At 44.4% G+C, this 144,179-nt stretch overlaps 3 protein-coding genes across 8 annotated transcripts; 2 read left to right on the top strand and 1 right to left on the bottom strand.

The window, feature by feature from the left end:
• The first annotated feature begins 28,263 nt into the window (after positions 1-28,263).
• ALKAL2 (ALK and LTK ligand 2) lies at positions 28,264-33,038 on the top strand. Its single transcript, XM_039475571.2, has 4 exons — positions 28,264-28,570; positions 29,755-29,808; positions 29,895-29,975; positions 32,896-33,038. The coding sequence occupies exons 1-4, from the start codon at positions 28,318-28,320 to the stop codon at positions 33,036-33,038; spliced, it is 531 nt and encodes a 176-aa protein (XP_039331505.2). The 5' UTR covers positions 28,264-28,317.
• A 3,873-nt stretch (positions 33,039-36,911) lies between these two features.
• On the bottom strand, positions 36,912-52,785 carry ACP1 (acid phosphatase 1). Of its 3 annotated transcripts, none has more exons than XM_003939432.4 (6): positions 52,655-52,785; positions 45,412-45,485; positions 45,211-45,324; positions 40,592-40,653; positions 38,877-38,982; positions 36,912-38,735 (listed from the first exon to the last, which is right to left on the bottom strand). In XM_003939432.4, the coding sequence occupies exons 1-6, from the start codon at positions 52,695-52,697 to the stop codon at positions 38,658-38,660; spliced, it is 477 nt and encodes a 158-aa protein (XP_003939481.1). In that variant the 5' UTR covers positions 52,698-52,785; the 3' UTR covers positions 36,912-38,657. The 3 variants fall into 3 exon arrangements, with proteins under 3 accessions (XP_003939481.1, XP_003939482.1, XP_074249455.1); XM_003939433.4 differs by lacking the exon at positions 45,211-45,324 and adding an exon at positions 45,056-45,169; XM_074393354.1 differs by lacking the exons at positions 36,912-38,735; positions 38,877-38,982 and having other exon boundaries at positions 45,056-45,324.
• A 1,170-nt stretch (positions 52,786-53,955) lies between these two features.
• Positions 53,956-97,864, top strand: SH3YL1 (SH3 and SYLF domain containing 1). Of its 4 annotated transcripts, none has more exons than XM_010350089.3 (10): positions 53,956-54,521; positions 73,222-73,332; positions 76,522-76,635; positions 78,767-78,831; positions 81,465-81,577; positions 82,794-82,922; positions 84,444-84,612; positions 85,586-85,664; positions 90,292-90,344; positions 97,003-97,864. In XM_010350089.3, coding segments are annotated over exons 1-10 (843 nt in total). In that variant the 5' UTR covers positions 53,956-54,520; the 3' UTR covers positions 97,012-97,864. The 4 variants fall into 4 exon arrangements, with proteins under 4 accessions (XP_010348391.1, XP_003939480.1, XP_039331525.1 ...); XM_003939431.3 differs by having other exon boundaries at positions 90,292-90,348; XM_039475587.2 differs by lacking the exon at positions 53,956-54,521 and adding an exon at positions 55,306-55,790 and having other exon boundaries at positions 90,292-90,348.
• The last annotated feature ends 46,315 nt before the right edge of the window (positions 97,865-144,179 follow it).

Below are 144,179 nucleotides of genomic sequence, written 5' to 3'. Positions count from 1 at the left end.
AGAAAGTGGTTTTACCGAAAAGTGAAAAACACAGTTTACTTGGGTGAATGGTGAGTCATCCTAACTGCACCACTGAATTTGCATAGAGCGTGCAGAACTCCTCCGGGGTCCACCTGTTTCACATCTGCTGGACAGAGACCAGAGAGGTCCTGCTGCCAGGTCACATGCTAATTAGCAGAACCGCGGGACCAACCAGGGCAGACCCGCTGGGTGGGGACCTGGCCCCTCCTCAGTGCTCAGGAAGGTCTGCCGCTCTCTCCTTCTGCCAGAGCACCATGTCTGCCACAGTCCTCCCTGACTCAGCTCAACCAAACTCGCCCCTTTTCCACAATTCAGGTGTTTAAACTAAATTTTTTTCACTTGTTTTGGCCACACTGGCTCATGCCAGACAGCTCAGAAACACCCAGGCCTTCCTCAGTTCACCTAAATTCGAGTTCCCAGGGATGCTCTTAGACCAGGGTGGGTGGGGACCCTCATGCACCCCCTATTTCTGTTCCATGACCACCTACTCGCAATGAGACCAAAATCTCATCTGAACTCTTTTACATAATATTAAAAGCATAAGCCCTAAGTTATAAGCACTGTTCAGTATTCATGCAGAAAACACTGTCTAGTCCCTCACAACAAATATGAACATTCCGGGTCTACCGTGACTTTTGGTGAGTGCTCACCGATTGTCCTAATCAAACAGAACCTTCCTCTTGGAACAGTAACGGCTACTTATATTAATTAGGCTCTTCTGAGCAATCTTTCTGCAATAACCATTGTAACACTGCTTAAATAGCTGTTTGTATTAGGATAGAGCCTTCAATATCACCTAAGTAAATGGTTTTGATTGAAAGAGAATTAAAAGCCTTTCTGACTAAAAATTTTCCCAAATGTCCTGTTTAAAATTTCCACTCTTGATCAAATGAAGTAAATGAATTGATTTAACCATAAAAAAATTTATTGATTATCTACCATGTTTCAGACATTCAACTAAGCAGAGTAGCTTACCAGAAACAGCAGGTGCATGTCAGCCTCACACTCGTCTTCCTGAGCCACAGCCCCCCGGGTGCTTTCTAGCATCCTTGCCTGTGGGCACTGAGCTGCTGCCATGACTGAAAGCCATATGCATCCTCGGGAGAACCTGGGAGGCATCGCCAGGGACGTGCTAGAAGCTGCTGGCCTGTTTTCAACCTACAGCGCCAAGGGCCACTGGCTCAAGACTCCTGGTGTGAGGGGCCACGGGGCCACCCCTCTGCCTTCCCCCACACAGACACCGTCCAGCCGCCCACTTTGCAGGCCTTGGTTGCACTTTCACCAGCTACTCGCTGGGAAAACTATAATAAAGTTCAGTCTTAAAGGCACTGGGTAACCTCTCTTTATCTTTTTTAAAAAATCATTCCTTTTCTTTATCCTCTCCTCAATTCAAAGGCATGTTTTTCATAAAGACCAAATGGAGAACTTAGTTAACTGTTAAATAAATGCATTTAGAAACCATATTAGTATGTTTTCATGCTACTGATAAAGACACACCCAAGAGGGGACAATTTACAAAAGGAAAAGGTTTAACTGGACTCACAGCTCCACATGGCTGGGGAAGCCTCACAATCACGGCAGAAGGCGAGGGGGAGCAAGTCACATCTTACATGGACAGCATCAGGCAGAAAAGAGAGAAACTCCATAAAAACCATCAGATCTCGTGAGACCCATTCACTGTCACAGGAAGAGCACAGGAAAGACCCACCCCTGTGATTCAGTCATCTCCCGCTGGGTCCCTCCCACACCCCTGAGAATTATGGGAGCTACAAGATGAGATCTGAGTGGGGACACGGAGCCAAACCACACCAGGAACAGATACACTAGAAACCAAAACCAAAGCAACCGCTAGGCCTGACACAGGCCAGCCGTCCAGGGGCCACTGCCCCGCTCTCGGAGAAGCTTCCTCATGGCAGTGAGATGCCGCCAGGACAGGGGGCAGGAAGGCAGGGGTTCCCGCCACAGTGCTGAGGGGCCCCAGCCGGTGCCTGGGCTGCAGACGCCTCCATGTTTTCAACTTGGGGAACAGAGCCACACCACCCAGACAGACGCCTTTCATTCCCGCCACAGCCAAGCCCGGCCACGTCTTCCCACTCAGCAGCAGTTGTTTCAAGAGATTTCAAAGAAGAAACAGGCTCAACCTTGATGCCAGCTCTACAGACCAGTGACATAACAGCCCCAAGGCTTAGCCACCTGCACCCGGTGGAGAGGAAGTGCAGGCGGCCTCCAGAGCTCCATCCAAACGGACAGAAACCTATTTGTCTTGGTCGCCTTCCGCTCCGGGCCTCAAACGGTGCTTTGTAATCTCTCTGTTTTCTTTGGCTTCACTGATGTGGGGGATTGTTATGCGTTTGTGAACTGCACTAAATGCTACCTCTTTCAGTAACAACTCTCCCAGGATTGAAGATGATTTAAAAAAAAAAAAAAAAGCCCCTGGCTGGCAAGCCCCCAAGCTGAACACAGACCTAGATGTGTATCGCCCTCCCGACAAGTTCTTTTTTCAACTGAATTAAGTTCCAGACGTTTAAAAGCACAGATATCTGTGTTTCTCTGGTCAGAAACAAGATGTGGTCTGTTGTGTGGAAGTCCAGAGAGGCACTCGGAGGCCCCATGACGTGACAGCTCAACTCGGAAATCCAGCAAAATCATCACATAAAACCTGCTCACGTGGTTTGAAGCTGCCATTGTGACTGGGAGTCAGGGCCTTCGCTCCCCAAAAACTGAGCCCATCTCAGGCCCTTCTCTGCTCATGGCCTGTCTACGTGCAAAACACACCCGGGGTAAACGGGGGCTCCTCCACCTGCCCTGTAATGCCACATGGGGACTTTACGGAGGGCCCAGCCCAACCTCCTGTGTTGGTGGAATCGGTCCCACAGTGGCCTCACACCCTGCAGGCCCACCCGGCCTCAGCTCACAAATGCCGGCCCTGCTGCCTGCCCCGCGTCTGGCTTTGCATTTCTCTGTGGCATTTCAACACCTGACACGCTGCGTGCTCAATTTGATTTGTTTGTCTTCACCCCCTCCTTGCTTGGATGGAGGATCCATAGGAACAGGACTTTCCTCTGCTTGCTCACGACAGAGCTCCGGGGGCCTGGACCGCCGCGTCGTGCATGGGAGAAGCTGTGTGCTGAGGGTCAGCACGGTTCCCGGCACGGAGTGCACACCTGCCACTGTGAGACTGTGAGAGTAGCTCCAGCAGTGTAGACGCCCAGGAAGCAGGTGCTGGTGAGTGGGCTGCTCCTCCCCTCATCCCCTCCAAACCCTAAATCTGTGTCGTCCGCTTTGCAGTTCTGTACCTAGTCTGACAATCATCTCCACAGGACAATGCACATTTGCTTTTGCATCTAGGTACTCTCTCCCGCATCCGGCACAGAGCCAAGCCCGTGGCCTCCAAGGCCTCCCCGTTCGCCTCCCAGAGGCTGCCACTTTCTTCAGGGCTATCAGATGAAGGCAGCCGTGGAAACGCCGAGACAAGACCAACTTGACTGGAGCCGATGACGCCCCGCGGGTGCCCCAGCTCTCCCTGCGCGCTTCGCTCCTTCCATGCTGGAGGCCGCAGGAATCAGGGCTCTGCTGCAGCCCGGGGCTGAGAGTGGGACATCTAATGTGTTTGTCTGTCCCCAGACCTTCCCAAGGTCACGTTCTCAGCCTGCTTGTCACTCCTGCCACCCCCCCCCCAACCCTCCTGGTTCTGCCACGGGCAAGCTGAGGTCTCTCTGGGGCCAGGGGACCTGCATGGCCCAGCCACCCCATCCCTGCCATCTCCCTGGCATGTGAGAAAATATGACGTTCTCTGTGTTTTGGAGATTTCTTCTAAATATATTTTCCAACTACCATTTTATAGCAAATCAGCAAGAAATAAATATGTGTGTTCACCTGGCCATTTTAAACCAAAGCCACTCACCGCCTGACCTGTTTTTCTAAGCATGTATTTTAACACTACTGTGAACAATTCCCTCTCCTCTTATTCTGTCATTCTCTCTCAGCACACACAGGCGCATACACACCCCTCCCCACTGAACAGGAACTCACTGCCATAGGAGCAACGTCTTACTCTCTTTGGTATCATTTTTAGTTTGTGTGGGAACCGCCCGGCATGCTTGTTTAAAACATAAAGGGTTCTGGGCCTTGGGCAGTTTGATGTCACAGTGCCCAGCAAGCCTAGACATCTGCATTGTAAGAGCTCCTAGTTTTTTTCCAATGCCAGGAGTTCACAGCACATTTTGCACACTATGCTCCCATGTTCTGCGTAGAAGGCAGGCTGTAAAGACATGTTGACTGCTTCTCATAAAGGAGCTACATTCTTTGTGGCTATTTACAAACATGGAAATAGACTCTAATTAGAAACAAAACTCAGCTAAAGGTATAAGATGTCAGGAACATCTCCAAGAAAGCCAGAGTCAGCCTCCAAGCCCCGCCCTGAGCGCGACAGTGGCTTTGCTGAAGGCCCAGGGACGCCGGGCAGCGGTGAGGTTGGCCCCGCCGGGGCTTCTCCGCTATTGAGGAACTCAGCACTTCTCCACACCCTTCCCACAGGTGGTCTCTGCTCATGACCCCTCCTTGGGGGCCATCCTGGGCAGGGGAGGTTGTAAGTCTACACTTCCCTGGGAAAGCCTGAGAGTGGAGGGAGAAGTGAACAACAATTAGCAGCCTCTGAGTCTACAGTCCATTTAGAAATTCATCTCCAGTGAAATCTTTACAGAGATCAAAAACCACTTAATATGACTGAAATGCATTCAAGATGGTCATAGCAACTGTTTTCTCAAAAAGGACGCAGTTCTCCAGCGTTCCACACGTATTCACGGTCAGAAACGTGTCAGGCAACAGAAAGCAACCCGCGAGGTGCTGCAGGAGAGATCAGGCTGATAAATCGCCGTGACCACAGCTGCTGTGTCGCTCGGTGGAGCTGAAGGCAGCAGAACACTCCAGGTGGGTAGAACTTTGATACAAATGCAAATAATTTTTAAAATCTCTTTGGGGAAGTGTACTTTCTTTTGTGGTTGCAACACATCTAGGTCATTAATAGCCATGAGACTTTTATTACACTACATAAATGTAAGCAGAGAGGCCCGACAAGCGCCCTCAGTCCAAGAGTCCTGGGAACCCGGGAGGCAATGCACTCCGGAGGACGGAGTCAGGCTCTCGTAATTTAAGTATGTCAGCGTTAAGTGGAGTCACCTCACTCGCTGTTCACATGGAGATCTTAAACCGCAGGCTTGCGACTCTCATGTTTGGACTGATGTTGATGCACAGCAGATCAATTCCTAAGACTAACATTGACCATGTCTAATCCACTTTAATGAAAACTTGCCATTCTCAACACCTTTATGGGGAGAGGGGATAACGTTGCTGATGAGAAGAAAATGCTTTCTGCAGTGACTGGATATCTGAAATAAAATTGGGAAGTACAGACCGGGTGCGGTGGCTCATGCCTGTAATCCCAGCACTTTGGGAGGCCGAGGCGGATGGGTCAGGAGGTCAGGAGTTGGAGACGAGCCTGGCCAAGATGGCAAAACCCCGTCTCTACTAAGGATACAAAAAATTAGCCAGGCGAGGTTGCATGTACCTGTAATCCCAGCTACTCAGGAGGCTGAGGCAGGAGAATGGCTTGAACCCGGGAGGCAGGAGTTGCTGTGAGCAAAGATTGCGCCATTGCACTCAAGCCTGGGCGACACAGCAGACTCGGTCTCAAAAACGAAGCCGGGGGCAGGGGTGCGGAAGAAGTAGAGCAGTCCCTCAGCCCCAAGCTTCCGAGCATCGTGTTTCCAAGGGAATCAATTCACTTCGTAAAACCCACCGAATTATACCACATCCATTATTAGAGTAATTACGCTCTTTCAATTTTATTATCTGGACATTTTTATGAAATCGTTTAAGGAGACATGTTAGCCTCTAGAGAAGGAAAATCATGTACATCAGAGGCGTGATCTTTAATTAAATGGTCAATCTCATCCAACACGGATTTCCAATCGAATTCTGAGTCACCACCTGACAAGGACAATACCGATCTCTGAATACGTTCGAATGTCCGGAAGAAATGCTTGGGCGAAATAGATGAACTTCGTTCTGCTAAACTATACGGAAAAGGTTCAGGACTAGGCGCTGTGGTTGGGGTGGGGGCCGCAGCAAGACAGGAGAGGAGGAGAAAGATGGGGAGACGTGGGCGGGGGGCGGTATCTGCCTCTGTGTGCTCAGGAACAGCAGGGAACCATGGGCGGAGAGCCTGATGGATTCAGTGTAAATACGAAATGTGTGTTTCCTTCACAGTGAAAATGTATTCTTCACGTTGCTGGTGTTATTTATCCACACACACAAAAGTAAATGCCATATCATACTGTGTTCCTGTAGGCATATCTCAGTGAAGGCTCGTCACTGGAACAGCACAATAAATAACTGCATACACTAAAAAAAGAAAAAAAAAATTCAAGAGGGGAAAAAAGGCTACATTAAGCAGAGCAAGAGCTGACTGTAAAGCCCCCGGACCAAAGTCTCACGGTCAGCAAAAAGACTAGAATTAATGCGAATCTAAGCTTCCTTTAGCAGGACGGGTGAGTGAACAGTGGTCACCACAGAGACAGAGGGGCCTCCGGGTGTCTGCGTCCCCACCCTGCACGCCTGTTGAATTGCTTCATCTTCACAGTCCGTTGCACAGACCCTTACCTGACAGCACGTTACCCTCTCTCAAGCAGATGGGGCCGTAGTGGAACGAACCGTTTTATAAATTATATTAAGAAGTAAACTAACAGAAAAGATTGAATTCATATACGACAGCATTAGTTTGGTGGCTGGCCGATTTCGAACTCACGCACTTCACATCCCGTCGCTGGTGGGCACCGTGGGAAGGACTGACCTCAGCTTGAGATCCTCAGCTTCTCAGAGGCTCAAACTCAGGGCCTGCAGGGCTCACCTGCGGAGCTTTGGACTTCACCTTTCCTTCTGCAGCTTTTCTGGAGGGCCAGAGGCACCACTGGGGCCCCTCCTTCATCTTTGCCCAGCTGGTCCCCCAAAAGCATTATTATCCACTCAGCTGTCCCAGCCTCCTTCTTTTATAAAATAAGCCCATTTACCATCTTGTTTACATAGTTACCTTTAAAAGCCAGCATAGAAAACCAAGCCTTTATTCTGCTACTTAGTAAACGGTGCCATCTTAAGTAATTTAACTTCTCTGAGAGCATGAGCGTAGATCAGTAAACATTTTTTAAGCAGTGAAACTCTTTTTTTTCTAGGTATAATATTAGGCAGACACCTAATTTAAAAATAAAAGCAGAGTTGTAGATTCAGCGAGAGTTAGGGACCCCATTCCAACGTGCAGCCGTCAGGCCGCAGCTTCCTGGAGCTCCTGCAACCCCAGCAGAGTCCAGTGCAGTTCCAGGATCAGACCAATTAACCCGACGGCAAGAGAAACAAATGGAGATTTTCACACAAAGGCTTTCAGCACAAAGACACCCTGCTGTGTATGAAGTGGAGCTGCCTCAGCTTTTGACGAAATACGTGAAATGTAAGAGCAGCTGTCATTTTCATCGGCAGTAACCCAGATTCATATTCATAGAAAAGAGTAAGCTGTGATTTCCACAGGCAGTCACCTGGATTATACTTGCAGTAGCAGTGCTAAGTCACATTAATTGATTGAGTAGTTGGCTGGTTCACTAATAGGTTAAAATAGTTTATATTAGGGTTGAGTTTGGTAATATGTACCAGAAAACCCAACTTGCAGTGGCTTGACCAGATAAAGAATTACCTTTGGATAAAACCAGCAGTCCACAGTGAGGCAACCCAGACTGAAACAGCAGCTCCACAATTCACTTAAGTCACAGCGTTTTTCTGCTTCATACACCCTGGGTCTGGGTTTTGTCTTGATGGTTTTAAAGTGGCTCTTACTTGGGTGATGAGAGATCAGGTGTAGACCTACCCAAAGACCACCCTAACCATTGGTGAGTGAGGGGGTAAGGGCCACCTGCAGGCAGGTGTGCTGACAGCAGACTGACTAGTCAGGCCCACACTCCCTGGGGCCGCCCCTGTAGGCTCCAGAGCTCCTCAAACACTCATACCTGCATGCTCTCATCACTCCCTGGAGAACCACCCAGCTGACTCCTCACACTGGAGATCACCCCTTCTGGCTGCTTGCCTGCTCCCCTCTTCTGGTCTAGAAGTCAGCAGGACCCCTGGATATCACCACAGCTCTGTTTCCCTGTAACGTGTCTCTGTACTCTCTAGATGATGACATCACTAACCCCTCCCCTCAGGATTCTGGCAACAAAGGAGCCAGCAGGCAAACGCTCCTCCAGTCATCTATGGCCAGCCCAGCGTCCACTCCCATTCCCCCGACACACCACACAAAACGCTTGCCCACCGACTGCTTTTAGCTCAAATTCCCGGAATTCGGGAGACGTGAAGTGCTCTCAGGGGAATCAGGCATGCTTCTTCCAGTCCACTGACCTGCAGGCCTCGGGGGAGGCTGACTGGCTGCCGGTCCTCAGAGGAAGGTGACTGCCCCATCGGCAAGTCCCACATGCTTTGTGGGAGGAGTAGGGAGTGCCACACACTACCCGTCCAGTCTTGAGGGGCAGAATCAGTGTGGGCATGTGCTGCAGACCCTGACTGTGGCTGGGTCAGGTCTGGCTCCAGAAGAATAACCAAGACTCCACCTGAGTGTCAGAAAAACAGAACCCCCAGGATGAGGCAGGAAGCTGGGACCTTGACGGAAGGACCTGAAGTAGAGCTGGGCTGTGGGAGCAGCACCAGGCACCCCGGCCCCTCACTCCCTGTGTGTGTATCAGACACCCCGGCCCCTCACTCCCTGTGTGTGTATCAGACACCCCGGCCCCTCACTCTCTGTGTGTGTATCAGACACCCCGGCCCCTCACTCCCTGTGTGTGTATCAGACACCCCGGCCCCTCACTCCCTGTGTGTGTATCAGACACCCCGGCCCCTCACTCCCTGTGTGTGTATCAGACACCCCGGCCCCTCACTCCCTGTGTGTGTATCAGACACCCCGGCCCCTCACTCCCTGTGTGTGTATCAGACACCCCGGCCCCTCACTCCCTGTGTGTGTATCAGACACCCCGGCCCCTCACTCTCTGTGTGTGTATCAGACACCCCGGCCCCTCACTCTCTGTGTGTGTATCAGACACCCCGGCCCCTCACTCCCTGTGTGTGTATCAGACACCCCGGCCCCTCACTCCCTGTGTGTGTATCAGACACCCCGGCCCCTCACTCCCTGTGTGTGTATCAGACACCCCGGCCCCTCACTCTCTGTGTGTGTATCAGACACCCCGGCCCCTCACTCCCTGTGTGTGTATCAGACACCCCGGCCCCTCACTCCCTGTGTGTGTATCAGACACCCCGGCCCCTCACTCCCTGTGTGTGTATCAGACACCCCGGCCCCTCACTCCCTGTGTGTGTATCAGACACCCCGGCCCCTCACTCTCTGTGTGTGTATCAGACACCCCGGCCCCTCACTCCCTGTGTGTGTATCAGACACCCCGGCCCCTCACTCCCTGTGTGTGTATCAGACACCCCGGCCCCTCACTCCCTGTGTGTGTATCAGACACCCCGGCCCCTCACTCCCTGTGTGTGTATCAGACACCCTGGCCCCTCACTCTCTGTGTGTGTATCAGACACCCCGGCCCCTCACTCTCTGTGTGTGTATCAGACACCCCGGCCCCTCACTCCCTGTGTGTGTATCAGACACCCTGGCCCCTCACTCTCTGTGTGTGTATCAGACACCCCGGCCCCTCACTCTCTGTGTGTGTATCAGACACCCCGGCCCCTCACTCTCTGTGTGTGTATCAGACACCCTGGCCCCTCACTCCCTGTGTGTGTATCAGACACTCTGGCCTCCTCACTCCCTGTGTGTGTATCAGACACCCCAGGCCTCCCACTACCTGTGTGTGTATCAGACACCCCAGGCCTCCCACTACCTGTGTGTGTATCAGACACTCTGGCCTCCTCACTCCCTGTGTGTGTGTTAACACTCCAGCCAGAGACAAACTTAGGCACTCATGTGCACACACAGAGAAACACACATACATGCACTGACACATACATACATGCACACATAGAGACACACATGCACAAAGACAAACAGGCACACACAGGCACTCAAAGAGAAACACACACGCATGCACAGATGCATACACACATGTGCACACATAGAAACACACATGGACAGGGACAAACACAGGCACACACATGCACGCACAGAGAAAAACACACATGCACACACACCCTGACTGCTTTCACATTCCACATGTGACTCAGCGGTTGTTCATTTCTTGAGAAGATTCCTACAATTTCAGTGCCTACCCCCGGTGCTGGCGATACCATTTGGGAGCTTGACCCTCAAAGTCTGGTTCGGGGTCAGCTCGACACCCTCTGGGAGCTTCTCTGCACTCAACTTCCACCCCACACAGGCTAAGTGAATCGGAAACTGGCTGTTAATAAGATCCCCCGGTGATTCGTGTGCACAACTGAAGGTTAGCAGCACTAATTCAGGTTATTGTAAATCCTGGCCGTTGATTTCTGGGTATGATAAAGGTTCAGCTCCTGCGTCACCCACCCCTATGCCCTCCAACGCCAAATGCCGTTCTTTCTCCATTCTTTGCTTCTGCGAGCTTCTCTCGGAAATTTCACAAGACACATACCTTGACCTTAAGCTCATCACAGATGAGGTCACCTGACCTTCCACTCTGTAAACAACTCTTTTTTCTCTTTACTCTCTTTTCTTCTCATATTTCTGCATCTGGAGTTCCATATTTTTACTTTCAAGGTTGAAAACCATGCATTCTGTTTAAACCACTGATAAGTCTATCATACTTCGGCCATAGTTGATCTGAAAGTTGAAATGGAATGATTTGGCAAGGATTTTTGTGACAAGTAACAGGAAATTCAAAGGTGACTTAAAGAAGACATGTATAGAGCACGTGTGCTTCCCTGTGAGGCATCAATACACTCCTGTGTGTATATTAACACCCCGGCCCCTTCATTCCCTGTGTGTGTTAGACACGCCAGCTCCCCCACTCCCTGTGTGTGTATTAGACACCCTGGCCCCCTCACTCCCTGTGTGTGTTAGACACACCAGCACTGCCACTACCTGTGTGTGTATTAGACACACCAGCCCCTCCTACTACCTGTGTGTGTATTAGACACCGCAGCCCCTCACTCCCTGTGTGTGTATCAGACACTCCGGCCCCCTCACTTCCTGTGTGTGTATTAGACACACGTGCTCTATACATGTCTTCTTTAAGTCACCTTTGAATTTCCTGTTACTTGTCACAAAAATCCTTGCCAAATCATTCCATTTCAACTTTCAGATCAACTATGGCCGAAGTATGATAGACTTATCAGTGGTTTAAACAGAATGCATGGTTTTCAACCTTGAAAGTAAAAATATGGAACTCCAGATGCAGAAATATGAGAAGAAAAGAGAGTAAAGAGAAAAAAGAGTTGTTTACAGAGTGGAAGGTCAGGTGACCTCGTCTATCATGAGTTTAAGGTCAAGGTATGTGTCTTGTAAAATTTCCGAGAGAAGCTCGCAGAAGCAAAGAATGGAGAAAGAACGGCATTTGGCGTTGGAGGGCATAGGGGTAGGTGACGCAGGAGCTGAACCTTTATCATACCCAGAAATCAACGGCCAGGATTTACAATAACCTGAATTAGTGCTGCTAACCTTCAGTTGTGCACACGAATCACCGGGGGATCTTATTAACAGCCAGTTTCCGATTCACTTAGCCTGTGTGGGGTGGAAGTTGAGTGCAGAGAAGCTCCCAGAGGGTGTCGAGCTGACCCCGAACCAGACTTTGAGGGTCAAGCTCCCAAATGGTATCGCCAGCACCGGGGGTAGGCACTGAAATTGTAGGAATCTTCTCAAGAAATGAACAACCGCTGAGTCACATGTGGAATGTGAAAGCAGTCAGGGTGTGTGTGCATGTGTGTTTTTCTCTGTGTGTGCGTGTGTGTGCCTGTTTGTCCCTGTCCATGTGTGTTTCTATGTGTGCACATGTGTGTATGCATCTGTGCATGCGTGTGTGTTTCTCTTTGAGTGCTCGTGTGTGCCTGTTTTTCTCTGCATGCGTGTTTCTATGTGTGTACATGTGTTTATGCATCTGTGCATATGTGTGTTTCTCTGTGTGTGCCTGTGCTTTTCTCTGCATGTATGTTTCCATGTGTGCATGTGTATCTGTGAATGTGTGTGTTTCTCTGTGAGTGCAAATGTGTGCCTGTGTTTGTCTTTGTGCATGTGTGTTTCCATGTGTGCACATGTATGTGCCTGTGCATATGTGTGTTTCTGTGTGTGTACGTGTATGCCTGTTTGTGCATGTGTGTTTCTATGTGTGCATGTGTGTGCATGTGTGTGTTTAACTGTGAGTGCACATGTGTGCCTGTGTTTGTCTCTGTGCTTGTGTTTCTATGTATGTACATGTGTTTGTGTCTGCACGTGTGTGTTTTTCTGAGTGCATGTGTTCCTGTTTGTCTCTGTTCATGTGTGTTTCAATGTGTCCACATATGTGTATGTGTCTGTGCATGTCTTGTGAGTGCACATGTGTGCCTGTGTTTCTCTGTGCATGTGCATTTCTATGTGTGTACATGTATGTGTGCATCAGTGCATGTGTGTGTGTTTCTCTGTAAGTTTATGTGTGTGCCTGTGCTTTTCTCTGCATGTGTGTTTCTATGTGTGCATGTGTGTGTATGCATCTGTGCATGTGTGTGTCTTTCTCTGTGAGTGTACATGTGTGCTGTGTTTGTCTCTGTGCATGTATGTTTCTATGTGTGCACGTGTGTCTGTGTATGTGCATGTGTGTGTTTCTCTGTGAGTGCACGGTGTGGTTGTCTCCGTGCATGTGTATTTCTATGTGTGCACATGTGTGTATACGTCTGTGCAGGTGTGTATTTCTGTGTGTGTGCCTGTATGTATTGGTTTAGATCTGTTTGAGACTTTTTATTTGATGATGTCAATATATGTCACCACTTTTGAAAGGACAGAAAGACAATGAATACTTATGTAATGTGAAGGAAGTCTTTCTTCAACCCTCAAACGTTTTCTAGAAAGTAATGATGATGGCGTGTATCATAAGAATGCATGTTTCTTGAATAACAAAAAGGAGTTACAGTAACTTTTACCTATTTTTCCAAAATGCTAGGTCAAGTTTAGCTAAAGTCTGCTTGCAATTAATGAGTCTTGGAAATGCAAAATATCAGAGCAGTAAACATATCTTTGTTCTGATGTTCTTATGTAGCCATTAAAACTTAAATATTATTACTAAAATAACTACTGTAAAATAAAATTAAAATGTAAGAAAATAATCAAAATAATTATAAAACATCCAAAATGTTTTTGAAACTCCATTTCTACACAGTGAAATAAAGAAATTTAGATGTACCCAAGAAATAATGAACAGTGATTTTCATTATGAAGTACTGATTTGCTTTAAAAATAAATTAACCACAGGTTCTTTAAATAACAAACGTCCTTAGCACATTTGAGGTTCAATTCAACTTAAATTTCACATTTCTCAGGGACATGCATAAGTAATTACGAGCATGTCCTCAGGGTCAGCTCTGAAGAAAGGCTTCATAAAGACTTCCAGCCTGCCTTCCACTCAGGTGGGATTTCTCAGGGACGCCAAACATTGGGAAGCACCAGGATGACGAATCCATGTTTCAGTTCACGTCTGAATGCTCTTGCCTCGTGTGGCATAGACACTGGCATTGTACAGAACAGTTTCTCAAAGCTGACTGCATTTTAAAAGAAGGAGGAAATTAGAATTACTAGACCCCTGCATATGGGACTGTAAGTCATAAATCTGTTAATCATAAGGTTCAAATGAAACTCAAAAATGTAATGAGCTCTTTCCCTTCTTGCACATACAAATTATGGTAATATAAGAAATTGAGTTCAATGAAAGCTACAACTTTAGAGTTTTATAAATTTGTTTCCACTATTGTCTATGACTCTGTGATTTCAATCTGCTGACAATGAAAACTGAACTTCTTCCTATTGCATTATGCACATTAAACACGTCATTAGAAATATTCATTAAGGCTGAGTAGGAAGAAATCACAAGCATAAGAAGAGCTGTCAACCGTTTTAAACAGCCATCAATTAATTGTAGCAAAACCAGTCCTTTGAAAACTGTTTATTTTTAATACTCCAACTAGGAATGCCTTTAACATGACACCAATCAGTTCCTGTTGTTGTTCCAGTCTAGACCTTCACGGGACTGGTCACGTTGCATTAATATCATGAGTGCCATTGAGTAAGGGTCCTGCCTAAAGAAGGCAGTGTCAAAGGTGCTGGAAAGTGCAAGCTGCATTGACTTCCTGCTATACAAATATGTAAAATGTGCCAGGCAATTACAATATATTTTAATCTTAATAAAATTATAGCAATTTAAAGATACAGGCTTTATAACACAATGTCCCTTTTAAAGATGGAATCTCTTTTCCAGCTTAAATGTGCCCACTCTGGGGGAAACAATAATCACTCACCGCCATCTGACAGCACCCCACTCATGCCAGCTATTGTTCAATTGCAGTGTAATGGTGCTAGAGCTGATCATTATTATTCTTTGTATGACAATTTTCTGATGTCCGTTTTTTAATGTGGAGTAATGATTGCATATAAAATTAAAAACAATACACAGGCACACCTTGGAGATATTGTAGGTTCAGTTCTAGGTCATCTCAATAAAGGGAATATTGCAATAAAGTGTGTTACCCAAATATTTTGGTTTCCCAATGCATGCAAAGGTGGCACTTACACTATAATGCAGTCTATTAAGTACACAACAGTATTATATCTAAAAACAGTATAAACATAAATTTAAAAGTATATCCCTAAAAATGCTAACAATGCCTTCAGTGAGTCATAATCTTTTTGCTGGTGGAGGTCTCCTCCAAACTGATGGCTGGTGTATGATCAGGTGGTTGGGGTGGCAATGGCAGGTTCTGAAAACAAGACGTAGATTGACTCTTTTTTTCACAGAAGATTTCTCTCTAGCATGTGATGATGCTATTTCATAACATTTTGCCCGGAGTAGAACGTACTTCAAACTTGGAGTTCATCCTCTCAAAACCCTACCACTGTTTTATTAACTACAGTTATAAAATATTCTAAATTCGTGTTGATAATTTCAACAATGTTCACAGCATCTTCATCAGTAGCAGATTCTATCCCAAGAAACCAGTTTCTTTGCACATCCGTGAGAAGCAACTGATTACCCATTAAAGTTTTAACATGAGATTGAAGCAATTCAGTTCCATCATCAGGCTCCACTTCTAATTCTAGTCCTCTTGAAATTTTCACAACATCTAGTTACTTCTTTCATTGAAGTCTTGAACCCCTCAAAGTCACCCATGAAAGTTAGAACCAACTTCTTCCAAATTCCTCTTCCTGTTGATATTTTGACCTCCTCCTATGACTCACAAATGTTCTAGAATAGTGGATTCTTTCCAGAAGGTTTTCAACTTACTTTGCCCAGCTCCATCAGAGGAATCACTGACTTTGGTAGATACAGTCTAGTGAAATATATTTATTAAATAATAAGACTTGAAAGTCAAAATTGCTCCTTGATCCATGCACTGCAGAGTGGGTGCTGGCCTGGCAGACACGAAAACAAAACTCATCTTCTTGTACGTGCCCGTCAGAGCTCATGTCAATCTTCCTGTCTCAGCAGTAGATCTCAACAGCAGGCTGAAAATGCTTCCTAAACCGTGCTGTAAGCAGAGGCGCTGCCATCCAGGCTCTGTTGTCTGATTTATAGAGCACAGGCAGAGGAGACTCAGCATCATTCATTTGGGCCCCAGGATTTTCGGAATGGTAAATCATCACAGGGTTCAACTTAAAGTCACCAACTCCACGAGCCCCTAACAAGAGACACAATCTTTCCTTTAAAGCTTTGAAGCCAGGCACTGACTTCTCCTCTCTATCTATGATAGTCCTAGGTGGCATCTTCTTCCAATTGAAGATTGTTTTGTCCACATGAAAAATCTGTTGTTTAGAGTCGCCACCTCCATCAGGGATCTCAGCTGGATCCTCTGGAGAACTTGCTGCCACTCCCATCGGCACCTGCTGCCCCACCTTGCACGTCCATGTTATAGAGATGGCTTCTTTCCTTCAACCGCATGAAGAAACCTCTCCTGGTTTCACAGTTTTCTTAGGCAGCTTCCTCACCTCTCTCAGGCTTCATAGAAATGCAAGAATTAGAGGCCTTGCTCTGGATGAGGCTGCGGCTGAAGGGAGTGTTGGGCTGGTTTGATCTTCTGTCCAGGTCACTCAAACTTCCTCCATGGCAGAAATACGGCTGTTTCACTTTGTCACCGCTCACCTGTTCACTGGAGTAGGGAGAGGGGAGCCCCCATTTCTCAGCCTTGCACCCTCCTGATGGAAGGAAGGGAAAGAGAGATAAAACACCAAGGACATAAAATCAGCCATCAGGAGACTTGCTGACGCCACTGACCAGGCCACAGTGAGGCCCAGGTGGGAACATAACTCCCTTTTCAGTTCCCAGCGCCTAAGCTATCCGTAAACCTTGAGAGTGCTGTGAAGGATGGTATCCTACCAGCCAGCGCCCAGCACTGGGCCACGTCTTCCACGTTCACCTGATCCTTATCTCTTCCTGGGAACACCTTGGCCAACTGAGGATTGCTGCCTTTGTCTTGTCTCTGCAAGCCCCACCCCTGACCACTCCCACAGGTCCCGCAGATGAACTGTCACCTCAATGAGGCCGAAGACTGTGAGGTCAACTGTCCAGCCGATGGGCAGTGACACATTTTCACCTCGGTTTCTCCTTTAGAGCTGTAAGCCTATAAACAGGGAAAGAAGCTGCTTTTCAGGGAGCTAGGTACTTGGGATGCAAGCCCAGCAGGACTCCACAGCCGATTAAAGGTCTCCTCCCTCCTCACCCTGGTCACGCTGTGTTCATAGTTCTTCCTGCTACTGTAGCACTCTCTATCTGCTGCAAGAACTTACCCTGCACATTCACAACTTAGCTAACCGGCGTGAGAAGCGTGGCTTTTGACCTGCCTTCCTCACTAAGCTTGATCATTTCTAGCTTCCTATTTAAAGTGACACACAAGAGACTCTTCCTTCCACTGTAACACTTAGAAGTCATTGCAGGGTTACCAACCGGCCTAAGCTTAGGCCAGGCTCGGTGGCTCATCCCTGCAATCCCAGCACTTTGAGAGGCATAGGCAAGTGGATCATGAGGTCAGGAGTTTGAGACCAGCCTGGCCAACATAGTGAAACCTTGTCTCTACTAAAAATACAAAAATTACCTGGGCTGGGTCGCACATGCCCGTAATTCCAGCTACTTGGGAAGCTGAAGCAGGAGAATCTCTTGAACCTGGAAAGCACAGGTTGCAGTGAGCAAAGACTGTGCCACTGCACTCCATCCTGGATGACAGAGCAAGACTCAGTCAAAAAACAAAAAAAAAGTAAGAAGGAAAAAGAAAAATGAAAAACGACCTAATCTTAATAGGTCTGTGTCTGCGGGAACAGGGAGGCCTGAAGGGAGGAGAGAGAGACAAGGAAATGGTTGTCCGCCAGAGCACTCAGAACACATAACCTGTATCGGTTTTCGATCTTATATAGGAATAGTTCATGGTGTCCCAAAACAATTACAATAGTAACAGCATAGATCGCTATAAAACATATCATGAAAATGAAAATGTTTGAAATATTGCAAGAATTCCCAAAATGTGACACGGAGACGTGAAGTGAGCAGGTGCTGTGGACAGATGGCGCCAACGGACTCGCTGGGTGCAAGGTTGCCACCAGGCCTGGACTGTTAAAAGGATGCTGTCTGTCCTGACAGCACAACAAGGTAACGTGTGGGGAAGTGATGAGCTTCTGTCCCACTCAGCAAGGCAAGGAAGGCTAGCGACGAAGGAGGCCACACCTGTCCCACGTCAGCAAGGCAAGTCAGTTAGCGGCAAATGAGGCCACGTCATGTCCCACTTGGAACCCAGTGTCAACCTGCAGACACCAGGAGATCTTCGGGCCACTGCACATCTTCTGAAAGCCTCTGAGAAGGATCGCAGGGCATGGTAACTGCCATGTGAGTGTGGTAACTTCGTTCATAAGTGGGGAAACGTAGGTATAAAATGAGTCTTTCCTGAACACCTAAGAGGACAGGAGTGGAGACAGCGCCCCAGGGAGGGAGGTTTTTAAACCGCGAGGGGGCAGGAGTGTGCGGCTAAGATTCACGCCTGTTGATGGCGTCGGCGCAGCAGAAATATCGCCAATGCTGCCTCAAAACTGTAAAGAATGAGGGTGAATTTCCATTTGAACATGGAGAGAAAAACCTGAACTGTATCTGATGCATTTGATCGATTTTTGATCATTCAGCAGCAGACAGAACCTGGGAGTCACTACTGATGGGCCCCAGATATTGTGAAAGCAGAGATGACAGCTAAATGTGGCCCAGATTCCTGCATGAGAATGAGGGGGGCACACACATTGTGACACTGTGAACAAAGCTGTGATTTCAACTTCACCAAAACCCACAAAATGTTACCATGTAAATACAGTCCCTGAAACACAGGATTCTGAAAGGAAAACCAGGAGGGTGTTTGGTCAAAGGCAACTAACTATGAACAGCATGGAAAAAAATAACACAGCCAGCTGCTGAGTTGATGGAGAACTTTTATATTTACTATTTTATTCAATCCTTTAAAAGGACCTACACACTAAAAAGAAAGGGACAGCAGCCCCACTCTGCTCATGAGGAAATTAAAAGCCCACAGCCTAAGGGACTGGCTGTGAGCCACAGTGAATGTCAGAGTCGGATTCAAAATCAGCTGCCCTGGCTGGTTTCCTCTGACTCAAAGCCTTTCCTTAGCTCTTACATGTGCCTGGTGGGAGTGTGAACTGGTACAGCCACGAAAAAGCTAACACTGAAAACAGATCCTCCGCGTGATCCAACAATCCTCCTGCTATTTATCAAAGGGAAGGGAAGACATGCCGTGGAAGGGCTGCCTGCACCCCACGGTTACTGCAGCACCATTCACAATAGCCACGATGTGGGCTCAAACCAAGCTGATGCCGACAGCAGGTGAGCATAGCGGAAATGTGGTTAACTACACATGGGAATACTACTCAGCCTGGAAAAGGAGAAAAGCCTGCCATTCATGGCAACACACATGAACCTGGAGGACATCATGCAAAGTGAAAGAAGCCATACACAGGAAGAAAACACGGCCTGGTCTCACCTACACACAGAAGCTAAAGAAGAGCTCACAGACATGGTGAATGCGACAGTGGTTCCGAGAAAGGGCGGGAGAGCCGGGTGCTGGCAGCGGGAGCTTGGTTAATGTGAACGAAGTGGCAACTAGAAGAAGTGCTGGTCTTCTCACAGGGTGAGGAATTTACAGTGTATTGTGAAGCAGCCAGAAGACAGGATTTTGAATGCTCTCAACTGTTTGAGGTAGTGGATATGCTAATTAGACTGATTTGATTATTACACGTTGTCCACATGCACCAGCATATCACACCATGCCCCGTAAACATGTGAAATTATTACATGCCAACTTAATCCATGGAAACAAAGTAGAACGGCTTTTGCCAGAGTCTTGGGGAAGAGAGAAATGATAAGTAAGTGTTTGACGGGTCAGAGATTGTGGTCAGAATGATGGAAAGTTCCACAGTTGGATGGCGCTGATGGTGCTCGTACAAAATTGTGAATTTACTTAATGCCACAGGCTGTACTTTGAAAGTGGTTACGATGGTAGTTTTATGTTACATGTTTTATCACAATTAAAAATAAAAGAAGACATGCATTCATTCTGAGAGAAAACAAGTCTCCTTCACCTTGAAGTTGTCAGATCCCAGCACATAAGGACAAACAGAACCTCTGAGCCACATTTAAACTTGTCTGATTCATACTGAGGGAAAATTAAAGAAAGTAATTTATATGATGAAGAGTAAAATTACGGAACTCATTGCCAAAAGAGGAGGTACAGACATAAAAATATCCAAAGACGTCTACGAGGAATTGTTCAAATGCTGATTGACAGAAGCCTAACAGAACAAGGAGCGAAATCAGGTTTGGAGTCACCCGGAGGTCCGCATCACAGCACACAAGCAGCTTCTGGCCCCACTGCCACTGGGCCCCCGTGAGTTTCTGAAGACAGGAATGGGGAGCTGGTTGGGCCTGCACGGCTCCCCATGGCATAAACGCTGCACCTTGCACACACCTGGGTCCCCCCCAGCCTGTGCACAGTAAGGAGAGACCTCCTGTGACCAGGACAAGTGACCCCTGAGGTGTTCACTGCCTACTTGGGCACGGTGAGGGCAGCACACCTGGCTGGCAGCACAGAGTCACCTCTGAGGTGCACAATGCATGTACATTGTGAGGGGTCACCCTGGGCTGTCAGCACGGCGTCACCTCTGAGATGCCCCGGTTCACAAGTGTAGCAGAAAAGCTCTGGATGAGCAGCTGTCATTCTCGGCTCCCAGACAAACTGGAAGGGGGTGTTGTGCTCATATTTAAAGCTTTGTCTTGTATTGCATCTGTCTTTATAAATTGTCTATTTCTTTTTCCATGTAGGCTAAAGTTACATCTTCAATAAGCCAAGTAAGAGGAGCTTACTTTGCCACGGCAGTAGGTGCACCTGCTCCGCCTCAAACGACACTCTCGGCGTGGGCGGCAGGTGGTCAGTCTTTGCTCCGTGGAGGAAAGAATTGACTTGAGGCTACACGTGGCCCCAGGCTCAAGGCCACGTTTCCAACGGTACTTTGAGATGCTCTGACAGAAATGTTCGTCACTGGGAATGCGATGCAGGATGAACCAGGTGATTTCTAAAAAAGATGATTTTCTCAGGAAGCCACGACTTTAGTCTCCATCCCCATCTCCACGCCCCAGTTCGGAGCCTTCTCCTTTTGTCGCCTGCGTCACAGCAGACGTGTCTGCGCCCAGGCCGAAGTTTCGGTGCAAATAACACCCTCAGAGGCGACTTCTGCGGCCACCGTGTCACATGGAGGTCCTCTCCGCCTCAGCCTCCCACCTCCGTCAGCATTTTTCTCCCTTCCTTCTTCCCTCTTTCTTCCACGCTCTTTTTTATAACTTTCTACTATTTCACATTGTTACCTGTTTGCTGAAGCCCTGCGGGAGAAGCTGCCACACCCACAGCACCTGGTGGGCGCCAGACACCGGGCACTTCCCATCTCTGCTTAGCGACCGCATCTGACGGGAGGAGGGAGGGACAGAAAGCCCCTTTGCTGGTCTGTCTGCCCACGAGGGAGGGTGGGCGGAGGGGGCAGCCCTGGTCTGTGTGTCCACGAGGGAGGGTGGGCAGAGGGGGCAGCCCTGGTCTGTCTGTCCACGAGGAAGGGTGGGCGGAGGGGCAGGGCTGGTCTGTCTGCCCACCACCCCACACCTTTTTGGTGCCTCGTCCATATCTACCTCTGTATCTGTCCCTACATCGAAGATCTGATCACGCCACTCCCCTGCTCAAGGCTTGTCGATCATTCACCGCAGCCTGCAGGATGAAGTTTGGAGTGTGCACGTGGCGTTTGGCACGGCCTCTTCCCCCTTCTCCCCTGCACTCTCCCCCAGAAGGCCCCTCACACGTTCCAAGCATGCCGTGACCCAGCCCCACACCTGCACTCTGCCCCGTCTCCAGGAGCGCCCGACACACGGACACCTTGGTCACCAAACAATGCAGGTTTCTTGCGGAGTGGAGTTCTCCGCTCCGTCTCCTGAGCACCTGAGGACTCAGGTGATGCTCATGGGATGTGTGAGTGCATGAGCAGTTCTCAGCACGAACCTCCCTGACTGCTGGAGATGCAGGCTGTTTCTGCTTGACGTCCAACCCGTGGGCACAGCGTGGAATGAGGCCCAACAGGAATTCATAAACTCTTAAAACATTATGGTATTTCTTTGGTGATTTTTTTCTTTAGCTTATTAGCTATTGTTAGTGTTATTTTACATGTGGCCCAAAACAACTTTTCTTCCAGTGTGGCCCAGGGAAGCCACAAGGTTGGGCGCCACTGCCTCCGATTTCTCCCGGGACCAGCAACTGGCCTGCCTCGGTCGTGCTGTGGCTCAATGTCTGCGCGCCCCCACCCTGCCCACCAAAGTGCCCGTGCTGAAACCTAATCCCAAGAGTGATGGGGTCAGGAGGTGGGGCCTTGGGAGGTGATGAGGTCATGAGTGTGGAGCCTCATGGATGGGACTAGTGTCCTTACAAAAGGGACCCCAGAGAGCTCCCTTGCCCCTCCCATGTGAGGACACAGTGAGAAGGTGCCATCTAGGAGGAAGGGGGACCTTTATCAAATACCCAATCTGCCTTGATACTGGACTTCCAGCCTCCAGACTGTGAGGAGTGAGCTTCTGCTGTTTATAAGCTACCTGTGTAAGGTACTCTGTTCTAGGAGCACTCATGGAATGAGACAGTGTTTCAAGCACTCTTCATCTAAGGGACTGCATTATAACAGTGGCAAAAACACCAGAGAAACAAGCCTTGAAATGTCCCCATGGTTTTAAGGAAGGGTCAGGTGAGCAAAACATAGACTGTTCTTAGGAATTCATAACCCTAGTACGTCTTAGGCAGACACACTTCTATACCTTCCTAACGGCTAATGAACCATGCCTCAGACAGCAGCAGCAGCTCACCCCCAGGTCTGAATCCAACTCCGCTGGACTGAGCCTTCACCCACTGTTCTGAGTGCTGGTCACATGGAAACTTACTAATTCAGGATATTTCAGTCCACTTCTAACTATAGATCTTCTATGCAGCTGTGAATAAGTCACAAAATTCTGATGCCCCAGACATTCTCTAGGACTGGATAACGTTCTCTTTCATGCCATATTGTAAGGGACAAAATATAGAAAAAAAGAGACCATGATGACAGCAGACACTGAAAGGCAGTAATACCAGTCATTGGTGGGTTAAAACAATTTTTAACTTACTAAAAAGTTAACATATTTTATCTTGTCTTACTTAACGTGTATAAAACCTCCGAGGCTCTGCGCACTTGTCATTTTGACATGAAGAAACTGGGCTCAAAGACACTGTCTTGCCCGAGTTCATACAGACATGGGTGGGAATCAGCTCGAGCCCATTTCCGTGGCTTTGGCGCCCACCTCCTTTGCACTCCGCTATGCTGCATTCTTGAAAGAAAGTGGAGTTCAGGGGAGGTGCCTTTCCATCTGCTCCTCCCAGCCCCTTCCTGCTGCCCAGTCTTCCCAGCAGATCCCAGAAGCTCTGGGGCCTCCTGCTCAGGAGTTTGCAGGCACAGCTCCCTCTGTCCAGGAGGCATCCCTGTCCCAGTGATTAGCTTATCCTACAATCAAAGACCCATTTTGGTAGGTGGTGCCTTTATGACACTGGATGTTTCTGCGATGACCCCAGACCGTTGTGTGTCACTTCTGATCAGGATATTTGATTTCCTGCAGCAAACAGATGGAATGCAGATATACTGGTGTTGTTACTCAGCATCTGTGACCATATTTTGTTGGCATATTGTCGTGGATGAGTTTGACTGTTGGTGTAGCCTTTATACCAAATAGGAGGGTCTTTTTTCTTAATATGTTGATGACGGGTGTGTCCATTCAAATTTATCCTCACTACTTCCATCAAAAGATGCCAGATTGGTGCCTCCAAATGGCAAGTAAGCATCACAGTGTTTTTAGATTTAACGACTAAAATCCAGTTTGAAGGAACAAGGTAAAGTCCATACTTCCTTTAAGTCTTTCCCCATGAAAAGTCCTCTTTATCTCGACCATGAAACAATACATTTTTTAAAAAAGTTTATCAGTCATGCTATCTCATCCCAACACTTCAAATATAACTTTCACCTAATTTCTCTCCTGAACATGCATAGCAGTGTGCATTTGCAGATGCAAAGTGGTGTCAAAGAATGGGAAGCGGGTAGGTGACCATGCTTCTGGAATAGTCTCCTTCCTCCCTAGAAGGGGAGAAGCATCATATAGAATGTGGAACTTCATTGATCTAGAATAAGAGGCAGATATCACGCATACATTATCGCTTCTGAGAGTCTATATTTATTACATTTATGCTAGGAAAAGTAATCCTGTTAGAAAGCTTGTCTTCCTAACTGCTTTAAACACTTTCTAGTACTTCCCCAGCATACTAATAGCATTTTGATAGTTAAAAAAAATAGAATTGGTGAAAATTAAACAGTAAGCAATATTTCTTTATACTACACAATGCTGTCCTTTATGAAAGCAATTTTTTTTTTTACAATACGAACTTAGTTAGATTGTGAAATGACTGACATAATGATTGAACAAATATAACAATTCCTTTTAAAGCATATAGTATATGCCTATTTTAAAAGTCTTTGAAGGCAGTTAATATTTATCTAAAATTAAATATGTACCTTCCGGGTGAAGAAAAAAAAAGATTGCAGTCAAAACAACAGAACTTTAACCTGTTTATGAATTTAAAAAAATAAATAACTCACCCATCTCATGACCCATATATAGTACTGTTAGAGTAGATTAAATACAGACTTTTTTCCTCTGCTCGGTTTTCTTCTTATGATCCAACTTAGTTTTCTCAAAAAGATAACCAAACTAAATCAAATCTAGAAAAAAAACTTTTTCCAGTAATCCTAGAATATAGTTTGTTGCTAACTTTGTCTCTTTTCTTTTTGGCTTCCTGGACCCTTGACAGCAGAATGTTGTTCACGTTCTAAAGGAAGGAATTAAATGATTCCTGAAAATAGATGATGAAACTCATAGTGATGACTGAATTATCTTCAGCTTTTTGTGGGGAACACTGCATCTGGTTAAGACTTTTTTTTGGTAATAATCTTAGTATTATGTAGTTTTAGTCTGGTGATCAACTAGACCAACTACCTCATTTTACACAAAAAGTAAAGGAGTGACTGAGCCATTTGTCAAAAACAGCTTCACGTGTTTTTGACTGTAAAGAACTGGGTGGGGTGCTTTACTTTGCACTAACCAGCACAGCCAGTGGATTTAGCAGGTCAGATTGTATTGACACAATACAGCTGACTCTTGAACAGCCGGGTTTGAAAGGGTCCACTTACAGATATTTTTCAAACGTGGGTCGAAAACACAGCAGCTGGAGGATGTGAAACCCACGCAGTGGCGGCGGGTGGGGCAACTTTCCCTATCTGCGTATTCCACAGGCCCCACTGTGGGACGTGAATGTGCCTGGATTTCGGTGTCTGCTGGAACCAGTCCCGGGAGTATAACGAGGGGTGACAGCACACGTGTTTCTGGTGACTGGAGAACTCCAAGGGGTCATCCTGACAATACCATTAACTTGAAAGTTCAGTAAAGATTAACAAATCAGTGGTACACTCTAAGTTTGTTAAAGCCTGTAGAAATGGTTTCTATAATATAAAATGAGCAGCACCTAGATAATTTTAGCACAGAACTTCGTAAAGATAAATGAACGCATAAATTGCCTGATTCTTAATAGCAAGGTCTCATTCATCCAAAGACCCTCAGCTCTGATGCCTTTGATGATCCACCAAGCCTCTCCTGAGTGGGGCGGGAGGCTTGGCCCACACTTGCATGGCAGAAACGGCACATTCAAGGAATCCACTTGCCTCATTACAAACTGTAAAAGAAGAGAGATAATATTAATTACTAGCAAGTCTTCCTTGGCATGTAGAATTTGTGTGTGTGTGTTGGGGGGAGGATAGATCCTGCTGGTATTTTATAGAAGAAATTTAGCTTTTGGTTTTATAAAACACTATTCTAAAAAAGTTTACATAAATTTAAAATAATACGTGAAAATGTCATGTTTTCTTCTTTTACCATACAAAGAGTTTTTGAAAAACTGTCTTACACCAAGCTATTTTACAACAGTAGAATCTTCACATGCTTCTGTTTTTCTGGAAGCTGCGGCTTCCACCGGCTGGGAGGTGGGCCTCGCGCGCAGGACCGGAGCCGGGCAGGGCACGGCCGGCCCCATCGCCCCATCGCCAGGCGTCGCTCTTGCCAGAGGAACGCAAATGGGAAGGGGAAAGGGAGAAGGAAAAATGCCTCCTGGTACGTGCCTAAGAGCTGTTTGACATACATTGTACTTTTTCCTGAGTGTATTTTAGTAGAAACGTTCACATTTCAGTCATGTTGCCTGCAAAAAGAAAAAGAAGAAAAGCCTCGCTGTGAAATCAAACCATCTGTTTTTAAAGAGTGGAGAGAAACGTCCCGAGGGCGCGGGGCGGGGTCCTGAGGGCCCCATTTCCCACCTTCGGTCTCCCCGCAGCCTCCCCGCGCGGCGCTGCGCTGCGCGACACGTTCCCCTCTCGAGGAAGCGGAGCCGGTGCGGGGCGAGGAGGACTCGAGATGCCAACGCAGAGACGGGCGCGGACGGGCCTCGCCGAGCAGCGGAGACCGGGCGCGGAGCCTCCTCCCGCCTCCCCGCGCGCACCTGCTCTGCCAGCTCCTGCCACGGGCGCCCCGCGACGCCCCGACCACGCTGCAGGTTCAATCCTCGCGCGCTCCGCCTTTCCGGACTGCACTCAGAACACCTTTCCCACCCAGATCACTGGCTTGGAAGACGTCCAGCTCCTGCCCAGAAAGCACCAATCGGATGGGAAAGTGCGCAACGCACTGACCATACATTTTACAAGAATAAAACAAAAGACGCAAATTGCTGAACTTTCACGGACGTGCTGGGCTTCATCCAAAGAACCAAACTTTCTCAAAGACCAACCCGGGAGGCACCTGCCGTCCTGCGGGCGTTTCCCTCCAGGGCGCTAGGTACCCGCCGGCCGAAGGTCCAGCGCCGAGCAGCGCGCAGGTGGCGCGGTCCCGGCCGGGGAGCAGCCTCGGCTAGTCCTTTCGCGCGGGGCTGGGAAGGGGGTGCGGGTTATGCCCCTACTGGGCGGTCAGCCGCGCGCACCTCGGGGCCTGGGGAGTCCCCGCCGCCCGGCGCGCCCCGCTCCCGCCTCCAGGACGCCCCACCTCGGGACGCGGACGTGGGACCCGAACTTGGGGACCTGAGCTTGGGCGGGGCGGACCCCTGGGAGGGTCATGAGAGCGGACCCCAGGACCGCCGGCGGATGGGACCCCTCCAAGGCGGATAGCCTCTAATCGACTTATTAAATGTAGAAGCAATCAGGCAGCTCCCATTTTAATAGCCCAAGATCTACATTTAGACAAAAACAGAACCGAGTTCCTGGTAAAGGCGTTTCTTCTCATCCTGTCACAAGTGACAGGAACGGAGGGAAACAGCCTGGGGGAGGGGCGGGGGGAGGAGACGCGGGGGGAAGAGGAGGAGACGCGAGACAGGGAAGGTGGGGAGGGAAGGGGCGCGGGAGACGCGGCGCAGGGGAGACGCGCGGGAGATGCGGGCGGGGGGCGGAGGCGGGGGTGACGGAGATCCGCATGGGGGCACGGACAGTCCAGCGGTTTCTAATTAAAGCCCGGCTCGGAGCCCTCGGGGACCCGCCTGACGTCGGCGGGCGCGGGGATAAGAAGCGCCCCGAGGTCCGAGGCAGGAGTCGGCACCGGCGCACCCAAGGCAGTCGCGGGTGCAGCGCTCGGAGCGGCCAGTCCCCGAGTCCCCGCGTCCCGTGCGCTCCGACCGCCGCCGGGCATGGAGTAGTGGCGCAGCTCGGCGCGCGGGGACAGACGCGCACAGACGGCGAAGACACCGGCGGCTCCAGGTGACCAGCCCGGCCCCGGCGCGCAGGTGGCCCCGGGGTGGCGCGGGGCAGGCCCGGGCGCGGCCGGGAGGCGGGGGCGGAGGGGCTCCCAGAGCGCGGCGCGGCCCGGGCCGGAGCGAGGGTCTCCTCCGCGGGCTTCGGGGACTCGGCGCCCGCCGCGACCACCGCACAAAGGCGACGCTGGGAACTTGAGCGCGGCCTCCGGGCCCGGCGCGCGGCGCCGCGTTCTTGGAGAGAGGTGGGCGCGGAGGCGCGGCCCCTGCGAGGTCCCTCGGGCCGGGAGCTGCCCTGCGCCCGTGGCTTCCAAAGGGAAAAGAAAGTTGCGTTCGCTCCGGGCATACCGCGCTCTGCAGACACGGCCTTTTGGGTGAAAGTTAGGAGGGGCCGGGGGCGGGTTCCGGGGGCTCCGTTCGGCCCCAGCTGCGACCGCTCCCGGTGGGCGGGACCTCGGACAGGGTCGTCGGGGCAACCGCGGGTCCTCACCTGCCGGCTCGGCGGGCGCCCTCCTCGGGGTGCGCGGGGCCGGGTCCAGCGCCCGCGGCTCCTCCCGCTTCCTCCCCGCCCCGCCCCGCGCTCCCCCTCCCCCGCTGACTTTCTCCCCGGCCCCCCGCGCCCCTTCTCCCGCAGCGAACCCAGCTCCCGGCGCGCGTCGGAGCCTCCCACCCCGCGGCCCCGAGCGCACGATGCGCGGACCCGGGCGCCCGCTCCTCCTGGGGCTGCTGCTGGTCCTGGGGGCGGCGGGGCGCGGCCGGGGGGGCGCGGATCCCCAGGAGCCGGCGGACGGGCGCGCGCTGCTGCAGCTGGTGGCGGAGATCGTCCAGGAGCTGTGGAGGCACCACGCGGCGGAGCTCAAGGGCCTGCAGCTCCTCGGGCGGGACTGCGCCCTGGGCTGCGCGGAGGCGGCGGGGCTGGGGCCTGCGCCCGAGCAGCGAGTGGGTGAGTGCGGCCGAGCGCCCGGGGCCGAGGGTGCGGGGAAGCGGAATTATCTTTGAGACACACGTTTCTAAACGAGAAATCAATTTTGACTATGGAACAGCAGGATTATTTTTTTAAAGAAAAAGAAAATAGCAGCAATAGGTCCGCGACTGAGGCCTGGCGGAGAAGCGCCCGGTCTTCTCCTGGCGCGTGGAGCGCGGCGCGGGCTGGTGATTTCCGCACACAACTGTCACCGGCACTTTGGAAATGGAAGCATTTCCAGCAAAGCGCTCCCAACTGAGGAGGAGGCATCCAGGCTCCTTCACGGCCCTGCCCAGAGTGGTGGCCCACGGGGAATTTCCCAGGAAAGCATGAAAGCTTCTAATGCTTTTGTGACACAATCAGGTCAAATATGAGAAGGTCAGTTTTATCCCGGCTGCGTGAAGTTAGGAGTGAATGAAGACTCCCTAGGGAGATGCCCTGCGAGTGCACGACGTGGATGTGGACGCCCCACTTGAGAGGGCCTGGCTTCACACCCCCTCCGAGTTCAGCCAGGAGCCCGGAGCAGGGGAGTGAAGATGGAGCCGGTGTAAACACGCAGAAACAAAGCTGGACTCAAAGGGGACATCCGCAGGGTTTTCCCCACCCACTGTGTGCGGAGAGCCCTGGTGGTAGAAGTTTGCTTGGCAGAGTCTTTCTCTAGTATTCTTACCTGATAAACCAGGATAATGCATATTTCCACTAATTTACACCTAAACATTTATCTAGAAAAAGTAATGTTCTAGAACCCATTTTTTGTTTGAAGGGTCAAGTTTTCTCTCAAAACTTGAAATGTTGTGGGATTCCCAAGGTCCTCAAAATTAAAGTGTCTAAAAGTGACTAGAAGTTAAATGTTTAAAAGAAAAAAAAAAAACAAAACAGTTTTCTTAACTCTATAATGCTGTGGTTGTCTTCATCCTGCGGGGAGGGAGCAAACGTAATCCTGGAACTTCAGGAGTAGCTACTGCGATGCTGAGCCTTCGTCACTGTCATGTGTTGCAACCCAGCCACCCCCTCCCCGCCTTTTTTTTTTTTTTTTTTTTTTTTGTGCAAAGCAACTTGGCTAATGTGGAGTTCCCATTAATTTTCTTCAACATTCACTTAAGATCGCATTGTCAAAAAATGCTTCCTTCGGGCAATATAACACTTTATTTTCCCTGAAACAGAAATTGTTGCTCGAGATCTGAGGATGAAGGACAAGTTTCTAAAACACCTTACAGGTAAGTTTTCTCCTCCGTCCTCACTTTTCCCAGAGCTCCTTTGCACCTGTGAGTCTTCATGATCTGTTTCTTCTTCCGTGTTCCAGGTCCTCTTTATTTTAGTCCAAAGTGCAGCAAACACTTCCATAGACTTTATCACAACACCAGAGACTGCACCATCCCTGCATGTAAGTAACAGCACTGCATTTCCATAAACTGCAAGCACAGTGCGGGCAGCGGTTCCCACCTCCTTCCATTTCCTCCGGCTTCTTAGCTCAAATTTGCCTATTCCTTCCTCGCTATGGAATTAGGGGCCAAGATGTCCAGACCATTGCAGAAAATAACTAACTTCTGCATCAACTAATGCCAAACTGGAAATTACTTATAGTCACTGGAGTAACAGGCTCTAGGGATGGGCTGGACTCCCATTCTCCTCCTTTTGTCTGTCAGCTCTCGTCCAGTGCTCATGTTTGTGCGTGCTCTACTGTGGCAGTCAAACAGATGTTGTTAAGAATGAGTTGCTAAAATGACCCCAAGAATAAGATTGACCTGGACCACTGCTCTGACCAGAGACTTTTTCTTCCCATCAGTATATACAACCTCATCACTCACAAATGTCATTGTGATTTCAAAACTCTTTCTCTGGCTGGCTCCATCACTCTTCAGAAACACAGCTGCCCTTGTCAGCCCAGCTCTAAGCTTTCTCTCCTGTTTCTTTTCAGTCTTACTAACCTGCTTCTGGCTATTTATTCATAACAAAACATTTTATTTCCCCAAAAGTAGCTACTTGTTCTCATCACTGTAGTCTTATTAGCTACAGTGACAGGACCCTAACCTATTTTTTTTTTTTTTAATGTGGACTCCAACTTTTATTCATTTAAGGCTAACAGGAGAAAAGCCAGGCAGACACTAGGAATATCGCCAGCCGCCGTCAGGGCTTTACAGCCGGGCCAGGCAGCAGACCACACTTGCTGCCCTGCCTTCCCCTCCAAAAACCAACCAACCAAAAGCCAATGTACACAAAGTGTTTTTCTTTGTTTAGGCAGCAAAATTACCTCAAATAATAACCATCATTCATAGGACTTCTTCTGAGTGCCAGGTACATGTCAGTGAACCTTAGCTCACTGAAGTGGCAACACCAGCACTTTTTGGACAAGGTTAAGGCACATAGACATTCAGCACTCACACCACCGGCACGGAGACACACAGAACGCAGCCTTGACCTGACCATGCCACTGGTGACACCATCCTCATGCCAAGGCCAGCAGCACATACCTCCTGAAGGGTTTTCTTTCTGTATTCTTGCTGCTGGGACTCACCCTTCCACATGGACCCAGCACACTAGGATTTCTGTTTTCTTCTTTTGGAATGCAATCACCTTCTATCGGGAATCATTAATCTGGCTCTTGGAGCTAGAAAATCTTGTCATTTGTATTGTTTTAATTAATGTGCATATATTTTATATTAAATATTTTCTTACAGTAATCGGATCATAGATTCCAAATTTCCAAGTGACCTCTGAGTCATTCAGTCTCATCTTTTTATTTATAAATGAGTAAGTGCTTCTGTGCTGTCAGATAGCAGTAAAGCTAAGATGTAGATCTCAGGGCTAACTCTGCAGACCTTTTTCCAGGGCATCGTGCTGTACCCCTACCTGATATTTCCTTGTGCTCACAGCAACTCTGATCCTAAGCTCCTGGTCGCAGCTCAGCCTAGGCCGTGGAGAGGGAGAAGCCCGGCAGATCTGTGCCTTTGGAGACCGGTGGCAACTTTGTTGCCCTTCTGCCTCTTCTTAGCCCACAAAGAGCTGGAGAGCTGAAATCCGACCACTTCTGTGCTTTGTTAGGCTATATGAAAGAAAATCCTTGGGCTCCTGGAAGTCAGACGTGAAGGACTTTAGTGCCTTCTCACTCAAAGTGTGGTCCCATGGGGAGTTCGCTGGGAATGCAGAACTAAAGTCCCATCTAGACTTGTTGAACAAAATCTGCATTTTAACAAGATCCCCAGGTGACTGGTCTGCACATTGAAGTCTGCCAGACATTGCTGAAAACATGTGGGTTGAGCTGGATGTGTAGTCAACTGCAACCCCAGACATGCGAGTGGAAGTTTTTGCAGTTCATTGATTAGATCTGCCATTGGAATCGCACAATCCACTGCACCCATGATACGGAATCTGTTGAGCAAAACTACTTTCTGAAAAGCATGGTGCTGCTGAGAGAGAAAGGCAGACACTGGGTTCAGATGGCCCAGTGCCGCCGTTACAGCATGCTTTTCGCTTTGAAAAACCCTAGCAGTATATGCCACAAATATTTAGGAGGCGTATTTTTGGAAGTAGAGCTAGCTACTTATCTAACATATTGTATGCATTTATCATTTTCAACCTGCCCATTCAATTCAGATTTTCAGTTGGGTATAAATTCTCCCATTTTTAAGTAGGATTTTGCTATTCTTGAGAAATAAACTTTAATAATTTACTAACAATTACAGCTTTCCATAGAGCATCAAAATTCCCTTATGGCCAGGATCATTGCACCTTCTCAGTTTCTATAGGCAGCATGAGCAGAACAGTGGAACGGGAGACTGTGTACTTAGTAAGGAGTGTCAGTCTGCAGTTAGAAACAGGCACATTGCTTCCGTTCGCCATCCAGTCCGTGCCTCTGCTCTGCTGCCTTTTGACCCACTTCCTTTAGAATTTACAGGCACAAGGCTTTGTGTCATGGTCAACTCAAGCTGGGAATCAGCCTGCACATAACCTAGAAGTGGCACAAGGGCATGGAAGGACTGTCACGTAGAAAGCAGAATGAAGTTATTTCTGAGAGGAGCAGTGGGCAGCCAGCTGGGCCATGCTGTCTTCATGTCTGTCCCTCCTCCCTCCACAGCCCCACTAACATCATCCGACTTCTCCCACTGAAGCTCAAGCCCTTGAAGCACCATAAATTATTAAGTCAACAACTTAGAACCCATGCCTGCAGACTACAGACTCTGTATTGCTTCCAGGGAATTCAGATATTTAAAGAAATAAATGGCTTTAGTAGCTGATATACTTGCAAAAGATGCTATTTTTGTTTTAAATTACTGACAAGGGTCTCTGATTTATTTTCACTATAGACTATAAAAGATGTGCCAGGCTTCTTACCCGGCTGGCTGTCAGTCCAGTGTGCATGGAGGATAAGGTAAGCTTGGACACGCACTGGAGCACACACCAAAGATGGGAATCCCGCCTGGGACATGAAAAATTCATGGGAGTTTAGGAACACACGTTCTTTGGCTGAGGTAGCTGTGTTCTACACAGTTGGCACAGCACTTACTATCTCACAGTACTGAAAGCCGCCCTGCTGGCTTGTCTACAGTGCCCAGGCAGCTGCTGTTAACTGTTCACTGCACGACACACGGGCACCAGGCAGGTCCTGCTCTCAAACACAGCAAGGCAGCCAGTTTTCAGCATGTGAATGAGTGCATAAGCCAGAAACAGACTAAAACTGTGCTGTTCACTTCAAGGCATGCATTCACTCACTAACACAAGTGAAGATGACCAACATTATCCATGCAAATTCTATCACATCTGGTAAATGTTTGAGTTGGAATCTATCATTATGACAATAAGCTCATAAAGAACAGCTATCCTCTTTAAAGTTTTCTATCAACTTTTTTTTTCATAGCCTCTAGTAAGTAAAAATGTAAATGCATATCAATATTTAACTACACTTTGCACCTGGGCCCCTCAAGGGCTGATAGGCAACATATAAGACCCACCAGCAGATGTTTTGAAGGGTAAGGTTTTATTTTCCTGACATAAATGCCACAGAATTCAGTCACTTTAGACAGCAGGATGAAACTGTAATTTCACCAATTTTATACGTACTGTGTGTCTTGTATGTGCAGGCACTGCCAGATGCTGGCCACACCAGCACAACTAAGATAGGTCTCCTGCCCATTGATGGCTGTCCAGCACATTCATGAAAAGGGAGTATTTTTCCAGTGGTTTCTCTAGTGCGTCTCATGTACAACAGATGAGGGTAGCGGAGTGCTCCTTCCTATACAGATGGGATCTCTAAGGAGAGGCAGTGCTTACGAATATTTAGGCGGCAGCAGAAGGGTTGGGTGTGTGACCCCTGCCCTGGCAGGAGGCACTGCGGGTCCTGCCAGGTCCTCCACTGTCTTTCCTAGCAGAAGCAACTGCTGCTAGTGAAAGGCACTGGGCAACGGAGGCCAGTGAGCCATGGCGGTTCAGACTGCGCTTTGCACAGGCTGCGCTTTTTCTTCGGTGGCGGTGAAGGCATGGTTTCAATGCCAGTCTAAGCTGAGAAGTGCTGTGGTCACGCCCCTATGCCCTGCCCTTCCAGTCCTCCTCCTGCGTGCCGCAGAGATTTTTTTTCTGTATAAATCAGTGAATAGATGTATATTCCTGGCACCCCAGGTGATATGCCAGAGATGAGAATGTTAATTTTTTAACGTATTTCTTTATAATTAAATCAAACTGCTCCCAGAGATGAGCCAGGGACGTCCTTGGAAATTTTCCACTTACTTAGAAGTGAGGAGAGCCAATTCCTCACTGTCTCAGCTGATAGAAGAGCTACTCTGTCCACGTGCCCATTAGCCAACCCCCGTCCCCCTCCACCGGCTGCTGCTGGAGGCAGTTGCACCAAAGGACATGGTCATTTTTGTGGGACACGGGCTCCTGCGTGGGTCTCTGCATGGGCACGTCATGCTTTGCCAAACGCCACAGTGATGCCCCACAGGAAAACTGTGGCAGAACCCCTTGAGCCCCCAGCACCCTTTACATCACTCTCCGGATCACCGGACAAAGCCTGACTGACAACGAGACGCAGGTAAAGGTTAGGACAAGGCCCAGGCGCACAAGCTCCTGTTCCCAAAAGGCCATCTGCTCAACAGCCACAGCTGTCATGGCTGTTAGCTGGGTTCATTTTGGCCAAGACATGGGTAAAGTTTAAAACATTGATACCCTGTTAACTCTAATTTCATAACTTCTATTTTTTTTAAATTGATTTCTTCAAATTCCAAAAGGTTTAAACGGCAAAGAAATTGTTAGGTGACTGGTCACTGCAGTGTAGATACAGTGCAGAGTTTTGCTGAGCTTGGCAGGCCTCAGTAAGACAGCAGAGGGCAGGGCAGGCATCCCAGGGTGCCCACGCTCCTGCAATGAGGTGGCATCGGGAGGACCCTGCGGTCCCCAGTTCTGGTTTCACTGGTTGACAGCCGGCCACACACGCTTCTGTCCTGACACAGGACGGCAGGGCAAGACTGCAAGCCGTGACCTTGTCTTCTTAAAGAAAGGCCCACAGCCTAAGAAAAGTAGGTCTTCAGCAGGAAAGGCTTTGCCCTCCTCATCTCAGAGCAAATCCATTTGCCAGTTTCTGAAGCTCATTAATAGACCCCTTCAGGCCAAAGAGAACAATGTCCCAACTGCCCTCCCTAAGTCACAGAAACACTTCATTGTCCAGACTTACAGGTCAGTTAATCAGAAGCCTGAGTTCCGGAATACTGTCAGAGAATCAGAGTTTTGAGCAGTGAGTAGAGTGTATGCTCCCAAATGCAGCCTAATCTTAGTAACCTTGAAGTTTATCATTCTTTTAAAAATAAATACCAATGGTTTAGACATTTCAGCACAGAATGCTAGAAACAAATGCCTAATCTTGATTATTAGCTTTATAATCCCGTGAACACTGAGGTTGCAGAACTGTCAGGTAAATCCCTGCGGCCTGGACTATTGAGGATTCTGATAGCACAAGACTAAGCACTCTTCTTCAAGCTTTAATAAGCATTCACGTGGCTCTGTGATGACTTCCATTGCTTTAACGTCGCAGCCATGTAGTTAACTGCAAAAAGAAGTTATTTTTCTAAATACAATAGACTGCACTTTTTGGCACATAGAGAAACACAGATGCACTCTTAGACTGCCTGTGTTTATAAACACGTTGTGTCCTCTAACTGAAGTGCCAGGTCTTGGGAATTCACGTAAGTGTGGATAGTCGTATCAAATGGAATGTACTTGTTTTCAGCAGTGAGCACAGCTGTCCAGGAGCAGCGCACCAGGAGCCATGAGAAGTGCCTTGGAAACCAACAGGGAAACAGAACTGTCTTTATACACATCCCCTCATGGACAAGAGATTTATTTTTTCAGACAGACTCTTCCATAAGTCCTTTGAGTTTTGTATGTTGTTGACACTGTTTGCAGATATATATTCGATAAATCAGTGTACCTGACAGTGCTATCTGCCACTCTTATTTTTTAAAAACACAAAAGGAATGCTCCACATTTGACGTATAGTGTTATAGAACAAATGCAGAGAATATTTCATTTTCTTGATTGGGTGAAATCGAAAAAAAATATTCCTTTAGAAACATAAACAGAATCTTAAAGTATATTTTCATATAGCATAGGGTATGATTTGATATTCTGTATTACTTTCACAATTCCCAGAGTATTATTTGGAACGGCATAAAAAATTAAAATTTCAGTCATGTTTTAGAGATAGTGGAGTGTAAGTCTGTGGACATATCCAGGCTAATTCTGTTGGTCCTTTGTATAATAAATGTAAAATAGTATTCCAGCTATTGTGCAATATGTAAATACTGTAAATAAACACAAGTAATAAATGAAGTGTTTGTTGTAATGAACAGTCTTCAAAGTGACTCTCTACCTCTCTATTGAGTTCTATTGAGTTGGGAATTCATGTTTTACAGATTTACTGAGAGATCATTACACTGGCAAAAGGTCACAGAATATAAAAGGCATAAATACATGAAACTTGAAGCCTGAGAATTTCTGTAAGGGATAATTAGCATTTTTTTAAAGTGGAGACTACTATATATTGGTGACATAATTTCTTAAGATAGGCCCCGATTTGCTGGGAAATATTCCAAATAAAGTTGTATCCATTATTTTCCAAGTGACTTTGTAATCATGAAAATGCTAAACTATGAGGAAGCTTAGGACTTCTAAGCAGTCTCAAAATTTTACATGTAGACTTACTTTAAACAAATCTAACCAGATCCAATGTAAGAAGCTGAATGCAGCAAAGCAATGGGTTTCTCTGTTCACTGCCCTTGTCAGCAGATAGTACTGTCTGGGAGCAGCCATCAAGAAGTCAAGAGTCCTAGGATTTGTTTGAGGATCTGTATTTTATATAGATAAACATTTAAGAAAAACTGTAGGATTTTATTGACAAACATTAAAGAATAGAAGAGTAAGAAATCTTGAGTTTGAGATTCCTAAAAGCAATTACTGAATGAAGAGAACAGGGTATAACTTCTGAAGTGATGTTATTCAATCCTGTTTTCTAATTACAGCTAATTACTTGATGTTTTCCTGCCAACTTTTTGTTTTAAGGATATCATATTCAAATATCCAATCTATTAATAATCCCCTAAGTTTTCTGCATGTCTGAGTAATTCCAACAAGAGCAAGCCTCACTGGGTTTTTGAACTTTCTTCCTGTGAAGACAGCCTGGCACTTCCACGTGGCACCGTGGGGAAACTGCTCACTTTCATCTGGCAGCAGTTCATCCTCCAGGCACGAATGAGTCAGGGATCAAACGTGTCTCTTCTCCCCAGCACTGCATGGGACCCTCACGATACTGAGGTCCAGTCCTGGCCAGGCAACTGTGCATACTGTACAGGAGGGCTCAGCATGGGGTGATGTTTTTCGAGGATGGTGTTGGGCAAGGGGGTTTTCCAGCTGCAGGACCTCAAATTTCTTTCAGAAACCAGACATTATCATATCGGGCAGCAATGTGCTTATTTTCATCATTTATCCTCATCCTGAAGATAAATATGCACACATAACATCACCGATTATGTAAAAAGGAAACTTTGTTTTCAAATGCTTCCTTGTCAATAAAAATCAGGCAGACACCAGATTCATATCTCTAGCTGTATTTTTATAACTCCCCTGTTTATTTTGAAATATTCATATGATTTTGACATTAACTCAAAATACACAGAAATAACTTGTATCTGCCTATACATTTATTAAATGCTGATGAAGAATACTTAACAATCAGTATTTGTGCATGCCAGATAAAACTTTTCCCAATTTTTAAAATTATTTTTAAAAATAAGCCAATGTATATTGGACATTTGGGTTATATGTGCATATAAACGTCATATTCCTCAGCTAGTCTAACTGACCACAGATAGACTAGCATACAAGTGTCCGTCTTTCTGGATGGAATTAAGTTTCAGAGGTAAAGTGGTTCAGATGGGAGCAAACGAGCTGACCTACTCATGAAGTAAGCTTGACAAAATCAAGAAGTATTAAAGGTGCTAATGACAGATTCCATAAATCTTTATGTCTTCTCTCTCTTTTCAATATACAAGTATGCACTATGGGTGTGTATAAATTAAAACACTTCTAATCCATACTGTGAGCTCCTACGGAGGGGCTACTGTGAATACGTAAAAGGCCCTGGGGAAGAGAGAGGTAGCGCGGGGGAGCAGAGGGCAGCTGCCCTCCATCGGGCCATCCACACACACCTACTGAGGAGGTAGACTCGATGATCTAGGTCTCAGTGGGCTTAGATGTTGACCTGGACCTTCAAGTGGGGTTTTCCTTCATTGTATTTTATGTTGTTTATTCAACTATTTTTGTAATTGGGGCAAAGTGAAATGTTCAACTAGTCTAAGAATCCTTTATATACCCCATAAACTGTCTGAATCAAAGGTTTTTATTTATTCTTCTGCCAATCACAACTGATTTCCACCTAGAATTATTTTTTAAGGTAAGAAACAGTAAGTCAACTGAACAAAGAGCTGGGGCTTTGGGCTCTGGGACGTTATTACACACTGACTGGGAAACGCAGGGCCTCAGGGTGGAGTCTAGTCAGGCTGCAGCAGGGCACGGACCTGCCTCAGTGAGCCTTCTCCAAGAACGCTCTGCAGCACCTGACACACTGCTGGTACACCGCCTCAAAGTCAGAGTCATTCCCCTAAACGGACAGGAAAGAGAAGAAAATGGCAATACCTCAGTAAGAAAAACATCCTTAAGACAATCTAATCTGTTATGTAATATGGCAGAATACAGATGTGTTGGGTCTTCATACTAACTCTAAAACATAAACTGTACTTACATAATAAGGATCTTCAATAATAAGTTGTTTTTGTGGATCATAGCTCCCAAGTAGTTCAATTTTAGCTTTGCAGGTTTTAACTTGATTACTTTTTCTATTCAGATCTCTGTAAAATTGAAACATGAACTTAGTTTTCTAATCTATGGTTTCAAGTTAAACAGGGACATCTGTTAGGGTCTTATGAAACACTCATATCAAAATCCAGACAGAGTGACCTGATTTGAAATGAAGCAGAACACACGGCAGGCCTGTGCGGCCCTTTCTACACCTGTATGCCACCGCCCTCTCTCTAGGCAAGAGAGCTTGCAACAGCAGCTTATTCTCACTGATTTGTTACACAAAACATTCAGTAATTATATTTTCTCCCACAAAATATGTTTTGAGACAATCAACCAAGTTTCAGAGAGAAAACAAAGGTGATAGAAAGGGACCTAAGCACATGAGCCAGCCCCAAAACAAAGGGCCACCAATTCCATCCTCAGGTGTCTTGACACTGCATCATGACCCATTCCTTAATTACTCTTCCTCCTTTTATTCCTCAAGCCTCTGCCCAAGCTGAAAACTCAGCTTCACTCTAGACTTCCAACTTTAGCTTTCATATTGCTACAAAAGAAAAAGGCAAACTTAACTAAATGCCTCCATTAATTTAACAAATTTCAACTGAGCACCTGCGACAGATGAGTCGATGAGTCAGGCATGTGCTTTACGTGGGAATGGAACAGCCAAGCGCTCCGGTGCATGAACTTTTACAGCTCAGGAGTAGGTGCAGGACGAGAACTCAGGGCAGGCCTAAGTCTAATGCACAATCTGGCCTACTGACAGGGCAGCGGCATACCTCTATAAAGAAATGAATTTCAGTTGACCCATGAGGGGCAAATCGGAGCCAAATGGCTCAAGCAGCAAGGAGGAGCTTCCAGGGAGAGAATGGCACATGCAAACGTGAGACTGCAGGAGCTCCGCTTGCCCCACACAAAGAAACACGGTGCTCAGTGCCAGTCAAGGCACATGGAGTCTTCTAACAAGTTTTTTTTTTTTTTTTTTTTTTTTAACGATACCTATAAGCTATGGTGTCAGGGAAAACAATGAGAACAGAGACTGAAAAATAAAAATTAAAAAATGCATGCATTTTACTAAAAGTCCTAATTAATAAAAAAAATAAAAACTGTTGCATCCCTATGTGTTCATTTGTACAAAAGTAATTAAAAGCATAGTTTATCTTCATCAAAAACATTTAGTATATATGAATAAGTGGCAATGCAAGTTAGAATCTTGGAGTTACAGTAAATCCTGATGAGTTCCTCATGGCGCCATACGCAGGGGACTGGGGCGGGTACATATGGCAGGGCCCTGCTTCACTGTACCTAGGCTTGAATCCCACCACATCCACACATTAGTTGTGCGAACTTGGGGACATAACAACAATCTCGTTCTCATGCAGAGCAATGTGCCTGATACAAAACTATCACAGCCAAGCTAGTTCTCCAATCAAATCATGCTATTAATAACTGGATTTTCCTTCTCTAAGGTGTATCTCCTTGTAAATACCTATGAGACAATTTTAGATTACTAAGTTTTTTGCTGTTCTAAATAAATAGAGACCATCACTGACTATTAAAAACTTTAAAATAATAGAAAAAGTAAATTTGGACAAGAAATTACTTGGCCTATTACTGAATTAAGAGTTGAACAGAAATATTCTTCAGAAACAGGATTACCTCAGATTGCTTTCATCCATACATAGTATATAATCAAATGTGGCAAAATCTTCTTTGGTAATCTAAAATTGAATAAAGAAGTCAAAATACAGTGTTTATATTTATACCATTCAAGCCTACAGGATGCAAAGCAGTACTAAAAGAAAAAAAAAAAACTGTTGTATTTGTGCTTGTTACTCACTAACTATCTAATTAAATACTTTTGAGGGTACTTTTAAGTTAAAATAGAGTTAATCTAGTTCCCAAAATTGTACTGCAAAGAAATTTTGTATTATAAAGTTCCATAAAAATTGTTTTGTGAATCATAAAATAGTATAATGTGTAGACACAATGTTTATACATCAGCTTCAATTCCTTAATAACAAAGTATAATACAGTCAAAATACTGAAATGTCACGTGTTTAACCCTTTCATTACCCTACTCTATTTTTCTTGCACAAGCACTGAACGTCCTGGGCCCCAGTGACAAACACCAAGCCAGGCAGACAGAGCCTGTCCTGTGGCACTGCCCTTCCACACGCAGGAGGCACAGATGCCCTGGAGGGAAGAAAGCAGAGAGGGGATACAGACAGCTTTGGGGCAGGGAGGAGGAGGAGTATTAAGCAAGGTGGTCAGAGGTGCTCACTAAGAAAGAAACACAGGAGTAGTAACTGATAATCCTTTATTCTGATCGAAGATCCGTAATTTAAACCTGACACAGAAGAGAATGCCACTCAGTATTTCTGATTATAACCTGAAAGCTTATCATTGTTTTCTGACACAATCTATAAATACGCCTACTTAAAATATAAATGAAAAAATTGTTTTGTAAATTTCGACTACTATAAATAAATGCAGAATAAGAAAGAACAAAAACATACCTACTGCAGAACAGAGGTGGAAAGTGTAACTTTCCTAATAAACTTGTTCTTTTAAACGATGAGAAGCTTTGGATTTAGTATGCACTACCAATCACAGAATGGACTGTATTTTGTCAACACTCCCATAAATAAGACACTCACTTATTTCAAAATCTAGAATGAGTGTAATACTGACATTTTTCTTTTTTGTTTTTAGAGAAAAGGTCTCACTCCGTCACCAAGACTGGAGTGCGGTGGCAAGATCACGGCTCACTGCAGCCTCAATCTCTTGAGTTCAAGCCATCCTCCTACCTTGGCCTCCCAAATAGCTAAGACTACAGGCACATGTTACAGCACCCAGCTAATTTTTTAATTTTTTTTTTCGTAGAGATGGTCTCACTATGGTGTCCCGGCTGGTCTTGACCTCCCAGGCTCAAGCAATGTTGAGCCTCCCAAAGTGTTACTAGGATTGTAAGTGTGACCCACCATGCCTGGACAGTGTTATGTTATTTCTCCAAATTAGTTATGTGAGAAATGCTCTACGATTTAAATACTAAACTTGTTCTAAATTCTGGACTAATTTTAAGTTTTTCATAAGAAAAAAAAAGACTTAGTGACTGTTACATGATTTTTAGATGTTACAATAATTGAGAAGTAAAAGAAACAGCTATAATTTATGTAACAAATGCACAGTAGTGGATTTCCACTGGCAACTGTAAATGAAACAGCTTGTTGCAAATCATTCCTACTACGAAAAACAACTAGAAACCCCATATAAATCACAAAAGCCCCTCCAAAACCATCAGTGTGCTCCAGTGACAATCAGGCTTTGTGGGCCACACAGCCTCTCTAGCTCTGCTGCTCTAGCATAAAAGCAGCCATACACTATAGGTGAATTAATAAGTCTGGCTGTGTTCCAATGAACACTCTTTACAAAAAAGGTACAGGCCCCAATCTGCAGACTCCTGCCACTTGCCACTTCTCTTCCCGCTAAAACTGGGCACTGACGAGACCTCAGAACAGGGATCTCAAATGATTCAGTAGCAGAACTCTTTAACTCTTTATGTTATGGTTTGGATGTGTCCCCCAAAGTTCCTGTGTTGGAAACTTCACCCCCAGTGCAACAACAGTGAGAGGCAGGACCTTCAAGATTAATGCCACTATCTTGGGAGTGGGCTCTTGGCAGTGACGGATCCTCTCTCTCTCCTGTGTCCCTCTTCTGTTTTTCTTGCTCTTACTCACTCTGGGGCACTCTCTTGACTCCTCCACCTTCTACCACAGGACGATGCAGCAAGAAGGACCTCATAGCCTCTTGAGCCCCTTGACTTTGGACTTCACAACCCAACTCTAAGAAATAAATCCCTGTTTGCTGGAAATTATCCAGTCTCAGGTACTGTTAGAGCAGCGCAAACAGGCGAAGATAAACAACAAAACAAAGAGGAAAAAAAACAGAAAAGGAAAGCAGACTCACAAACGGTCTGTAATGAGATTTGCCACTGTATTAAAGCAGCTATGACAGTATGTTCAAGAAAACATAGAGCACGACGTAGAATTTCACCAGGAAACTAGAATCTACAAAAAAAAAAGAATAAAACTTAAAGAATTAAGTAAATAACAGACAATCTTTATACTGTTTGAAAACAGCAGAAAGACTAATATATCAGAAAACAAGTCAGCAGAACATATCAGACGGAAGAAGAGTAAAAAGGATAAAAAATAAAACAGAATAAGAAATATACGTTCACTATACACGTTAGGTGAATTTCAGGAGAAAGGACAAAGAAAAGTACTATATGAAAAGATAACAGCCAGGGATTTACCAAAATTGATGAAAAACATCAAGCCACAACTTCAGGATTGTATCTGGCCTACCACAACGAAACTACTGAAAACTAAATACCGAAAGAAAAACAAAGACTGCCAGAGGAAATAACAGACAACAAAAAGACAACCCATTAGATGAATTTTTCAAACGATAAGCAGAAATACTATCAATCTTCAACAACTTTTTTAGAGAAAAAAAGAGGGAACATCTCCAATGTATTTTATGAGGCCGTGCACCCGGCTACACTGTGTCTGCTGGGCGTTGACTCCAACAGAACCACACGCAGGTGTGCGCCGTGACCCACAGCAGCACTATCTGCAGTAGCCCCAAACTAGAAACCACCCAGACACCCACTAAGAGTAGAACAGACCAACTGAGAAATGACACAGTATCCAGCAATGACAATCACATTGCTACAATCAACAACACAGAGATTCTCACAAGGAAAAAAAAAAAAAAGCTGACAGGCAACTGTATGTACTATAATTCCACTTCGGTGAAGTTAAAAAGTAGAACAAATTTTTTTGTGGGGACCTCTGAAGGAGTAGGGAGAGGGCTGCTATGGGACCTCAGGGTTGTACTCACAATCTGTGTACACAAATCAATGCAGTCTACTGAAAAGAGAAAATAATGTATAATAAAGTAAAAAAAAAAAAAAAAAAAGTATCCTTTGAACTACCTGGGCAGAAAGCACATGTACTCTAAAAGACATTAAATGTAATAGTTAAAACAAAATAGGCACCCTAAAAATATTTCATTAAGGCACTGAGAAAACTGAGATTTTAAGAAATGTACAATAGTTATTTGACATTGGTAAAGGAAAAGAACTTGTAAACATGACAAAGCTCTGGTGTGATACTGACTCATAAAACATACCTTAAAATTTTCTTAAAAGAAACAGGAAAAGAAAAAAACACATGCAAATACTGATTCCAAAACTCGAAATTAAAACTGTTCTTTTAAAAAAGTGTCTAATATGTATTTAAAATAATTGATTTGCATCCACTTTTATTATATACTTAGTGTATAAAAAAAATCTGACTTTAAAAACATAAAACTTGCAAGTATGAGCACTCATAATTCTGAAAGACTGCTTCAAATAAATCTATTTTCAGCAATGGCCAGTAGAAACTGGCAAGGTAAGCAAAAGCCTGAAGAGACTAGGATGGACAAATTGTATAAAAATGTTTAATCACCTGACCAATGAGAATTCCATTTTAGAAAAGGTCAGTCCTAGAGTACTTCATTTAAATAAAGAACTCTTAGAAAATCAACTTCGGCTTCTAATTTATAATACACATACAAGGTTATCTTCATTTGAAATTGCAGAATTTGGTTGTGACTTTATTAGACTGCAAACTTGACGTAACTATGTGTCCATAATGTTGTTGGTATTACCCTATGTTACCAAGGCACTTCACAGTTGAAAAAATGTTTTTGCATATAACTTAATTCTAACAACAAACTCGTAATACAGGCAGTATAATTACTATGGCCTAAATGTTTAATAAAAATTATGCAGGAAAGAACAGAACACAGAGCACTGTTTAGCCCCAGCTCGCAGTCAGGCTCTCTCATTATAAATTATCTGGCTTTCATGTACATTTTAATAAGTAAATTCCCGAATCATGCAAGTCTTTCAATACTGTGCAACCAGAAGTGAAACAAAATGGACACTGTAGCTGGTTAAACTCACCCTAAATAAACACATTCATTACTGGGTAAGTCTGGTTAATCTTTTTCACTACTTATCAAGTTACTGGACTCTACGTATTAGAAATTAAACAAGAGCTTGTCTACCTGTCTTGCTTTATGGGCTGTGTGAATGCCATGATTTCTTAGGCAGCTCACAGCTCTTGGGTCTGGGGACCGGCCCACGTTCCAGTCAGAAACAGCACCACTGTCAATGACCCACTGAAACACAAAACACACAACTTCAAGTCCAAGGACGGTACCTGCCGGGCAACGTGGCTCATGGGAATGCCGTGCCTCTTCATGCAGTTCTGCCCTCGGTAGTCAGGGGGGTTCCCTATCTCATACCCGGAAGTCGCCGCGCTGTCTACCCTCCACTGCAGGGGAAGAAACATGGAATTTTTTTTGGCAATTTCCTGCCCAGGAGTTAGGGTGGTCTCTTTAAGATAATGAATGGTACTTACATTCTCTGAGATGTTTTGATCAGCTAAAAGTTTCCTGAAAACTGCTTCTGCAATGGGTGATCGACAAATGTTACCTTTAAAAAAAAGAAGGGATGACAGAGGGTTAGGTTGGATGGAAGGGGACATGCCAGCTCCCCTTCTTCACACACCTGACACGCAGAGGCCGTGCTATCCCTCAGGAAAAACAAAGGCCGACACTATCCTCTGACACCTTTGTCCACCCAGGAGGGCAGACCCTGCTGAAGAACAGCCCATGAGGCCCAAGTTCTGTGATGTGACACCAACAGGCCAAGTGTAAATGACAAAGATATCTAAAAAACAATTTTAGCCAAAATTATTGTTTAAAGAGTTGCTACTAATGATGCAGGAGTGAGCCATGAAAATAAAGTGTGTTATAACCGGCTTATTTTAAAATGAAATAACAGAATACAATTAAAATACAGTGGTATGTCCCTCACTCAACGCAGGGAGCTGGTTCAGGACACCCTCCCACCCCTACCCACTATACCAAAATGTGCACACGCAGGTCCCATAGTTGGTTCCTGTTTAATCTGGAGCCCAAGTATAGGAAGTCAGCCCTCTATATAGATGGGTTTCTCCTTCAGGAAATATGGTATTTTCCATCCATGCCTGATTAAAAATATCCATCGAATCAATCCCTCCAAGTTCAAACCCCTGTTGTTCAAGGGTCAACCATATGTATTTTCAAGTGTATCACACATAAGGATGAATATTGTTACACAAAACAATACACAAACATGCATTTAAGCATAAACAGCAATTCAACACCAACATTTGCTGAGTGATCACATGCAAAAAGCCCTGAGTCCAGAGGATACAGATCCAGGCATCAGCAGCCAAGGTCAGGGACACCACTCTCCAGACCACATCTGACACCACGGCCACCCTTACTTCAGACCAGCAAGTGAGACATCCAGGTTCCCAAGGACTCTCTCAGGTTTGAAAATGCCCTACCATTACTCCTCAAAAACTCAGCAAAGCAGAACAGTTACCGTTACAATTTCATTACAATAACAGCAACAACAATAAAAAATTAAAACCAGTCAAAGCAAGTGATCCACAGGGCACATTCTGGGAGGTTTCTCAACAGGTAGTTCCACTGTCCTCTGGGACACCTCACCCTGCTGTCATCAACATGGGATGATACTCAAACCTAGGCAGCTCCTCAGAGCCTTGGTGTTCGGCAGTTTTATTCGGGGTTTTTGGAGGGAGACACAGTGTGCTGCATCACTAGCCATTCAGCGGAACTCAATCTCCAGGCTCCCTCCCCTCCCACACGTGGCTCACAGCCCCCACCCTGAGTCATCTCATCAGCATAAATAATGGGGGCCACCTTGAATAACTAAGACACTCCCATCACTCCTAGAAACCTCCAAGAGATTTAGAGGTTACCTCCCAGAATCCAAGGCAGGGCCAAATTCCTTACTACCCAGAGGAAAAAGACTTAAGACTTCATCTCAAAATAGATATTCCATATGCATGGAACGTACTTATAGGAGATATACAGTTGGCTATCATAAAAGTAGAAACATGAATGCTGATAAGCAAGATACTACAGTAGCACAGAAAAAGAACGATGCTACAAAGCAAAAATAAGATATAAGAAAATTTCTTACCAGAAAAAAGAAAGATTAGAGATGATATTTAAAGGATGATCAGGATCTTAATGGACAGAGGAAGGGAAAGCCATTTAACTCAGGGGGACTGTGGCACTAAGCAGGTAAGGCTGCAATGCTTCAGGTACAGAGAGCAAGTGTTGGGAAACTGATGGGCTGGTATAGGGAGCCCAAAAACACTGGGCCAAGATTTGGACTTTGTGCAGCCACTGTGAAGAGAAACAAAGTCCTACAGAAAGGGGTAATATGACTTATTCAAACACATTTTGCATACCCACTCTTTATGTGCCAAGCACTGTGCCCTAGCCTGAAGATAAGAGCGTTGTTTAAAACATAGATCCTTCCTACAACTTACCAAAATGACTGGCAGGGCTAAGGAAACACTAGAAGAGCACATGACTGAATTGGAAAGACCTTCTAAGAGGCTCCTGTGAAGGAGCAAATACAAGACAGTGTCAGAAAGGAAAGGTGTGACAGCTTTCCTCACCTATCATAAAGGTCATGGAAGACACTCCTGTAACAAAGGACAGGTTAACAAGAGAAAAGCTAACAAATTTATTGAATCAAGTTTTATGTGACATGGAAGCCTTCAGAAATGAAGACCCAAAGACCCAGGGAAACTGTTTTTATGCTTAGATGCCAATAAAAAGCCACGCAGAAATGGGACTGGACAAAAGGAAATGATCCACCAGAGTCAACTGAGCAGGGAAACCCCGCAGGGCCCCAGCGTTCCCTACCCCAGGAACGAAGCAGGACCCACTGCAACGGTTTCTTCAAGAGAAGGCAGAAGGGAGAGAGTGACCTTTCTAGGTTTTATGGCTTGCTTTGGGGGAAAGGAGTTCTAGTTCCTATGATACACCTTGGGGAAGGTGAACAATGGTTTCTATGACCTTGCTGCTGGGGCTGCTGAGGCCTTCCAGTCTCTTTCATGCCAAAGCACCACACTAAGTCCAAACATCAGGAACTGAATTAAGGAAACACATACGAAAAAGAGGAACTGTGAGAATAGACAGCACTAAATAAGAGTTTACTCTTTATTTTTATTAGGGTCTTCTGTTTATGCTAAACATGTACAATTAGGATCTTCTAGTGTTATAAAACATACCTAATTCCCCAGTTCAGAAAACCAGCTCACTGCCTTACTACAGCCTTCAGTTTCTATCCTGCAAGACCTAAGCATCTTATATACCTTTTACCCAGAGACTGGTTTCCACAGCAGTCAAAAATCTTACCTACAAACTATAAAGGGAAAAACAACCAATTAGCCTTGAATGCCCTCTTTATGCTAATTTGTGTTGTGAAGTTTTTCCTTTCCACATTCTAAACTCTGTTTAGTTTTTAAACAGGTATTGTCATCGGCACCATTTTAATTACTGAAAGGCTTCCCATGGGTGTGTAACTATTTTACCTGTCACTATATACCCTAGGAGAATTTTTAACATCATACATTGTATTCCAAATTAAGACAATTATTATTATTTTGGAACAGTGAAAGTATTAATAGATGCCTACTATCTCAGAATCTAAAAATAAAGATTAGCCCCACAACTTTACAAGTAATTATCATTAACTGGAAAATAACAGCTTCTTTTTCCAACAATATGAAAAACTTGCATTATCTACTGTTCTAAAGCCCAGTAGTAGCTTGCCCTGTTGATTTTGAAAGCTGATGCCACCAAACTGTGTTATGAAAAAATGGAGCACCCCGATCATCAGTGAAACACTATAAGCACTCCAGGTTTCACCTATGGAAGAAGTTCTAAAAACTGAACATTCCATCTTCAAATGCCTGTAGAAAAATGTCTAAATCTGTAAAGTCTCAAGTTTGTCTTTTCCAAATTAGGTAGCCTATTATATACCCTTCCTCAGCATCTTCAAGGATGGAGACTCATAAAAGAACAGTTATCCTCTGGGAGGGTAGGGCTGTGTCTACCATACCTGTAAGAGACCGAACACCCAGCAGGAGGGTGAGACCCAGCACCCAGTAGGGGGGTGAGACCCAGCACCCAGTAGGGAGGTGAGACCCAGAACCCAGCACACGCTATCTCCATCAACCATGCTGGCTGGGTCATGGCTCCTGCATCATCTTCACTAGTAAGTCTCTATCTTACAAAACTATCAAGCACCCTTAGTAACTGTGCTGTAATAAGGATCTCAGTTCTTTTCTATCACTAGCTTCACCAATGAAAAACCCGTTTGTCTACACTTCAGTCTTAAAAGGGTCCAAATAAATACTTGGAAGGAATAAAATATTTACATTTCAAAAGCATACAATTCTTACTGTCCTCTACCATGTAAAATGGCATTCACCACTCAAATCTCCTCAGAACGCAACTACTCACCACCCAACAAACAAGTAACGGCATTCTCCATCTCATTTAATCTCAAAGCAACAGCTGAAACACTTCTTCTGAAACTTAAATTTGATCATGTCCCACCTCTGCTCAAAACTCCCCAATGCTTATTGAGAAGTCCAACTCTTCACATGGCCTCCCAAGATCTGGACCTAAAACAAGGGTCTGAAAATTGGCCCATGGTCCACCACCTTTGTGTACAGCCCACAGAGGTAAGAATTTTACATTGTTGAGTAGTTGGAAAAAATTCAAAGGTAGAATATCTTGTGATATGTGAAAATTATACGGAGTTCCATCCACCTCTGATGTCCACAAATGAAGGTCTACTAGAACACAGCTGGGTTCATCGTATGCATGGCTGCTTTGTGCTACACCTTTTTGGTATGGCTTTTGAAGCAAATCTAAAACATATACACTCTGGTTCTTTACGCAAAGTATTCGCAGACTCCTGTCCTAAAGGACGTGTATATAAGGAATTAACTTCTCCCTACACATCTACAATGGAAGCACTGAGAAAACAGTCACTCAAATTATCTGCTCAATCTTCAGGTGCAGATGAGGAGTCCTGGCTGAGAAAAGGTATCCAGCCACTGACCCAACCACAGCGGCTCCCCTGCGGTTCATGACCATGGCCAGTATTCTCCCTTCAAAACCTTTACCAACATCAACCAGTTTCCTCTGGGCTCAGGATGCTTCTCCAAAATATCCTAGGCTTGCTTCCTCACCTCCTTCAAGTCTTTACTCAAAGGTCATCTGTCAGGTGGGGCCTTCCCTGACCATCCTACTCAAAACTGCACTCCTCTCCATTTCCCCATTCTACTCTATTTTTCTTAACGCTTCACACCAACCGATTGAGCATACCAATTAATGCTTGCTGGTAACTGAGAGAATGTGAGCTCCAGAGAGGATGGGACTTTTGTCTGTTGTGTTCACCACTCCATATATCCCTACCACTTAGAGGAGTGCATGCCATATAGTATGTGTTCCAAAAAAAAACAGTAATAACTGAATTGTATTGAAATACAGTAGTCCCCCGTTTTCCAAGGTTTCACTTTCCATAGTCACCATGTGGTCAGCTTCAGCTGGAAAATATTAAATGAAGAATTACATAAACAAGTAATTCCTAAGTTTTAAATTATGCGCTGTTCTGAGTAGCAGGATAAATTCTCATGCCATCCCATTCCGTCCTGCCCCAGAAGTGAATCATGCCTTTGTCCAGCATATCCACGCTGTCTATCCACCTACTGCCCTCTTGGTTATCAGATCCATTGTGATGCTATCACAGTGCCTGGGTTCAAGTCACCCTTACTTTACTTAATAATGGCCACAAAGTATAGAGTAGTGAAGCTAGTAATTCAGATATGGCAAAGAGAAGCCATCAGCACTACCTTTAAGTAAAAAGGTGAAAGTTTTTGACTTCTTATGGAAAGAAAAAAATCGTATACTGAGGTTACTAAGATTTATGATACGAACAAATCTTCTATCCATGAAAATGTGAACAAGGAAAAAGAAATTCCTGATAGTTTTGCTGTCTCACCTCCAACTGCAAAAGCTGCGACCACAGTGGTTAAGTGCTCAGTTAATGTGGAAACGACATTACATTTGTGGGTGGAAGAAATGAACAAACACGTATTCCAGCTGACGGCCAGACACATGTTCCAACTGATGGCAGTTGGGCTTGGTATTACCCACGGTTTCAGGATCCACTGGGAAGTCTTGGAATGTATCCCCTAAAGCTAAAGTGGGACTACTGTATATGCAAGGATATACTTCCCCATTAACAGCAACCGTGATGCACTGTATCAGAATAATCGACATTATCAACCAAAAATATACAAGGGAATGGACTATTATTTGGTAACGACCCTTAACCAATCTACTGTTTAATAAACTTGATTTCATCATTCAGCCTTCAGTGAGTCTTAAAATCAAATGATACTACCAATGTGAAACAAGGTGAGCCTTCTAATTCTTCTTTCACAGAAATTAACTTCTACAAAACCTAGTCAGCGTTTATCATATATTGTCCTAAAGCTGGAAACAAAATGAAAAATAAGCCACGGTTATTGCCCTCAAGAAAATTAAACTTAGCTGGGATTTCAACAGACTATCAAATAACTATAGTAAAATCTGTATAGTAAATGTTTGTCACCAAGGAATCACAAGAAGCAAGTCATGGTCTGGGAAAGCAGAGGAGGAAATATTTGGGTTTGACTTTATAAAATAAAAAGACTTTAAAATGCATAATGGGAACCCGGTAATGAAGGCTCAGTAAGCAGGTAAAGGGTTGGGGAGCAACAAAAGGTTCTGGAAGGCAGTGTCCAGAGGGTGTGAGCAGGAAAAGGTACAGGAGATACAACGGGGAGTCTGTAAAAATAAACAGAAACTTCACTCTGCAGGAAATGCAAACTCACAGAAGGTTTGAAGAAACTGAACTATGGACAATTTAGGCCTTCCTCTCAGGGTGGAGGAACTGAGGAATACAACCTTGCAGTGCTACACCAAAGGAAGACCCCTGAAAACCAAAGGGAAAGTAAATTCCTTTAATTACTTAATTTAAGTAAATTACTTAAATTAAGTAAATTCCTTTAATTAAATTCCTTTAATTAAATTTTAAATTTGAAGTAAGGTAAGCTAAGTGTTGACATTCTAGGAGTGAAAATAATGTAAGCCGGAAAGTTCCTGAAGAGCCATCAATAAAATACACTTTCATTTTTCATGAACCAAGATTATATAGGGACCTCCAGATCTCCTCGGCTTGGCTTTCACAATCAAGAAACCCGAAGCCATACTTCGTCTCCCTTGAGCTCAGATCCATATCTAAGCATGGGCTAAGAAAACCTGCAAGCAAAACAAGGTTGTCCTAGAACTCAGGAGGCCCCTAATCGGGGCACCACATCAGACCGACAATCTCCAGGCCTACCTGGGCCCGCTGCGAGGGAACGGGAGGAATTCCAGTACTGTAGATAGAAAGAACGAACCTCGGCTTGGAGGGACTGTGGCTGCAGATGCCAAGGGCCTCGGCTATATGGCGGGCGCGAGGGGACCCAGGTTTAGAGGGCAGGCTGGGCAGGGGCACGGGGCGAATGGGGAGCGGGGGCGCTGCGGGGCACTCCTGGAACACCCAAGGCCCCCCACTCCCTGGCCTCCTCCCCATCACTGTTCCTAGCTCGGCAGCACAACCCACAAAGCGTAAGCCGGACCAAACTCTCGATGGGACGTCAGAACATGAGTAAGTCGGCACCCTCTTACCCAGACACACAAACAGCACGGACTTGGTAACCGGCTCCGCCATCTTCCCGCCCGTTGCGGCGCCCGTTGTGGCGCCAAGAAACCGCTTCCTGACGCACACCGACGCGGCGCACGCGTACTGCCGGCCTCTCGCCCCGCGCGCCTGCGCATTCTCGCACTAACGCCACCAGGGCGGCGCGCGTGGGAGCTGCGCCTGCGCAGTCGCTTGGGGCGGGCCTGCGATGCACGAGGGCAGGCGGGGCCGAGTAGGGCGGGGCCACGGGTCACGTCCAGGGGCGGGGCCGTGAGTCACCTGCTGGGACAGGTCCCCAAGTACCCTAGAGGTGGAGGGTCCTTCGCCTGCAAGGACTGGGCTGCCGGTCACCTACAGGGACCGGGCTGAGGGTCACCTGGAGGAGGAGGGGCCGCGAGGGGGGGAGTCACCTAAAGGAGGTGGGGCCCCGGGGTCACCTGTAGGGGCGGGGACAGGGTCCGCGGGTCACCCTGGGGCTGGGCGGTGGGTCACCTGTAGGGGCGGGCTGGGGCCGCCTGGAGGAGAAGGGGCCGCGGGTCACCTGCAGAAGCGGGGACGCGGGGGTCACCTGCAGGGGCGGGGCCTCGGGGGTCACCTGCAGGGGCGGGGCCTCGGGGGTCACCTGCAGGGACGGGGCCTCGGGGGTCACCTGCAGGGGCGGGGCCTCGGGGGTCACCTGCAGGGGCGGGGCCGCAGGTCACCTATAGGGGCGGGGCCGCGGGTCACCTGCAGGGGCGGGGCCGCAGGTCACTTGTAGGGGCGGGGACGCGGGGGTCACCTGCAGGGGCGGGGCCGCGGGTCACTTGTAGGGGCGGGGCCTCGGGGGTCACCTGCAGGGGCGGGGCCTCGGGGGGTCACCTGCAGGGGCGGGGCCGCGGGTCACCTGTAGGGGCGGGGCCGCAGGTCACCTATAGGGGCGGGGCCTCGGGGGTCACCTGCAGGGGCGGGGCCTCGGGGGTCACCTGCAGGGGCGGGGCCGCAGGTCACCTATAGGGGCGGGGCCGCGGGTCACCTGCAGGGGCGGGGCCGCAGGTCACTTGTAGGGGCGGGGACGCGGGGGTCACCTGCAGGGGCGGGGCCGCGGGTCACTTGTAGGGGCGGGGCCTCGGGGGTCACCTGCAGGGGCGGGGCCTCGGGGGTCACCTGCAGGGGCGGGGCCGCGGGTCACCTGTAGGGGCGGGGCCGCAGGTCACCTATAGGGGCGGGGCCGCGGGGGTCACCTGTAGGGGCGGGGCCTCGGGTCACCTGTAGGGGCGGGGCCTCGGGTCACCTGTAGGGGCGGGGCCGCGGGGGTCATCTGCCGGGACGGGGCCGCAGGTCACCTGTAGGAGCGGGGCCGCGGGCCGCCGGGAGGAGGAGGAGCAGCAGGTCACCTGCAGCGCGGGCTCAGGCCTCGCGGCTCCGAGGGTAACCCACCGGGGTTGGGGCACAGCGCGAGTCCCGCGCACGGGGCTGGCTGTGGGGCGCGCCGTCCGACCTCGCGGAGAGAAGCGGGGCGGGCCCGGCCGGGAAACCTGCCTTGAGCCCTGCGCGGTCCACGCGGGACCAGGGCGGCCTTGGGCCTGGGCGCCCCCCGAGACCCCGCCGCCAACGCCTAAGCCGCCGCCGGCCCTGGGCTTTTCGATCATAAAGACCGAGCGGTTCCGAAGTCCCCAAGGGCTCGGGCCCGAGCGCCGCCCGGCGGGCGCGTGGGATTTGTCCAGCGAAACGTACACGGCAGGTGCCCCGCGCCGCCGCCTGCCTCACCTGCCGCAGGTGCGCGCTCGCCGGGGCCTCCGCGTCCGCGGGGCGGGGCCGTGCGCCTTCCTCTTCCTGGGCAGCCTCGGGACCGGGCGCCGCGGCCGGCGGACACCAGTGAGTACCGGGGGTCACCTGTCCGGCCGCCCCCCACGCTGAGGAGCGGTGCGGAACCGGGCGGCGGCGGGAGGAGAAGGACGGAGAGCCCGCGAAGCCTCTGGGGTTTCTAGGTCGCGCGCCTGGTAACCGCAACCGCCCAAAGCTCAGATAGAAAGTTTCCAGGACTTTCTTGACCACAGCGAATTCGATTGAAGTTTAGCCACAGTCTTTTCCATTTTTAGAAAAGCTGTTCCGAAGTTTGCAATGTTGGCGATGGTCGTGTTATTTATAACTTCCTAATATTTGACCGGCCAGGTGTCAGCGACCATCCTTCGGTCCCACGGAGGCGGCTCTGGAGCTTGGGTCGGATGCGCGCGCTTGGGATGCGCGTGGAACCCGCGGCAGGCGCGGGAGGAAGCCGTGGCTAGGGCGCCGGCGAGGTTCGAGTTTGCCCGCCTCGGTCCCCGGGCCTGGAAGAGAAGGGCCAGCCTCCCACAGCTGGCGCCGGGGCCGCGGGGCGGTGGGGCGGCGAGGCGAGCGCGGGGCGCGGCGACCACGGGGCCTCTGAGATGGTTTTTCCTTATTGAAGGAAGTATGAAACTGCCCTGAATCGGTTGACCACCGTTAGGAAATGGGATTTACGCTGCTGGCCGAAGTGTGTGCTTCTCACTTGGTTTGAACCCATACGCCCATTCCCCCGCGGAGTTGGAAAGAGACGGGAGGCTGCCCTGCAACGTGCCCGGTTTCTCTTCTGCTTACAGGAGACGCCTGTCCTGATTTCTGGTTCTCCTAGGTATTTTTATTGAGACGTGGGGAATATCTGAATTAGTAATGACTTAGAAAATCTGTACCCACACAGAGAGAAATAACAGGTCTCGAGGCTAAGGTACTGTTTACTCCCGTGGGCTGACCTGTTATTGAAATGCTTGTGCAGGAACTAATGTTTGCAAATTACTATGTTGGAGGTTAAAATGATCAAAGTGATAGTCTCCATCCTGTCTATCGTGTTTAGGGAGAATCTCTAAAACTAGTAAATGCTACCCCTCATCTTTTGTAAATTTAAAAAAAAAAAAAAAAAAAAAACAAGTTTAAAATGATGCTTGCTGATCAAGAGTGATTTGGTACTTTTGTTCTGTTTAGGAAATCTTTATTCCCAGGAGATTTCTCATTTTGCAGAAATAAGGATCCACAGAATCCTAGGAAGTTGATGCAGTCGAAGGGAAAAAACTGCTGCGCCGACTCTGCTGAGGGCGTCACAAGCCCTTGTGCACGCGGGCTTATTTGCCAGTGAGTGGCATCGTGATAAGACCTAATTCTTTGCTCTTTGAGACCTAAAAAATTTTCTTTGGGAAGAGCCCGTTTTTTTACTAAAAAGATCAGACCAGTGTGGCCTGTGTGGACCTGCTCTGTACCAAGATCACACTCTTAGTTGGAGAAGAGAGATAGCAGGAATAAATAAAGGGCTTTCCTGTCTCCCGAGGGAGCAGAGAAACCTCTGTCCTCTCCGTTCCCCAGCCACAGCCTGCGGTTGGGGGACTGGAAACAAGCTTAGGCTGGCACTTGATGTTCAAATGCAAGTCTGGTTTAAAGTTTGACTCAGGAAGTTAATGATCTGACCAGAGAGACAGGTTTTTATTTTGAGAACTGACAAACTTTGTCTCCTTAAAACAAAGGAAGTAGTTAAACCAAGGCCACAGAAAGGTAAGAATCAACTTAAGAAACAAAGGCCATAGTTGTCAAGCAGTGGGGTTCAAAATGCAATTTTGTTCATAAAAGTAGCTTAAGGCAACATTTGAAAGCCTTTTTAAAGATTAGATAGATACACTTTCTTTTGGCTAAGATTTCTTCAATTTATTCTAAGTATATCTTTAGGAGCATTCCAGTTCCTTTGATCTTAGATGGAATTTTAGTGAATTAACCTCCATTTCACATAAAGTATAATTTGATGAATTATTTGAATTTCACATTCAATAATTTAATGAATATATATTTAATAAAAACTTAGAAAACCAAATTTACTAAGCTTACTTTCCTATAAGTATTCCTTTCATAATAGAGTCCTTTGAAGAAAATAATATAAGGGAAGCAAAAGTTTGGGAATCTGAGCTCTGGTAATAATGGTGCTGGATAGGGGCTCTTGGGTCTTCTTGCTTTCATTCCTGACCCTTGGTGAAGGTTTAGATTGGAAACAGTAGTCAACTTTCTCTCCTCAGGTGACAATTTACTCCAAGTAGGATTCTAATGTCCCTGTGTGACCCCAGTGACCCTAGCACTGAGTTTATAGACCTATGATCAATACTTAAGATTATTTCCAGATCTTATGCTGATTTGTCTTTCCTGCATTTTATAAAACCTTCTAATTTAAAAAATGTTTTACTATAAAAAATTTCAAACATTTAAACTTTTTTTTTTTAAAGAAAACTTTATCTGAAAGTTTCTTAGCTTGAGGTTTGGCAGCCACCCTTTTCTTAGGAAAAAACTTAATATTTATAGAGATTTTGCATGATTCAAGGGACTTAAGACATTTATGAGTGTTCAGCTGCTAACCATGATGTGAGGTGTAAAAGGCTTCATTAGTAATGACCTGCATCTTCATAACCTCAGCAGTATGACAGAAAGGGCCATCAGCATTCTGCTCAGGTCATGCTCTGTATGCCTTATGGCACAGCAGAGGAAAAATGGGTGAGCCATCATTTGATGTTGAGGATGGGATTTGGGACTCATATCTAAAATTTTATTTGCATATTTCTTTTGTTGTTCTGACAGAGAAATTCGCTGCATACAACTATAAGCAGGCAGGATTTTATCAGAAGTTTAATAGAATTTGTAGTTCAGCTGACACACTGAAGATGTCTTCACTGTGACCAGCCTTGTCAACAGTGGGTTCACAGTGACACAGGCTGGGTCTAGGATGTGTCTTGCAGTCGGTAGCCGTGCGAGGCTGCATATGATTCCCAAGTCCAGTGGCTGTCTTCCTGTGCTTACAGATCAGGCCATGACTTTCCCTACTGCAGGATGTTTGTAAGAGCAACTCTCAACTGAGGAATTTGCTTATTTGACTACTCTAATACTGCTTGGTTGAGAGAGTTCAAAGTAGAAAGTTTTCTGAGGGGATAAGATTTATGTATTATTTACAGTGCTTCAGTTGTACGTATTAGAAAATCTGTTCTAAATTGGCTTTAACAGAAAAAGGTGTTGCTGGTCCATGTGACAAACAGGTTCTGGCTTTGCAGAGCCAGGGTTCTGCACCTCCTTCCGGGCTCTCCTACTGAGGCTTTGCTCTCAGAATCTCCCCTTGTGGAGACAAAATCCCACCGCAGGTAGAAACAGCAGTGCCTCGGACTATGTTCTTCTGGCAGCCCCTGCAAGTCCCTCATCAGATGCTGGCATTGGACCAGCTTTAGTCATAAAGTTCTGCTGTGGCACAAAGAGGAATGCTGGCCTGATACAGCAGCCTCGGCTCATCCACTCCACTCCCGGGACTATGGCTGCAGCATCGATGGAAGCAGGCAAGTCGTGCTGCCTCTGAAATAAAGTAGATGAAATATTCAGCCGCAGAAAGAACAAGTTTCCACTCCAGTGAACTAATTCAAATGTATCGAGCATCTAAATATATGTATGATTTGTATATAAATATATAATTAAAATGTATTGAGTATCTAGATGTATGACCAAGGTACTTTTAGAGAGTCACAAATTGGTAAAAAATACAGCTCTGGTCTGTAAGGATTGTACAGTTTAGTGGTAGAAAAGTTAAGAGTACAACAGAAGGAGGAAGGAAAGACAAATGTACAGGTTATCCCAGGTCACAAACCTGACTGCCAAAAATGGAAACATTTTATCCTGAGACCTCATTTCCAGTCAAGCCTGGGCTCCCTTTCTTCCTGGAGGCACTGGCATTTTAGGTGCAAATGAGTAAGAGGGGTCGGGTGTGTCTTAGCTACCCACAGATTTGCTTGTTTGTCTTTGGTTATTGTTAACTCTCAAACACTGCTGATAATGCCACAGAATTCGACACAAGATTCCAAGAGTCCAGCTGTCTTACAGGCTAATAGCAGCTTCCATCTGCTGGTGGACTCACTAGCTGACCCACACCTTCTGTGCTGACGAAACTGTGGGGTGAGCTCTCGCCTCCCTCTCCATTCCTCTCCTGGGCACACCTGGCAGTGGAGATGTCCATGAGGCTTCTTGGAGCCTCTGCTTGGGGTTACCTCCCTGGTCTCCTGGCATTCCGCTCCGCCTTGACTTTGTTTGTTCTTGATATTGTCCTGGAGAAAGGCTGTTTCGGGCACTTGCACCTTGCTGCTCTCTGACCTCTCCCTCAAAGTCTGGAAAATGTTGCATGGTCTAAGAAGCTGAGAAACTGCTGTTACGGAGTACATTGTCTTCTAAATCCACTGGATTTTCTATACAAATGAGTCTACGTAAGGATCCCTTACAGAGTTTCACGTTTAGTCCTGAAAGCCATACAAAATGCTTTATTCATTTCACAAATATTTACTGGGCATGGCCAGGCGCAGTGGCTCACGCCTGTAATCCCAACACTTTGGGAGGCAGAGGCAGGTGGATCATGAGATCAGGAGTTCAAGGGCAGCCTGGCTAAGATGATGATGAAACCTCATCTCTACGAAAAATGCAATAATTAGCTAGACATGGTGACAGGTGCCTATAATCCCAGCTACTCAGGAGGCTGAGGCAGGGAATTGCATGAATTCAGGAGCTGGAGGTTGCAGTCAGCCGAGATCATGCCACTGCACTCAAGCCTGGGTGACAGAACGAGACTGTCTCAAGAAAAATAAATTGGGATATTACAATTAATAATTAATGTGCTGACCCTCATGGAGCTGACATTCTAGTGAGGGAGATATACAAATATATATACACACACATTTGTGTGTCTGCCATGGTGCAGATTGAGTGTCTCCATGTGTTGGGAAAACCTGGAAAGATCTAAGCAGGGGAGTAATATTGTCTGAGAAGTTACCTGGACACAGCCTTCTTTGGAGACTTGGCCAAATGGGCCAATGCTAGGATCTAACAACCAGGAGGCAGCCACAAAGGCCCTGCAAGAAGTAGCATTCTTGGGCCGGGCTGGTAGCAGGGAGGGCGTAACGTAGTCAGATGCTGAGTCTGCTTTGAAGGTTTATGTTCTCATAGGGTTTGCTGATGGACTGGTTATGGGCATGTGAGAAATTAAGAAATCACAGCTGGCCCAGGTATGAGCACCACCTCTCAATGGAATCTACCTAGAGAGTAAGGCTTCAGCCCAGGGGGATAGGCAGGTGGGTATTTCAAGTTCTAGTATTTGAATATGTTGCATTTGAAATGCTACAATTGATATTGCAAGTCTGGAATTTAAAGGACAGTTAAAGAATAGATAAAACTTGGGGAATTACCAAATGTAAATGGTGCTTAAAGTCACAGAACCTGGGCAGCATCTGAGGTCTGAGTGTCAGTAGCAGAGGCGGAACCTTAGGGAAGACAGAGGACCCCAGTGGAGGCCAGGAAGGAGCAATCCCCATTCGCTCTTCCCAGAGGCATAATCAAGTCAGCATTTGTCCGTGTTATGCTGTGTCAACATGTTTTTTTAAAAAGAAACAAAAGGTGCCCTTCCCAGACCACTTACGCAGGAGGTGAGGGGTTTGTTCCCACGTCCTTCTCGGGTGGTTTTTGTGCAGCCTGGTGGGATGCTTGGCTGCCAGGAGGAAGGGACAGCCCCTGAGGCCATAGGAGTCCAGGGGGCCTTTGCCCTATAAGTGAACAGTGGCTGCAATCCCATTCAAATGGTGTGACAGTGGCACCCTGCCCAGCAAGTTCATGTGTTTGAAGGGCTGTGTGGAATGGTTCCTGTAGAAGGCAACGTTTAAAATTGGTCTTGAGGAATGATTTGTATTCCACAGGTCAGGGGTTAGCAAACCTTTTTCTGTAAAGAACCAGATAGTATGTATATTAGGCTACATAGGCCAAGAAGTGAAATTAAAGATATATAGGCATTTCTATAGCAAGAGAGAACAAATTTCCATACATTTTTCATTGGCAAAACTGAAATTATAATAATTATGTTTTTGCAATGCAAGTCTACTGGTGAGAAGAACGGAATTGTCTATATTTAGGGTATAACATTTTACTTACTGAGGCACAGTTAGTGTTTCTTATCCTCAAAATATAGCACAAATATCCAGCTGTTACTGCTGCTCTCTAATGCGATTTTATCTATTTCATCTTTGAAAATGTGTTTTTACAGAAAATATTATTCTCCTTTTCACTTGATTTTTTTCCAGCCATTAACAAATATAAAAGCCATTTTTACTCCAAAGGCCACAGGTGAGCCACCTGCCAGGGTCTGGCCAAGCCAACTGTCAGTTTCCAACTTCCTGCCTCTCGGCCCCCAGAGGCCCGCCCCACCCCACCCAGTTTATGTTCTGGAATAAGCCGCATTCCTTGAAGTGTGACCACTTTGCAGTGGGCAGGACATGAGTTTCCTCAGGAGGGGGTCCTGGAGGGGTCTTTAGAGAGAGAGGGACATCCAGTGGAGACCCCCAGCCTTGGGCAAAGGAGGAGGTCCCTTCAACCTGGCCTAGGGAAGTCCTTTCTAAGCCCCCTGCTCAGAAATCAGACCCTCCCTGCAGCCCCAAAAGGACCCCTGTTCTGGCTAGCACCCAGGCTCCCACTGCATGTCCACACCACCAGTTGTAGAGCCCCTCTCTCCAGAGTGGCCTCTGCTCACCAGCACCCCTGACGTGTCCAGCGTGGGCATCTCTGTTGATCTCTGGGCTGAACTATGCTTTTTCCAATGAGGGCTGAATCTGTCCCAGGCCCTCCTTCCTGAGAACTCTCAGAGCCTACAGCTGCCTTACATCTTTTGTCATAGTTAATCATTCTCACATTGCACTTCCCTCTCTATAACATCCTGCTTGGACCTGGACTGCCGCAGCTGCCCCAGCTGAACAGGAAGGTGTAGACAGAGGAGTCAGCGGGGCTGGGGTCCTAACGAGGGAGGGGCAAGATCGAACCCTATAGTCGTAAATGGTTTTAAGGTGTGCATGCTGATAGGAGTGCTTGGTATAGCAAGATAAATCATCTCCTTATCCATTTTGTTTATTTGGAAAGGCAGCATCACTGTTTTGCTTTTTAGAGGACTTGCAAGCAATGTTATTAATAATATGCAATCAAGATAAAAATATTAATATACAATATAATTACATTTGATAAGTATTTTCATTTTTCTACCTCTTAAGTGATTAAAATGCATATTAAAAATAAGTCAAATCTAGCCCTAAGTTCAAAAATCAACATTTCACATACTTCTCTATCTTGTTAAACAAACACCATAGAGAAATCCGAATGATTTTTTATGTACTAATTAGGGTGAAGTTAGCCACAATAACAAGTAGGTCCTCGAATCTCAATTTCTTACCACACTGAGAGTTACTCTTTCGTCACATCACAGTTGAATGTGGCTGTTGGGCCGTGGGCAGTGTCCTACCCCGAGGTCTGCTGTCGTTCCCTCCATGGTTCTGCCATCAAAGTCCTCTTTATCCAGCAAGTGATGAGGAAGGAGGGAGGAGAAAACGCACTCCTAACTGCCTCAGTGTAGAAATGACGCATCCGCTCCAAGCAATGGCACGGGAGGCCCTTGTGGGCAGACGGCCGCTGTCCCAGTGCCACAGCCCCTGCCGCTGTCCCAGTGCCACAGCCCCTGCAGCGCCCTCCATGTGCAGCTCATCCCATGATCCCATCAAAATTACAGTCAACACATTTGCCTTATGAGCAGACAAACTGGTATCAGTCCGTTTTCCAGTTATATTCTCATTAGTCTAGCTAACTCATACCAGCTCAGCCAATATCCCTTCTCCTTTTTAGCAATTAAAATCGCAGTGAAGCTAGGTTCCCTCTGAGTGTGTCCTCATTAAGTGGAGTTTCCAACATCTAGCAATCCAATGTGCGACCCGCAGAGACCCTTCCCAAAGCAAATGAGAGCGAGGAGTTGTTAAGCCGAGTCCAGGTTTATTGGGGTTTGCGGGCAACTCGAGCGGGAGAGGGAAGAGCTGCACCCAGCAGCTGCCGGAGAGGGTTTTTATAGGGGCGGCGGCCTGTTTAGGCAAGGTGTTGTGAAGTGATTGGTGGCGGTTGGGCATGGGCGAAGGGGGAGTATTGTGGAGTGCAGGGATTGGCTTAGCTTTGGCGGGCTAAGGTGGGGAGTACAGGTGAGGTGTTATGGAGTGATTGGTGGAGGTTAAACAAAGAAGAAGGAAGAGCCATGTGGCAAGAGGGGATGGGCTCTGGAGGCGGTCCGCTGGATGTGGGTCCCGGGCATGGGGAATGGGCCCTTTCTACCTAACACAATATAGCATAAATGCTATATTGGAAATTTGGAAAATTGAAAATGTCCCTCACCACGTATCTTTTTTTTTTTTTTGATCACTTGTAGAATACCAAAGAAAGTTTTTTTCAATTTTGGGGCCAGGTACAGTGGCTCACGTCTGTAATTCAGCACTTTGGAAGGCCAAGGCAACCAGATCACTTCAGGTCAGGAGTTCAAGACCAGCCTGGCCAACACAGTGAAACCCGATCTCCGCTAAAAACACAAAACAATTAGCCGGGCAGGGTGGTGCATGCCTGTAGTCCCAGCCTTTGGGAGGCTGAGGCAGGAGAATCGCTTGAACCCAGGAGGCGCAGGATGCAGTAAGCCAAGATCATGCCATTGCACTCATGCCTGGGCAACAGAGCCAGACTCCATCTCAAAAACGAAAACAAAAGAAAAAAGAATTTTCATTACTGAAATCATGACTAAAATCTACCTCCATAAAATGTACTTTAATGGCCCAAATAGTCACTTGGAATTTTCCTCATTTATATGTTTTATAAGACCCTTTAAATCTAAACTTTATAATCAAAGCATTAATAATAAAGAAATAGAAGAATACCAATAGGTTGACATAATTTTGAATGGATGTCTTAAGATTCCTTCCTGATACAAGAATTATGTGCTTCTGGGAATTGTTCTGTTTGTCTCTCTCCATATTCACCACAGCAAGTAAAAAGAATATCAGGCTTTCAGTGTCATAAGGCTGTCATCAAAATGGGATCCTTTCATTTTAAACAAGTACATGATTGTTGAGAATATGAGTAACTTTTTTAGGTCCTAAAAATTCAAATTCCAGAATTGTCAAAGTTACACAAATGCATGCAACCAACAAGTATTTAGTGAACAATCTATCATCAAGTCCTTGTCTTTCAAATTTTGTTCCTGTGTATGTCTGGAGTAAGGGATGGGGGGCTTCTGTGATCACATGTTTGTGTGAAACAAATACATTTTTTCAGTTTCCCATACCCTTTTCAAGTCGTATTGTTGGCCCAGAGAAGTAGGGTTTGAAATGATAGTTTGTGGAGTAATTATTCATAATATACATTTTATACCTGTAGTCCTGTTTCCACTAATATTTAAATATTTTAATTATACAATATTCAGATGATGCAATGATTTTTACGTAATATATTTCTGACACACAAGGGACTGGGGAATAGTATCATTTACACCCGTGACCTGCATGGCCTAGGGGAAGAGCACGTGTCTCCTCAGGCCTCCTGAGTTCCTCTCCCTGATTCTGGTCTCTCCCCAACCCGCGTTTCCCATCAAATCAAACATCCTCATTCTTTTAGACTCAGGCCTGTATGTCCGTCACATGAATGCATAGTCCATGCATCTCTGTGCGGCTTGCTTTTCCCTTGAATGTGTTTTGTATTTTTCTATGTTGAGGCATGTAGCTCTAGCTTATTTAAAGTGCTGTACAGAAATTCATTTTAATACTATACCAACTGTGTCCACGCTCCTCTTAAGGAAAGTTTAGGTTATTTGGTTTTATGAATGTATTTATTTATTGTTTTGCTATTAAAAACATTGCTTCAATGAACATTCTTATACATGTTATATCGGTTTCCTGGGCTGCAACCACAAATTACCTCCAACGGCTTTGCTTACAAGAACAGAAATTTGTTCTCACATAGTCATGGAGGCCAGAAGTCTGCAGTCAAGGAGTTTCCAGGCTGGCTCCTCTGGAGGCCCCGAGGGACAGGGAGGAAGGACCTTCCCTCAGGGCTTCTAGAGGGAGCCAGTCAAGTGTCCTTGACACTAGCTCTGGGGGCTCCAGCTGTTCCTTTGCTTATGGCTGCCTCACTCCCACCTCTGCCTCTCTGTCTTCTGTCTCTCGTAAGGTCACTCATTATTGGATTTAGGACCCATTCAGGTAATTGAGGATGATCTGGTCTTGAGATTCTTAATTGCACTTGCAAAACCCGTTTTTCCAAAATTGGTCACATTCAGAGAGTACAGGTGCACATCTTTCATGGAGCCAGTATTCAACCCACTACACGTGTCTTAGTGAGCACACCTGTGAGCATCTCCCTGCACGGTGTCCCGGGGTAAATGGTAGCCTCGTAGGCACTGAACACCTCTACTGTGCTCAGTCCTGGAAGGCAGCTGTGCTGATTGGCTCCCACCACAGGGTGTGAGAACCCCCTTTGTGCCACACCCTTCCATACACTGATTGGCAGATTTTTTTTAATACAAAAATATATGAAATGGTAACTCATTGTAGTCTTTTTTGTACTTCCCTGATTCCTAGTCAATGTGATAAATTTTTCATCTACATAGTAGCCCTGGAGATTTCTTCTGTGAATTAACCAATTATACATTTCAACCAGTTTTCTATTGTGTTGTTTTTTATTGTTGTTTAGAAAACCTTTATATATTCTATATCCAAAATCTCTGTAATATATATGTATGACAGATATCTCCCAGTCTGCGGCTTATGTATTCTTATTTTTTAAAGTCTGCGGATAGAGCTTTCGAGCTTTAGTGTAGTTAAATATTTATGTGGTTTCCCTTTATTGCAATGCATTGTGTATGGAATTCCTTCGTCCCCAAATCATAAAGACATTCTCCATATTTTATTCTAAAAGAATTAATTTTTGTCTTTAATATTTAGTCTTTTAATAGAATTTTTTGTATATAATATTGTATTCTAATTTTCTTTAATTTAATATGAATAATAACTTATGCCAGAATAATTATTTAACTACCATGTCATCTCTGTCATATATTTTTAAAGGAGTATTATTTTTCTTTAGTGATTCAATAAATCATGCTGTATATTCTACAAACATTAGGTTTCCACCTCATATCCTATGCCATTATAAGTTTGACATGAGTACCGTAATAGCTGTATAATTTTTTAAATGGTGGCCTTTATTCATGATAATAGATGACAGATGAAAGTAGTGGAAAGCTCAGAGAGTGCTGTTGTATATGTAAAGACAAATGCTGAGACTAAAGTAAAATTTAAAATCAGCAAACCAAGCTATACACTTGCAACATGATTAAAATTATAGACAAAGGAAGTATGATAACAGAAAAAAAATAGGAAAAAAGCAGGAACAGAAAACATTACAGGAAATGTAAGCAGAAGAAAAATTCTCTAGTGTTCAACTAATTCCACATCAAATTGCATCATCCCATCTTTTTCTTCTGATGTGCCTATTCTGCCTCTTTGAGCCTCCCTGGGAATGGTGGGAATTTGATTTTATGGTAACACCCAGTGATTCTAAACATGAGCAATTTTTTGAACCGTTTTGATAATGTAATAAAAACCTTAAAATGTTTGCATTTTTTTTTTCTTACTAATTCCAACTCTTAAGATTCTCTCCCATCTGGGTGCAGTGGCTTATGCCTGTAATCCCAGCACTTTGGGAGGCCAAGGCAGGTGGATCATGAGGTCAAGAGATAGAGACCATCCTGGCCAACATGGTGAAACCTCATCTCTACTAAAAATACAAAAATTAACTGTGCGTGGTGGCATCCATCTGTAGTCCCAGCTACCTGGGAGGCTGAGGTAGGAGAATCGCTTTAACCCGGGAGGCGGAGGTTACAGTGAACCGAGATAGCACCAATGCACTCCAGCCTGGCAACAGAGCAAGATTCCATCTTAAAAAAAAAAAAGAAAGATTCTCTCCCAAGATAATTACTACCTGACAGTAACGCCTATAAAAGCTAAAAGTGGAAACAGTCTACATGTTTAGCAGTAGGAATCAATCGAAGCATACATCAAAACACAGACAGCGTTATTGGTGGGTGTAATGTTATAGATGTCTTTTATCCTTCATATTTGCATATCTGTACTTTTTCCTTTATTTTACAATGTACTTGCACATTGTACAAATAATTTCTGATTATGTAAAAATACAGAAATGTGGTTGCCGTGGTCGGGTCTTTTCCACTATGAAACTGAAAAAGAAAGTTCTGTAAGTGCTGATTCTTTTATAATTTGATATTTGACATTCTAAATCTTCAATGAATTTGGAGTTTATCTTTCTGTAACACAAAGCTGTGAATGAATTTTTGTTTTTCTCCTCAAACAACCATTATCTAGTATGTAATACATCATTTCAACATAGACTTGAGGTATCACTTTTATTATATATGAAATTTGTAAATATATTTGTGTCAATTTCTGAATTTTCTTTTTTGTAAGTTGATTTTACATCTGCTATTATGTATTAATCTTTGAGGCTTTGTAATGTGTCACAGGTTCTGACAAGGCTGGGCTCTCTCCTTGTTCTGCTTTTACATATTTTTTTCTAGCTCTTCTTGCTTGTTTATTTTCCCGTTTGAACTTGAAAATTGCTGTGTTTTGTTAAAAGACTCTTATAAGATAGGAGACAGATTTGATTTAATTAAGAAAAAAAACAGAAAAAAAGCAGCAAATTCAAAAGACAAGTGACAGACAGGGAGTCAATATTATTATATTAGCGAAAAATGATTAATTTAGTAATATATAAATCAATAAGAAACAGAGAGAAGCCAACTGTAAATGTACAATGTGCATGAGAAACATTTGACAGACAGAAATGTAGTCAGCATTGTTCATCATAAAAAACAAATGGAAAATGCCCGGAGAGCTACTGTCCGTGGCAGTGACATGGCTCCTGTTACTCACAGTCATGGTAAACAGCTAGGAAACTGGGCAGCTGCATGTGGAGCAATGTTTCCACATGTTGAACATGTCTGAGAATCATGAGATAAGGGGAACAGAAAATGGTCCATTAGTGGCCATTTTCTGCCTGGAGCACTTCCTAAACTGCAGGACAAGGAGGAGGCACCCAGAGCTCAGCCTCCTGCTGAAAAGAAGAGGCAGAAGTTGAGTCTGAAAAGCCCAAGGTAACTGGAATTTGCAGAGCATGTTACTAGCAATATGGGACCACTAAGGGAAAGAGCTCCAGAAATCTGCAAAGGGATCTCCTTGAGCCTTCAGCTGAAAGTTAAGTGCTATCTGTGTAGGGTGCTTCTTGCAAAGCAGGGCAAGAACAGCTGCCTTGAAGCTTTGAAGTGAACTATTCTCAGTGCCTGCACCAGGCTGGGGACAGCGGTTCCAAACAGCCACAATGGAGAGGGCTTATTAAACAACCAGGCACTGAGGGGAGAGACCAGAAGGGACACACTTTGATGGGTAAAATAGTTCTGCTACTCTAGACACACAAACAGAACACAACAATAAGCCAACAAATGATCAAGCTGATCTGCAAGTAACTCACCACCTGCTAACACAAAGGTCAACACTTTTAAGGAAGACAATGAAATCTAGGCACTCAACGTGGTAGTATCTACAATGCTCTTTTACTAAAAAGAAGTAAAAACAGGAAAACATAACTCACAGCTAGAAGAAGATTCAGTCAAAAACAGATCTAGGAATGGTAGATTATACTATTTAAACACCTATTTTACACAAAAAGAATAAAATACCTAGGAATACAGCTAACCAAGGAAGTAAAAGATCTCTACAACAAGAATTACAAAATACTGCTGAAAGAAATCAGAGATGATACAAACATGGAAAAACATTCCATGCTCATGGATAGGAAGAATCAATATTATTAAAATCACCATACTGTATAAAGCAACTTATAGATTCAATACTATTTCTATTACACTACCAATGACATTGTTCACAGAATTAGAGAACAAAATGATTTTAAGATTCATATGGAACCAAGAAATACCCCAAATAGCCAAGGCAATCCTAAGCAAAAAGAACAAAGCTGGAAGCATCATGCTACCTGACTTCAAACTGTACTACAAAGCTATAGTAATGAAAACAGCATGGTAGTGATACAAAAACAGACACATAGGCCAATGAACAGAATAGAGAGCCCAGAAATATGCCACACACCTATGATAATCTGATCTTTGACAAAGTCAACAAAAATAAGCAATGGGGTAAGAACTCCATATTCAATAACTGGTGATAGAATAACTGGCTAGCCATATGCAGAAGACTGAAACAGGACCCCTTCCTTACACCATAAACAAAAAATCAATTCAAGATGGATTAAAGACTTGAATGTTGTTAAAAGAAAAACTTCAGCCAAATTAAATTTTAAAGAGTTTAATTGAGCAACGGATGATTTGTGAATCAAGTAGCTCCCAGAATCACAGCAGAATCAGAGATTCCAGGGATACGTCATGGTCAGAACAAATTTATAGACAAAAAAAGGGAAGTGATGTACAGAAATCAGAAATGAAGTACAGAAACAACTGGATGAGTTACAGCTCATCATTTGCCTTATTTGAACAGTTTTAACACTCAGCAGCATATGAGTGGTTGAAATATGGCTTCTGGGATTGGCCAAGACTGAACTATTGTTACAGATGCATACTCGTAAATCAGGTTCTCAGTTTTGTCTGCATATTAAGTTAGGTTGCAGTTCATCTACAAGGACTCAAATATAGAAGAATGGAGTCCTTCTCATGTCATGTTTAGCCTGCTTTAACAATGTAAAACCTAAAGCTATAAAAACTCTGGAAGATAATCTATGAAATTCCATTGTGGACATAATCGCTGACAAAGATTTTATGATAAAGATGCCAAAAGCAGTTACAACAAAAACAAGAATTGACAAATGGGACCTACTTATACTAAAGAGCTTCTGAACAGCAAAAGAAACTATCAACAGAGAAAACAGATAACCTACAAAATAGAAGAAAATATTTGCAAGCTATACATCCAACAAAGGCCTAATATCCAGAATCTAAAAGAAACTTAAATTAACAAACAAAAAACAACTCCATTAAAAAGTGGGCAAAGGACACAGACAAAAGATTTAAATGGACGCTTTTCAAGGTATAGAAATAAGTATAGAAAAAAGTGTTGAACAACATTAGTCATCTGAGAAATGAAAATTAAATCCACAATGAAAGGCCACTATATACCCACTAAAATAACTAAAATTTTAAAAACTGGACACTGCACGTGTTGGGGAGGATATAGAATAACCAGAACTCTTACAAACTTCTGGTGGAAGCCTAAGATGTACAATCACTTTAGGGAACTCTGGTGGCTTCTTACATTGTTAAATACACATTTATCACATGAACTGGCAATTCCTATCCTACATAATTACCCAAGAGAAATAAAACATTTTTTCACAAAAGGCTTCCACAGGAACATTTATAGCAGTTTTATTTGCAATAGCGAAAAACTGGAAGCAACCTAATTGTCCATCAACAGTGACTGGAAGGACAAATTTTGCTATGTCCACACATTAGAATACCAGTTAGCAGTCAAAAAGGAAAAGCTTTTGATCTATGCAGCAATGTGTATGAGTCTCAGTATTTTTGTGGTGCGTAAAATAAGCTAGACAGAAAAGAACACACACTGATGACTTTATGTGAAGTTCTGACACAGACAAAATTCATGCACAGGGACAGGAATCATCAGATTGGCGCCAACCTGGGGCTTGGCATAGGAGTGGCCACTGCAGAAGGCATGGATGGAGTGGTCAGGAGTGGTCTGTACTGCTCTTTGTCCATGCCCACTGAGCTATACCTGTAACACAGGTAGCTTTCATTTTGTAAATTGTATCTCATGAAGTTGATCTGAAAAGTCTACACTGAGAGCCAATATTTTAACTATTCTGAAATAACATTGAGTAAAATAATGCAAAGTGTCAAAATACACTAATGCTCTGATGCCACCTGTTTTTACAAGGGGTAAAGAGCTACACGCATGGGTCATGCACACTTAATATTTCTTGCATAAAGTATCTGGAAATATCTTCCTCTACCATTGATGATTCTTGGGATGGATTTTTTTTTTTTCCTGGTTTGGATCTTGCTAATACTCTTGTGTTGAGCCACAAAGAACTGATAATGACATCTTTTAAAGAAATTAGAACTTCAAAATGACCCTAAATCAGTTTTCACTTTTTAAAATTTTATTTTATTTTGAGACAGGGCCTTGCCCTGTTGCCTAGGCTGGAGTGGAGGGTCCAGTCATAACTCACTGCAGCCTTGAACTCCCGAGTTCAAGTAATCCTCCTGCCTCAGCCTCCTGGGTAGCAAGGACTTCAGGTGCACACCACCATGCCTGGCTAATTTTTTAAATCTTTTTATTGGTAGCGACGGAGTCTCACTATGTTGCCCAGGCTGGTCTCAAACTCCTGGCCTCAAGTGATCTTCCTCCCTTGACCTCCCAAAGTGCTGCGAGTGCCCAGCCAGTTTTCACTTTTAAAATAAATTACATCTTTCAAACATACCAGGCACCAAAATATATCACATTTTATTAGAAATATTTATATTTGGCTAAATAAAAGAAGGGGATTTTTTTCCCCTGTGCTCTTTGATCATTTGATCTGTTGAAAGTGTAAACCATGAGTTTACACTTGAGATCTGACATGGGTCTCAGTCAATTTTAAAAGTTTATTTTGTCAAGGTTAAGGACGGCCCATGACACAGCCTTAGGAGGTCCTGACAACATGTGCTCAAGGCAGTCTGGGTATAGTTTGGTTTTACACATTTGAGGGAGACACATTTAAGGGAGACCTGAGACATCAATCAACATATGTAAGATTGGTTCTGTCCAGAAAGGCGGAACAAACTTGCCTTCTTCTGAGTTTGATTAGCCTTTCGCTGAGTATGTGATTTACAGGAATGGTCACTTATGACTTAGTCTGGTTTAGTGAAACAACAGGGCAAAGGGAACACTCAGATACGCGTTTGTCTCCGTGAGCAGAGGGGTGAGTCTGAGTTCTGTTTTCCTTTTGTTCACAAGGGATTTCCTTGTGGGCAAATTGTGAGGAGGTGTGTGGCTTCATACCTTTGTAGCTATCTTATCTAGGAATAAAATGGGGGGCAGGTTTGCCTGGCAGAGTTCCCTGCTTGACTCTTCCCATGGCTGAGTGATTTTGGGGTCCTGAGATTTAATTTCCTTTGACAAAAGCAAGCTTCCTTTAGCATACTTCATCTACATTCTGCCAATTACCGAGGTGAAACAGTGGAAACGATTGCCTTCCACCTTCCAGGTCCTGAGGTCCCGCAGTCATCATGTGCCTCTTAACTAGACCCTGAGACGAGAGCTCCCCAGCCTCGGGGCTCTCGTGGGCCTGCGCTGACGGCAGCAGATTGTTTCCTGTGCTGATCCCTGATCCCTTCTCCGATACACTTCGGAGATGGAAGAATTGTGTGAGCTTGTTATGCCAAACCCTCTGACGAGTGTGCGAATGTCCAGGCGACCTGTGTTAAGTGTTAAGTGCCGTAGAAGTGCAGGCGTCATTACCTGTAGACTCAGTTCCTGAGTCTCCTAGAGTTTCGCCAACAGGAAAGTCTACAGGCAGCCAGTTCCAACATTTCTGACAAGAATAGCAAAATATATTAAATCTTATACTACATATTGTAGTTACAAAATATATTTACTTTTTAAATTTTAATTATTATTTTAAATTAGTATTAAAGCGTGTTGATTGCAGGAAGAGGATGCATAATGGGGAGGTTTGGCCAGGTTTTGTTTAAGATCCTTTAGGGTCCCAGGATTTTATAATTTCTGAGATTCTGAGAGTTTAGAGTTTCACACTCTCAACATAGCTTTGATTCATTAGAAGAAGAGAGATGATAGGGTCAATGGGGATTTAGAGTTCATTTTTTTGGTAGGCCATGCTGTGTTAATGCTTCATTGTGTTGCCGAAAATGGGTCGCGATCCAGACCCCAAGAGAGGGTTCTTGGACCTCACGCTAGAAAGAACTCAGGGCGAGTGCACAGAGCCAAGTGAAAGCAGGTTTACTAGTAGGAAAGTTAAGGAATGAAGACGGGTGCTCCATAGGCGGAGCGTGGCCCGGGCTGCTTGAGTAAGGATACATAGAGTTGTTGGTCGACTATACGCTGAACAAGGGGCGGATCATTCATGAGTTTTCTGGAAAAGGGGTGGGCGATTCCCAGAACTTAGGCTTCCTCCGCTTTTCACACTATTCAGGGAAACTTCCTGACGCTGCCGTGGCATTCGGAAGCCGTCATGGCACTGGTGGGAGTGTCTTTTAGCAAGCTAACACGTGAGAATTAATGTAAAATGAGCAGTGAGGGTGACCACGTTGCCATGCTGGTTTCGGTGGGCTTGGCTGCGGCTCCTTTGCCGCACGCTGTTTCATCAGCAACGTCTTCACGGCCTGTATCTTGTGCGGACCTCGCATCTCGGCCTGTGACTTGGAATGCCCAGCTCCTGGGAATGCAGCCCCGTGGGTGTCAGCCTGGCTTCGCCCAGCTCCTGTTCAAGATGGAGTCCCTCTGGTTTGAACACCTCTGACAGTTGTGTATGAGAAAAATGAAATTACAATCAATTTCTCACTTCTGTTTAGTAGAATTTTTCATTAAAATACGTTTTTTTCATCTTTCAGTGAATAACCCTATACCTTCCAATTTGAAATCAGAAGCAAAAAAGGCTGCCAAAATATTAAGAGAATTCACAGAAATAACTTCCAGAAATGGACCTGACAAGATCATTCCTGGTAGGTAAATAGGATGAGTGCTGTTTGTCTCCAAATGTTTTTTCCTAAGCTGTTTTTTGCACTCTTCGACCCTCCATTTCAGGCAGAAGCCTCCGTCACTGCCAGCAGGTGGTTCCACCAGCGTCTTTCTCGTGGCTCATCCAGGGATGCTCTGGAAACCACGACCTGTTCATCACCACTTCCAGTTATTTCCAAAGGGTGTTCACAGCACAACTCATTTCATGCAAAGGAGATCCGAATGCCAAGTCACTTTGGCAATGTTACAGACCAGCCTTCCTCGTAATCACAGCACGTGACTCAGCTCTGTTTGGAAAATTTGTTATTGATATAAGAACCTTAATAGTGATAGAATAATGATGTTAATTATTGTCGCAGTCCTGCCACTTCTCCCATCATGAGGAAATAGTCCTCACAGAGCCCTGCTACTCCAGGTGCAAGGGGTCTGGACAGGGCCAGCTGCAGGTGAGGCAAACCAGCCAGGCGTCTTCCCTCCCCGTCTCTCCTTTTACATAGGCTTTTCCTCCTGCCTCCCACCCCAGGTTCCGGCGCCCTAAGCACCAATTGCTCCTGCTCCACTTCAGCCCTCTGCAGCCTCGCCTGTCCTTTGCATCGCGCGCTAAGAACTCTGCAAGCTAACCGCGCAAACTCACCAGCTAATCTCACACATAAATTTTAATTTTGTGTTTTCTCCTTGCACATGAGACATTTACATTCTCTAGTGGTTTAAGAAGACATTAACCAGCAATTCCCAACACAGATGTGCATCGGTATCCCCAGGCCGTAGAAACACAATTCTTACACTTTGCTCCAAACCTGCTGCATCAGACTTTTAGTGCAGTGTGTCCAGGAATGCATGTTTTACATGTGGTTTTTTGTGTCATTCTTATGACTAGTAATTCTCTGACTAGTGACCACATAAGCTCTGGTCCAGAGGGGCATCTTTGAAAACCGTAGCCTGTTCATCACCACTTCTCGTTGCTTCCAGAGGGTGTTCACGGCATGCTTGTCTCATGCCAGTCAGCCTGGACAGTGTTTTACACCAGCCTCCCGCTTTGTTAATCACAGTGCATGACTCTGAGTCCTGCATTAAAGAGCTAAGTTTAATTTTTCTAAGCCAGATAGCTGAAGTTATTTAATAGAGCTTTAAATAATGTTTTAAAAACTCGTTACTGTTTTAATAATGTGAATCATGACATTAATCACTGTTGCACTGGCCCAGTGACTTCTCCGGTCTGGAGAAAACAGTGCTTGGTAGAGCCTCGCCATTCCAGGTGCCGTCTGAACCCGCACCTTGGTAGACCCTGGGAGCTCCTAAGCAGTCTGCTCAGATGTCACAGATCTGTCTGCACTGCTCACACGGTCCCAGTGAGGCACACACACACACACGAGTTTCAGAAGCACTGCTTTAGAGCTGAAAGAAAACTCGACAATAGATGTTCAGTATCAGTATTCTGAAGGAGTCACTCTCAGTGGGTGAAGCTCAGAAAATGGAATTCTGTTTGTGTGGTAGCGTAAGAGATTGCCCTGAGGTGTGGGTGTGGCAATGAGGAGAGTTCCACAGCCAGCAGAGAGACAGGCTCCCTTCTCTCACCGGGGAGTCTGATGGGGCTTTATGTTTACATTAAAACAAAGATGCTGTATCACAGGGTAAACAACTGCATCTACAAAGCACTTAAACGAGACACCCAGGTCTCTAGACCTTCCAGTGGTGTGTTTGGCTCCCAGAGAGAGAAGTGAAGCTTAATTTAACAATTAAGTCTATAATTGTTAACATTCTATGTTATAAATCAAAAGCTAACTGGCAGATTATTGAGGGATTATTAGTATTTCAGTTCCCTGAATCTGAGTAGAAATCTATAAAAATATAGTTGACATGTGGAATATATTCATTTTAAAACCTGTTTTTGTTAATATCTAATTCTCAATAGGAACAATAGCAACTCTAGAACATTGAAAACAGAATGTGGGGAAGACATTCTGCCAACAGGTGGCTGTAAATACAAACCTGCACGATGTATGAACAGCTCTCAGTCTTATTAGAGTATAACTACAACCTTTTAAAATACGAAAGTACACTTAATAGCCAGCCATCCAGGATGCAACCTTGTTCTCCATAACTTTCTTACTAAGAACAGCTCCACACATGTTCCGCCTGCGAACTTCATGGTCTTGAATCAGTTATTTCCAAAGGTCTGTTCTTAATTTAAATTTTGAAATGGTGGCATAATTATGTGAGAATTTTGGTGTCCCCTTGGGGCATCTGCAAAACCTTTGCTGTGTGTACTAGAGCACCATGTCTGGCTTCACTTTCTTGGCGGAATATTTGATACAAATAATAATAAATTAAACTACCTTAAAGTTATATGCTAGGCTTCCCTCGTTAGTTTGAAAGAGGTATTATTGTGTTGTAGATTCACAGAATGGTGTGGCACTATATTCAGTGGATACATATACTAATAACCCTCATTTATGTAATGAACGTCTCTGAAATGTGAATAAACTGATATTTTTTAATTGAACATATTATCAGTGTACTAGGAGTTAAGTGGCACTCGAATGCTATAGCAGATCATTTTATACTGTTAAAAATGTTTTAACATTGAAAAATTATTTTTCTGTTTTTGAATCCAAATTTTTATATTAATACAAGGTTAATTTAGCTAGATGGCTTTAAGATCAAAGTTCGAATTCATGTGGCCTTTTGGTAATTTTTAAAGTTTTTCCTTAATACTATATGGATCTTAATTTCTTTGAAAATAGTAACTTTTATCTTTTATATTGTATACTATATTCTAAATTAATTGAAATTGCCAAAATATTTGTCCTGCTAATAAATAACAATAAAATATCTTTCAATAATCTAATTTATCTAATTTATTTATGAAATAATTTGCCTAATAAATTTGATATTTGAAAGATATTTTATTGATATCTATTAGCAGTGCAAATATTTTGCAGGATTTGAGGATATTTAAGATGTTGTGTTTAGCACTGCAAAAATAGCAAACACAAAAAACACGCGTGGGAATAGAGAGGCCTTGTGCCCGTCTGTTAAGCGACTGGCTTTTGTTCATTGCTCCTGTGTGCCCTGAGCTGAGCCCTGTGCACGCTGACTCTGTGTAACACGGGCTCGTCTATCCCGGCACCTGGATAAAAACGCTTACCTTCCACTGTTTTCCACGTTAACAGCTCACGTGATTGCAAAGGCTAAAGGCCTCGCAGTTCTGTCTGTGATCAAAGCCGGGTTCCTGGTGACCGCCAGAGGAGGCAGTGGGATTGTGCTGGCACGCCTTCCAGATGGAAGTAAGTTGGCATCTGCTCACCGGGGCAGAGAGTCTTCGTTCTTTCTTCGGTCTGTTTGCAGTATGCACACATTGCACAGCGAGCAGGACAGGTTTCCCGCACAGCAGCGGACACCTGCGAAATGAGGCTACTCCACCGAACGCGCAGTTTGGTGTCACGAACAGGCGCGGGAACCGCCTGTCTGGCTCTCTCTGTCCTCAGAATATTAGACAAGCCTGGGCAGTGGACCCAATTTTGTTTTGCATGCCTTTTGTGATTCTTCCACGGAGCAAATATTTAAACATGGCAGTATATGCATTTCTTTTGTTTAATATGAATTCTTATCCCTCAACTTCATGGTATGGCTGCTTTCTTTCTTTTTTTTTTATGGAAATTGATATGAAAATAAGGGGCCACATGTGAACTTCTTTGTTTCTGTGGTAGATTATAGAAACCATGACATTGGAAGAATTTTCCCCAAGGCAGAATTGTATCAAGAGCCAGTATAATCTAGTTTTACTTTTGGGCTGAAATATACTACTTGATTCTTTAGAGTTGAAATCAAAATATTTGTTATGAATCCCAAGTACCAATATTTATAATAATATTTAAAGTGGACATAGGGGTGTCAAAACCAACAAAATGCTCTTTATACCAATTTAACATTTGCTGTTCAGTGAACACATTTTTCTATCGGTAGCAGTTTTTCAGCATAGATAACTTTATTATATTTTGAGCGAGCATAGGACACTTAGAATAAATATAGAAAATACATGTTTGTGAAACACAGCCTTTAAATATCAGTCACCAGGATTCACCATTTCTTACCAAGTTTGCCCCACAGTCAACAAGAATCTCTTCCTTAATATGGGGGTCCATTTTTATAGCTGTGTGTACCTTTGAAAATAAGAACACAATTATCTTTTTTCAAGCATTATCCAAATTTCCATGAGCAGACATCTCGGCAGTAAAACCAAATGAAATAGAGGCTCAGTTCAAGGGGTCCCATTGTCAAATGGGACTCAAAGTCTACGAGAAAGTCCCCAAGTGTCTCAGGTGTCCCCAGCTGCTCCATTGACCAGATGACTTGCAGACCGAAGGGAGGGACGGTCAGTACCAAGCCCTGGGCTCCTCTCAGAGCCCAGGCAACCTTCCTACTGGTTTCAAAACCCACAATTCTCTCCCTTCTTCCTGAGCTGCAGCTGCTGACTCTACTGAGAGTAATTTAAAAACTGTCCAAATAAGGCACGACACGTTCCCCCAGGATCCCGGCCAAGACCAGGCATCTTAACACAGGGACAGTTCCTAACACAGGGAACAAAAAATAACTTTGGGTTTATCAGACACGAATTTCTGTAACCCAAACTTCTCTAAGCCTGGATGGGATAGTTCTGGAAGTATTCCAGCAATATTCTATTATCTAGCATGCATGGCAGCAACAATTTTCAAAAAGTGCTTTGGCCAGACTATCCCCCACCAGATGGAAAAAAAACATTTTTCTAGACTTGTTTAACATTACTGTTTCTATATGAAGAAAAATAAGCATATAGTAATCCTAAAATGTGCCATATCATGGCAAATGGAATTACTGTACTTAGTTTCTAAATGTGATTTATCTTGTTAGAATTTTAATAACCTTGAATTGTACCTATTTCTTGTGCTTAAGCATTAGAGGTGTTAAAACAGTTTTGCCTTCAGAAATTTACAATGGAAACAATTATCATGTTACTGTTAGACAATAAACTCTATTGAATCCTTCTGATCGCTTAAATCTATGGCAAAATTCTAGCTGAAGACTAGAGCTACAGCTAAGTTGCTTAAAAATGTTGACAGTTGAAGTCACCAAGTGCTATGTACGGTTAATGGTTAGAGAACCAGTGGTTTGGTATTAAGCGTGTTGGTAGAGAGAGATTAGAGGAGGTGGGCTCGTGAGGCTGCGAGACTCAGAATGAATATCTAATCCTTTTCAAATATTTTTAACTATTTGAAAATTGCATATTCTTTTTGAAGAACACTTTAAAATAGTGGGAAATACCAAATCTCACTATTTTAAATAGAAACATCTTTAGATTTTAGCATTTTTCCTTCCTATATTTACATGTTGAGGTGTTTTAATGTTGGGGTAACTTTTCTGTCTTTCTGTTTTTATTAGCATGGTCTGCACCCTCAGCCATTGGGATAGCCGGCCTTGGTGGGGGATTTGAAATAGGAATTGAGGTGAGTGGGCTGTGCATAACCATACAACTGCCATAGCCTCCGGAGACAGCCCAGCCGAGGCGCCGCCTGTGAAAACAGAGGTTTCCTGGTGTTCTTATTGTTACCATTGACACCTAGGGAAATGGTTTCCTTTCTTTGCTTGATGAATGTCTAACTAAAGCTATCTGGTGGTTCCCACTGTCTTTCCTTTCTTTCATCAGGAGTAGGGCTTCTCTCATTCGCCATTTTATCTGCTTCTGTCTCATGCACTTCTGCATAACCCCCGGCCAACTGTCATTGGCAGTTTATGGACAGCTCATGGCAAAGCCACCGTCTTCCTTCAGGGGGCATCGAAATCACCTGGCCAGGGCATCACCATTTGTGGCAGAATCCTCTTCTGTAATGTAGGTTACTCAAATGCCTTCCAATTCTATAAGTAAAGAAGAGTTTCACGTTACCTAAGTGTGTAACGTTGCTCCTGGGATTCTGGCATCTGTCGGACGGCGTGGACATTGCACGCCAGGAGGTGCACGTCCACAGAGGTCTCCTTCACGGTGATCCTCTCAGGGCTGATGCTCATCTCCAATCCGTTGTTTTATTTGTAAGGGACTAGAAATCAAATTTCCGGGTACGCTCAACTCATTTTCTTCTCAAATTTCAATTTCTTCCTAAGCTAGCTACCCTGTGTAAATTTGCTCCCTTGTCATGGTTTTAAATTCCCTCAGCCTTTTTAGGAGGAAGTATTTCTAACTCTTCTCTCATCTTTTTTTAATCTTCTTTACTCACTGCTGTATAAATCCCTAGTATAAAAGGAATGTATTTTAGTTTTGCTTATCATGATGGCATTTTTGTACTATATGCAACCAAATCACTGCTTTCCAAAATCTCGCCCTCTGGTGGAAAGTGCATTTTCATCAGGGACTGTGGCTTTCCTCGCCTTCCTTCTCACCTCCCTCCTTCCCCTCTCCCCACCCCCACCCAGTCCTGGGCCCTCCCTGCAGAAAGGCCGTTTTCTCTCCACAGATCCTGCTGCTAAACTGCTGGCTGTGCTGAGCCACCCTCTTCTCCCACCACCCTCTGGCTCCTTGTGAGGCTGGGGCGTGCTGTGAGCATCTGGGGCAGGCCTTGAGTCTTTATTTCAAAGATGATGAGAGACTCAGTCATGAACTCTGATCTCTCTTTAGTTCTTGTGAAATAAGAACAAGATAATCCTGTGTTTTTTGGTGACACTACCAATTAATCTGACAACCAGGTCAAGAGCTGCACAGACAGCCTGGGAGCCTGTGAGCAGCAATGGCCCTCGATTTATTTCCACGGCTTACAAGAAGGCGCAAGACAGGCTTCCTGCAGGGATCTGGAGCCGTTGAACAAAAGAGAGTAGTGGAGTTCACACCAAAATATTTTTAATTGACTCTCTCAATAGTTTCATGAGGTGTAAGTAGTACACCTTAATGAGGTGTAAGCAAATTTTAAACACAGAGACCCAAAGGCTGGTTAAAATACCCCCAGGGTACACAGCTACTGAGAAGAGAAGCTGAGATGGATGCTGGTTCTCCACACCCCGGGGTGCCCTGGCCCATGCTGCCTCTCATTTGATGGGTCGCGTTATTTTTCAGTTCTAACCTTGGGCTTCCCCACTACAGTGATGAATTAGAGAAGCAAATCCTTTCTCCATGTTGACATGCCTTGAGCATTCAGCTGAGTCTCATTGTAGTTTCTGCTTTTATGTAGAGAAAAATTAAGTCAGTCGGGCATAGTGGCTCACACCTGTAATCCAGCACTTTGGGAGGCTAAGGCGCGTGGATCTCCTGAGATCAGGAGTTCGAGACCTGCCTGGCCAACATCGTGAAACCCATCTCTACTAAAAATACAAAAATTCGCCAGGCGTGGTGGTGGGTGCCTGCCATCCCAGCTACTCGGGAGGCTGAGGTGGGAGAAACACTTGAACCTGGGAGGCGGAGGTTGCAGTGAGCTGTGGTCACAGCACTGTACTCCAGCCTGGGTAATAAGAGCAAAACTCCATCTCAAAAAAAAAAAAAAAGAAAAAGAAAAATTAAGTCATGGAAGTAGGCATTCCTAATGGAAACTACTCTGCTTTCTGATATGTTGAGCTTCTGTGACCTGCAGCGCAGTGGCCACGTTCAGCTTCCTAGTAGGGGCACCCCTTGCCCGAAGGGACGTGTAGAAAGCCTCCCAGGGCCTTCAGCCCCATAGACCCTGCTGCCGTGCTCCTCGGGCTTGGCTCTTACAAAGTGTTTAGTTTGATGAGATCAGAGAGCATGTTGGAGTCCTTCCTCCAACCTTTGTTTGATTTGTTAGCACTGACAGTTCACCTAACCCCACCAAACCCTGGAATCACCACCTACATGACCAGGCTGCTTGGAAGATTAAAGGACATGATGCACGTATAGCTCACAGTATACACATGGCACACAGTAAATGCTCACTGCAGTTTGCTGTAATTACCGGCGGCAATATTGACTTTATAATTCATCAGCTCAAAATAAAAATAGGACTTTCGTTTGACGTTCTTTCCTGTCTATATTGATATTTTGCTACACATTGCATATGGTATAGTTGAGTTTTAGTCAAGATAAATTTTAAATGATATTTAGTCTTAACCATCTTTATATCAGTGGGTTTCTACATTTTAGGTATCAGACTTGGTGATAATTCTGAATTATGACCGTGCTGTAGAAGCTTTTGCGAAAGGCGGAAATCTCACCCTCGGCGGGAACGTGACTGTGGCTGTGGGGCCCTTGGGAAGGTGAGTTCTTTGAATAGATGTTAGACAGTAAAGATTTAACAACTGCATATTTTATTTTACATTAATAGGAAATTGAGTTAAAATGAGCAGATTTAGCCGGGCGCGGTGGCTCAAGCCTGTAATCCCAGCACTTTGGGAGGCCGAGGCGGGTGGATCACGAGGTCAAGAGATCGAGACCATCCAGGTCAACATGGTGAAACCCCGTCTCTACTAAAATACAAAAAATTAGCTGGGCATGGTGGCGCGTGCCTGTAATCCCAGCTACTCAGGAGGCTGAGGCAGGAGAATTGCCTGAACCCAGGAGGCGGAGGTTACAGTGAGCCAAGATCGCACCATTGCACTCCAGCCTGGGTAACAAGAGCGAAACTCCGTCTCAAAAAAAAAAAAAAAAAATGAGCAGATTTATGCATCCCCAGATTTATATTGCCCAGAGGATTCGAGGTCATCACAAATAGGAACTTCACAAAACACAGCCAGTGAAATAAGCTAGAAAATCTGAAACCAGAACACACAAGAAGAATGAAATGTTTTAGAAACATAGGCCATTGTATCTGTCACACTTGAACACAAGATCCACCTTAAGCTTTGAGGGAGCCAAAGGAAGTCAGATTTTGTGATAAAAGTTCAGCTTCAATCAGGAAAGAAAAAGATTTTTTTCAAAGTAAATCATAAAAATTGGAAATGGATGTGTTTCTTTGAGCCATGGTTATAGTACTTAAAGTGTATTTTTCTTCTCTATTAATGAAGTGCTAGTCTAGGATTAATTGTGCAATATCCACACTATTTATAGAAGTTACACAGTAAAATTAGCTAAAAATGTTTCTGAGTTCCATGAAAATATGCAATGCAAAAAGAATCCAAATTCTTTAGCACTCTTGAGATGTATTTTCCAGTTTTAAGAGAGGAAGATCCAGTTGGAGAATAACAGATTTGCAAATTTTTAAAAATATATTTACACACTCTGCACTGTATTCTTTTGCAACACAGTTCTCTATTATCATAGCCTTCTGTAATACCTTTATATATGTTCTTCCCCCTGGCCTGTTTCTCCTCTAGACCACATTATAACATCTAATTTAGGCCTACAGTAAGTAAAACAAAGAAACAGCTGAAGAAGGTACAGAAGGTAATTGCGCTAGAAGCATGCTATTTAAATGGTTATCTTCAGGCTTAGAGCTGCTCGCCGCTTTGTGATGCAAAATCTTGTGCTCTGCAGGAACTTGGAAGGAAACGTCGCCCTGAGAAGCTCAGCCGCTGTCTTCACCTACTGCAAGTCCAGAGGACTCTTTGCAGGCGTGTCTTTAGAAGGGAGCTGTTTGATTGAAAGGAAAGAAACTAATAGAAAGTCAGTTCAAGTTAAAGCAATTTTAATTTAAAGTGTGACGAGAAAATAATACTTCAAAAGTTGATACAATTTGCAGGGTACATTTATATATTCTTTTTACAGTGTGATTTTAAGTGTGTATCTTACATTTAAAAATCAAATATAGAAGTAATATATGCTCTACAAAATGCAGAACATGCACAAAAAATAAAACAAGTAAAAACATTCTATTCCCTTAAAGGACGAACACAATTCGCGTTTTCCTTTCCTGCCTTCCAACATTTTCCTCTGTGTAATTTTTTTGTTTTGCCATAATGATGGTAATCACCATGTATATTCAGTTGTAAATCCTGTCTTCTCACTTACATTTTAAGATTAAGAAACGCGAGCAGAAGTTACTCACGCTCTTAGTTGGAAGCACCGATTGCAGCGATTTTCAGAGGTCTCTGGACAGCACGCCAGCCGCGACTCCTGGCTCAGTCAGTGTCCGTGCTGTGTGTCACCTTTGTCTTTTCTCCATATCGAATAGAGACCAATTTAAAATACAGTTTGATTTCTTAAAAAAAGAATCTGGAAGTGTCCTAGGAGGTAAAGGGAAAATTCTACTTTAAACTGGCATCTGGCTAATTTTCCCAAAGATGCAAATTAAGTCCTGACACCAGGACTTCTCCCAGAACCTGCAGAAGTTCCACTGATTGCCAGCCTGATCAGGTCACACCACTGGGCTGGCTGTTCACATTCCCCACGTGCGCAGACAGACCCCCCACCGTCAGAGACAAAGCTTCCAGTGTTTACCCCACGAGTCACTCAGGAATTCAGCAGCACTATTGGATAAAGCTAAATATAAACCACAAGAGGTAGGAAGTAGGAAGGATGGGGGAAAACAAGGTTTGCAGAACTATTCATCTTATAAAATCAAAAGTGAAGTATTAATTCCTGGTTTTATTAATTTGAGAAAAGTGTAACAAAAGAATGCTTTTAGAAACTACTGGTTCTAGGCCGTTGGCAGGCCTTCCCACTGAAGTTCAAGTAAACCCTGGACAAACTAAAACAAATATGTTGCTTAATGAATTGCAGGGCCTCTAGGCATGTAAGGCAAATGTTTATTTAATCTTGATAAATATTTTAAGGAAATTACAAAGCCACAGTTATAGGCACCATTTTTAAAGAAACTAAAAAAGTAAAAATGTATAAAAATGTATGTGCTTGTGTGTATATTTTTATGTGTTTATATATGAATGTGTGTGTATGTATATATGTGCAAGTATAAGTATTCATATGATAATGTGGATATGCTTTTTATATTAATAAAGGGTACATATAAGGATATTTATGTAGTTACCTGTAGAGGTGAACTTTGGGGTAAGTTTAAGACTTGACCATGGGATATTGCTTAAAGTTAGTGTTTAAAAAGCGGTCTATATGAACTGCTACATATGAGTGATTATATATATTCACCGTGTATGTGTGCACATGCTGTGCTTAACTCTAGAAAAGATTTGTGTATATTAAAAATGTTTTTAATGTTCTATTTCCTATTAGATTTTATTGTCAAGATATCCGAGCGTATGACATTTTATTTGGAGACACACCACGGCCTGCTCAAGCCGAAGATCTTTATGAAATTCTTGATTCCTTTACTGAAAAGTATGAAAATGAAGGACAACGGATCAATCTGAGAAAAGCAGCAAGGCAGCAGAGGAAGCCTTCTGTACGTCTGGGGGGGTTTCATGTTTCACTCGTATTCTCAGAAATCTCTTTCTGTAGAACATTCTGTCCTCAATATCAGGTTCCTAAGAACCTACTAAGCCTCCTTCGTAGTTCTACTTACTTAAAGTTCTTGTGAAAATGACATGCTACCTTGACATTTCCTCATATAAATTTCAGGGAAAAACATAATTTGTCTTCTGCGATTGCATTTCTCCAAGAATGAAATTTTGTTGTATCAATTATACAAACAATATTTGGGAAGCTGAGGCAGGTGGCTCACTTGAGATCAGGAGTTTGAGGCCAGCCTGGCCAACATAGGGAAACCCGCTCTCTGCCATAAAACATTAGCTGAGAGTGGTGGAGCATGCCAAAAATCTCAGCTACTCAGGAGGCTGAGGCAGGAGGATCACTTGAGCCCATCAGGCTTCACTGAGCCAAGATCACACCACTGCACTCAGCCTGGGCAACAGAGCAAGACCTTGTCTCAAGAGTAATAATAACATGAATAATAGTTACAGATACTGGCACTTTTGTACATTAGGTCTCAGGGCACCATGGGAATTGCACACATTGTTGATCAGTTTCCATAGCACCTTTCAGAGTTGGTTTGATGCCTGTTTCATAGAATGAAAATGAAGCCCTGGAGTTTGTCTGCCACTGCCTCTGCCAGTCACTTGCTGAGCCAGTTACTACGGCCCCGTCTCTGCAGCTCCCTTAGACCTTGCCCAGATGGTCAGAGGTGCCTGGGGGAGGTTAGCTTCAGGCATGAGAAGAGCACACCTGTCCACATCCAAGTCTTGTCATCCAGTTCAATTACCGGGCGTCTGGAGGGGTGCATGTGAGCTTGAAGAGTACCTCATTAATAAGCCCATAGGATAAAAGTTTGCTACATAAACTCATTAGAAAAGAGTTATATGCACCTTAGTAAAAACAAGAATTTAAAATTATGTGTATTTATTTTTTGTTTCTTCCAGGCGAAAGAACTACCTCCGAAGCCATTGTCAAGACCGCAGCAGTCTTCTGCACCAGCCCAGCTGAACGCTGGCTCTCAAAGTAAATGTTTTTGCTGCAATTCAAATACAATTGTAATTAAGTGATTGTTAAATGTTAGTGTTAAGAAATCAAGATGCACTGTTAAACTTTAAAGTCAAACAGAAGAAGTAAAGCATTTAAGAGAGAAAAGTGCTCAGCCTCTTCTAAATGCATAAGACAAATGCTCATTGCTGTAATTTGTGAAAGCGTCTGTTCCTATTCATAAGATACTTTCTTAAATCTACAAAGATATTTATCTTTAAAGGTTTTTTCATTTATTTTCGTTGTCATTTCCTCCAAAATCCATTGTCCTCCTGATTTGAAATGAGAACAAAATAAGCCTATTTTTTTCTTATATACCCACATTTATAATTCTGAATATCAGTTTTGACATATATTCTTTGGAGCTCAGGATTTCATAAGATGGTTTTTAAACTAGATGAAATTTATAAAGCACCAGGTTTTGGTCTTTATCTTTCTTTCTGTCATTCATTTGTGTGAATCGCTCTTGTGTTTCTGTTTCTCGTATATAGAGGTTACCAGTACATAGGAATATATTGAAGTAGGGGACTTGCATCTGATGATTGCTGTTGTACAAGAGTCATTGTGCTGTGACTTTGGGTGCACAAAGGTGACTTTAACTTAGAACTTGCCTTTAGAGAACTTTCGGAACAGGAGGAGAGAGGTTACGTGTAGAAACATAACTGCTCTTAGTGGAAGAAGGCATGTGGTCAGTTTTGTGGGAGTAAAGAGTAAAGCTCTGTAGAAGGCTGGAAGCGCATCCTCTGCCTCCTCCTTAATTTTCTGTATTTGTTTTCCCCAGTTTTGAGCCCATGTCCCTCATACGATTCTTGGCTGTGCCTTTTCCTGGTCTAAGTGTTCTTTCCCAGGAAGATGCTCAGGAACCAGGCTTGTTCTTTGTTACCCACCTGCCTCCTCACCTGCGTCTGTCCCCTGTTCTTTTGGGATGAGGGGTGGTCCACTGCTGATTCACGTTCGGATGATTGATTTACCGAGATTCATATTTCCAGTGACTGATGAGATGTGAACTCTGAATTTATTTTTATTTTAGATTTGAGTGATTACATAGCATTTGACCCATATGTATGTTTTAAAATATATAAAATGTTCTTACTCAGAATGGATACCTGCATATGCATAAATAAAATCCTCTCATGTATAAAAATCCCGGTCCTCTTAGTCTCAAGTCCTTGTCAGTGCGGATTTAAAAATGACTGGACCTTACCTGAAGGAATTCCTTTCAGTTAACAGTTGAAAAGCTGCAAAGGTTGTTACTGCCATATGCCCCCTGGAGCGAGCTCTCTAAACACAGGCACCTTGCCGGCGCCTGCTTCTGGGCCTTTCCCACGTGGCTGGTGTCTTCCATCGACCCTTTCCTGGGCAGACGGGCAGTGCCCTCCCCACTTTGCACAGACACAGCCGTGTCCCTGCTGGCGCACAGGGCAGCCTGGTCACATTGCTGCGGACGCAGCCTCACCCGACACACCGTGAACACTCCTCCGCCCGTCATGGTTTGCGTCCCGCCCGCGCCCAGGCCTCACAGGGTCGGCATTGCCATCACTTCTCATGTGCTGTAGCTCTTAAGCTTTGAACATCAGTTTTTAATCCAGTAAACCAAAAATTTAAAACTAGTGTCGACTTTTAACCTTTCATGTTAAATCTGACCTTTTCTTAAGGTCCTTATTTAAAAACTAAGTATTTTTAGTTTATTTACACAGCCCTACATAGATACACATAAAATTTTCTATACATGTGCATATGTTCATACGGATGGTCTGTGATGCAGTATTTTTTTTTTCTTTTCCTTTGTTGTGTTACTTCCTTTTTCCCATTTCACCTATATTTTAACTTACAAGATACCCTCCTCTATCCCGATTTCAGGAAACCCATGTTCACAACATGAAGTATGAACTTTCATGCTTTGTCTCCATCCTGGTGTAGTCCTACACATGGCATGTACGAACATACATATAAACATGGACAGAATATTTTTATTTTGTCTCATAAAAATGCTAACATTTTATATGTGCTTTACTGCATCTTCTTATATTTATTTACATTATTTGTTAATTTGTTTGGCTCAACAACTCCACATATAAATCCCTAAGTCAACTGGTATAGTGCTAATTACTTCTTTTTAATAATTATTTAATATTCCATGGCACAGATGTACAAGTTTACTCAGTCACTCTCCTATTGATGGATATTAAGTTTATTTCAGATTTTTTCCTTGCCAAACAGTGCTACAATTGATAAACTTCTAAATTAATATGTATATACACTGGCACTTTTATTTTTTTGAGATAGTTGCCAGGAGTGGACATAATAGGTCAAAGAATATATTTTTAAAGTTTTAACAGATTTAGCAGATTACTTTTTAAAAGTTTTTACTACTTAAGAGTCTCATCAACCATTTCTCCACCATAACACTCACCACCATATGCATTCCCCCCACAGGCATTCCGCACTGTGTATACTGCCCAGCACGTGCAATCATAACTGTATATACGCTCCCCCATGACATTCCCACCATGGTAGTTCCCATTACATATGCTTCCCACCGCAGGCAATTCCTACCGTGCACATTTCCCTCTATACACCATATGCATTTTCCACTCTGTGCATTCCCCACCATGTATACGACCTGCCATATGCATTCCCCAACATGTGTACCACCCACCATGTGCATGTCTCACCATGTATACTCTCCACATATGCATTCTCCACTATATGAATTCTCCACCACATGTATACCCACCATGTGTGATCCTAACCATATATGCTCCCACTATATGTACACTCCCCATAACATTCCCACCAAGTCCTCATTATACCGGCTTCCCGCCATAGCCATTCCCACTATACACATTTCCCACCACGTGCACTCCCCACTGTATACCTTCTCCACCACTTACATTCCCCACTATGTACATTTTCAGTTATAACATCCATTATGACATTCTTCAGCATATACCTCCCTCACTACAATTAGTGTAGAAGCATCTAGAAGATTTTGTGAGTCAAGGCTCGTCACATCTCCTTGTTCATCAGATTGTATTTATTCCTATTAGTGAATTTAAACATCTCTTCGTATAATTGCTGGTGTTTTGGATTTAATTTTATCTGAAAAGTCTCTTCACTTCATTGGTCTATTTTTTCCTGTTGGAATATTTATTGCTGTCTCAATTTATGGAAATGTTTAGACATTACAGATTTTGTTGGTCACTTGGGTTGCAGCATATTTGAACATTTATCATTTTTCTTTTAAACTTGTTTTTCATAATTTTACTATATGAAAGCTTTAAGTTTTATCTAAAAATATGTCTATCATTTAGTTTTTATAGATTTGGATACTTTGGTCATGGTTAAGCTCTTCCCACCTCCTATACAAGAGTGTATTCATAGTTTCCTAGATTTTCCTGTGATATTTTTATCTTTGCATTTACTGGATACTTAGTCTTCATATAATTTGAGATCATTTTCCCAATTTTCCCTCCTCTCCAATATACAGTTCTAGTTGAAATAGTATTATGTACTTGTATCCATTCTATATTTTTTCAATGCTAATTACAGTAACATTACATGTATACATTTATTAATTTGAGAGATAATTTTATTTCATGCTTTTCATTTGTTGAGATTTTGTCTTTCAATAAGATTTCATAGTTTCTGTGCCTTTTGTTTTAAATTTGTTCCCTAGTACTTTGCTATTTTGGTTTGCTATGGCGAATAGGATGCACTTTTCTATTTCTGCTTGGTGCCTATTTTCACAGTTAAGGAAATCTTAATTTGCATGTATTTTGCTTGTCTTACTGCTGGTCACTTGCCCAAAAATATTTCTAATCAGTTTTTAAAAATAGATTCTCATGGAATATTTGTATCCTTTTCCCTATCCCACCAATGTTTATTTCTAAATCCTTCTTTTCATAAGTTTCTTAGGCCAATGGCCTTCGAACTGGTGTATGCCTGTCTTTAGGGGTACACAGAGGCTACAAAAGGGTGTGTGGGCACAGGTCACTTAAGAGACCCCAGATCTCCAGCTTCTGGAAAGTTCTTTTTAAAGCAGTCCAGCTAAGAACATGATGTGCAGAGTATGATCTTCATCTTCTATACTGTTAGAATCATTATTTGTACACTTGAAGAAGAAAAGCAAGCCCCCAGATCATCCCACTGCTCACTGCACTACACTGCCCTAAAGCGTCAGAACAGGAATCCAGTGTGAAACGTGGACGTGGATGTGGAAGCAGTTAGGGAATGTCTCTTATGCACAGTAAATCCTTCCATCAGTCAGTGGTTTCCGTTTCTTCACCTTCAATGCAATTGAAGAAGGACCTAATAGAATTTTTCATCTGAATTTATAATGCGAATAGTGTGTGGGCTTCTGTGTTGTCATACAGATACCAGATATTTATCGTCTGCCTCATACTGTATCTCCTGGGCTTATTCAGGCAACCCTTCCGATGGACAGCACAATCACATGGTGGTGATCCTTTCAACTTAGTGATTTAAAATATTTGCTCAGCAAGGGCAGGATTTGGCAATGTTGGGTATTTTATATAATATAAACTAATATGTTTTCAAAATCACCATTCCCCTCTTTTTTTTTTTTTTTTTTTTTTTTTTGCAGGTAACAGAAATGAATACAAGCTGTATCCTGAACTTTCCGGCTATCACGACAGAGTTGGTAAATTAATAACCCTATATGTTATAAATGATTCATATTCATCTTGTGATCGCAGACTTCCTAACCAATCTGATAGGTTATGAAAATCTGTGAGAAATGTTCAGCCCTTTTCTTTAGCTTCTAGGACATTCACATTATTTTGAGAAGTACTTCATTTAGGTAATGCTGTGCTCGGTTCTCTTACTTGCCTTTCAGATAGTGAGGGTGGTAGGAAGCTGGCGGTCAGTGTTATCTGCGTAGGGAGCGTGTGCTCAGCGTGGCTGAGCCAGGGAGCTGTGGGATCATCTGAGGGGCACGTGAGCTCCTCAACACTGGCTAGAAGCACTTGAATTTACAGTGGAGATGAAACGTTTCATAGCATTTGCTAACTTTGAATTATGATTTGATCCTAATTGCATTTTCTTTGTGTTTTAGCCCCATACATTTTATATTTCTAAGAATTTTTTTCTTTTATGTTTCAAGCTCAAATGTTTCGTTATTATTGGGAAATACTTTATAAAACTTGTTAAGATTTACCATAGAAAAAAATGGTCCTTCAACCTATCTTCCTTAAATATTCTTTTAACTTTCCTGGAAGGAATTGAGCAATTATTTGCAAATGTGAGTAGGACACAAATTGAGGGCAAAGTTAAACAGTCAAAATATAGTCTGTTTATTTTTTCACATGAATACTTTTGTCATTGGAGTCACAAAGCTGTATGCCGCTTGATATGTAACTGTCAGAGAATTAAACATTTCATGTTAATTAAATACCAAGAAATTAGATACTCAAGCATAGTTTTAAAATCTATATCATACAGATAAAAATATGTCGAAAAGGTCTCTTAAGCAGCATCCCCCGAAGAGGTCAACCTTTTCCTGATGGATTTAGGGTTGGTGACCTTTCTTTTCTCCCTGGCTTCTCCTCCTGGGAGCCCGCTCTCGTTTTTTCCAGATGGCTCTCCTCTGAGGGGGCTGAGTGTCTGCTCCTAGAGTCCTGTACGGAGAGCAGGTGTGATGGCCTGGGGCTCACCCACAGAAGGTGCTGTGCTGTGGTCTTAGTATACAGAGAAAGCTCTGAGAGGTTTTTAAAAATGTGTTTCACCCTTTGTGGTTCACAGCCATGTTAGAGGCCATGTTAAAGTGAAATCAAAAGTTTGTCCTTTGGATGCAGGTCCTTTAGAAGCAAAAGTGATTATGGTATAAATGTTTACACCAAGACAGTGGAAAAACATCTAGATTTTTATCTTACACGGTGTCTTACTTTTAAAGACTCAAGATTAGACGGATTTGTGTATCTAGTTGTTAAAGCGTTGCTAAACTTGGCAAGGTGAGCTGACTGGCTGCATGTGCTTGGGAAGGGAGGGGCATCCCGACAGAGAGACAGAGCTGAGGGAAGCTGGCAGCAAAGAACTGAGGCCATCATCCCCCAGGGAATGCCTTGGTCGTGGGACACTGGGAACGAGAGTTCCTTTCATCAGAAACTTCTCATAAATGGCACCAAGGAAAACTGTTTCATGACACAGAACTAAACTCTAAGTGGGCTGTGGAGATAGGCTCCAGTCTGAGTCCCGAACTTTCATTTTCCAGTTGTGTGATCCATGGCTGTTGTTTGGTTGAATCTGTGTTTGTATTTGACGATACGACAAGGTACATTGTAACTCGGTTACAGCTGAGTTAATATTCCTTTAGCGCATTCTCCAAAGAGGCTCTTGAAGAAAAAACGGGAGATTTACAGTCCACTTTTTAAGTAAAACTTATTTTATGTTACTGTATTCAGAAGGCATTAACCTGTTACCAAGGATTTCCTCATGTCTGCTTACCATCATTGCAGAGAAAAGTCACAGTTAGATGGCCCCAGGTCCCGAGCCTTAAATCAAGAGCCTGATGAAGCAGGTCACTCAGTCGTCCACGAGCGAGCTCCTGCATCTGTCTCGGCCCCACAGACGGCTGTCAGGCGTGACTCGCCCATCCTGTCCTCCCACCGCCCTCGGCTTTGCCCTTTGGAAGGTCCAGCGGCGTGGTTCTTGGGCCTCTCATGCCTTGCAAATGCACGTCCAATTTCCCGATCTTCCCTCTAGGGACTCTGGAAGGGATTTTGTAATCACAAGCCTGGACCCTCCTACTTCAGCATTCTTCCCTTCCCCTTTCCCATCCCATACCTCTCGGGGACAGGGTTTGTCAACCGGGGCTCTTCGTGCAGCGTAGGCTGGATAACACTTTGTTGCAGGGGCTGCCTTGTGCCTCATAGGGTCCTTAGCAAAGGCTGTGTTCTCTTAGTTGTGACCTTCCCAAGGTTGTGGCTTTTCTCCTGAAACAGATCAGGCCAGGTGTGCTGGCTGCATGGGGGCCACCTTATGCAGGCTCCATGAGAAAGTGGACTGGAAATGAAACAGGGACATCCACAGGCCAGCCTTCCTAATCATGGGTCTCGGGGCAGCTGCCAATCACCAATGCTGACTGTAATCTAACTCTGCTTCCTGTTTGGGAAAAATAACCCCTATTTGAACTAAACTGGAATATTATAAAGGAAATAGCCAATTCCCTGAAAGATCCTTCAGATTTTTAAGACCACGACTATAAAGCTTAAAGACATATGGTGTGTAGAAGGAAAGGCATCTGTGAACATCCAGCTTTTTAGTAACTCAGTGGGGTTTGCTTCCTGGTAACCAGGAAGGGCTTTCTTCATGTAAGAAATCATCACTTGGCTTACCTTTTTTTAGTGAAATCTTTTGTGGGCATTGAACTTTTCATCGTGAAAATTATATCTAATATTTACATTAAAGAGGAAATTTAAGTCTTTTGGAGTTTTTCAAAGAAAAAAGTTAACAGGAAACAGCACTCACTGGCTCTTGAGTGAACAGTTATCTCAGAAAGCAGATAGGCCACTGGCTCTGCCAGCTTTGCTCCTGTGGTTTTCGGGTGGATGGAGTTTCTCCAACAGCAGCTCAACTCATGACTCTCCTGTCCCCCTCCCAGGAGGCAGACGCATTTATGGTGAATTGTGGGAGGAACTGGGTGAGGGGTTCGGCGCAAGGAACAGAGTCAACACACACCTTAGCCTCGGGAAGGAGATGTCAGCTGGCGGCCCTCGGACCTGCGGTGGCGGCCTCGCCTTGCAGCGGCGTTGCCCCTACCCTGGTCTCCCACTCCGCTTTGTCCTCATTTCATCTGGAATCTGCAGTTCAGAGAAAATCAGACAGTACCTGACTGTGAGGGCAGGGACTAACCAGGTCTGTGATCTCTCCTTCTTAGTTCATAATATATTTATTTCTCTAATTATTCATCATAAAATATGTTCCTGAAGCGCTTAGAGCCAGTTCAGTTACCAGCGATTCCCCGGAGCCACAGCACCGCTGTCACTCGTGTAGTTGGGATAACCCAGCCATGCCGGTGGCTCTCATCCTTCCGGAACGTTTGCCGCATACAAGCAAATGCTCCGAGAAATGTCAGTTGGGTCTGCTGAGCACAGTTTAACATTCACAAAGTTGTTGAGGGTCTTGGACAACCTGGAGACTCACTTCCTTGGATCCTGACCTTGGACAAATCACTTGACATCTCCAAGGCTCAGTTTCAACTTCTGTGGTGTGGGGTAGGAATAGCGGGCTCATTGCAGCGAGCGCTGCCCGCCGTGGGTGCCGCCCGCCGTGGGTGCCGCCCGCCGTGGGTGCCGCCCGCCGTGGGTGCCGCCCGCCGTGAGTGCCGCCCGCCGTGGGTGCCGCCGTGGGTGCCGCCCGCCGTGGGTGCCGCCCGCCGTGGGTGCCGCCAGCCGTGGGTGCCGCCCGCCGTGGGTGCCGCCCGCCGTGGGTGCCGCCCGCCGTGGGTGCCGCCCGCCGTGGGTGCCGCCCGCCGTGAGTGCCGCCCGCCGTGAGTGCCGCCCGCCGTGGGTGCCGCCCGCCGTGGGTGCCGCCCGCCGTGAGTGCCGCCCGCCGTGGGTGCCGCCAGCCGTGGGTGCCGCCCGCCGTGGGTGCCGCCCGCCGTGGGTGCCGCCCGCCGTGAGTGCCGCCCGCCGTGGGTGCCGCCCGCCGTGGGTGCCGCCCGCCGTGAGTGCCGCCCGCCGTGGGTGCCGCCCGCCGTGGGTGCCGCCCGCCGTGGGTGCCGCCCGCCGTGAGTGCCGCCCGCCGTGGGTGCCGCCCGCCGTGGGTGCCGCCCGCCGTGGGTGCCGCCCGCCGTGGGTGCCGCCCGCCGTGAGTGCCGCCCGCCGTGAGTGCCGCCCGCCGTGGGTGCCGCCAGCCGTGGGTGCCGCCCGCCGTGGGTGCCGCCCGCCGTGGGTGCCGCCCGCCGTGAGTGCCGCCCGCCGTGAGTGCCGCCCGCCGTGGGTGCCGCCCGCCGTGAGTGCCGCCCGCCGTGGGTGCCGCCCGCCGTGGGTGCCGCCGTGAGTGCCGCCCGCCGTGGGTGCCGCCCGCCGTGGGTGCCGCCCGCCGTGGGTGCCGCCCGCCGTGGGTGCCCCCGGTGACTGCCGGCTGGCCGCAGTGCCTGAGAGCACGCGGCGGCTCTCCCCAGATGCACGTCCCTCGCCGCTGTCACCACTCTTGTCCTTACTATGTGTTTTTGATTTTATAAATGAGACTGCGACAGTGTAAACGCATGGTAGCCGCGACGGCTGTGGCCCCCAGAACGCTCCCTGATGTTCGCAAGCGCTCTGCGGATTCACTTCTTCCCGCGATCCAACGTGTCTGGGAGACGAGGGAGGAGAACGGAGTTCCTGGAGGGTGTTCACGGCTGTGGTTAGTCAGGATGCAGCTTTACATGTGGATATGCCAAATGGAGTCAGGAGCAGGAGCGTTCCAGGGCGGGTTTCCTTTGACATTAGCTTGCATCCTGCTCTGAGGACAGGGAGGCGAGGCGTGGGTGCCTGCGGGCTCCTCGCCCAGCACAGCGCGCGGCAGCGACTGCTCCTCAGAGTCTGGGGTTTCATCATGCACTCACTTTAACTTGCTTCTACTGTTCCTAGACTATGTCAAAATTTTATTTTGGTGACATTCTTTTAACCTTATTCCTTAAGATTGATAAACTAAAAGTAAATACAGTAAATATTAAAATATTTAATATTATATATATTGTATATAATATTCCTATATATTCCTATATTATTCAATATAAAATAATACAATAAAATATTTTATTTTAAATATTTTATTAAAATATTTTATGTATAGTAAATATTTTATTTATATTAAACATTTTATTTAATATAAAATATTAAAACATTTTTTAACATATTTAATATATTTACATATTATAAAAATAAAATATACAGAAATTCTTTGTATTATAGAAAAAGGTAGTATTTATACCAGTATTCTCTCTCATTTAATTGTATCATTCATTATTAGGATTATTTCTTAGGAGAACTCAACTAGATGGTACATACTTTAACGAAAGAACTGTAGCACCATCTTGTGTGAGCTACAAATTCAGTGTTTTAGTCGGTGTAAAGTGTTGACTATTTTTATTTGTTACTGATGGACCAAGTTCACATTATTATTATTATTATTATTGTTGTTGTATTATGGGTTCAAATAGGGCCTGGCTGTAGAGTCTGGTTATTGAGGTTTTCTGTGTGTCTGAACATCTAATTTATGCACAGAACTCTATGAAACATAGAAGCATCAGACTCCATATAGCTGAGTGCTTAAAAACTGTCTGCTTTATTATCTTTATGATGTTATATGGTTTATAATATTTAATGTCCTTTATTCATGTTAACTGCTCAGTTCTCATACAATACATGGTTATACACATTGCAGTGAAATACTTGTGGAACATACCTAGAAATGCTTCTACCTGTGCTAATTCCAATTTCATCTCTGATACTGAGAGAATGGATCAGTTAAGCACGGAAATGTAAACAGCCACAAAGCCCAGGGAGAAGAAATGTCTGCCGATGGAACAGCAAACCACGCTGGGCTACAGTCTTCAAGCCCAGCGAGTAAAGAGCTGGGTTTTAAGGTCCAATCTCCTAGGGTTTGACCATGAGCTCACATACCAGCCTTTGTCCAGCATCTGTCATCCACGAGGCTGTCACGAGTGTCTTAGCCCCTTCCAGCACTATAACAAAATGCCATAGCCTGGGTGGCTCACAGAAAATGGAATTTTATTTCTCACACTTCTGGAGACTGATTCTAGGTTCAAGGTGTCAGAAGACGAGGTGTCTGGCAAGGGCTGTTTCTGCTTCACAGATGGTGCCATCTTGCTGCACCCTCACAAGGAGGAAGGTGCCAGAAGGTCCCTTTGGGCTCTGTCTGTAAGGACACTGATCCCATTCATGAGGGGGAAACCTAATCACCCCCAGAGACTCCACTTCCAACACCATCACCTTGGGGTTGAGGATTTCAGCACTTGAATCTCAGGGGGACACAGACATTCAGACCACAGCAATGACTACTTTATTAAAATGGAAAAAAAAACATGTTGTATTATCTCATAGATTATTCAAAATTCTGACAATTATAACCAGAAGCATGTGCTAAATCCATAGTTAGGTATACAATAATGTGCAGAGGAAAATAAGTCTAATAATGTGATGCAAATTGCAGACTGTGCTATGGGTTCTGCCAGCCTCCAGGACACCAGCATGCCAAGCACTAAGTGGTTAATTTTTATCTTACCAGCACATACGCCCAGTTTTCCCCTAAAGAACATAAATATGTGAATACTTTTTTCTCATTTCAGGCAATTTAAATCCACCCATAGAAGTGACAGCACTGTATTCATTTGAAGGACAGCAGCCTGGGGATTTGAATTTTCAAGCTGGAGACAGAATCACAGTTATATCAAAAACAGATTCACAGTTTGATTGGTGGGAAGGAAAGCTTCGAGGTCAAACTGGCATTTTTCCAGCCAACTATGTAACCATGAATTAAAGCTTAAACTACTTTCTTCTTTGAGAATTACCAAAAAAATTATTTCTACACTGGCAGGATTTGCTAGTTAAGCAATGTTTAATATAAATTTACAAAAAAAAAACTTCTATAAAATTTCCATTCAATATGTAAAATATTTTGTTTTCCTATATAAAAAGAGTTGACCTACATATCTTTAAATACTTTTACTAACTTTATCACATATGTTGTGTCATAGACTAACCTACAATTTATGTGGTCATAGTTCTTTTGTGAACATTTTCAAACATCACTAAGCATTTGATCTAGCTATGTACATGGTAGCTGTATTTTAATTTAAGAATTTTGAGGGTAGTGCCATGAATGTCAATTCATGCATTTCTATTTGCAAAGTGACTAGAGAAAAAAAAATCAGCTTATAGGAGGTATTCAGTAATGTTTAGAGTTGTAAGTGTTAACTGGACTATGAATCCTTAGAAATCTTTATACCTTCAAAAATTGTACAAATGCATTTATCATAGAAACATGATTACAAGAAGTCTGACCACCATATATTTAAAAATATGACGTCTCAACTTTTCTTCCTTATGGGGCTACGTTTGTTCATTTCCAGCAGGCGAATAAACTTACGGTGACATGCTTGACTTGTCTCTAAATAAAATTGTAAAATATTTACTAAGTGAATATTTCAATTTTGTTTTCTTAGTTTTTGTAAGGTAGGTCGAGGTCCTGTGTCTCATATGCAGGGTAAAATCCACCTCCATCTGGGATTCCCGAGCTCCTCCCTGAACTCCAGACTCCCCTCTCCAGCCGTGCACCTCACAGCTCCATCCGGAAAGGAACACCTCAGCCCGCATGGGCTCAAATCCAAGCTCTTTCTCCTCACTTAGCCTGCCCCTCTCTCAGTGTTCCTCTTCAGGAAATGGAAATTCCATCCCTGGATGTCCTTGGTCCTCAGGGTGACTTCAGAGCCAACGTTCATTCTTCCATCTCATGCTCTCTATCAAATTCACCAGAGATTCTGTTGCCTTTCAGACACTCGCTGACCCAACATTTGCACTCCCCCTCTGCCCACCCGCAGTGAGCTGCCCGCTCAGCCCCAACTCCCATGTAGATTCCTTGCTTCAGCCCTGCCTCCCCACAGCGAACCCTCCCGAGGGGAGCAGGTGCACATGGCACCATGTGTCCTGCTATTCACTCTTCACTGCCTTACGTCATATACACACCCGTGCATTTGCCTTTGTTTATTATATCTTCTTAAGACATGGAAAAGGAGAACGAAGACCCCTGTTATCTTCACCCAGCAAGAAGTAAAACACAGTTATTTCCTTCTTTCTAATCCCTTTCCGATCACCACTGTCTCCTAACTCAAAGGGAACATCACCCTGAGTTTGCTGTTTTGAATTCCACCTATTTCTTTACATTTTTACTACATATATTTGTGTCCTTAAGCACTATATGCTATTTCTTTCCATGCATTTACACTTTAAAAATTTAAACTTTTAAACTTATAAAAAATACAATAAATTTACTCATTTACAATGGACTTATTGTAAAGAAACTGTGCTTTATATATTCAAGGAATTAAAAGAAAAGTAGAGAATTTCAGCAGAAATTTGACACCATAAGAGAGAATTACATGAAAAACGTGAGAATGAAAAGACAAATAAACTAAGAAGACAATCAATGGATTTAACAGTCATTTAGACATACCAGAAAAAAGAATCATCAAACTGAAGGCATCATATGTCCAGCCTGAAATCTGAAAGAACTGAAAATACTAGAAAGACCGAAAGAGACTTTATGGGATAAGGCAAGAAGGTGTAGAAAGTGAGTAGTGAAGGTTCTCATCAAAAAGTGGAGAGAAAATCAGGCAGTTGCTGTACATGAAGACAGAAGGCCCGAGCATACTCCAAAACTTTACAGAGACATTGAACAGCAGAGTTAAGAATTACTATGAACTCCAGGTAGAATGAACATGAGGAGAGTCACATAATGTGCACATCATTATAAAACTGCTAAAAACCACAAAGATAAGTCTAAAAGCTAGGTAAGACACTGATTAATGGGTACAAATGCACACTTGGAAAAAATAAGACCAGGTGTCTGATCCATCATTCGGGTGACTACAGTTAACATTGGTCAATTATGCATTTCAAAGTAGCTAAAAGAGAATAATTTGGATGTTTTTAGTGTAAAGAAAAGATAAATATTCAAGGTGCTGAATATCCCAATGCCCCTGATTTGATTATACAAATGCATCAGATTATCACATGTATATAAAAAACATGTATATCTATTACATATCAATCTTTAAATGCAGATGAGAACTGTTACAAATCACTAAGATGATAAACAACACAATTAAAAAATGGACTAAAAGTTTCATTGATTTTATCAATGAAAATATATGGATACCAAATAAGGACAGGAAAAGATGTTCAATATCTTTAACAACGAAGGAAAGCAAATAGAAACAGAGTGAGGTGTTGCCATACAACCTCTAACTGGCTAAAATGAAAAGAACTGATGATATCCAGTGTGAATGAGGGCATGCAGCCTGGAAACTCCCATATCCCGTGGCTAGAAATGCAAAACTGTGTGGTCACTTTGGAAATCAACCTGGCAGTTTAACTTCTAGCCCAGAGATTTCATTCCTGGGTATTTGTCCAGGAGAAATAACAATACACATCCCCATAAAGTATTCTATGATGTTCATAAGAGCTTTATTCATAATGACCCCAGACTTGAGACAATCCCAATGTCCATCATCTGTTTAGCAGATGGAAAGAATCTGCTCTACCTGCACCATGGAACACGACTCAGCAATAAGGAATGGACCCTGATACATCAACAACACGGTGCATCTTTACAGCATTTTGCTTCATGTCAGAAGTCAGACACTAACGACTACATAAATCCACTTACATAAAATTCCTCAAAAGGCAAAATTAGAGTAATGAGAAGCAGATAAATGTTTGCCGGGTGCCTGAGGTTGAAGGGGGAACTTGACTGCCAAGGTTGACAAGCACATCTTATCATGATGTTAGACTTAATAAACCTAAAACAAAGACATAATCCATGTGCCTATTGATGACCTGTTAATATTTAGCAAGCTAAAGTATATTGGACAAAAATATAAATATAAAAACACAGATTAACCCACCTGTCAGTATACTGCAGATCAAGCAGACAAAACTATAAATGTATAGATTATACATAAATAAAAGGTATCCAATTGATTTAATTCGAGACCGTACCCTGAAATTAGGCTATTTATAAATTATACTATTTATATCAAGTATCCACAGAACATTCCCAAAAGTTAACAATAATGCCACAAAGAAAACTTCTTTTATGCCACTATGAGAAATCGTATAGATCAGGCGTCCCCAAACTTTTTACACAGGGGGCCAGTTCCCTGTCCCTCAGACTGTTGGAGGGCCGCCACATACTGTGCTCCTTTCACTGACCACCAATGAAAGAGGTGCCCCTTCCTGAAGTGCGGTGGGGGGCCGGATAAATGGCCTCAGGGGGCTGCATGTGGCCCGCGGGCTGTAGTTTGGGGACGCCTGCTATAGATAATACTTCCTGGCTCTATACTACAAATAAGAAAATCCATGCTAGCTTGAGAATTTCAAACTCTTGATCACTCAGGTTATATACATGTGCATGTGTGTACGCATGCATGTGTATGTAGAGTGAGTGTGTATACACATGCACAACACACATAAAAATCCTAATGAAAGAAAAGATAAATGACTATAACTCTTTTCAATTAAATTCAAAAATATATGTATATATATATATATTTTTTTTTTTTTGAGACGGGGTTTCGCTCTTGTTACCCAGGCTGGAGTGCAATGGCACGATCTCGGCTCACCGCAACCTCCACCCCCTGGGTTCAAGCAATTCTCCTGCCTCAGCCTCCCTAGTAGCTGGGACTACAGGCGTGCACCACCATGCCCAGCTAATTTTTGTATTTTTAGTAGAGACGGGGTTTCACCATGTTGACCAGGATGGTCTCGATCTCTCGACCTCGTGATCCACCCGCCTCGGCCTCCCGAAGTGCTGGGATTACAGGCTTGAGCCACCGCGCCCGGCCTCAAAAATATTTTAAAAATCAGTTTCATAGTATTAAAATTGTTTCAGAGGACAGCAAAATAATGTCCAAATACTTGAATGATTTGAGCCTAATGCTAATAGCAAAACACATCTCAGATTATATGTTTTAAAAAAGTCCAATCTCATTTATAATTCTTGCTACACAAATCCTAGTAACACAATGACATGATAAAGACCAGGGGGAAACTTCAGGCTTGTTCAGTATTAGGAAATCCATTATCATTCATCCTCTTAACTGGTCTGACAATAAAAATAAGATAATCATCATACATCCTGAAGAGGCATCTGACAAAATTCAACCTCCATTTTTTTTTGAGATGGAGTCTCGCTCTGTCACCTAGGCTGGAGTGCAATGGCATGATCTCGGCTCACTGCAACCTTTGCCTCCTGGGCTCAAGCAATTCTCCTGCCTCAGCCTTCCATGTAGCTGGGACTACAGGTCCCCACCACCACCCCCAGCTAATTTTGTTTTGTATTTTTAGTAGAGACAGGGTTTTGCCATGTTGGCCAGCCTGGTCTTGAACTCCTGACCTCAGGTGATCAGCCGTCTCCGCGTCCCAAAGTGCTGAGATTACAGGCAAGAGCCACGGTGCTGTCAACTCCATTTTTTATGAACACACTCAAACAGGAGTCAACAGTCTGGATACTTTCCTAACAAAACTAGGCTTATTCTATCCCTGGAAAACATGAGCAGCCCCTTCCAGTAAGTCAGAAGGAGTCGCCATCACCATGATGACACAGTGTCGTTCTGGAGCCATTCACAAGTGGAATTAGAGGAGATGGAAATGAGAAATAGAAAAGTTAGAAAGAAGTAGATAAAACAACGATTATTTTCAGATTATAAGATGGAATACTTGGGAAATCCAAGCGAATCAACTAAAAAGAAAAACACAACAGGTGCTATCAATAATGAAGAAATATAGTAAGTTTCAAAACTAATAATCAAAATATATAGCTTTTATATTTCCCAAGCACAACCAGTTAGAAGATGTAATGAAAAGAATATCTCAATTTTAAAAAGCCACCATAAGTGTTAAATATCAAAAAACAAATAAAATAGAAAAAATTTTAAGACTTAACGAGGAAGACGTTCTTTACAGACCTACAACTTAAACAAATGGACTAGCATAGACAATTCTGGCTAAGAAACCTCACAAAAACATCAAGCTTCTTTGGGCTGTTTCTTCTGAAGAAATGAAACCATAGGATGATGAGCCTACCAGACTCCAAAACACACCCTAAAACTGCAGCAAGCTCATGGGGCAGTTCTTCTCTCCTATCAAGGGTGAAGATGAATGTTTCCTGCTAATTATGTGAGTTCTTCTCTCCTATTGAGGGTGAAGATGCGTGTTTCCTGCTAAATATGTGAGCTGTTTGGTTTGCAAATTGTTCAAGTTTTTCTTTCTTCCTGATTTTTTGAGATCTTTTTATATTACAGAGATAGTCTCCTTTTTCTGTGCTATAAGTTTCACATATCTTCTCCCAGTGTGTTTTTGTTTTTATACAGAGTTTTTCACTATTTTTAAAACAATTCACCTTTTTATTTTCCTAAGATGGCAGATTAGAGGCTTTTAGCATATCTCAGTCACTTGGAAACAGCAAAATAGTACATAAAGGTCAACTCTGTGAGCTTTAATTCAAATAAGAAAATGGAAATCTACCAGAATCATGAAGGACACCCAGCTCCCAGGAAAGAGGACGTGGGCAAACAGCCCCCACCACAGCACTCAGCTGCGAAAACTGAGTGAAGCTCCAGGACAAAAGAACAAAGGGAGGCACTCTGTGACTTCCCTCAGCAACCCAGCCATACTTTGCTTCTCCCAAGTCCTGGAGCTGCTTGGAGACCCTGAGAGGGAAACACACTGAGAAGAGTTGTGGGTATTTTCCTAGACCTGGGACCAAGAACAAGAGCCATTTTTAATCCAGGCACATACACAGTCAGCCATTCCTTGGTGATCCAGCAGTGTGGCCATGCAGGCATTTTAGTCTCAGGCCAAAGACTGGAGTACTTGCTCTGAAGCAGGGGACCTCCATGGAGAGAATCATGGAAACCACCTCAGCAGCGGGTGCTGAAATCGTGTTCTCCCCCACTGCAGCAAGGGAGCAGGAGGAGAGCTGCTGTAACTGTGATTCCTCCTGGGTGACAAGACTTGGAGCCAGCGCCAGCCTTGCAACCTGGGACCAGGGTGTGTGTGTCATCGCTTGGTGCCCTGGCCTGATTTCCTGAGAGCATGATGCAGCAGGGCCCTCTGCACTCCACCCCAAGGTAGAACTCCAGGCAATTGGAGCACCTGCTTGCCTGGACTAGAAGCCTGAGCTGTCCCGCCCTTCTTAGGCATAGATCATGGTGCAGCAGGACCCTCTCCACTCCACACTCAGGTGGATATCCAGGCACTGGGAGCACCTCATCCCAGTGCAGGGGGCTCTCTCTGTCCCACGCCCCGCCAGATCTCCAAGTATCTGCAGGCCCACTCTTTCTGTGTAGACACCATGTTGAAGCAGGGCTATCTCCACTCCATGCCCAGGCAGGTCTGCAGGGATCTGGAGCACCCACTCTGCTGGATTAGGAGTTCCAGCCATGCCCCCTCCCCATACAGAGAACTTGGGGCTGAAAGGTTTCCCACCTTCACACCTTGGCACACCTCTGGGCACTTAGTGCCCACCCACTGGATTCTCCCTTGGCACTGATGCTTATGCTTGCAATTAGGGGATCTATAGGCAGATCTGCCTGGCCCTGCCAATTTTGCTCCCCTACCCCGGGCTGGGCAGGGAGCTCAGACCTCTGTGCAGTCCATGGATCAGCCCACTGCCAGAGGCAACAGAGAGCTTCTCCCAGTAAACAAGGATCCAGTATATACCTAGCCACTTGGCTGCAGATAACTGCTACTCATAAGCACTGTCTACTTGCCTGTAGGTCAAACTGCACATCCAGATATAAAACCTGCTGACAGAAGGACATAGGGCTAAAGAAGCAAAGCCAAGAAACCCTACTCAACACTCTCTACAGTCACCCACCTATAGAGAGGGGAAAGGGGAAAGAAAATAGTAATATTATAAAGACAGACAGAAAGAAAAAAGTCCTACCCATACTAGTAATTATATTAGAGGTGTCAGCATCTCCAGATGAAAAGAAACCAGCACAAGGATTCTGGCACCATGAAACAAGAGAATTACGAAACACTGCTGAAAGAAATCAGATAACACAAACAAATGGAAAAACATTCCATGCTCTTGGATTGGAAGACTCAACGTCATTAAAATGGGATACTGCCCAAAGCAATCTACAGATTCAAAGCTATTTCTATCAAACTTTCAATGTCATTTTTCACAGAATTAGAAAACACTATTCTAAAATTTATGTAGAACAAAAAAGAGCCTGAATAACCAAATAAATTGTAAACTAAAGAACAAAGCCAGAAGGATCACATTACCCAACTTCAAACTATGCTACAAGGCTACAGTAATCAAAACAGCATGATGCTGGCACAAACACAGACACATAGACCCATGGAAGAGAACAGAGAACTGAGAAGTGAAGTGCATACCTAAAACCATGTAGCTTTTGCAAAGTCAACAAAAATAAGCAATTGGGAAAGGACTCCCTATTCAGTAGACACTGCTGGGATAAACTGGCTTGCCACATACAGAATATTGAAACTGGATCTATCCTTTTTACTATATATAAAAATTAACTGAAGATGGATTAAATATTTAAATGTAAGACCTCCAACTATAAGAATCTTAGAAGAAAGCCTAGGAAATACCATTTTGGACATGAGCCTTGGGAAAAAAAATTATGATTAACTCCTCAAAGGCAACTGAAACCAAAACAAAAATTGACAAGAGGACCTAATTAAACTAAAGAACTTCTGTGCAGCAAAACAACCTACCAACAGAGTATACAGACAACCTACAGAATCGGAGAAAGTATTTGCAAACTATGCATCTGATGAAAGTCTAATATCCAGAATCTATAAGGAAATTAAACAATTCAACAAGCAAAAAGTGAATAATTCCACTGAAAGGTGGGCAAAAGACATGAACAGACACTTCTCAAAGGAAGACATACAGGTGGCTGACATAAAAAATGCTCAAATCACTAATCATCAGAGAAGTGCAAATCAAAACCACAATGAGATATCATCTCACACCAGTGAGAATGGCTATTACTAAAAAGTCAAAAGGTGGCAAATGCTGGTGAGGCGGTGGAGACAAAGGAACAGTTGTACACTGTTGGGTGAGAATGTAAATTGGTTCGGCCATGGTGGAAAGCAGTTTGAAGACATTTCAGAACATGTACGCCTATGTTCATCACAGCACTAGCAAAGACATGGAATCAACCTAGGTGTCCATTAGTGGTGGATCGCATAAAGGAATGTGGTACACGTACACCATGGAATACTATGTGTCCATGAAAAAGAATGAAATCATCTCCTTTGCAGCAACATGGATATAACCAGAGGCCATTATCCTAAGTGAACCAATGCAGGAACAGAAAACCACCTACTGCATGTTCTCACCCGTAAGTGAGCTACAAACAATGGATCATGGACATGAAGATGGAAACAACAGACACTGCTTGAGAGAGGAGGGATCAAGCAAGGGCCATAAAACCTCCTAGTGGGTGCTCTGCTCACTGGACACAGAGACAAACCATATCGTCCTCAATAGAGAAAAAAAGAAAGGCAAAGCATAGGAAAATTGAACAGTTTGGAAAAGGTTGCATAGTCTTGAAAGTCTAGAGCTGAAGACACATTCTTATGAATCTGTAGAAATAGTCTATGTTTAACAAAATCAAACAAAATTCTCCAAACACTATTTGTATATCCTAAGATGTTTGCCCTACATTTTAACAGTCCACTTGTGTAATAATAATAATAAAAAAAGTCTCATAATCCGAAATACTCAGATATGTGTCTTCAGTATTATCCACAATTCAGAAGTTTATCGAGAGTTTCAAATCAAATTAAAAATGCTTGAGAAAAAACAGCTGGAGGCCCTGACTCCTCCTAACTCGGCCTCTGGTCGTGCAGAGGCAGAACGTGCGTTCCCCGCGCTTCCATCTCGGCCCTCTCGGCTGATCCGATCCCGGGATCGATCCCCCGACCCACCGGGCTGTGACGACGGCGCGGGGCGGGAGGGCGGAGCCGCCGACGTTCGCGGAGACGCGATCGCGGCCCGCAGCTTCTCACGTCTCCAAACCGCTCCTGCCGCGGTGTCTCGGTTCGTTTAAACGCGGTGTTTCCTAACTGCTCCCAAAGGTTAAAATGAGGCCCCGGGGATTTTCCGACATCGCCGACGAGTGCCGCGAACAGCCGGGCGGCGCGAGGGGAGCGCTGTGGGCGGAGCGGGGCCGCGAACCCACGAAGAGCCCGGAGACCGGGAGGTTTCGATCCGCTGCCCCGGCGACCGCGCAGGGCCGTCGCTCCGCCCAGAAGGTGGGAAGCGAACCCGGGTCTTGGTCGGATCCCCCCTCATTTTGGCGCTGTGGGCGGCCTGCGGGGTCTGGGGTGCTCCGTCCAGGCCCGTTCTGCCCCCGCCGGCAAACGGGGAGATCCAGGCTGCCTCACCCGCCCCGCCTCGTCCGGGAAGCGCCCACGTGCTGGGATTCCCAGGGGCCCCAAGCCTCAGCGCTGTCTAAGTGCCCCCGATTCTTATTCTTCCCTGCGGCAGCACGAACGATCCAGGCAAGCTGCATTCTTCCGGGGTACATACCAATTTCCATGAAAAGGTGACCTGGACTTTTTTTTTTTTTTTTTTTTTTTAGCTACATTAGAAACTGACTAAATAATTCTCACATTCTGTAAGGAAAAGCCTGACACTTACCAACAGAAGGTTGTCCCTTGTAAAAGCACCCTTCACACCCAGAACCTCTCTGCAGTCAGATTCATCCCAAATGGAATAACTTCAGGGTCTTTTACAATGGCTATGACACCTCGTTCACTGATCAGAAAATAAAAAGAGGTGAATTTTACAGCGCTACAGAGAAAATCCAGTCTATCCACAGCCATAAAATAAAACTGCTAACAGATACACCATCACTAATGTGAGATGTTAAAAATAAGGGAAATTGAGGTGATGGAGGATGTGGGAACTCTCTGTACTTGCAGCTCAATTCTTCTGTAAACCTGAAACTTTTCAAAAAATGAAGCCTATTAATTAAAAACTACTAGCTGAAACCACCACTTGATCTTACAATTTAATCCACTTATAAGTAAAATTTGTATTATTAAAGAAAAACATAGCTTTCACTTTTATATGACAACATTGGCCTCTGTTTTCAAGATTCAAACCCTCATATTTATGTCATGTAATTTAAACTTCTGAAGAAAATTACAGGAACCGGGCTGAGAGTGCTCTGAGGACTTGCAGAGCTACCTATAGTTAGCTGCTCTCTGGGGTAGAACCCTGCTCTTTGTTATATTTTTTCAGAAGCAAGAGATCCTGATGGATATACATACAAAAGCATGGATTTTGGAAGAACGTTCAGTTCCACTTGGTTATTGAACTTCTGAGCCTCAGAACATTTTTATCATGTGGATTTAACAAAGTTTGAGGAGAATTAAATGAGCTAATGAACATGAAAACACTTACAACCTCCAAAGTGAGCAAAATGAGGACCACAGTTGGAAGCACAGGCATAGCTGGTTTGATCGCACTCTGCAGGTACAGCACTTTTTACAAATTCAAGGTTTGTAGCAACCTTGCAGACAGCAGGTCTGTCTGTACGATTTGTCCACCAGCATGTGTTCATTTTGTGTCTCCATGTCATGTTTGGTAATTTTTCAATAGCTTTAAAGTTCATTATTATTATATATGTTTCAGTGATCTGTGGTCAGTTATCTTTGATGTTACTGTGTAATTTCCGGGGAGATGTATGACATACATCTATATAAGAACCTAAACAATAAATGTGTGTGTTCTGACTGCTGCACTGACTGGCTGTCCCCCTGTCTGTCCCTTTCCCAGACTTCTCAATTCCAAGACACAACAATATTGAAATTAGGCCAATTAATTACTTTACAGTGTCCTCTAAGTGTTCATGAAAGAAAGAGTTGCATGTCTCTCACCTCAAATCAAAAGCTAGAAATGATTAAGCTTAGTGAGGAAGTCATGTCAAAAGCCGAGGTAGGCTGAAAGCTAGGCCTCTTGTGTCAGTTAAACAAGTTTTGAATGCAAATGAAATGTTTTTGAAGCAAATTAAAAGTGCTACTCTAATGAACTCATAAATGATAAGAAAGCCACAGGCTTATTGCTGATATAGAGAAAGTTTTAGTGGCTGGAAAGAAGCTCAAACCAGCCATAACATTTCTGTAACATTCCAGCTAAGATCATTGATGAAGGTGACTACAGTAAACAAAGAATTTCCATGCAGATGAAACAGCCTTCTATTGGAAAGAAGATGCCATCAAGGACTTTCATTGCTGCAGAGGAGCAGTCAATGCCTGGCTTCAAAGCCTCAAAGGACAGGCTGACTCTCTTATTAGGGGCTAAGGCAGCTGGTGACTTTTGGTTGAAGTCAATACCCATTTACTATTCCCCAAAACCTGGAGTCCTTAAGAAGTATGCTAACTGCACTCTGCCTGTGCTCTGTAAATGGAACAAGAAAGCCTGGACAGCAGCACATCTGTTTATGGCATGATTTATTGAATGTTTTAAGCCTAATGTTGAGACCTACTGCTTGCGGAAAAAAAATCCTTCCAAAATATTGCTCATTGACAATGCCGATGAAGATGTACAAGAAGATGAATGTTGGTTTCATGCCTGCTAACACAACATCCACTCTGCAGCCCATGGATCAAGGAGTTATGATTTTTTAGTCTTATTATTTAAGAAATATATTTCATTAGGCTACATCTGCCATAGACTTTGATTCCTCTAATGGATCTGGGCAAAGTCAACTGAAAACCTTCTGGAAAGGATTCACCATTCTAGATGCCATTCAGAACATTCATGACTTAAGGGAAATGGTCCCAATATCAAAATGAACAGGAGTTTGGGAGCAGTTTTGGGGATAATTGCTGTTCAGGTTGTTTGTGGTCAAACATATGAAGAGAGGGGAGGGGAAGCTCTGATGTGAGGGTGAAGCAGCCCCTCCCCACCTTGAGAAGAGTCTGCTTGAAAGACAGGGGAAGAGCCAGAAAGAACCTCTCAGTGCCAAGGAAAGCGACCCGAGAGAGGAGGCAGTTCCCATGCCAGAAAGACATCAGAAATGGTGTCAAGTGTAGGCACCAAAGTCCCAAGAGGATGGAAAACAGACTGTACTGATGGAGGCAGATCTGGAGGAAGATACAGAGATCCCATGAATTTATACGTGGAGTTCTTGGCTGAGCCTGAGATGGAGGCGGCTGAGGGAAAACACGTTATAGAAGTGCGTGGAGCAGGCAGAGTCTCTGAGCTACCTCTACGGGTACATTCATATTACTTCCCTGAAGTAAATCTTAATGGGAAGTCAGCAGGTGAACCACACAATTTTTAAAGCTTTCACTATAATCTCAAGAAAGCTTGTTTCATTTTATGTTCAACAACTGAAAAACATGTAGAACTTTGAAAGGTATAAGACTGGTTAGAAATCATATTGGTTACCTATTTTAGTGCCAACTGTATGTAACAATAAATTATAAAAACAACCTAAGTTACTATAGAAAACTATTTGCTGTAGACCAGGCAGTCTGGACGTAAACCCTGCTTGTGCCAAGGATCAGTTGGGTGATTTCAGCCAACATAGCATCTCTGAGGAAGGCTCACCTTCCTCAATTTTAAAACAGGGTCCTAAGAGTTCCTTCCGGGTATTGTGGTGATGATTAAATATGATGAAATATGTGCAATGCTTGACACAGTAACATTTATATATTAAGATGATGAAAAATAATAATTTGGAAAGATGGTATGATATGTTACAGAATTTTAAAAATCAGAGTTTCAAATATGTCAATGATTTATTGTAAGATGTACATATGACAAAGCATGGAAAGCATGTACCCAAGCTGCTAAAAGGGTTAGTGGTAGTTAATCTGCATGGTATTAACCAACTGTAACTGAACATTTATTAATAAAAACAGTGATTAAAAATAGAAATCTGTTTGACCAGCCACCCACGAACCAACAGGGGACCAGGTCTCCTATCCAGGATCCTATGAAGAAGAGAAGGAAACAGATTTGCTGGTCACAGACGTGCCTGAGGGGCTGAGGACAGCAAGGCCAGCATATCCCTGCTGTCTTACGTCTGCGCAGGTGGCCCTGGGAGACAGACCACACAGCTGGGGAGTCTCAGTAGCAGCGCTGACCCGGCTCTGTCAGACGCTTTGCCCTGCCAGCAGCTCAGATGGATTCCTCTAGCCTCTCCTCAGGCTTCCAGGTTCTCAGTGCTCAGAACTGTCTGGAATTTCCACAGGAAGGGCCACACCTTGTCCTCTGAGTCAGGGGCTGCCTCACTCTCAAGGCATCTGAGGAGTCAGTTAGCAGGTGAAGGGGAAGGTAGGGCAGGAGGGAGCGGAGGCCTGGCTGACTCAGAGCACAGAGCTGCCTCCAGAGCACTCTCACCTGTCACCTGGAAGATCATCAATTAAAGTCCCACTGCTTGCATTCCTCTTGCCCAATGTGCATGTGCGCAGGAAGCCAGCTCCACCACGGAGGCCTGTCTAAACAGAGCTGCCTGCAGCTCAGAACGTAAACACCTGCTGGTGGTCCCTGCTCTGTGGGCTGTCACTCCTGTCCCATGTAGGCCGGGAGGGCTGGACTGAGGGGGATGAAGCCTCATCTTTAGGGGCAGAGCCCTGGGAGTGGGCTGCTCATTGGCTTTTGAGGAAACAGCCCTGCTCTCAGGACAGATGGCCTAGCAACTTGGAATGCTTCCAGATTTGCCCATTAGAAGAGCCAGTACAAAATGTTAGCTGTGTTGCTCAGAGGGAAATTCGGGAAACAGAAATGCATGTTAGTGAAATAAGAATAAGTTAGGAACAAACAGAAGACACTATGAGATTATGCTCTGTCTTCACAGCCTCCAGGCTAATGCGACGTTTGCACACTGGGAGGTGAGTGTATGTGAGGAAAGAGGGCACAGCCCTGCACTGAGTGTGGGGAGGGCCCCGGCCTGGTCACCCTCTGCTCTGGGCTGTTCTGACCTGCTGCCCCTCCCAGGCACAGATAACCCTTGTGAAGTGAGAGACGTATGCTGCCAGTGCAAATAGCAGTGAAGCGACAGAGATTCTACCAGTGCAAATAGCAGTAAGTAATGGAAGACATGAAAATATCGGGCTAAACATATCAGAAATTTCTTCTTCTTGTATAAGGAGAAGTAGGGAGATACAAAACCCAAAGCTGGGAGGCCGGCACTGACGGACCAGACGCCCAGGCACGGTCCAGCTTCTGCCCCCGCATTTTGGAACTTGTCCTCATCCACCCACCTCTCGGCAGATAGCCCATTAGTATCCACTGTGCATCAGGCCCTGTTTCGGGTGCTGGAAATACAGAAGTGGACAAAGGAGACAATGACATTCATCACAGAGCTTAACGCTTCTAGGAAAGAAACACAACAAACAGAAGTCTGATTACAGCACGCTAAAGTCTGAGAAGTGCTCTGGAGAAACATAAATTGGAGGGGAGGAAGATGTGGGCAGGGAGGCTTGCTGTTTAAAGCAGGGGCCTCAGGGGACATCACACGCAGCAATAGCCCAGCCCCGGGCCACTCTGCAGTGCAGGGGTCAGCTGAGCCTTCCCCTGCCTGGTGCCTGGGGCAGCGAGGGGCAGGGAGGCAAGAGGAGGGATCAGGAGGGCTCGTGAGGCGGCTGGAGGGCTCTGAGTTTTACTCAAATGAGCCAAAACTCTTGCTGTTTTGAGCCGAGAAGTGTCGCCATCTAATTTATCTTTCGGGAGGCTCTTCCTGGCTACAGTGTTGAAAATCTGCTGTAAGAAAAAAGGGTGGAGATGGTGAGAACTGGCTGGAATCTATGGCATCTTCCCACTGTCTCTGTTTTATTCCTTTTAAACTGATTAAACATTTATGATGCCTTCTCACTTTGACCATCATATTCTTTTTTTTTTCTTTTAAATATGGGGTTTCACCATATTGGTCAGGCTGGTCTTGAACTCCTGACCTCAGGTGATCCGCCCACCTCAGCCTCCCAAAGTGCTGGGATTACAGGCGTGAGCCACCGCACCCAGCGACCATCATGTTCTTTACACTCTTTCATATTTTCTGTCTTTTCGTCTCATGGGACTATATTCTGCATAACTTATTTAGACGTATCTTCCGGTTTTCTGATTCATCTTCAAGTGTGCCTAATTTGCTTTTTAATATTCATTGAGTTTTAAATGTCAGTTGCTACAGCTTTTGTTTGTAAAAGTTCTAGCGTCTTTTTCAAATATTACCCCTTCGTTGTCTTTTGCTCTTGCTTATTAGTTTTCTTTTGTTATTTCTGTAGCCATACCAAACCCAATCATTTTGTATTTCATGTCTGGTAACCCATCCTCCCTGGCCCTTGAGAGCCTGAGCATTTCTTCGCTGTTTCTCTCTCCTGGTGCCTTCTTTATTTGTTGTCATTTTATAGGAAACTGATCAATTTCCTGAGTACTATAGTTACGTCTGGGCTTAATGTTGCAGATCTCCAGATGAAACTTGTTTCTGCCAGTTGCTTGGGGACTCAAGTAACCCAGAATCGCTTCATATTGGGGCATCTAATTGGGTTTTGGACCTCGCGCCTGTGTGTGTGACCTACGCCAGCACGGATGTAGGACATTTCCCGTTTTATCTTCTGTGGGTAGAGTTTCTTCTTCTTCTTAACACTCTTACAAAGGCCAGAGTGCATGGCCTTTGAAGTCTCAGATTATTTAGGGATCTCTGGTTGACTTTCCCACCTTACACGGCCCTTGACTTTTTCTCCTGGGTTCTGTATCCAGTGCAGCCTCAAATCAGAGTCCAGGCTGCAATCTGCACCGGTCTGGGTTAGGCATTATCTTACAGGATTCCTGCTTTCATTGTTTTGCTCTCTGCATTCTAATTTTTGTGCCAGCTCAGCATCGCTTTTAAAAATATTTCCTCTGTCCTCCTGTACTTTAATGGACATGATCAACAAAAGTATAAAATCTGACTTACTGTTGGAAACGGTATTTTTAACTCTTAGTTCAGGCTGCTACAGCAAAGTGCCACAGCCCGGTGGCTTGTAAACAGCAGATACACATTTCTCACCATTCTGGACGCTGGAGGTCCAAGGTCAAGTTGCCAGCGTGATGGGCTTTGGGGAGCGCCTGTTCTGAGTCACAGCTGGTGCCTTCCTTCTGTTCCCTCACGTGGTCTGAGGGGCGAGGGGATCTCTGAAGCCTCTTTCGTAAGGGCACTAATCCATCCATGGGGGTTCCCCTCAAGACCTCGTCACCTCCCCAACACCCCTCCTCCTAACACTGTCACACTGGAGACTAGATTTCAACGTAGGAGTTTGGGGGAAGACAAACATTCCGTTCATAACAGACCCCTTGCTGAAATTTTGTTTAGTTTGCTTTGTTTTCATTTTCTGCTTTCTGAGGAGTTTCCTGCAGCAGCTCTTGGTGGGGTTGCGTCTGTGTTTTTTACCCTTTTGGAGACAGGCGTGCTTTTCTTTTATTTATTTTCTGACTTCTATCAGTTTAGGCTTTATCGTTTCTGGTGTCTGATTATCTCTCTCTTGAAATGTTTCATTTTGGATTTCTGATCTCCTTTCATAGTAGCAATGACTACATTAATTTTTGTGGTTGCTGAAATATTTAATTGCATCATTAATTTATTTTGTGGAAATAATTTTGGATGTTACTTAGTTCTACAACCTTCTGCCCTCCCTTGCTCCCTCCCTTCTTTCCTTTTTTCTGTCTTTCTTATGCATTTTCTATTTCCTTTTATGGTCTTAATCATTGAATGAGTTTGGGTTTCTCATGCCAATATTTTCCAGTTTCCTATGAACTTGGACAAGTCCAGATCATTCCTTACACAGTTTATACAACGCAAAGATTCTCTCTCCTTCTGCCACAGACACTGCTGTATGCAAATATGGCTTATCTCTGATCCTTGGTACCGGCTAGTATTCTGCCCCTGCCACCAGCTTCCCTCTTTCCCACACAAGGGACATGGCTTCGGTCCCCAGTGTGCAGCACACTCACAACACTGGGTCTCTGGTCACTGGGGTTTCTCTGGTTTCTGATTCTTCCCACAAAGCTCATGTCTGACCTCAGCTGGGTCTGACAGTCCTTAGAATTCAAGTGGAGTCTGAGGATTACATTAATACCTGCTCCTTGTTTTGCTGATAATGGAGTTTTCAGCTTTTAAAAAAGAAATATATTATCATTGTGGCTTTTTAGTGATTTCTGGGAAGAGAGAAGAGAAATGCCTTCTTCAGCAACATTTGTTCTGCTAAAGCAGGAAAAGCCACACCACAAATCTCTCAAACACCGAACTGGGAAGGAGAGGGTGATTTATTAGGCAGGGAGCAGGGCGGCATAGCTGCCTAACAGCTGAGCTTCATTCACAAAGAAAGCCCCTGCCCTTTTAAAGGCTCACTACTCTAGAAATTACGTGTGAAAGGGTCTAGACCCATGAAGCAGGCATGGGGTAGGGGTTTGATTCTGTTTAAGGGAAAACAGTGCCTTTCGGAGACACCCCTCTATCCATATCCGTGAGCTATAGATGGGATTCTGGTTAGCAGGAGGCATCTTCTTACCTGGGCTGCGCCAGCCAGTCCCTTCTCTGCTGACTTCTAACTTCTCCTTTTGAGATGCAATGTAGAAAGCCGAGGGGATTAAGGGTCTTCTTTGTCACTGCAAGACTGCATTGACTTGTTCAAATTTTAGTGTGGCGATATTTTTGTGTGACTTAGAAAAAATATTTAACTGTCACATCAAAACCATTGTTTCCTAAATAGGGTTAGTTAGGGTAAGATAAAGCAGTAATTTTAATTGTACTTTATGCAGATTATACAAACTATGCCATGATATGTGAAACATCAGATCTGGATGTGAACAGTTTTTCTTATAAATACTCAAGTTGTTTCACAATAATAAAAATCTCCTTGCTGTTGCATGCAGAGATATCTTTGCTATTGAAATTATGCTGAATCTTGAATATGATAGTGAAAATTGTAAATTATGTGTAAGAGCAGAGAACTGCCTTCTCAGTTTTATAGAGAGTCACATATAATATTTGAAATAGAGACTTTGTAATTTTTTTTCAAAACTGGTGGTTGAGTGGTAAAAAATAAACTTTGTAATGCTCATTATGAAATAACAACACCCAGAAAGAAAATGATATATTGTTCTTGAAGGCTTTTGGAAACAAAAGTATCTTGAAAAAATAATTACTTTCTTATTCTTCTTCTTTTTTTTTTTTATTCAGACTTAAGATCTGTGTTGATTTTAATGCTGGTCAGCTTTCCTGAATTCCAAAAGGGAAGAGAGCATAATGAAGCATGTGTGACCCCCACCTTTGCATCATGGCCTGAATTAATTTTTCAGGTTAACTTTGGAATGCCTTTTACTGAGAGAAAGGGTTCCTTCAGATGGTTGAGGAGCTTAGAATTTTATTTTTTTTTTTTTTTGGTTTACACGTGTATTTATTTCTTTTAAATGATACATGTAAGCCCCCAGGTACCTGTAAAGATTTTAGTTAGTTTTTATTTATGTGAAATCATATCAATTTTTCATTTAAGGTACCAATACAAGATTTCCTTTTGAAAATGATGAAGTGAGAGAATATGATTCTCTCATATGGAAAAAATTTGAAATTATACATGAATGACTGATGTTTGAAAAGCAGTACTATAAGAGGGCTAGGCACCTGCTTTTAAGAAAATATGCCAAATGCCTATGATTCATGAGATTAAAAGCTAGCATTAAGGAAGAGAAATGCTATTACAGGCAGTAGAACTGTTTTAGAAAATTCTGTAAAAATTGACATAGAACAGTTTGAAAGTCAAGTTCTGTGGTTTGAGCTTTTATAAGCTATAAAATAAATGACACTATGTGTGAAATCAATTACACATGATTGATTGAACTTCACATATTAAATTTGTGGAGCTTATAATATGAGCATGATCTGAGAAATGTGTTGCTACTGATTCCATTCTAATGTGTATTAGTTTGTTCTTGCACTGCTATAAAGAAACATCTGAGACTGGGTAATTTATAAAGAAGAGGGTTCATTGGCTCACAGTTCCACAGGCCACATAGGAGGCATAGCTTGGGAGGCCTCAGGAAACTTACAATCATGGTGGAAGGCAAAGGGGAACCATGACGTCCTCACATGGCCAGAGCAGGAGGAGGAGCGAGAAGGGAAGGTGCTACACACTTTTAAACAGCCAGATCTCAGAGAGCTCAGTCACTATCACGAGAACAGCAGGGGAAAGCCATGCTCATCAACCAGTCACCTCCCACCAGCCCCTCCTCCAGCACCCAGGATAACAACTGGACGTGGGATTTGGGTGGGGACACAGACCCAACATACTGAATGCTATAAGAAGTTAGAATCATACTTGGCCCTTCAGGGACTAGTCCTGCTCTAGATTTTCATTAGCATGTTGGGTTTCAGTATTAAAGTCCTGATTATCATATATTTAGATTAGGCCAATTTGTCAGGGATTACAGGTATGTAAAATGCCATAAATTAGAACAAAGGCACAGATCTAATATAATTCTATCAGAATAGACACAAGTTAGCATTTCCTCTCTCCACAACCCACTGCCCAAATTGAATACATACAAGTGAGAAAGGAATAGTCTAAAATAGCAAAATGCAGGGATTTGAGGATTTCCATGCTCCTAACTCAGGGCAAATCTTCAGTGAAATGTCCATCTTAGCTTGGGGAGGGGTCACTGTGCTGTCTGGGAATTCCCAAAATGGCAGAGTAAGAAGCTCGGCCAATTGCTGCTTCAGAAAGCAATGGAAATGCTTGACAGAACTGCCAAAAACAACCATTTCAGAACTCTGAAAATGACCCAAAGGCATACAGCAAGCTGGAAGCGTTTATTCAAGAAGAACTACTGACCCTTGGTGAAAACAGAGCGTTCTGTGGCGTCTTCATGTAGAACTATTCCTGTGGCCACCTCACCCCAGGCCCAGGCAGGTTGTGGGAGCTGCCACCACTGGAGTGAGGCTGAACTCTGACCTTTTCCTCTCTTGCCCAAATTCCTATCTAAGGGGCCTGGGGAGTCCACCCTGCAAACCATGGAGTCTCATCGAAGCACCTTTTTAACCCTGTATAACAGGCTCATGTTTCAATCTGACTCTGGCATAATGTCACGTGACAGGTAAAGAAGCGAATCAAACTATTTTAACTCCAAACATGTTTCTTTGCCATATCTTGAAATAGTCCTTCAAAGCCGTCTCCTGTGGGGAAAATCTACATTCTGAAGAGAATCTTCTTCTGTTTCCAAGCCTTTGTCCTGATCCAGGAAATAATAAATTCTGATAAGAAACATTTATAATCTATTCTCTCTGAAGCCAGCTACCTGGAGGGTTCCTCTGCATAATGGGAACTTGGTCTCCACAACCCCTTATCTTAACTCAGACATTCTTTCCTATGGAGTCTGGGCCTTTAGACAGTAACTTAGTTCTGTCAATGAATAGTCAATCAGAAAATCTTTGAATCTGCCCATGACCTGGAAGCCTTGGCTTCCAGTTGTCCAGCCAATGTACATCTTACATGTGTGGATTGACGTCTTATGTCTCCCTAAAATGTACAAAACCAAGCTGCAGCCCAGCCACCTTGGACACACGTTCTCAGGATCTCCTGAGGGCTGTGTTTTGGGCCATTGGTCTCTCACATTTAGCTCAGGATAAATCTCCAACTATTTTGCAGAGCTTGATTCTTCGTTGACAGGAGGCTGCACAAAAAAGCCCACACCTGGTGTGCGGCAGAGTCACGGCTGCGGAGGCTGAGATGCTGGATAGCCTGACAACAGACAAGACAAAAACCTAGAAGTTAAATCTGGGGAGTGAGGCAGAGCCTCGATAACCTCCCACATGTCGCTGGAGCTCTGAGAGGTTTTTGTGTGCACGGATTTGAGCAGGAAGAAACTCAGATTCCCGAAACGTGAGAAGCTGGCTCACCTGGCATGCCTGATGCTGTACCTGGAGTTTTATCCTTCTTGTCTCCCTAGGAGTGTGAAGGTCCTGCACACTCTTCACAGAGATCCTCAACTGTGAAATTACTCATGAACATCCAAGGAATAGTAAGGAAAAAAATACCGATAAAAGTGAAATTGTTTATATAGCAGTAATGACCAAATAAGAGTGGGTGTTTTAGGCATTTCTGGCAACAGCTGGGGGCTATGATGTGTCTGCTATGTGTGTGGCTGTGTTCTGGCTGGAGTGACAGGGCTGTCTGGCTGCAGGGTCTGGGACGTGCTCCCACATCACACCAGCACCCCATGCACATGTCAGGTGCTGTGACTGTGACCTTCAACTGCAAAGAGCGATCTGCCTCTACACTCCCTGGTCTTTGGAGAGCCACTGTACTGTCCATTCTCACAGTGCTGTGAAGAACTACCTGAGACTGGGTAATTTATGAAGAAACAGGCTGTACAGGAAGCATCGTTGAGAGGCCTCAGGGAGCTTATAAGATGGCAGAAGGCAAGGGGAAGCTGGCACCTTCTTCACATGGTGAAGCGGGAGAGAGCGCGCTGTGTACTTTCAAACAACCACATCTGGTGGGTCTTCATGAGAACTGCAAGGGGGAATCCACCCCATGATTCAGTTGCCCCCAGCAGGCCCTCCTCCAAGACTAGGGATTACACTTTGATGTGAGATTTGAGCAGGAGCACAGTGCTGAACCACGTCAGCCACTATGTAAATAAAACTTAGGCTCAATCATATCAAAGATCATACACGCAGCAGGCCGAAGGAGGACGGGCCTGGAGACTCTGACCGGATAACAAAGGCGAAAGCGAAACACACCTGTGAAATGTACACGGGCCTGATAACTCTAGTAAAAGTAACAAGAAGTTCACATCGCACTTGAGATGCGTGTGTAAGTAGCTGTTTGAAATGCGTATTTGTAAAGTGTTGCCTGAATATTCCTTTAAGGCCTGAGTCCGTCACACTCAGCATCCGGAGGGGCCCGGCGCGTTCGCAGCACACAGGACTGAGCTTGGCCGGGCCACTGTTGTGTTTGGCTTTGCTGTGTGTTTTTGCATACACGTTTACATTGTTTCATAATTGTGTCTTTGCTATCACAGCAGTGAAAACAAAGCTGTCTTCAGACCCAAGTTCTTGAGGGACTAAATCAGCAAAGGACAGAGGTGGAAACTGAGGAAGGCATAGCTGGAGGCGGGGCCTTTCCAATGGAGCTGGCCCGGGTCGCAGGCGGAGCCCACAGGCCCCAGGCTGCTGTGCCCACATACTGAGTGGCATTTCTGGGAAAGCTACCCAGACTTTGACGCAGGCTTCGAAAAAACCCTGAACAGTCCTGAGAGTTTCTCTGTTTTCTCAGGACACCCGCTCCTCAGCCAGGTGGTGCTTCTCACTCAGGCCCCGCTTGCCTCTGGCTCCACACAGGAAAGCTGGCATTCCTCTCGGTGGAGGCTCAAGTGCAGACAAACGCAGTGGCCAAGAGACTGATCTCAAACATTCCTACTGGGCACAGAATAATGACTTGTTTGAATTAGAAGAAAGTGATTCAAGAATTCAGTTAAAACCAATAATAAAACAAAAAATTAAATTTTATATAATTATTTTACATAGTTTAAAATGAAACTTTAGCATTTAAAAATATCCATGCTTTCATTTAAGTCACATAAAAATATTACAGGTGTGCTTCAGGCCTCCTGGTTTGCCAGGTACTTTCCAAACCATTCTCTCATTTAACCCTCACAACGGAATGAGGATGGTGTTACTGTGCAGATATTACTAGTGAAGAAACTTGGTTAATTCCCAACATCACATGCCTAGGAGGTCACAGAATCACAGTTCTAAACAGGTGCATGTCCTGCTTCCAAACCCAGGGCTTTTGGATCAGCCGTGAGAACGTGAAGAGGTCAGCTGTCCCCAGGCATGACTCAACCATCTTCCCCCGGGGGCCCTTGAGAATCCTCTGAGTCCTGTGTGTGAAGTAATTTATAGATTTTCACATGAATTTTAGGTCACGTGATACAGTATGATTAGCAGGGTGGTCAAATGCCAGTGTTGGAGCTCAGGTGTCAGGGCTGGACCCTGGCTCTGCTGCTGCCAGCTCCCAACCTTGTGTGAGTGGCTGCTGCCTTTGAATCTCAGGTTTCTCAACTGTGAAATGGCCTCAAACATGATAACACATACAGTTGGTCTTGTGGGGTGCTGGGCCCATGGTGAGTGCTCCCTAAGCATTATCGAAGTTGATTCTTGTTACTATTGCCACGTAACACTTTAAACTGGCCCTGGTGGTTCACGTGCGATCGACATGGAGAAGTGCAGCTGATTGCTGGGATTCCAGCTGAAGTCAAGTCGTGGTGCTCTTTCTGGTCTTTGCTGGTTTCTAGCAGGGTCTTCAGTAGATGGTGCATGATGGAGTATGCTACTAGGAGCCACTGAGTGTCCCACAGGGCTGTTAGTTCAGGGGTTGCTGCACCAGGCGATTTCTTGGATACTTCTTGGTTCTAACTTCAGTTTCATGCTTATTGAAGACTGGCCACGTGCTTAGTCCTCTAAAGCTGCTCCACTCAAACCGACCCCACCTTTAATGCACTGTATTTTCCATGCCTGCCTCTGTCTCCCACCAGACAGCAATAAACTCCCTGAAAAGACAGACTATGTCACAGTGTCTTCAGAGCTTAGTCTGCCAACTGCTGTGTCAAAAGCACTAAAATACATTTTTATTGAATACATGCAGGTTGACAAATGGAAGTTAGCCAAGCCTTCTAATTCCCGTTTTCAATGTTGAAACTATATATATTAAGACCACTGTATATTATTAAAAGTCCAGTATAAGAATCTACTAGGTTAAATGACAATACAACCATCTATTCATTCAGTCGATGTAAGTACCATGTTTACTAAATACCTACTCTGTGCCAGTCAAGGCGATGTCAATGAAGCAGAGAATGAAAAAGACAAACCGCCTGCCTTGTGCAGTGGTGTGCTGTGTCGAGGGGGTGGACAGAGGCAGTGGTCACGGCGTTGCATGAGCCAGAAGTCACCTGCCCTCTTGTCACATCTGGGGTCTACTAAGGTAGCACAAAAATGCATTATGCAAATGAAGTATTTGGTGAAACTCACTGGGTGACATCATACAAATAAAACCAAAGCTCATTCAGGCTTCAGTTGGGTCTCGACCCTCCTCAAGTCTCCCTGGTATCTTTCTGCCCTGGACACGTTGGAGACTGGCTTCAGCCACTTCACAAGCTTACTGGACAATGGGCTTTTCTTCCTCTGTCTTCTTCAGGACTGTGAGTGCCTGATGGTCAGGGGTTGTGCCCATCGCCTTGTGTCCTTGCTGTTACCACAGGGCTCATGTCAGTGAACACAGGCTCTACTGAGGAAGCTAGGCTTCCTGTAGCTTGTTTTCTTGCAAAGAAGTTAAAAACCAAATCAATGCAGTAACAAGACACAGATACATTTGGGTGCATGTTTGCTGAACTCAGGCACTACCACCAGATTCGCAGGGCTAATTTGCCCTCAGTGTTTTGTGCTTTCCCCTAATTATTCTAGAATGATTGTGTTGCTTTATTCCCACAGTATAAACATTTGCAGAGGAGGACCACCACCCCCTACAGACCTCGGCTGCTCTCTGGCTCACTCCTGCCTTCAGAAAGACAGCCCTGCTCTGAATTTATTTTCATAATTACATGAACGCTATCTAAAAGAAACAAAGGATGTGGGAAAGAATAAAGTTGAAAATAAACTTTAAGCGGTGGGAATGCAGGGGCCAGGCTGGAGAACAGAAAAGGCCGCAGTAAGCTCAGTATCTCTGTGCTGATCTACTCGGCCAGCAAGAAGCCTGCATGCAGCAGAGAGCTGTGTCCACCGGCCAGAAGTTCAGGACTCAGACACATAAGACGCTGACTTTATCCTAGAGCTAATTCATTCCGAAGCATGAGAAACAGAGAAAAGCCAGCAGCTATTGGCCCTGCAGGTGCCACATTTCTTTCTTAAAGACGAGAGTTGTGTTTCTTCTGTTCTGGTACAATCTCATGGTATTTATGGTCATATTAACATTTTGCTCAGAAATGTTGAAAAGCTTTGAAATATCACTTAGCCATTAAAATGTTGATTACCCTAATGAAATAACAGCATAGAAAAATGCTTATATCATTTAGAGAAAATTCAGGATGCACAATCTTACCAGCAACATGACAGGAGCTGAGCACAATTCGAATGCAAGAGGCTGGAAAGCATCACAAACGGGAAGTGCTTAGCATGTCAGCGTGCGGGGTGTGCAGTGGGGCTTTCCTGTGTCCAACACTTGGTATCATGTCTTATTTATGTTAGTAATAATAATACAGCTAAAAATGAGTTTGAGTAGAAATTAATGTTTTTTGAAGAGCAGGAATAAACATAACCTGATATTCATTTGCTCTTGCTTTATCCTTGCTAACTTTTGCAAAATCATCTGGAATTTCTCCCTTGGTGCCTCCAAGGGGATCGTAATTATAATGTAGATCCGGAAAAGTCACCTCCCAACAAGGTGACACATATGACCTTGGAGCAAGATCAGCTCTTGCAGTCTGCTATTTAAGCACTGAAACAGTTACCTGTAAAACCTTCCCAGTTAGTATACACATCTGTCGTTGAGAATTATTAAACTGCCCTGTAAATAGAGGCTAAAGGCACTGCTTTGGTGGGCTCTGCTGGGGTGGCTACTGCAGGGGTGGCAGCAGTGGTTAGCTGGGGTCCACTTGGTCCAGGTTTTTAGTTTGCAACAGCATTGGAAGGGTTCTTTAATACAGGAGTTTTAAATGCTATAAAATATATAGCCAAGGAAGACCGAGTTCATGATGTACGCATACAGTTCTCAAACTCCTTAACACCAACAATCAGGAGACAAACACCCTTAAGCTTCTGTTTCCAGGAGATCATAAGGGTTTTGCAAAAGCTTCCATGTTTCCGTTTAGACCCTGAGAAGGGTTCTTTCCACCAGAGGAGACAAAGACCCTTGGTCCTACCTCTAAAGTGGGCACAGCCTGACCCAGCCTGGGTGGCTCTCACGGGCCAAGATGCCATCTTGGATGAACGCCATTGAACTCAGCCACAGGGTCCTGAAATATGAACTCAATAAAATTGTAGCTTAGAGAACTCTACAACAATTAAACCCTGGATACAAGATGAAATCCACCCCGGACAAAAATCTGTTTCAGTAACTACTGCCAACACCAGACGTTCCCCCGCCTTGTGACCAGAGAAAAGAGGGAAAGAGCCACCCTCCTCCAACTTTGTGCTCCAGCGACCTCTGAAAAGAACCACCTTTCCCACATGACACAGACAAGACTCACCGGTGACAGGGCCAGAATCAGACCCTCTGCATTCACACTCGTTGTCTCACAAATGTGTAGCTGAACTGCTTTGTCCTACTATAAAAAAAATGCTTGTTAGCCAAACTGTGACTCAGCTTCTTCTCTTGGACAGGCTCACCCCTGAGTGCTGGAATGAGGACCCACCCTCCATCTCTTCCCAGTGAGCTGACCCATTTCCTGCCCACTGTCCACTGTGCCACGGGCCCCTCCAGGCCTCACCCAGGTGTTCTGGGCTTGGTTATTCCCTTCTAAAACAAAAGTACTTTCCGGCTTGAAGGTCTCGGGGTCAAAGCATTTGCCCTGTGTCATGAAGTCCCCTCCTCTCTCGAAATGATGGCTTCAGGTAAACTTTCTGCTTACGTGAGTCTGGATTTGTGTTTCGCTGGACACTACACTGGCTGAGAATTGCCATAAGTCCCTAATCACTAAGGAAAACGAACCAGAGGAGGGCCCACATTCTGGCAAACAGTGAACTAGGGAAGCCCTTCCAGCATACAAAATGCTGGAAAAATAGAAACACACAGAACGTTTTAAAATTTATGACTTCACAAGTAGAAAACGAAGGTGACTCTTGGAGGTCTGAATTCGTAAGACAGGCTGAGGCTGTGATTTTCCTAGAAGGAAATGTGGTGAGAGGCGTGGGGTTTCATAAGGTTCCCCTGAGGGTGGGGAGGCGGGTGGGGGGTGGAAAGGGCCTGGTGGAGTTTCATAGGTTCACCTGCGGGCGGGGGTGGAAATCTTTTGTCGGTTTAAGTCCTGTCAAAGGGACAACGACAGCCGGAAAGGGACAGACCCTGCAGGACACTCGCCTCTATTCCAATTCTGGTGGAGGGAGGACTGAGACCAAAAGTATCACCCCAGAGTCTTTCTCAACTCAGTGCTCTGATTCGAAGTTCAAGTCACACTGCCTCTGTGGCCCAGAAAGGCCTGATTCTAGAATGTGAAGATCAGTACCGGGCAGAAGCAAACACACTCCTCTTTGGGGCAAAATACTTTAAAGACAGGCCTGGGCCACGTTCCAGACCTTTAGGGGACTCTCCTAGGAAAGTGGGATCTGATTCGCTCCGGTGCTGAGGGCTGGGGGAGCCAGGACAGACCAAGAGAGGCAGGGTGGGGCGGGGCCGAGAGACGCTGGTGGGAAGCACAGCTCCCAGGGCGCGCCTCTGCGGGGACGGCAGGAGAGGACTGAGCACTGCCGGACCCTTGAGGCAGCAGCCACCCTCGTGCTCCGTGGGAATCTGACCTGAGGGAAGCTCTCTGCTGATGTTGAGTCCCTGGTGCGTGCGGGACATCCAAGCAGGTGGAGCTCAGAGAGAGCTGAGGGCACATGCCGGCAGAGTGTCGGCAGCCATGGGCGATAGGATGACCCAAAAGAAGGAGAGCCAGGAGGAAATGAGAACCAAGAAAGAAAAGTCTTTAAATGAGAGAGCGCCCGGCCAGCAGGGCCCCCTGCAGCTGGGATGCCAGTGAAGACAGAGGCGAGCTGGCTGGGCTTCGGGCGGCTGTTATCTTTGCTGATGCCAGCCATGCCTGGAGAGGGTTCAACAGGAGCGGCAGGGCCCTGGCCGCCTCCAGAATGAGGCTGGAGAGGGACTGCCCTGCAGGGCCCAGGGCTGCGCAGGAACAGGCCTTCGGTAAGGTCAGTGAGGCCAGGCCCCCTGGGGAGGGACGCGTCTCCCTTAAGTTTAGGGCAGCAGGTCGGTGCATTTGTCTTTTCCGCCTGACTCTCCAGTTCTCACAGCAAAGAGTAAGAAGCGTCTCTGAGCTGCGGGAGGTAGAGGAGAGAAGGAAGCGTGGGGCAGTCGTGGAGCCTGGGGAGGTGGTTCTGGGGAAGGCTGTGCCTTTCGGAGCAGCCTCTGAGAGCTGAGCCAGGAAGTTAGGGGAGAGCAGGGGCTGGCTGGGCCTGGCCCGTGACTCCTGCGGATCCGCAGCGAGGGCTGAGCCGGAGCCCAGCAGAGAGGTTCCCCGGGATTAACAGGAGACTCTGGAAAGCGCATCGTTTATTCTTAGCGTCAACAAATTACTCGATGCAAGCCAGAGGTGGTTATTTATTATTTTCAAAGCATCATGGCTTCACCCCGCAGGAGCCGTTTTCCTCACAAGGAATGCAGCAAAGAGCTTGGGAGCAGACACGGTGGGAAAGACCAGCGTGGGTCGGGGCCCTCCGAGAGGAGAGACGGGCTTCGCCCTCGCACCCGAGACGCAGGTGCCACTGCAAGAGCTGTAAGAGGGAAGGGTGCGTGAACAGATAGATCCCCCGAGGGACGGCTATTCCTCTCACTCAGGAGCAAGGATGGTTCCACTCACATTATTTCCGAGTAAGCAGTAGTTAGTAAAAATCCAGTAACTATCTCTAATATTACTTGCTTAAATATATGGACATATGAAAATTTATCTCAAGAAAATAATCTAAAGAGGAGAAAACTGTCATAAAAGGCGTTCATTGCAGTGATAAAAATACCCGACAGTAGTAGTGAATTGAAGTCTTGCAGTCACACGTAGGATACTGTGCAACACTCAAAATAAAATACCAGTTATGTAGCAACACATTCACGTGTTTGTAATAGAAACAGAAATTACATGCCAGAACATTTTTCAAAACTATGATCAAAATGAAGTAAAACATGTCACACACACGAACACAAACAGAAAGCACGTGTGAGAATACAGGCAACTGTTGTCAGTGTGGAAAGATGTTAACAGGACATTTCTAAAAAGGAGTTCTGAGGTTTGGGTTCGGTTTTACATGATTGTTTCTGCGTGGTTTTTAAAGTTCTAAACGGAGCCTCTAGATTTACTGAAGGAGCATGTGATGTGCAGTGCACTGTCACAGAGACATTGTTATTCCACAGAGAGAACGCAGGCTCCTGGGACGCGTGCAGTCACACATCTGCCCACGTCTGCAGCCCAGCTTGCTTCCTTTCCAGGCGCCCTAACCCGGAAAGAGGGGGCTCCCGCTGGAGTGCGACTGGGACGCGTCTGGCAGACATGGTCTCCGGCGTGCCTAGCTTGGGGGTCCAGGAACCGCCGGCTCTGTCTTTGCCCTGGGTACCCAGAGTCAAGCAAAACTCCCACGGGGCAGTGGTTAAAAATTAATTTCTGTTTGTTTTGTTATCTGTTAAATACAGGTTGTGACCTAGCAAGAAACAAAATACTTTTGTAGCATTAGTGACTTTTTTTATAAAAAGCGACCTTCTCCTCAGGCTTATGGTATGTTCTTGGTTATGGGAAAATGTCTATACAGGCCCAGAAGGGCCAAGACCGTGTAAAATTGGAAGGTTAAAAAAATTTTCTAAAATAACCGTCTCTTTCTTTGCCTCCCCCAAAGCTAGAAAATGTTGAGAGCCAGATGTTTTCAGAGGGTAAATAGTGTCCCAGGGAGGAGCTGCAATTTTGATCAGCAGCACGTTGCCTCTGTGGCCTATTTATAGTTGCCATGAGCTCCCGGTGAGACGCAGCTGGACGCGGCTTCTGGAAGCCTCCGGCATTCTCCTGCGTGGTTAGGGTTTACATTCTTCGCAGACCTCTGCTGGCCCACAGAGGACTGGAAGAAAACCAGGGATGACTAACAGATTTCGGGGGCAGAAAGCAGGCTGGAGGCGCCCTGCATGGCACTGCCAGGTGAGGGCCACGTCGGTCTCTGCCTCTGGCTGACAAATCTGGCATGGCCTGCAGCTGCCTCCACAAGCAAAAGAACCTTTACAGAGAACTTTCCAGGATCAAGAACTAGAAAATCCCAAGAACTAGAATAAGCTATGACTTCTTCTGTGGTGAAAAGTGTTCCCATCGCAGCTTCCTCCCTGGTCTTGGTTAAAACGGAGCTTGCTGAGGTGTTCAAAGAGCTGAAGACCCTTGATGTGGAAACAGAGCACAGGTTCCAGCTGTGGGAGGACTTGACTCACCCGTTGACAGCAGCCAGGTGGCCTCAGGCCGACCTCTTTCTGTAACAGGCCACCCGTTTCTTCTCAGGGCACGAAGGCGAATGTGATCCGTGTTTCTTCTTCTGTGTTAGTCTCTGGCCAAGAAAACTTGCTGTATTTTCTTTAGTTTTCTTGCATCATAGTTGCAGCGCCACAAGTTCTCTCCAGCTTAGTTCTCTAATACCTTCACCAATCACGAATCTGGCCGCCACGCTGCACGCTCCTAACATTCCTCTGGGAAGCCTGGCAGAGCACATGGCTGTCCCCTCATGGAGTGACTTTGGCTCTGTCAGTTACTTATGACAGGGCGGCAGTGGCTGATCGGGTATGGAATGGGGACTGCGGAGGGGAGGAGGCTGATAGAAACAGGTGCAGTGGGCTGGGCACAGTGGCTCACACTTGTAATCCCAGCACTTCAGGAGGCCGAGGCGAGTGGATCACGAGGTTAGGAGTTCAAGACCAGCCTGACCATCATGGTGAAACCCCATCTCTACTAAAAATACAAAAGTTAGCCGGTGTGGTAGCATGCTCCTATAGCCCCAGCTACTTGGGAGCCTGAGGCAGGATAATCGTTGGAATTTGAGAGGTGGAGGTTGCAGTAAGCCGATATCCCACCACTGCACTCCAGCCTTGGTGACAGAGTAAGACTCCATCTCGAAAGAAAGAAAGAAAGAGAGAGAGAGTGTGAGTGAGTGAGGGAGGGAGGGAGGAAGAAGGAAGAGAAAGAAAGAGAAAGAAAGAGAGTGAGAGTGAAGGGAAGGGAAAAGGAGGGGAGGGGAGGAACAGAAAGACCAGCCGAGCGGCTGTCACCAGGCAGTGTAGGTAGCCACCTGGAACTGAAGAGGCCAGTTCTGGGTCAGAAACCAGAGGGTCCTCAGTTTCACTCTTATTTTTTTAATCTGATGTCATAAAGCTTCTACTAGTCTGAGTAACTATGTCCCAAATTCAGCAAGCATACATGTGGTTTTTAAATTTTTTATTTTATTTTTAATGGTAGTCACAATCATATAATGTGAAATTTACCATTTTAAAGTTTTTGAGTGAACAGTTCAGCACCATCAAGTATATTTATGTTGTTGTGCAACAGATATCCAGAACGTTTTCATTTTGCAGACCTGAAACTTTATGCCCATTAAGCACAAATTCACTTTCTTCCCTCAACCCCCAAGCCCTTGGCAATCACCTATCTACTTTCTGTTTCTATAATTTTGACTACTTGAGATACCTCATATTAGTGGAATCATAGAGCACTTTCTGTTCCTTTGATAATGGCCATACTAATGAGTGTGAAGTAGTATCTCATTGTGATTTTCGTCTGCATTCCTCTGATAATCAGTGATGTTGAGCATCTTTTTATGTACTTTGTTGGCCATTTGTAGATCTTTGGGAAATTGTCTGTTCAAGTCCTTTGCCCACTTTCTAGTCAGATTGCTGTTTTGTGATTTTTGAAGCACATGTGCCTTGAAGTGACACAAATAACAAGTGAATGGAGAAGCTGGTGATCTTTTTTCCCTCACGTGATTGATATGATGCCTAAAATCTGGGGACTGGAGTTAGGGAGTATGTACAAGCAGAAAAGAAGAAAAAGGATATTTTGAAGTTTTATTGAATATGGGATTTCTCAACCTCAGCACGACCAGCATTTGGAACAGAATGGTTCTTTGTGGTGGGGCTTTTCTGTGTGCCGTGAGGCGCCTGGAAGATTACAGATGGCACTCCAACTGCCAGAAGCCCCAGCTCTGGTCATTGCTGCACATTCTAAGACAGGGGGCAGAAAAGCCCCTAGTGGAAAACCACTAACTTTGTGGTTTCGTCCAAGGAGCCAGGAGTAGTTGTGTTACCAAGTCTCGGAATCGTCATTCTGGGCATTATCAGCACTGTCAGTCTTCTTTTCTACCCAAACAATACCACACAGCGCAGTGGAGGTGATCTTGTGTGCTAAATCTGAAGAGTCACTGTTGTTAAACTTCTGGGATACGAGTGGCTTTAAGGGAAGATGTTGATATTTTAGAGGACTTTAAATATCATTTCTGCTGTAAAAATCTTATCAAGATGTTATTTGAAGCCTGCCCACATGCACAAACCATTTTTTCCACAAAACAACTAACTCGATATTATTTTGATTCTGTTTCACGTGTGTACTGTACTCTAAAAATATAAAAATAAAACATCTCTCTCTAGACCATTTATAAATACTCTTAAAAAAACAAACTCTATGTAATTGCTCTAGAATTTTGGCATGAACACATATTCTTTAAAAATGACAACAAAAACTCTTTTCAATTTTTCCCTGGTGCTTACTTTAGCAAATAAAGTCTACAGTTTACCAAATACTTTTTAACACAACTTCTTCTTAATTGCCTTAATTATTAAAGAAAATATCAGATAAGCCATTATCATTTTTCCTGCAAGACAGTGGAGTATTATGTATTATTGTATATTCTTAATATATACATGTGTCTAGGCTGATTTGGAAATATATAATAGTATAAAGAAAAACATGATGTTTCCTACAAGTCTTTTTACAAATTAAAAAGTGATTGAGATTATATTGTGCAATACATTTTATATATTATTTAAAAATATTTAGCTTTTTCCTGTTTAAAAATATTATCCATAAACATAATTTTAATTATTGTATGATATTCCACTTTCCTCTGTTTGCTAAACCATTTCTTGGTTTTGTATACATGGATTATTCTAAATTTTCACTTTTTTTTTAGACAGAGTCTTGCTCCATTACTGGGCTAGAGTGCAGTACTGCGATCTCGGCTCACTGCAACATCTGCCTCCTGGATTCAAGTGATTCTCCTGCCTCAGCCTCCAGAGGAGCTAGAACTACAGGTGCACACCACCATGCCCAGCTAATTTTTGGATTTTTAGTAGAGATGGGGTTTCACCATGTTGGCCAGGATGGTCTTGATATCTTGACCTCGTGAAATTTTCACTCTTAGAAACATCTTTGTGCTTCAGTTTTCTTGTAGCACCCAAGTTGTCCAGAGAAATTTCTAAAATACTAAATCAAAAGCTATATTTTAAAGGTTTTTATATGTATTACCAAATTATTTATTTAACAAGTTGTACAAATTTGTTCACCAGTAGAAATAAATATTCCCAACGTGATATGTTTCCAAAAACATCCCAAAGAGGAATGCTGTTTTTGGAATTATATCTATATGGGCATAAACAAGAACACACCGGGTGTGGTGGCTCATGCCTGTAATCCCAGAACTTTGGGAGGCTGAGGCAGGTGGATCACGAGGTCAGGAGTTGGAGACCAGCCTGGTTAACATGGACAAACCCCATCTCTACTAAAAATACAAAAATTAGCTGGGTGTGGTGGGGCATGCCTGTAGTCCCAGCTACTCAGGAGGCTGAGGGCGTGGCCAGATTTATTTTCCGGTAGACATTGTTACTCTGGATGAGATGATGGCAGTGTTTTGAACAGCCTGTATCTTTCATAAGTTGACCACACGATTCCATGCACTGTAACATGCTCAAATCTAAAGAGGAAATAAAAGCTTACTTTTTTTTTAGTTTTGTTTGTTCATATATATTTTCTAATCTCCATCTTTGCCATTTTTAAATTGTTCCTTCTTAAACTGATCTTTTTCATCTGCATTATGGGTAATTTTAAATTTTGAGGTAGGTTGAAGGGTTGTAAGAACAACGCGAGGTCCCCCACTGCCCCTTGCCTTTGCTCGGCAGACGTTGACACGTTGCCCTGTTTGCCTCCTCCATCCACCTCCATATTTTTTTTGTTCATGGGCATATTATTTTTTCCTGTTTGTGAGTCAGTTGGAGCCATCAGGTCACTTTACCTTTAGGAACTTAAGTGGACATTTCTTAAAAGTTCAGGGTGAAGAAGTATATTTTTTTATCAAATACTATGTAACAAATTATCCTAAACTTAGTGAATTAAATCAACAAACATCTGTGTGCTTTAGGAATCTGGGCATGACATGCAGCTGGGTCCTTCTGCCTTAGGCAAATCTGCGATCATATTGTCCTTTAGAACTGTGGCCTCATCTAAAGACTGAGGAAGGATCTGCCTTTGGGGTCACTCACCTGGCTGGCAGGATTCAGCCACATGTAGACTGTGGCCCTGAGGACCATCCTCCTGGCTGTTCACAGAGATCCTTCTCAGCTCCTGGCCACACAGGAGGGCAGCTCACAACACACAGCTGCCTCCATTAGAATGGGTAAGGAAGGGAACCACAGAGCAGAAGACGGAACCCAGAGATTTTTGTAACCTCACCTTGGAAGAAATATAATCACTTTTGTCACATTGTATTTATTAGAAGTAAGTCACTAGCTCAGCCCACCTCAGGGAAAAAGTTTCCATGGATACCTACCACAAGAAAGATTCAATCAACTCTGCCCCCATCTTTGCAAAGCTTCCAAAAAAGTTGAACAACTAGTTTTGGCTACAGCATATCCTCCCAAATTGTTTTGATTATGTGGGCTTTATGTTGCAAAAAGCAACCAGAACAAAAACTAATAATAATTATCTATCAATGAATTATTTAACTGTAATGTTAATCTTTCTTAGAATAGCGCACATTCAGGTTCATGGAGGAATAGGAATACAAATCATACTCATCACAGTTTCTCTTTGTAACTAAGCCCAGGTTTGGCTGCTTGTCACTCAAAAACCAAACTCAAGAGATGAGAATTTTGCTGGGAGGAAGAGCAGGTTTATTTAAAAGCTGGCAACCTGAGGACATTGTGGACTAGTGTTGCAAAGACCATCGAGTTTTTCAGACCCACTGCAGGGTTTTTATGGGAGGGGGGTATGGAGGAATGACACACAGGGGTTGACTGTGTGTCAATATGTTTGATCTCAGTGACTGTCTTGAGTGATGGCTCTCTGGTGATCTGGCTGGCATCAGCTTGATTGCAACAGGAATACAGATTAACTGCTCAGAATTATTCCAGGGCGGGATGTCTGGCAACCTTGATTCCAAGTTTCGTTTTCCAAAGCCAGTTCCTGGAGTTCTTTAGGCAAAGCACGTGAGTTAAACATTATTAAAAGCCTAATGTGGAAAGATGGGTGAGAAAAGAAGAAAAACAGAAGAGAATAGATCTTCAAGATAGAGTGGCAGTTTCTGCTACAAATTCCCTACTGCTGAATTTTTATTCCATTTCTATGGAAAACAGGTTATCAATTCCAATCTGGCTACTTCCTGTGGGATGGGGCTGTTGACTGGGAACTTGAGAATGAAACCATTTGATCTGGCTGTGATTTTCTTTCTTTCTTTTTTTTTTTTTTTTGTCTTTAGGAGTGCCTTAACTGCCAAATGAAAAGGATGTAGGGACATATCTATGGGATGAGTGGTCTTTTTAGAGGCAAACTCATGAACAGAAGTTAATATGGTGCCTAGAGTCTCAGCATATTTGGCAACTGGTAAATTTCTTAAAGTATCAGTTGGTTTTCTCAAAAGTGGAGAAACCTGGAAATGGCCTACCATGTAACATTTTAATGGGATTCAATTTGTTCCTATTTTGGGGATTTATTTTAATCTAAAACAGGACAACCCGCAATACCATATCTCAAGTCAAATTAGCTTCTTGACAGATTTTGGTAGTGCTTTTTTTTTTGAGTATGGTTTATCTTTTAGTTTTTTCTATCAACTGTAGTCTCCAAGATGCCAATTTAAAGGTTGCAGGAAGAGGCAAGTCACAGCTTCTGTGACATTCCAGCAAACTTCAGAGTCTTTTTAAAATCAGGGGGTATGTATTAACTATAAACTATGTGGCCCCTGTATCAATAAGAATGGGAATAAATTCATTACCCATTGTCAGTTGTAAGCGGCCCCTGTGATATCTGTGACAAGTTGGCTAAACATATGTTTTTAATGAGTTATAGGAGGAGCAATGAATATCCATGAAGCTGGTCCTAACTCATGTATTGAACAAGCATGCAGGTAACATATGACTTATGCTTACTTTTGGAGTGGAGATTTCACATTTGAATGTGCTATAATTAGGCTCTATGTGCTAAAAGGGGTTTTCAGAACAAAGAGGCATGCCAGTAAACCAACCAGAACCAGTTCATGGTCAGTGGATTCTTATCAGGAAAAGTTACTGAAATCAGAATCTTGTCCAATCCAAGCTGTAGTTATAGCTAGTGGAACAGGGTCTAGAAATCAGTAAATCAGCATCTGGTGTAGCTGCAAATTGTTTTAATATTGCTTATCTCAAGACTGGTATTTTCTTTAGCTGCTGAAGAAAAAGAAATATATAGTGGCAGTTTAGGGTGACTGTATTAGTCTATTTTCATGCTGCTAATAAAGACATACCTGAAAATGGGATTTATAAAGAAAGGTGATTTAATTGACTCACAGTTCAGCATGGGGCTGGGGAGGCTTCAGGAAATTTACAATCATGGCAGAAGGGGAAGCAAACACGTCCTTCTTCACATGGCAGCAGGAAGGAGATGTGCTGAGCAAAGTGGGGAAAGTCGCTTATAAAACCATCAGATCTCATGAGAACAGCATGGGGAAACCACCCCCGTGATTCAACTGCCTTCCACCAGGTCCTTTCTACCACATGCGGGGATTATGGGAACTGTCATTTAAGATGAGATTTGAGTGTGGACAGAGACAAACCAAATCAGTGACTTAATCCTTGCCTGGAATGGCCATGAGTTCCATTTACAATTTGGTATCTTATTGCCACAAAGAGTTGATTCTGTCAGTCTTATGATCTATAGTCTAACATTAATATCAGTCAGTTGAAACCATAAAAGGAAGAAGATATAATGAGACTTGTCTGACCTTTCGTCCCACTGTGGCTGGGAAGTAAGTTTATAAGATTGTTTTTCTGGAGTTCTCTTGGCCAAGAGGGACTTTATTCAGTCAGTTGCAGGTGGCAGGGGCAGAAGTATAGATAGCCAAACTTTTATTTTGTCCCATATTAAGGGGAGGGTGAGGTGCTGCCTGCCCCTCAGTGCGATCCTCAGTGTGACCCCTTTGGCCAAGGTATTTAGAGTCAAAAGACTTATCACCAATGAAACATTCCAGCCCAGACAGAAATGTTTGCATTTTAGTTTGAACTGGCTAAATATTTTAAAAATCCAAATAACTTTGAATTAGTAGTACTATAGTGAGTTTTATCTCAATACCACTAGCTTAATAACTATATAGCATATTCAAAGCAGGCAGAAAAGAAAATGAAGAAATAGAGATAGAGAATTTCAGAAGACTCTATTTAACTCTGTAGTTGCAGGTTAATCATTTCAGCTCTAAATTTTTCTTACTGCAATTTGCCCATTAGTTTTAAAACATGTGCAAAAAGAAAAAAACCTGGCATGCCTTTGAATTTTCCCATGTTTTTAAACCTTTAAAAACAAACGAATATATGGAAGCTGAAACAAATGGAGGACCCCCAAACTAATTCTCAGAAAGTGAGAGAGGGGGGTTGTTTTCAGAATATCATCTCACACCATCTAGCACCACAAGTGACCTGCACCAGGTCCAAATGGCACGAAAGCCCAAATATCAGAGACAGACAATCTCAGCATGCACATTAGTCTGACTTACCCAGCCTTAAAGCTATCACCTCCTCAGACACTTTTTCTTGTACCAGCTGAGAGTTGCAGGCAGCTGATGCTACATAGGGGTGAGAAGGGAAAATATCCAAGAAAAAGAGTTCTTGGTCGCTGCTGGGATGTTCCTGGAATCCTGGCCCCAGCCACAGGGTCAGATAGTCATCATCAGCTGGCACTTTGGAGCAAATTGTTGCTCTCCCAAGTAGCGAGAGTGGGTAGGCTCTGACATGCTGCTGAGGCCAACTTTTCCACCTGCTGGAAACAAGGCAGGCTAGACCGCCTGAGGTGCACGGCGTCGTGCTGGTGCTACGAACTGTAATTGAAGCCAGGTTTGGCTGCTTCCTGCTTGAAAACCAAACTCAAGAGACAAGAGCTGATGGGAAGAAAAGTGGGTTTACCCAGAAGCTGACAATCTGTTGCAAAGACCATCTCAAGTTTCTCAGGCTGGGCAGAGGGATTTTATGGGAGGAGGATATGAAGAAATTACATGCAGGGGTTGACTATGTGTGGGTCAGTGTGTGTGGTCTCAATGATGGTCTTGAGCAGTGGCCATCTGGTGGTCTGCCTGACATCAGCTTGATTGCCTCAGGAATACAAACTCCTGCTCAGAATTCTTCCCAGGCACCATAGTCTGCCGCCTTGATGCTATGCTTAGTTTTTTAAGGCCAATTCCTGGAGTTCTCTAAGTAAATCACATGAGTGAAGCTTTATTAAAAGCCCAGCACAGAAAAAAAGGGGAGAAAATAGAAAAACGAAGGAGAAAAATTGTTTCTCAAGATGGGTTGGTAATTTCTGTTACATCTTCTCCAGTGGGAAGCAATGAGTGTTCAGAAGCAGTGGAACAATTTGCACGTTTAAAAAAGATCTATTATTTTGTTTATTTTCCTTTAAATATGCAGCAGAAATTTACTATTATACAACTCAATTATGTGGGTTCTCTAATTTCCCACTTGTTTTACCTAGATTAATGTGTGGTTTATTTCACCCTGATGTTTTTAAAGACAAGCTGTGTGAGGGTTAGAACGTGCATCATAAACAAAGAGGCTTGAGGTGGCAGTACCTCCCCAGAAATGCTGTACCCAGGGCCTGCGCAGTGATCACAGCTCTGAACGTTGGCACTTCTGAAGTGGCTGGATGTCTCTGCAAGAGCTGTGCTTACCCAGTTGCTCCATTTATTCTTACATTTTACAAGCATTTAGCAAATTCTTGAGCTAGGCCCTGGGGACTAGCAAAGGAATAAGAAATCTGTTATTTTTATTTTATTTCAACAGTTTTGGGGAACAGGTGGTTTTTGGTTACATGCATAAGTTCTTTGGTGATGGTTTCTGAGATTTTGGTGCATCCATCATCAAAGCAGTGCACACGATACCCAATGTGGAGTCTTCGATCCCTCATTCCCTTCTCATCATTCTCACTAAGACCCTAAAGCCCATTTTATCATTCTTATGCCTTTGAACCCTCATAGCTTAGGTCCCACTTATAAGTGATAACATACAGTATTTGCTTTTCCATTTCTGAGTTACTTCACTTAGAATAATGGTCTTCAACTCCATCCAGGTTGCTGTGAATTCCTTTTTTTTTTTTCACTTTTTATGGCTGGGTAGTATTTCATGGAGCGTGAGTGTGTGCATGGATCTATATATCACATTTTATTTATCCACTCATTGGTTGATGGGCATTTAGGCTTGTTCCAAATTTTTGTAATTGTGAATTTTGCTGCTATAAACAAGTATGTGCAAGAAGACATCTATTCTTAAGTTGCTCTCGATTTAGTTAGGAATACTTAAAACGCTGAACTGCAGGATAAAAACCGTGCACAAATGATGACCTTTTAAATCAATGCATGAGAAGAAAGAACTCTGAAATGTAGTGTGAAGCACGGGTCAGTGGACCCCTCAGGGCCTGGCTCAGTGTGCTCCTGTAGCATCTCTCCTGCTTTCCTTGCACACTCTGCTTTCTAGCTGCTCCTGTGTGCTGTTTCGCACCTGTTCCATTCCCTTTTGGATTCTGCTCTCCAGCGGCTCCTATGTTCTCCTTGGCACCTGTCCTATCCTCTCTTTCGCTCTGATCTCTAGCTGCCCCTGTATTCCCTTTAGCTCTGTCCTATTTCCTCCTTTACTCTGTCCCTCAACTGCCCTGTGTTCCCCTTAGCACCTGTCCCAGTTCCCTCCTGCACTGTGTCCTCCAGCTGCAGCCGTGTTCTCCTTAACTCTTGTCCTATTTCCTTACTCGTTCTGCTCTCCAGAGGCCTCTGTGCACCCACAGGTGGCTCTCCAGCTGTGCCTCCTGCCTACGCCCTGAGGAATCCAGCACCCAAGTGTGGATGGATGAAAGTACTGACTCCTTTTTGGGAACAATTTTCATTCTAGGCTCTTCATATACAACATATAAGGGAGCACATCAAGTAGATATTGTTATTTTAATTTTACTAGAAAGAAATTAAAGTTTATAAAAGTTATATCCTGAGACCTAGCACATGAAAAAAGAGGTTTGTGTGATTCTTTTTACTGCCGCTCTTTACACTGAGAGCCCTGCTCCTCCCCGAAAGAAATTCTGTTCCTAAACGCTGCAGTCACTGAGATTCTTCACTTTGTTTTCTCTGTTTTGAGACAGAGTCTCACTCTGTTGCCCAGGCTGGAGTGAGTGGCTCAGTCTTGGCTCACTGCAGCCTACACCTTCCAGATTCAAGCAATTCTTCTGCCTCAGCCTCCCAAGTAGCTGCACCACCATGCCCAGCTACATTTTGTATTTTTAGTAGAGACAGAGTTTCACCATGTTTCTCAGGCTACTCTCGAACTCCTGACATCAAGTGATCCACCAGCTGAGATTACAGATATGAGCCACCGTCCCCAGTTGACACTTTCTTCTCTGAGTCAGAGATCTTTGGCAAGATAGGTTTTCCATAACTTTTATTGCAATAGAAATATTTGAGACCTTTGTCAGGTTACATTGTTAGCATTAAAGGTATGTCTGTTTTTCTGCGATACACCGAGTTTAGTAATGTATGACTCAGTAATGAAAACTTGATCTGGCGTAACCCTAGGCATTTGAGCTCCCAGACGGAGAAGGATCTGTTTTTCCAATAGCTGACAAAGCCTGGAATGACCGTGACTTGCAGGAATGCAGCACCCCAAGAGGACCCTAGCAATTGGGAGAATTTTGTTTACATGACACTAAGCCCCAAATGACCTTAAATTCTAAATAAAAGTTCCATGGGTAATTTGTATAAGGGCCTTGTTTTTAAAGAAAATAAATTATATGACAGGTTTGTTATATATATATTACAAACTAGACTGGTGAACATTTTACTCAACATTTAAAAATCTTTAATTAAGACCCTTCAGTACATAAAGATTACATAACAAAATCTAGCAAAAGTCTATAAAATCTAAACACATTTCTAGAAGAAAGGGTGGTGCCACAAAAGTTTACATGCTGAGGCTTTCAGGGTGCCTACGCTGTGCTGGATGTGGGCAGTGTTCTCAAGCTCATGGTTTTGCTTACATGACAGTTCCGGCTCACAAGAGCCCTCGGAGCCCGTCTGTCGGCCGGCATCCTGTGGCATTTGGCAAGGGAGATCTGTTTAATATGAGGTGTCAATAGAGCCAAGGTTATGATATCTAAAAATAATCAACACTAATTCCCTAGAAATGCTGCCTTTTTTGACCAAGCCACTGGCGCGATGTGGAGTCACTGCATTATATTCAAGAAGAATAACACCCTCGCTTTACAGAGTCTGAACCAGAAAGACACTCGGTTGTGATTCCCCTTTATTCTATGCGGTGTTACCATCAGCTATGGCAATGTAAAATCAATGCTTTTGGAGGCAGTAGGGACAGAGAACAGAAAGTCCTCTGCAGCCCTAAACATGGGGAGTTTGGCAAGGCAGGTGCTGACTGGATGAGTCGGTTGCTCCTTCTCTAGTGAAAGTACCTGCATTTGCACAGAAGGCTTCAACGTGGGAGGGAACGGGATTCCCTGCAAACCTCAGTGAGCTGCATAAACAGAAGCAGTGATGTTTTATGTCTGATCTTCTCCAAGGACATCTGGCTCTGGGTTGCAGCGCAATGCTCACTGACCGAAGCTGATTCGATTGTGTTCTCACTTTTAGGACTATCTTCAATCACCACACGAATGTTTATAAACTGCTGGGGCTAAACATGAAAGTTGTTCCTCAGGTGCCGTCTCCACCTAGCACTGTGTGCATTTTCTTTCTCTCTCTTGCAGCTGTTCTCTTCCCACGGACTGCATGAGAAAATGAAACAGAAGTCATTTCTGCATGTGTCACACAGGCATCCTGTGGCTCCAAAGGGAGCTGAGCTGGATTCCACAAGCGCGAGGTCCTTGCAGTGTGTGAAGAGGATCCAGTCACCGATGGGAAGGAAGGGGTTCTGGGGGGCACGATCGTCGTCTGCCCAGGCTGACCGCCAGCTGCCCAGCGCGAGTTTATGCCACGCAGTCACTAATGTGGTCTCCAGAAACATCTTACGAAGTAAGCCTTTCCCTGCATGTATTTTTATGTGGGTATAAATTTATTTTAGTTCTTACCATGAACATTTGTATGGTGCTTCCGAGTGAGGGTTTGACTGCTTCGTATCTGGAACCCTTCAACTTTATCCTTCTTGGAATCAAGTGTCGTGAGCATTTCCCCCTAGGTCAAGTGTCTGCTGTTAACATGATGTTCTCTAATTACACGGCTTCATACAACTCCCAGCTCTGCGGACATGTGTTTTTATGTTCAAGGTGTTCCTTCTTTTACCTCTGCTTATAGCTCATTCTTGACTCTGCTCTTTTCCCACTCCCTCTATCTCAGGCCCTTCCCGAGGTTTCATCCTAGCTGACTTCTTTTAAATAATGGAAGCAGAAGATGTGGGGTCAGTCAGCCTGGCTTCAGATTTATTCTCCACCCGTTACTTGCCAAATTAAAGCTGTGTTTAGGCTTCATTTGTTTCAACCTGGAGATTTCTCAAGAGTCATAATTTTTAGATATCTTAATTACAATTATACAATTGTTTAAAGATCAAACAAGACAATGTATATTGATGTGTTTTGTAATCTTTAAAGCTCAATAGAAATGTAAGATCTTGCTATTAGTATATAATTATAAAATTTTCCATTCCTTGCTTTTTTCTTGGTTGCTGGCCTAGAAATTGAATGAATTCTGTTCTCTTTTTATTTTTAAAAAATAATCTTGGGCATGTGAAATTGCTGATATTTTAATGTATTTCTGATATTTGATTTATTTGAATGATAGCTTCCTATAGTGTCTTCTAATAGTTAAAACTATATCAGGCCAGGCACAGTGGCTCATGCTTATAAACCCAGCACTTTGGGAGGTCAAGGTGAGAAGATCACCTGATGTCAGGAGTTCAAGACCAGTGTGATCAACATGGCGAAACCCCGTCTCTACTAAAAATACAGAAATTGGCAGGAGAATCACTTGAACTCAGGAGACAGAGATTGCAGTGAGCCAGGATTGCACCACTGCACTCCAGTCTGAGCAATGGAGCAAGACTCCACAAAACAAATAAACAACAACAAAAAACTATATGAAAGTGACATATTTGTACAGGGAAACCCCAGGCAGTACCCTAAGTAAATGATGACATAAAACTCTTATTTCTTATTTTGCTCTGATGTTAGTTTCTCAGCAATCATTCCACCTGCTGGTTTATCTTGGTCTTTGTTCCCATTTGGATTGTTTTCCCTTAAATGTCCGGTAATTCTTCATTGTTCACATTGAATAGTGACACATGAAGAAGGTGAATGGAATGTGTGTTATCATTAGCAAGGCTTGGCTAGAGGTTTTGCTTTGGGGAGTCAGTAGGGTTTCTACATACTAGTAAGTGATGTCTTTGGTCTAGATTGTTTGCTTTCTCTGGAGAAAAACTCCTCTCCTCTCTGGAAGGAAGGTGCTTGCTTGTTGGTTGCTGGTGTTCTACTCACCGGTTACCTGCGGGGTGGGGTGCAGGCATCAGTGAGGGAGGATAATGAGGGTTGACTGTCGAAGTACAGATTCTGATCAACCCTCCTGTTTCCTGACGCCTGCCTCACTTCTCTGCCCGTCGCCCCCAGAAAGGTCCACAGATGATGCTTTTTCTCGCGACTGTGAGGCTGTCAAGTCTCATTTTGTCTCTGCTGCTCTCTCTCTCTGTGATGGACAACCATAATGTTTTCTTGGGAGCGAAAAGAAGCAACCGGGTCCTTAGGTGGTCTACCACCTTTAACTTGGAAGGTTTCTTCCTGCCTTGCAGCTAAAGCTAGAATAGCCAAGCTTAAGAGAGGGTTTTAAAAATAGTAACTCAACGTTTTGGGACAATTTGAATATCTTAAGGCACTAAGTTACTGAGTTTTCTGAAAATGCTGATGGGAAAGTAATTAATTAATTAATTAATTAATCTCTGCTTTGTTTTAAATATATTGCACCAGGTTTGTGTCTTATAATTAACTCTCGAAAGGTACAGATTTAATTTTGATATAATCTTTTATTTGAAGAAATAGCTCAACTACTCTTCAATGCTGCACTTAGGATGTGACCAAATCTTTTTTTTTTTTTTTTTTTTTTGAGACAGAGTCTCTCTCTGTTGCCCAGGCTGGAGTGCAGTGGCGCAATCTCAGCTCACTGCAACCTCCGCCTCCTGGGTTCAAGTGATTCTTCTGCCTCAGCTTCCCAAGTAGCTGGGACTACAGGTGTGCGCCAGCACACACAGCTGATTTTTGTATTTTTAGTAGAGATGGGGTTTCACCATATTGGCCAGGCTGGTCTTGAACTTTTGACCTTGTGATCCACCCACCTCAGCCTCCCAAAGTGCTGGGATTACAGGTGTGAGCCACTGCGCCTGGCCTGGCCAAATCTTTGTTTGAGACAAAATGTATTATTTCACTCTATGTAAATTAAGATATTGTACCTTGAAAAATTATTTATCTGGGAATGTTTAGATCTTTCTCAGTTTTCTTGAACATTTTGTGTAAGAGAAATGACCTTATATTTGTCACATTATTTCTATTAAACGCTTAGCGGCACGAAAGAAATGGGCAGTTCTGTTACAAGGTAAAGTAGAGAAGGTAGTATCACCGTTACTCTTTCATGGACTTGCAAACAGGTTCAGAAGTTTGCCAGAACCGAGGTTTTCTGTCTGACAATTGGGTGTTCATTGTCTCACAAAGTGCGCTTCGTCCTTCTGTACGAATTTCTTCGCTCAGGCTATGAATGCCGGCTCTCACATGCTGGGCACACATTAATTTCTCTTATCCTTTATTTCCACATAGTGTGCAAGTGATTTGAGAGGGTCCTGTATGGCCTGGTCCTCAGGTGCTTGGCAATGTGGGTCCACCCTCTCCCTGGTAACCCTGGCTGTGAGTCCTCCTTCACGTCCTGGCCTCCCGCAGCAGTCCCCTGGAGCCCTCTGCTGACCGAAACTCCACACTGAAGCGCCGCCCAGAATGGTGGCCTGTGAGGGGTTCCTACTTGGAGACACGTTATTCCTCTTCTGTAAAAACTCCACCACTTTCAGATAGACTCTCAGGCAAAGGCACAGGAAATTATTTGATGAGATTCATGATCTTTTAGAGGCTTCATATCGTTGAGGCCATCCAAGCCAGTAGTTTTCAAAATGAGTTGAGGGTTTTAAGTCCTAAAATGTTGCATTCAAGTTCTAGTTAAAAATAGTTTAACTACTGTAGTTTTCCATCCTAAGACATTTGTTTTTCATGCTTTACTTTTTCTGGAGTTAGCATGCATCTTACAATTGATACACTGCATTTAATATGATGAGACCTCTTCTGTTCTTCTGAAAAATTATCAATACATTCACGATGAACATTGATTTAATGGCATCTCCAAATTTAAAACACCCAGGTCACAATCATTAACTCTTCTACAATATTTAGATGCAAGAAGGTCATGTTTTTTTCTTTTTGTAAGTCAAATTATATCTAGCAGAAGATATATATCAAGATGTGGAAGATTCCAATACACGGAGGTTCCTCGTCATATTCTGTGCCAGACACTGGAGGCTGGTATGATGGGACTTTATGCTCCCCACCTTCCTGTCTCACGACCCTTCCTGTAACTGACCGTTGCTGGCCCTTTACTCGGAAGGGGGAGAGGACCACTGCCCCTGGCATTGGGGAGGGGATGCTCCTCACAGCGCAGGAAGTGCCAAGAAGGCAGCCGTCAAATGCTGAAACTTTGGCCACACCAGCCACATCTGGGGAATTGCATGTGACTAGGGCCTAGCCCATTAGGAATATTCTTCTTCTGGCAACATCTCCCCAGTATCTTCATTTTGTTTTCCCGTTGGCGAGTATAGCTTAATCCCTTAACTAGGTCAGAGAGTTATTCAGGCAAATTCTCTTTTCCTCCTTTAAACCCCTAAAGGCTATACTGTGTGTGTGTGTGTGCGCGCGTGCGTGCATGTGCACGTGCATGCCTGTGTGTGTGTGTGAGTATGCATGCCTGTGTGTGCGCGTGCGTGCATGTGCATGTGTGTGTGCGTGTGCATGCCTGTGTGTGCGCGTGCATGCATCTGCGTGTACGTGTGCATGTGTGTGTGCATGTGCGTGTGCATGCCTGTGTGTGCACGTGCGTGTATGTGCGTGTGTGTGTGCGTGTGCGTGTGTGTGTGTGTGTGTGTGTGTGTTACAGAGAGGCCTAACCTGCAAAAGCACAGCTTGGCCTTCCGGAAGTAGATGGCAAATAGGAAAAGGGTTGCTTTATTATTTCCTGGCTCCTCCAAAGCACACACTAAGAAAATATGAGTTAGTACTTTCACTAATAATTTCATCTGTACCATTGAGCATTTAAATGTTGTAATAATACATTAAATGCCATGCCCATGCAAGTGCATTATAAAATGTAGCATTAATGAAACAAAGAAATTTATTTCTTGTAAGCCATGAAATAAGTTTCTCCCACTATCTCTATGCATATGTTTACCATTTGCACCAATATACCGCTAGAGATTGTAG

The sequence above is a fragment of the Saimiri boliviensis genome, chromosome 1 (genome assembly GCF_048565385.1).
Source record: "Saimiri boliviensis isolate mSaiBol1 chromosome 1, mSaiBol1.pri, whole genome shotgun sequence".
NCBI classification, from domain to species: domain Eukaryota; kingdom Metazoa; phylum Chordata; class Mammalia; order Primates; family Cebidae; genus Saimiri; species Saimiri boliviensis.
The sequence above is the reverse complement of the archived record's forward strand: the minus strand, read 5'-3'. Positions and strand labels throughout refer to the sequence as shown.

Coding starts and splice junctions, on each gene's coding strand:
- ALKAL2 (XM_039475571.2), top strand. CDS start 28,318: ATGCGCGGACCCGGGCGCCCGCTCCTCCTGGGGCTGCTGCTGGTCCTG. Junction 29,809..29,894: donor GTTTCTAAAACACCTTACAG/GTAAGTTTTCTC, acceptor TCCGTGTTCCAG/GTCCTCTTTATTTTAGTCCA. Junction 29,976..32,895: donor AGACTGCACCATCCCTGCAT/GTAAGTAACAGC, acceptor TTTTCACTATAG/ACTATAAAAGATGTGCCAGG.
- ACP1 (XM_003939432.4), bottom strand. CDS start 52,697: ATGGCGGAGCCGGTTACCAAGTCCGTGCTGTTTGTGTGTCTGG. Junction 45,486..52,654: donor CGTGCTGTTTGTGTGTCTGG/GTAAGAGGGTGC, acceptor TTTTTTTTAAAG/GTAACATTTGTCGATCACCC. Junction 40,654..45,210: donor TGAGCCACGTTGCCCGGCAG/GTACCGTCCTTG, acceptor ATTCAATTTTAG/ATTACCAAAGAAGATTTTGC.
- SH3YL1 (XM_003939431.3), top strand. Junction 81,578..82,793: donor GCTGTGGGGCCCTTGGGAAG/GTGAGTTCTTTG, acceptor TGTGCTCTGCAG/GAACTTGGAAGGAAACGTCG. Junction 82,923..84,443: donor AGGAAAGAAACTAATAGAAA/GTCAGTTCAAGT, acceptor ATTTCCTATTAG/ATTTTATTGTCAAGATATCC.